This window comes from Thamnophis sirtalis, unplaced genomic scaffold (genome assembly GCF_051295495.1).
Source record: "Thamnophis sirtalis isolate CommonGarterSnake01/CBP01778 unplaced genomic scaffold, rThaSir2_p1.2 scaffold_1, whole genome shotgun sequence".
Lineage (NCBI taxonomy): Eukaryota > Metazoa > Chordata > Lepidosauria > Squamata > Natricidae > Thamnophis > Thamnophis sirtalis.
In genome coordinates this window covers 88,480,995-88,625,173 of record NW_028261381.1, presented here as the reverse complement: position 1 = coordinate 88,625,173, position 144,179 = coordinate 88,480,995, and the positions used below count along the sequence as shown (strand labels likewise).

The window sequence follows — 144,179 nt, the reverse complement described above, 5'->3', positions numbered from 1 at the left end:
ATAAAGCAGGGCTGCCAAACTCCCAGCCTGCAGGCCAGTGGTAAGTTGCTAACCAGATTACTACCGATTCACTTGTGCACGCACAACACTTCTGCGTGTTCACAGCAGCTTCTGCACATGTGCAGAAGCTTCCAGGTGGGTGGGCAGAGCCTCTTGCCACCGCCACTAATGGTTCGGCTGAACCGGGCTGAATCAGCATCAACCCACCTCTGCCACGGGCCAGATGAGTCACACTCTGGTCATGCCCACATCCAGTTTAATGAAGGTGGGGGAAAATCCTGATACATCACATGACGCCACCATGACAATGTGAGTTTTTCATCCCTGGTATAAAAGATACAAAGACAGAACATATTAACTTTACATTTGAGATATTTTACTGCTTATTTCAACGATCTAAATCATGGGTGTCACTCGCAGCATCATATTGCCGTCACATCACATATTGTGATGTTTTTCCCCTTCAAGGAGCTGGGGTGGGTGTGGCCTGAGCGTGATGCATCCGGCCCATATGTCACCAGTTTCTCTCCCCTGTTCTAGATGGTTCTACTAGATGACGCTATCTCTCCAACAGACAAACACAAAACTGTCAAAATGAGTATTACAGGCTAGTTTTCTATGCAATTTTATTTCACTTTCATGTGTATTAAAGCACAATGTTAGATAGCCAGCAACTCTTTAAAATAACAAAAAATATGGGCTCCAGATGAGATGTTTCCTAAGAAAAAGGAGTAATGAGATATAGCATGTGCTAGCCCTGCCTAAGGCAATTCGTGTCCATAAAATGTACATCTACTAACCTCCATCTTTGTGGAGATATGCATTTTTAAAAAGGAGGAAATTACTTTGAAGCGTAGCGAGATGTTTTGACAAATTGGTGGTCCAAAAAGAGAAGTATTATTCAGCAAAGAGCAGCACAGTTAGACATGTGTATACAGTATGTTGCTTGCCTTCTCTTCACATTTTGATACTTTGATGGTCACTTATACCTCCCTTCTCCCTTCCTTCCTTCCTTCCCCCTCATAGAAAATCTCTGGAGGTCATGCTTTGCTAAATGCGGAAACCTCCATCTCGTTCTGTAAGAAAAATGTTTATGGGATTAAAAAAATAAAACTGAAGTTGCAAGAGAAGATCACCATATGAAATTGAAATATTTCAAACTCTTTCTCATATCTCTCCCCCATTTGGCGGAGAGGTGTGTTTGCATTTAGAGATTCATTTGTTCTGATAAGTCATTATGTTGACCTCTGATATTATTGTCTGAATGACTTTAGGAGCTGATGCTGCCAGCGCACAAATAATGTTTGGAGCAAGGTTGGGTTGGGATCAGCGGTATCTGCAAAGTGTGATAAAAAACAGTCAGCAGCTACCACCCACAATAGTGCAATTGAAACAATACACATAACAATCGGAATAAGCTGACTTACATTATTAGGCTTGCCATCTTGACTTGTATGTATGTATGTATGTATGTATGTATGTATGTATGTATGTATGTATGTATGTATGTCCTATATATATACTACACTCCTACTAGACCTGTTGGCTGATTTGGAAAACATTCACAGCAATATTTGCCAAGCTATTGTCTTTTCAATATTTCTTTTGCAGAGGGAGGTACTGAACATAAGAAGTGAAGGAAGAATTCTATGGCCAACAGATAAACAGACCAGACTAAAATAAATAAATAAATAAATGCCATATTGCTGTAATAACAGAAGGTTGCAAGTCTAGTTTTATTGTACTTTTCCACCTTCTTGTATTTAGAAGTGGTGTCTGTCTGAGCCACTTCCAGATGTAATTTGTCTGTAGTGGGCTTAAAATAAATTTTACCTCCTGTTGCCTTGGCCACAGAGCTTGTATATTCCTGTCATGGTGACTTTCTTATTCTCTACATCAGTGGTGGGATTCAATTTTTTTTACTACCAGTTCTGTGGGCGTGGCTTAGTGGGTGTGATATGGCATGGCTTGGTGGGTGTGGCTTGGTGGGCGTGGCAGGGGAAGGATACTGTAAAATCTCCATTTCCACCCCACTCCAGGGGAAGGTTACTGCAAAATCCCCATTCCCTCCCAATCAGCTGGGACTCAGGACACAGAAAATAGATGGGGTGGGCTAGTTAGAGATGGTATTTAGTGATTCTCCGAAATACTCAAAATTTCCGCTACTGGTTCTCCAGAACTGGTCAGAACCTGCTGAATACCATCTCTGGTCTACATGGCCTTCAAGGAAAGGATTGAAGGGATTTGACTATCCCTCAAATCTGCTTCCTGAAGTAAATTTTTCATATTTTGATTTATAAGCTTCACAAAATACACTGCTAAGATTTTCTCAGCACAGAAATATTATCCTTTTGTGTTATATTGTTACCGTATTGCAAATTTCTCCATTCTTACTTTATTTCTCTCAGTGAGAGAAGTGTGTATATAAGTCTTAGACTGGAATGAGGAGAATCAGGTTTATTTTATTACTTGATCACAGATCTTACAGAGCTTCCATACTTATATCCTAACCCCAGTGCTTAGGGTCATCATGGCTGGTGAAAGACCAATACAGTAGTGCTTTCTGTATTTCAGGAGGGAGGCTATTTCACAGAGCATGTGTCATAACAGAGAAGGAACATTTCTGGGAGCACATTAGATGATATTGCTTTATTGATGTAGGGTGGACAGAAACCATGGCGAGAGACAAGTAACCTGGTCCCATATCATGTAGGATTTTAAAGGTGACAACCAGAAGCTTGAATTGTCCCTAGAAGCTATTGGGAGCCATTGCATCAGTATTATATTGGCATACCACAGTGTGCCCAAAATTGCCTGTGCTGTTGCATTCCGGACCAGCTAAAGCTTTGAACACTCTTCAAGGACAGTCCCATGTAGAATGCATCACAGTAGTCCAATTGGGAGGTGACTAAGACATTAATAATTTTGAGTAGTGTCTCCCAATCCAGGAATGGGTGCAACTGGCTCACACAGTGTAATTGTGAAAAGTTTCCATAGCCATGGCTGCCACCTGCTTATTGAGCAGGAGCCATGAAAAGATAAAATTGCTGAGTGACTGAATAGGGCAGGCCTGTCAAACTGGTAGGCCCATGGGCTGGATGCATCACGCAAAGGCCACGCCCATCCTGACTCCACAAAGGCAAAAAACATCGCGATATGTCATGATACGTCATGTGATGGATCATCTATGACACCGTGGAATAAGGGAATATATGTAACCCCATTCAGAATTAATTCTGATTGTGAGGTTTTCTCAGAAACCCAAAATCCAATTGACAAGAATTAAAGACGGAAGGATACTTATGTTTTGCTTCTGCAAGGATCAAAGATTTGCATTTCAATATTGTCTCAACCATCTTCACGCAGAAGTAAACCTTAAGGTCCGTCATCTTAATGTGCAAAGGATCTCTGAGAGAGTTGTCATCATTACTGGCATTATTGCAGTAATTTTAAAAACAAAAAGTGATGTTTATGTCTACTATGACATCAGTGTAGTAAGCTTCCTCAAGCTTATAGTGTAACTACTTTCATTCTCTACAAATGAACTTTAAATTATGGCATCAGGGGAGATATTGGCCACTCTCAACATACGACAGAACCTAGCATCAGGTGTCATGCAGGCATTTATTTCTTAAATATTAATATATGTTGAACGCAATCCTGACTGCCTGTTAACTTTTTTGTTAGCAATATGTGTAACAAAATATGTATTTACTTGGAAGGGTTGTTCTCATTCTCAATTTATTTTCCTTTTGGCAAGTAGATAAAACTATGAGGAATACAGTTATGCAAAACATTTTGTGAGTGTTGGAACTGATATCAAGCTAGATGCTTATTGATTTTCTCCCCTCTGCCTTAAGAAAATACCCACACAAAGTGATAATTGCCTCCAGGAGCAACATTAGTGCAATCACAGAAATACATGCAAAGCAACATAGGGAAAAAGTGATTTTAATTTTTCAGTGTCCTGGGGCTCTGTTATCTAGTTTTTTCTGAGAAATCGCTCGTGATGGAGTTAGCAGGGAAAGACAGCTTTCTATTCTGGGAGCAACCCAGTGCAAGGAGGATATTAATTAAATTTATTAAACAAATAACACAGCTACTCAGGGAAGCAGGGGTCCATCTGCCAGTGCTACAGATTGATCTCTGCAGAGATGCAAGCTGAACAGTAGTTAAAGCTAAGTTGCAGAACTCAGCAGATGGGCTCCCGTCTCTAGTGAGAAAAAATTTGGTGGCGGTCCAACAGCATTTTCCCCTCCAGGTTTTTGTTTCTTGCCACTGCGATTGAAGAAACACTGCTCTGTCTTTTTTCAGCCTCTTCTGCTACAGCCCACCCACACCCCCTTCCTCCATTATTGTATATGCAAGCAATGATTAAGTCTGAGCAATTTGTTCAAGAGGCAAGTCCCGGCTGATCTCATTCTGTGCCTGGGATGTAAACCTCAACCAGAAAATAATTAGGAAAATGTAATCCCATTGACTTTACACTCCACTTGTGTGCCCTATTACATCTCAGCATACAGCTTTTGGGCTTTTGAGGATGCTACAAAGCAGCCTGGTATCAGGCCTTCTAAATTACTATGTGCATAATCCTCTCTTTTACACTCTTTGTTTTTGTCCTTCCTGCCCATACACCTTAATTGTTGACAAATTATATATCCTTATATATGGTTTCTATTAATGCGATTTTCAGATTTAAAGCCATGTTGGTGTGCTACATTTTTTTCATGCGCTCTTCAAAAAATTCTCCCTCTCTCCTTCCTTCATGAAAAGGGAAGATATATCTCTGCCTGCAAAGTGCCAGCAATCTATTCTTATGTTTTTAATATTACAAAAACTTGGATGTAATTGTTTCAACATGAATATCCTCATTTGACTTCATAGCTTTTGCAATATGAGGTCTGTACAGTCTACTAAATCAATGGATATCTGCATATACAGCATCCTTATAACACCCAGCTCTGTTTTTCGTTGTCATCTGAATCAAATGAAGTTATCAAAGGGATGGATTGTATGGAATCCAACCACACCTGCGGTCCAGGTGATGAAGCATGGTGTGATGATAGTTGGTCCATTCCCTGCTCTTAATGGCTCATACCAATCTTGGAGGATCGGTCTATACCTGTGGGCATTCTATGATACAAATGTGAGAAGTAACTGTATGGTTGCAGTGACTTGGATCATTTTTAACCTATTTTACTTAGTTCATCAGCTCACATCAATGCTGTGGGAAGCTCAGGCTTGGATTGTTATACAATAGACCTAAATAATTCTTTTAATGTATCTCAGTGGAGATGATGTAATTTACACTGATGTGGTCCTTTGCTTTGCAGCCTCCTCCAGCACTTACAACAGCTGGAAGATGGCTCCAAATAGCTGTTTGCCTCTAGGTCAGACTGAACTACCACTTTGCATACAAGTCTCTTCTAAGTATTACACGCAGTTGAAGCAGGTAAAGCAGAGCGATGAGACTGTTTCCTACTTAGAGAGGACTGCATGGGTTTACAAAGCTGCTTAAAAGAGATACTTGACCCTTCTCAAAGATCCTTTGCAGGAAATTCATCCTTTAGAGGAAATTCAGCTAGCGAAATTTATCTCAACGAAGCCAAATAGGTCACTCTGGAAGATTGCACATATGCTATTAATACCAGTTCAATGCGGTGGGGTTACCCTTAAATTCCTCAATGGCTTGGAATTCAAATATCTAACGAATTACATTAGTAACTTGCCATTATCAACTTTGTCAAAAGGAGCCCTTCCAGCACAGAAGAAGTCTATGATGAATATGCTAAAGAGAAGATCACCAATGTGATAAAATCCTCAACTGGAAATGGCTTTCCATCCTGGGTTGGAAAGCATTGGTGGGCACTTACAGTTTGCCTAGTCTTTTTACATTATTGTATTTTCAGCTAGTTCCATTATTTTGCTTTATTATTTTATTACTTTGTTTTATTGCTTTAAAATTAAGTCCATTGTTAATGAAGGCTTTCCGGTAGTTAATCTGTAGGTAGTACATATACATGAATAAAATATTAAACAAGGACTTGCATTCTGCAAAGTTCTGTTAATGGGTGCAGGATTAGTTTGCTTCATCCTGCTGACGAACCCCAACCTTTGTTTGGATTGCTTAATGGACAAAAAAAGTTATACTAAGGCAATTTTCTATATTGGTAATAGAAGTGAGATCAACAACACTCAGTAATCATCATTTGTCCCTAAGTGGCTGCAGATGGAAATCACATTTACTTTGAGCACTTAACACCCTTCCAAGAAATTTCTGCATAAGGTTATTTGAGAAATATGGTTAATTGAATACATTCCCAATTTAGTACATAATTGGTCTCCCTGTTACATCTTTGCAGTTCCGTATGGAATTGAAAATGTCACAACAATCACCAGGGATATGAGGTGAGCTTACATAGAAGCAATGGACTTTTTCTTTTCCCCCTCCAATCAATTATCCTGGGACAAAAGGCAATCCATAAGTTCACTTCAAACTCTGATTTGTTTACACATTTAAGAGGTGAATCAAAGTTGAGGCACTCTGGAAGCATGGATAGCACAAGGACGAAGAGCTATTGATTGACTTATTTCATTCTGGAGGAGGTCAGCTACATCTGACCTTGTTATCTAGTGACAGCCTAGCTTTTCATTAAGTTCATGTAGATTTCCAGACCCTTCAGTCCCTGACAGAGTGGTCAAATGCCTAATGACACAGTATGCTATTGATTTGATCCTGGTTAGCTTTTTGGCATATGGTTGTCACAGGTGACATAGCTTGAAGACAAGAAAAAACAAATTGCCAAGTACAGGTTGGTTTCATATAAACAACACTTAAGCTGTTATCTCAGATGGTTAAAATCCTCAGAGAAATATAATATAATTAGCCCAAGTGTTTTTGTTGGCAATAATAAATCAGTTTATCCTGCCAAAACCCCACCCTGGTCCATGGGCAGTTTTCCCCAACACCATGCCCTCTAGATATATTCAGTCCTATTGTTCTGAAACCTTATAGTTAAATACATGGAAATGGTCTTCTGGGCAGAAATATGTACATGCCTATCCTATGAATGGATCAGATTGATGACACAGTAATGGGGGCGGGTAGAAAATTACCACTCTGTTTGCTCTGCTCTGCCTGATCTCCAGTGAAGGGAATTGGAAATCAAACCATTAGAAAATAGACTTCATATTGCTTCCTCTCTTATTGTAATATTTAGATGGAGTAAAATGCCCTTGCTAGTAAGGATTTGTTTCTGAGCACAGAGAGACTATAGGGAGACATTGTTTTGTACAAAGAAACATGGCTAAAAGCTGATAACCATGATAATTATGGTTAAAAAATTCCATACAATCAATAAATGGGAGCAAACAGAAGCAAGAAATAAGCTTAATTTTCCTGCGTTCTATTGACTGCACATATTTTTGCAACCAGATATGGAGTCCTGCATAGATTAAACAGGTCAGAAGAAGCCTATTATTCCACACCACAAAGTGAATTTTCAAATGTGTTGTTAAGGACTCTCACAAAATGGCTGGTATGGAGCACCTACCCGTTCACAGGTTTACTATTGCGGTAGCAAAAACCCATCTGCCAATTGAGATTGTTCCTTGACAGATTCCTAGAATATTTTCCCAACTTTTTATTATTTTCTGGACAGAGGAAATATGATTTACAAAGTACATCTGCCAAACATCTTATTATTTAAGAATATTTTACTTGAGTTCTTTGTGGCCAAGTAACATTTCTGTAAATACATACAAAGCTGGTGGAGAGTGGTGCTTTTTTGTTTAGTATTCCTTTTGATTTCTTTTTTATTTTACTTGTGAGCCTGGTTTGAAGTCACTCAATGAGTTTTCATTAATACCATTTAAATAAAGAAACAGAAAAAGAAAAGTGGGGCAGGAGGCCTGGTGAGCATCAAAAAAGGTGATGCCCCCTTATAATCTATTACTACTTATTCAAAGGTGTAGAAATGCTGCACATGTATTAAAAACTCTATGAAAAAATCTATCCTGGCAGCTCATCTTAGGGTTAGGTCTCCTGTGTCTTTACCAATTAAGATTTTTAAAAAAATAAAGAAAACATCAAGTTAGTGTTATATACAGACATACAACTTCATTCACCCAGTAAACTAGCCTAAGAAAGAAGAGTATGATTCGATTTGAGAGTTATAAATGAGTGAAATTGTGGATTTTGAAGCCTGATGTTTTTCTGTGGACAAAGTTTAACTCTTTTTTCTGAAATCAGGTTCACCAGGCTTGATGAACAAATAGATAATTTATAATTATCTAAATCCAGTGGTGAATTTTGAGAGTGTGTTCCTCAAAACTCCAATATAAGCCTTCATTCCTTCTTTTGAAGTTTAATAAAAAGATGCTGTTGTTCAGATTAAATTCTGTATTTCCTCCATGGCAAAGAAAAACCGGCTAGTGTTTGGATGTCACCATGTCTGAGCTTTCAGTTTTAGATCACCTTGAGGTTAATAATATGAATGCTTCAGTTGCGATGTTAAATTGTTAGAATTACTTGCTTTTTCATTAGTGTCCTGCAAGACTCATTTTGAATTCTAATTCAAAAACCCATCACTGTGCCACCTTTATTTACAGTGTTCAAAACTAGGCCAGCATAATGGATGAAGGCAACAAATTTGTTTAAAAATGTTTGTTTACCAGGATGCAATAGGTGAGTTACCAATTTATCTATCTAATTTATAGGAACTGAGAAATCTTAAAGAAAGATGCAAGCTACATTTGAATTCACAGGCTATTTACCACAGACTCTTCTTCTGCCATCATTTTATACCTGGAATAATTTTGTTATCTGATTTAAAAGGCAAAGTAGTTGCTTTGGCATCTCAATTTAAGAGAAAATTGGATGATATTCCTGAAGTCAATTACCAGAGTTTTATATTTCTCTAATAGAACATATTTTGTGCTCTCCCCTCCCCGATTAAATCTAAATTGGAAAATTAGATTGAGACATCAGCGTATATATTACTAAAAACATTAAAACTTCATTAACATGTACGAAGCAGGAATCCTGTAAAAATCCATACAACCAAACAGCTAAATAGTACCATAGATGAAACCAAAGTATATTTTTAGTTAAGTATCTAGATGCATTATTTTCAGTATCTTTCCATAGGGTTGTTTCACTTTGTTTTACTGTAGTATATATAGCTGTAAAAGGAAATAACAATACTGAAATACATGTTAAGAAAGTATTAGAATCAATTTTGCCCCATGTTAGGATCTTCTAACTATAGCTTTGTAAGCGTGTACAAGGGATGTGTGGATTGAGACTATTTCAGTTTGATTTGAACATGTGAATCAATTTGAAAGGACAGTCCAACTTGATTCAAATGAATCAATTTGGACTTAATATTTAAACTGCATCCAATATGGTTTGGAGCATTAAGATGCACATGTGCCTATAAGGAAATCTCTTAATCATTCTGAACCTATTTGATTCAGTAAATCTAATTCAGTTATTAATTAGATACATGTTAAGGTGATTTGGTGCAACATCTGTCATCCCATTGATTGCCAGGGTTGATCTGGATGGTTAAGTGGGTGTCCCCTTCCTCCTTCACCAGTCCATGTGTGTCCCTCCCAAAGCTTCCCACTAGGCAGAAGAGAATGACCATCCCAGATAGGAATCTTCTGTCAAGGATTGTTGCGCTCCCCTACTAGAACTACAAAAAACCTCAAGGTCCATTTGTAGATTAGATACATTGATTTAGTTAGTTGAATTTATTCAGTGTTCCACATCATATTTTGGAATGTAGAAATTATATACGTTCTATAATTTTGAATCTTACTGCAAGATCAAGGACTTCGTACTTCCTACATACAAATGTTTCATTCCATAGAAAACCATTCTGTCCAAGATCTATTAACATTTCATCTTGGAAGTTAGAGCTTTGGGAACTCACCAGTTTGCATATGAAAGTGATTGTTTGATATCATGTGCACGAAGTTCATCAGCTAGCAAATTCTGGATCAGATCCAAAAATTTTCTTCAGCAAATAGAAGGGCTCTTTTAATTTACTTAAATCTCTTGATTTAGTAAATGCTTCTATAAACTTTCATTTTAGTTGCATTTTCATACTTTATGGAACATATTGCAATATCTACCAATGTATTCCATAATATCCATCAACCATTTTGAAAATCTAAAGTTCAGGAAGCCCAAGAAGCTGCAGAGATAAGGATGGACAAAAAAAATATTTGCTTTTTCATCAGTGGGAGTGCCTTTGGATCTCTCTGCTGACACACCTAGGACTGATTCTTCACTTCTGTATGTCTGTCAAACTGAATGCTTTATGTTGTCATAAATGAGACAAATGTTGGATATGATAGATTGTAATCAATCCTGTTCTCTAAGTCTTAGTTCCCCATTTGAAAAATGGCAATGTCTTGGATTCCATTACACAACTATTATGTTAATAAGTGAACAATAATTAATTCCAAGGAAGAATATATTCTGTTTTAAGGAAAGAAGGAATTAATGGATCAAAGAAAGCAGAGGGGGAATTATGAAATATTAGAAAACAGAAACAATAAAATAGATATAGAGGTACCCTATTCTTACCCCATAATGACAGACAGATGTTGAAACGTATTGTAACTGTATTTACATGGCTACAAATACCCACAGATTAAATTCCCATCTGGTGAAATTTTGACCTTTCTGATTTATGCCCTCAATGCAAAGTAAATAATTTTAAAGCAAATCATATCTGGGCTATAAATAAAATGTACTATTTTTAGAAGAGCTTATGTTTACAAATAAGCAGGACAAGAGGTTGTGATGAATAGTCATTCCCACAGGTTTCATACATGTATGACTGTCCTCTCCTTGACTTATATACATATTTCCTGTACGATAAGTTAGGCCAAGCTGTCAAACTCCCGACCTGCATCACATGCTGGCCGCGCCCACACCCAGTTTAGAGAAGAGGGGGAAAGTCCTGATACATCACGTGACACTGCCATGACGATGTAAGTTTGATACCCCTACGTTAGGCTCAAAAACAATGTTGAGGCCAAGAACATCCAGGAACCCTCTTGGCTGAGTTTTCATGATGCGCCAATACACCTTGATTGCATCTACACATCCACTTCTTGTTTAAAAATCTGGCAACTACTCCCTCTCCCCCCAGAATTTTGGAAAACAGCTGGACAATGATTTGGAAAACAGGAAGAATGTAGCAGACTTCTCTTAGTGGGCCATTCCAAAGAACTGAAAGAGAATATATTTTCTAAATGTTGATAGTGAGAGAAATCACAAAGTTACTGGAAAGAAGACTGAAAACACATAGTGATTATTCTTTGCTTTCACAGCTTTACTGATCAATCTTGATCACTCTCAACTTTATTCTTCTGAAATAGTTCTTGATAAATTTGTCCAATTATTGGAACTAATTATTGGAGCTTCATGTGATCAAATAGTTCAAGAACAATGCCTATTATAGTTGTCAACAGATGGCTTGAGAGTTGTTAACCTAGTGGATTTATCAGCCCTTTTTTTCTAGCAACATATTTAATTTGTTTAATTGCCAGAAGGTGTGAAAAAGCTGATGAGTGTCTCAGCTGCCCAGACATGCATGGAAAATAAAATCAGAAGGGACTGGTATTGGTTTTTAAGTTTTATACAAACTTAAGCATTGAGATTTAAATTAGTTGTACAACTTAGAATAATTATGAAGTTGAAAACCCACCAAAATCTCAAAACAAAAATGTCTGCAATGGCATCAGGATAGATCATTTTAGCATAAGGATCCAATACAGGAGAAAAACAATATTTCCTCTTGTAAAAGGATTGTTTCCACCAGAAGGACAATTAAATTAAGAGATCCATCACCTATAAAATTATTTCTCAGAAATACTTTGATTGTTATAAGATACTTTTTAAAAGAACTGATCAATCAAAGAGGAAACGCAACTACAAAGGAATCAATGCTTTTCACACTTGGAGAAGTACTTACCACCAGTTCAAAACTAGTGGATGTTCTATTTTTATTTATTTATTTTGCCCCAGTTAAAGGCACCAATGGGCAGCTCATGTTAAGTAAATGGCCTGGTACTGGTTGAAGTTCTACAGAAAACAAATATACATCTATTTCAGCTATTACTCCATATCTCAGATAATACATACTATTACAGGAGGACATTGAGCTACTGCTAATTAAATGCTAATTAAGAGAGAACACCTCAGTCATTTTTTAGAATCAGGAACTTTCATGAAGATGAAATTCTACTGCAGCCAATATTACATAGAGTCTAATCTCTCTAAGGTTATCTGGATAAATTATCCTGTATCTTTTTCAGTATTTGAAGTCCTATTGGTAGGAAGGAATGATGCCCAGATTTTGGAATGTCATTACATAGAAATTCCTCCTCTATTCTCTATTCAGCTGTTTGGGTCAGGTTCTAGAACATAAAAAGAAGGCAGGGCTGGTATTCTCAGGATATATTAAGTAAACTTGATTCAACAGTTTTAATACAATCTTAAATAGTATTTTTGCCAGTGTTTATGTTTTTTGAATATGTCAGAAGCACACACAGGTAACTGATTCAACATTAACTTCTCTTTATATACATATAACACATGAGACATATATACAATACCAAGAGTGGTTCTTCCAATGTGGTAGAGAGGAGAGATTGGTTTCAGTTTTCAGTTTTAGAGCTCAGACTAGTTTTTAGCTCAGCACAGACTCAGAGCTATAGTACTAAGCCACTCCTAGGCTCCAAAGTATTTCAGCTTCCATTGGCTGACCTTGTTACTAAGCCCTATTCCAGTTCATGAATATATCTACTCTGATAGAATGTACTTCACTGAGTTGGTTTTTAAGAATGAGCTAATACTGTTTCCCTTGAAAAACTATTAAAGAAAAGTTTGATTTAACAGATAACTCAGGAAAAGTGTGTCCTTCTGTAGGGCCCGTTCTTCTTTTCCTTCCTAGAGTTTGACGACAGGCATTTACAAATGTAATCATCTATGGGACATCATTCTGCCCATCAACCTTAAGGGCTGTTGAAGAACCACATTTCCACACACTGTCGTGTCAGCAGGGAAGCAGTGGTTTGGACAGGAGCCAGGTAAAGGAGAAAGGAGCCAGGATCTTTCCTCTTTCTTTTTTCCCTTTTCAACTAATATCTCAGTAGGTCATTTGAATGACAGTCTTAGTGTCTTCCCACATTCCTTCTGTTAACTAGTATATTGCCTATTCTCCCATCCAATTTTGCCTCCACCTTTCCTCTATTTCTTGGAACTCAAACATGAAACTTGCACAAATGCCATTAATCCACCTGATCTTGCACATTAATTTTAGTCCATTTTTAGCACTAGGACCTACCACTGTCAAAGACATCTCCCCCCAAATAAAAAAATAAGCCTATTTATATCAGGAAGTTGTTCTGACCCAACCCCCAAATCTCTGTTGCCCATTAAATTGAGAACTATTAAACCAAAGGTTAATTGTTCTTTGTTTTTGTATTATATAGTGGGCTGTCCCTACAGGAATGATCATTTGACTTCACAACTGAAAAGTTCAGAATTGATCTAAAGTAACAGAAGTTCTATAGCTTTAGAGGCAATGGACTAAATTTTACTACGATGAAAGACAGATTAAGTGTCCAGAAAATTACAGCCTTTTCTGTCAGTTGTATTCCTCATGATTACTTCATGGACAATACCAGTGACTGATTTTTTTCAATAAAGGTCAAGGGATTTTTACAAATATCTATTTGTTGTCTATGTTCCAGATCAAGTTCAGTTAAGAAGCTTAGCAGTATTTTATAATTTCTACAAAGATATGCAGGAGAAAGATTTCTCCACTTGGATGCTGAATTTAGCATTAAATGCTTATTTAAGACCTTATTTATATCTTTCTTTCCTTCTAATATACACTGGATTGAAACAGAGATAAAGAAAGTGAAGGACTAAGTTTTCTGAAAGGATAAACTGGCCTTTTGTTCAGGGCAAACATTTGTAGCCTGGAACAAAATGCTTCCAACTTTACAGTCCAAGGCAATGTTACCTGCTTTTTAACATGAAGACAGAACAAAGATTTGCATAGAAGAGGAAAGAAGTCAGATCTGATATGTTCATTCATATCTTCTGCTCCCTCATGTATTCTTTGGTCCCTCTCTTCCTTCCTTCTCCAGACTGATGCCCTCCAAATGTGATGAGACTGCAACTTCCAAAATTTTCACCAAGCAAAATACAGTCACAATCCATCTAGAAGACATTGTATCACAACAACCAGATTTGAATTTAGGCAATACAAGAAAAGACAGTTTGGTGGAAATGGAAGCAAAGCAGGATAAATCAATGTTTTTTTGATAATCTACCGAAGAGGTTTTAAAACCAAAACCCTATAATGTTACACATTTGAAGTTTTACCATCCATCCTATCTATTGTCTTACATTCTAATTTGTTAATGCATTCAGAGAAATATATTGAGAGAAAATCAAAACATACAGTGAGATGAAAATTCCTTTTCCAAAATTAGTGTTTGTGATGTTGCAATAACAACAACAGCTGTATGGTGGGTGGAGGGAGGAAGATTTCTTACTCTGGAGGGTATTATGCATTTACAAAATAGTCCTTGTAGTATTGTTATCTACTAATTTGTTGATGGGCAGTTGAAAATAAGGAGCCACAGGAGTCTACCTAGACATGGTTAACTGTTCAGTCTCTACGGCCATGGCATTATGTATACCACACTAAGGGTCTCACTGGAATCCAAGAGCAGGGCATCCCAATCTCTGGGAAATAATAGTTTACATGGGAAGCATAAATACATTTTACAGAGCATCACTCTGAACAGTGATTATTAAAAGTGGAAGCCTTTTATCTGTGTTTTAATTATACAGATGAGAGTTACCGTTCTAATGATTAAAAATGAAAATACTGATTAATTGGGGCAGGTTTCTTTCTTGAATTTGGTTTGTATAGCAGAATTCATTTCTGAAACATAAAAAGTATCTGAGCAAATGCAGTAAATATACTTTTTAACCACATGGAATTTCAAACACTTCTTTGTGCCTCTACACTATACACTGCATTGGTGGGGAGTATGGGCTTACTAAGTAGCCTATAAATTAGAGATCGTAACTTGTGTGGAATTGTATGGCTCTGCTTGTGCTAAAACAGAGCTTGATTGAGGTTATGGCATACTGGCCTAAATGTGACAAAACTGATGGATAACTTTACCATTAGCATGAAATGTTGCTGAACTACTAAGATCACTAATCTAGTCTTCTAAAATATTTTCCTATAGGACTTGTATCTGTGTTCTTGCAGTGATTCATTCTGCTTCTATTCTTTTTCTTTCACTTGTTTATTTTTCTTTCATGTCCATTTTTTCATATTATACATACATACATATAAATATATACAGACACACTATATGTATTTTGTGTGTGTGTGTGTGTGTAGAGATAGATACATAGATAGATAGATAGATAGATAGATAGATAGATAGATAGATAGATAGACAGACAGACAGACAGACAGACAGACAGACAGACAGACAGACAGACAGACAGACAGACAGACAGATCAATCAGGGGTGGTTTCCTATTAGCATTGCTGCTGGTTTTCTTCATTCATGCTTCATGTGTATGCACATGCAGCTAAAAAACATGCCGGTAACAGCAGCAGTGACCAAGGGTACCGGTTCAGTGATGTGGCCAGCATGAATCACTACCGGTTCTGTGACCCTAATTACCACGACCGGTTTACAAGCCCCAGTATGCCCAAATATGGGAGGAAGATCACTACTTCCATTCTCTGTCCTTCGGCTCGTCACAAGAGACCATACAGGCAGAAACCCAATATTTTTACTGCTGCCTTTTTGTTACATTTGTTGTATTTATTGTAAAAGTCTCCCTTTATTTATTTATCAGCACAAATACAACATATATATATATATATATATATATATATATATATATATATATATGTGTGTGTGTGTGTGTGTGTGTGTGTGTGTGTGTGTGTGTGTGTGTGTGTGTGTGTGTGTATGTATGTATGTATGTAAATAATACACATACATACATACACACACACACATATACACAGTTATATTCATATTTATATACATATACATAGGTAAAAGTTCCCCTCACACATATGTGCTCCTCATCTCCATTTCAAAGCATATACAACATATATTCATATACACACATATGTACATATACATGTACACACACACACACACAACGGGGTGCAATGGCTCAGCAGTTAAAGACGCTAAGCTTGTCAGCTGGAAAGCTGACAGCCCAGGTTCAAGACCCAAGTCCCCCATAATGAGGTAAGTTCCTGTTACTTGCTCCAGTTTCTGCCCACCTAGCAGTTTGAAAGCATTTCAATCTGAATAGATAAATAGGCACCACTTAGGTGGAAAGGTAATAGTGTTCTGCACACCTGGGCATATAGTGATGCTGGCCACATGATCACAGAAATATCTTCAGACAATGCTGACTCCCTCAGCTAAAAAGTGCATTCACAAATATACATACACTTTGCCCTAATTATACTGTATATCAGTAGAGTTTTGTTTAACCCAGATATTTGAAACATCATTTCTGAAACTTTACTTTAGTCTCCATTCTCATTCTGGCCCATTCACTTATTCTATTTTTCTCTTTCCTTGAACTGCATTCATTCAGAATGCTGCACAGTTTTTCCAAACCTTTCTCTTCATTTTCCATTATTATTATTCACTGGAGTGTAGCATGCAGTTATAACCAAAAATTGGATTATTTCTTTCTAAATCTGTTAACAACGTATTAATTCCTATTGTCATATGCACTCAGAATCTAGATAACATCAAATCATCATTTCTAAAAGATTTTAGCCCCTTCATTCATTGTTAAGTCTAGCCCTTTGAAATTGATGAAGTTGTATCCATTAACTTCACAAGATCAGGTTACCTTACCTTAATTACCTTGATACAAATTTGTTAACTTTATATTAGTCTCACAGACACAAATATCTACATACTTTCTTTACTTTCACTCATTAGTTCATGCTCTTTATCTTTACTAACCATACATTTCCATTTGCAATTTTCCAAATGCCACAGTCATAATCAGATGGGACTGCAAATATTGAACTTCACTTTTCAATATATCAACTGAGGCTATCACATAGCACTTTTTAATAATATTCAGAAGATGCAGTGATTATTTTCTCAACAAAAATGAATCAAATGTGGAATTAAGGAAAGAAGAGATGGAAAACACCTGTTCATTTATTAATTTAAAGAAAAGTTATGGTAAAGTGAATAGGTTAGATTTTGCAATCTTCTGAATAAGTACAGAGTAGTTGCTGAATGAGAAAAAATATGATGGATATGAGCATGCAATCAATACATGAAAAAACAATAGTGTCAATTTGTCTTAATGATCTTAAAGTGGAAATAAACATAAAATAAGGCAACATCACCTATCCTTTTCTCAGCCTGCTTTGAAGAAGTATTTCAGAAACTGGACTAAAGATGGAATAAACATCAATGGCACCTATTTAAAACACTTTAGATTTGCAGATCACATTGTTCCCTTCTCACAAGAACCAGAAGAGTTACAAGGACACATACAAAAGCTGCACAAAGTACGAGAACCATTTGGCTTAAATATAAACCTGAAAAAGATCCAGGTTATATTTAATAAATTCATCAAAGGAAAAATGTTTACATCTGGAGAAGAACTAGACATAGCAAACCACTACATACATCTTGGTCAATGGATCACAGTGGAAGGTGATACAAAAAAGGAAATTGAATGGCATGTTAAATATGGTTGGCAGGAATTTGGCAAGTTAAGCGTAATTTTGAAGAACAAGCTCCCGCTATGTCTGAAGAGAAAGGTTTTCAATCAGTGTGTGCTATCTGTTCTAACATACGCCAATGAAATATGGACACTAACCTCACAATCAATACAAAAGCTACAAGTGGCTCAAAGAACCATGGAAAGATACATGCTTGGAATAACAAGACAAAGTAGAAAGATTTGCACATGGATTAGAGAACAAACAAACATATACAATGCCATCAAAGTAATAAAAGAATTGAAATGGAAATAGGCTGGGAAGAAGAAAGAAGAAAGAAGAAAGAAGAAAGAAGAAAGAAGAAAGAAGAAAGAAGAAGAAGAAGAAGAAGAAGAAGAAGAAGAAGAAGAAGAAGAAGAAGAAGAAGAAGAAGAAGAAGAAGAAGAAGAACTGATGGCAGGGTGGACTAAGGCAGTGACAGATTGGATCCCACTTGATAAAAAGCATCCACAAAAGAGGCTTAAAGCAAGATGGAGTGACTATATCAATAAGTATTGCAGGCCCAACTGGCAAAGAAGAGCTCAAGACCGTATTGGTTGTAAACATACCGTAGAGGCCTTCATCCTGCAGTGGATAGACAATGATTAAAATGATGATGATAAGTTTGCACAGTAATAAATTGAACAATTAGTGAATAATTTTATAATGAACAGGGAGTAAAACAGAAACAGTTGGGAAATATATTTATCGCTAAAGCTAATTTGGTATACCGATATTGTTGTATTAGCAATAGCAGTTGGACTTATATACCGCTTCATAGGGCTTTCAACCCTCTCTAAGCAGTTTACAGAGTCAGCATATTGCCCCCAACAACAATCTGGGTCCTCATTGTTTGTTGAACACATGGATGATTTGCAATAACTGTTAGACTGTATAATGCAATGGGAATATGAATCACATTTATTTGCTTACTTATTTAACTTGTATCCTGCCCAACTTCTAACAATTCTGGGGGGTTCCTGAGAATCAAAAGAAATAAATTACAATAAAACTGATAAAGAGGAAAAAGAAATGATAGAAGATAGCAAGAACAACAGATCAGGTAGAATGAAGTGAGGGACTTCACTCTCCCTTGCCAAAGGCCAGGGTAAAGAGCAGTGGTGGGTTGCGACCGTTACGCCCCCAGTACAGGTGTACTAGTGCCTGCCGGGAGCACCGGGTACCATTCCAGTATGGTGCTCTGGAGGGTCCACCCGCCCATGCTCCTTACTGGTATTTGAGCTCTTCGGGGATTCCGTGCACACGCACGAAGCATACAGCAGTGTGCAATGCTCCACCAAGCAGCTGGAGCATCGCGGAGGCATCGTGGAGCGTTGCAGGTGGTAAGTACACATGTGCGCATGTGCTGAGCATGTTCATGTGGTGGATGCCGGGCCCTGTTGTACTGTACCAGTTGCACCGGGATTCGGAGCCCACCACTGGTAAAGAGCCAGGTCTTTGTGACTCTTCTAAACCAGTGGTCCCCAACCCCCGGTCCGCGGACCGGTGCCGGGCCGTGGAGTACCTGGCACCGGGCCGCGCAGCGGCCGGGGGCCATGATCGCTCTTTTAAATCCGCTCCTCTTAAATGCATTTCTCTCCCCCCCCTTTGGTCCCACCCTCGGCTCTCTCTCCCTCCCTCCCTCGCCGTCTCCTCCCTTCTCTCCCCCCCCCTCCCGCACCGATTCATCGCCAGGGAAAGAAAGAGTGAGAGAGTGAGAGAGGAGAGAGAGAGGGAGAGAGGGAGGGAGTCAAGAAAACTGTTCCGGCCGCCGCTGAAATGACTCAGTAACTTTTGCGCTTGGATCTGCTTTTTCAAACCTCCCCCAATCATCATCGCCACCCTCTTCCTCCTCCTCCACCACCACCGTTTGTTCCGCTAAAGCTCCTAAAGCTCTCTCCTCGGCTTTTCCTGCTTTCTCCCTGTCACCCAGATGCATGCTGTGGTTCGAGAGTGCGGCTCGGTTTTATGTGTCCGCTTCTCTCCCTTTCTCTCCACCCCCCCCACCTCCATTTAATTATTTTTTTTTTAAAGAAAGAAAACCGTAGTTCTGCCAATTGCAAAAAAAAAGTGTGTGTGCGTGCATATCTGCCGGCGGGTGTGTGTTTGTGTGGTGTGTGTGTGTGTGTGTATGCGCGCGCGGAGAGAGACTGGTTGGAAAGGAAGGACAGGACTGGCGGTGTGTGTTTCTGCAGCCCCTCCGGTGGAGGCTGCACTAGCCGTCAGATCTGGTTTTTTTTTTTCCCCTCTCCTTTTTCCGGCAGGTCGTTTTAATCCTTGCTAATTACTTTCTGTTCTTCGCTTGCCAGCTTCCTTCCCACCCTCCTTCCTCCTCCTCCCCACCCCCCGGCCGGGTGCGCCTCCCCGCTTTTACTCCCAAACAGTTATATATTTATATATATATATTTATTTTCTCTCTCTCCACGGCATTCGCGCGCGCGCGCTCTGTTCTTTGCCCACCGAATGTGGTGGGGAGGGGGAGGGCGGGCAGAAAGGTTGGTCCGGGTTGAGGGTTCAGGATGGTCTTTGAGGAACATAAGTCTGTCCGGGTGGGGGGGGGCATATTAAAGCACTTTATATTTATGTAATTGTATTTTATTTTGTAAGGCATGTTTAAATACAATAAAATAAAAGTTGTTTAATCAAAACAATCTGATATATAAACAATCAATGTGTCGTCGTGAACAACGCCCCCCACCCCTGCGCGCACTCAGCGGGCCACGGTAAAATTATCAAAGGCTGACTGGTCCGCGGCGATAAAAAGGTTGGGGACCACTGTTCTAAACAACATCAGATTAGGGCCATCCATATCTGAAAATTATTGTATTAATGACAAAGGACATTTGACAGAAAAAAATTGTGTGAACAATTTGAAGCTATAGGTAAGTGGTTAAAAAAATTAGAACAAGTAAATAGGACTCTGTATGGTAATAGAATTTTTATATCTATAGATGTGAAGTAATACAAAAATAAACCCCATTTATACAAAGTTTTACAAATGTTCAAGAAAGCCACCAAGAATGTTAATGTTCAATCCTCCTCACCATCTGGAATATTTTATTTTTGCCTACTTTATCAATAACACTTTTGAGCTTCATTATACCACACAAATTAAACAGAATAGACATAAGTTCAAGAAGCAAATCTCGAAAATAAAATGCATAGTTTTTAGTATCCTGTTGCTGACATGTACAGTCACTTGATTTGAATTAAAGTGCACTCCATTTTCTTATCTCTACACTTAAAGATGTCTTGCCTGATTGTTACTATGAATAACTTGAAATAGAGGTCACAATGTAAAGTAAGAAGGGAGAGCCCTAAGGGTAAATTGTACATAGCCTACTCAACAGTAACTAGAAGACATATGCCTGTAGTTCTTGAGGTTAGCTTCTTCCTTCTTCGCTAAAAAAGATCATGTCTAATCAAATGCTACTATACATATTTTATCTATCTCTCTCTTCTTTCTTCCTTCCTTCTTTCCTTCCTCCCTCCCTCCCTTCTATTCTTTACTTTCTGTATTAAATTACTGTGTTTCTACCTCTGCTCCTTGGCCTTCCCCCCTCCCTTTTCTCCTCTACATGATTAAACAGCTGGTTATTGCTACAGAGGTGACTTCATGTCAAGGGTGGATGAAGTGATCCTTTTATATCAATTAGTAATTACTGTAAAGTGCTTTGGGGTGAAAGGTACTGTATAAATGCCACAAAAGATTAAGATTTCAAGGGATGAATAAGCAGCAGGAGCACACAAATTCATAAGTGGCACAGATCCTATTTTTATACAAATTGCCCTGGTGATAAAGAGTAAAGAAAGGGTCAGGGAAATAAAGAAATATATGATTTGGAAGTTGAATCATTTCAAAACAGAGATTTTTCTTCCAGTTCATAATGTCCTTATATTGTCTTTTAAGCCTACAGCTCCCTCAGCTGAGCTGCAGCTAACTTCACAGGAGTTGTGTGTTGTATCATTTTCAGTTTCTTTGACTCTTGGCTGATAAATCCATGCTGGTATATTATAGGGCAGTGATTCTCAACCTATGGTCCACAAACTCCTGGGGATCCGCAGTGTCATCCCCAGGCTTTAACAAACGTTATGATTTGAATCTTGAGTTAAGTCTTAGGGGTCCCTGGCATGATTCATGGCCACAAAATTTAAAGGGAGTCCATAGTGAAGAAAGGATAAAGCACTTCTTTAGAGCATTCAAAACATTTTGGACCAAAATCACTAGAATTCTTTGCCAAGAAATGTCAACTTCTGCAATGATAGTAGTAAGTATGTTTAGGCATATCATTTTGAAACTTTTGTTTGATTTCACACACTGAGTATTTGTAAAATCCAGTTGGCTTGCAGAGAGTTGCAATAGTAACAGAATGGAAGATGTGCAACTGAAATTTCTCTGTGTTAGAAAATGGCTGATTTCAACACATGGAGATAGAGGGTATGAGAGTGCTCTACCATTTCACAAGGGAAAGCGAACTAATCAACATCACTTTATCAGTGCTGCTTGGACAGTGCCCTACCTACTTGAGGTCTTCAGACTAATTAAAGAGTTCAGGAAGGCCATGGAGCACATGTAGTTCTTTTTTCCAGCTAACCAAATGGCCTGTCTGGTTAAGAAGGAATGCTCCATGCTTCTGCTTTTCAATGTAAATTGCTTGGAGAAGATAATGGTCTAATGATCTATTCCAGAACAAAAACAACAAAAAGCCTGCACTAAGCTATGAAGCATTTTCATGAAGCTACACGCATATTTCCAATATATGCCTATATCATCTAGAAGTGTTATTTCAAGGGGTCTAAATTCTTAATATTTTGTACAAATTGTGTAAAACTGCAGAAAATAAGAAGGTTGCTTAACCATTTGTTAGGTGTGACCTAGGAACAGAAAAGTAATTCTGGTTAAGCAACTGAAACTATGAGAGCTGCAGTATGAGATGCTAAATTATGCCAACAACATGGTATATATACAGACTATGGCAAACAGGAATTATCATTTATTTTACTACTACAAAAACAATGCATCAGAATCATCTGACTTGGCCCTTTTCTCAAAAAGCTTTTGATCTAGTGAAATTTTATTTAGAGTTTAAGATAAGAGGAAGCGTTTTAGTAAAATTTAGTAGCATGACACAATTGACACCAATGTATGTATGTATGTATGTATGTATGTATGTATGTATGTATGTATGTATGTATATGTTTGTATGTATATGTGTGGTGGGTTTCAAATTTTTTAGAACCTCTTCTGTAGGTGTGGCCTGCTTTGTGGGAGTGGCTTGCCAGCCATGTGACTGGGTGGTAATACTTTCCAGCCATGTGACTGGGTGGGCGTGGCCAACTTGTAAAATATAGTGAAACTCACTTAACAACGCTCTTGCTTAGCAACCAAAATGTTGGCTCAGAAACTCTGGCATTTAAAGCACGCAAGTCTTAAAGCTGTCAAGTTACAAGACCTTTGCACCCCTAATCCTTTAGAAAAAAAACCCAGGGATGTTCAAACTTGACAGCTTTAAGACTTGTAGACTTCAGCTCCCAGAATTCCTCCTCTTGCTCTTCACCTTAATTAAAAGGTTTTTTTTTTTAGTTTTCAAAACAGACACAACACAAAAAATCCTCTTTCTTTACATATTGTAGAAAGTGTATCAGTTGGTTACAAAAAGTTTTCGTGCATTTCTTTCACAGTCACCCATGATTCATATTAATTCTAGTATTTTAAATCAAATATATTTGTACATATTACCATCATCCTACCCCCATTCTCATTTGACTATAATTCTTTAAACGTCCTTCCATCATAAAACATACCAAAGCTCAAGACATAACCAATAGTGGCATCTCGTTTGCTATTTCTAGTATCCCAATAACACTATTCCTTATGGCCTATTCTAACTAAACATCAATAACATTTAGTTATTATAACATCATCTTGATGATGTACGGGCGGGGGGAGGGAGCTGGAACCGGTTCTAAATGGCACCGTAGATTTGTGGAAACTCTTCTATAGAAGAGGTTAGAACTGGCAGGAACCCACCATAGATAGATAGATAGATAGATAGATAGATAGATAGATAGATAGATAGATAGATAGATAGATAGATAGATAGATAGATAGATAGATAGATAGATAGATAGATAGACAGACAGACAGACAGACAGACTGACAGACGGATAGATAGATATAGATGATAGATAGATAGATAGATAGATAGATAGATAGATAGATAGATAGATAGATAGATAGATAGATAGATAGAATATATATGCAATATATATGAAAGGGGACTTTAGCTGGAAGATAGCTGGAGCACTGAATGGCAAAGAAGTTAAAGGAATCCTAAAAAGAGATTGCAGGAAGTTTGAATTCTTTCAATGTTTTTTCTTTGCAAAATGTATCCTGGGGCACAATCAGTTTACTCCATGGTATTTATCTCTGAGCTGATGTGATGTAGGCAGTACGGTAATATGTTGATCTGCAAAGTAGATTCCACATCAGAGAGTTGAGTTCCAAGTATAAATTCTTCTCCTCTCTCTCTTCTTTCTTTCTTTCTTTTTTGTAGGTAGGTGACATGATTAGAAGTTAGAAAGGATAGAAAGAAAATGTTTTTTTTAAAATAAAGGATGACATGATTAAAGGTTAGACTAAAAAATAGAAATAAGAGAAAGGGGAAATATTAGTGTTTACACCTTTATATAATAAAATAGGAGCAATAATAAGAGAAAACATGGAATAATTGAATGATGACAGGTTGCAATTTTATATAAATATGTATTACTATTAGAAATATATAAGTTGGTTGAAAGTAATAACTATGACTAATGTTATTAATTTTATTTGTATTAGAATACATGATACCCAGGTGCCACACTGTTCACACATTGATATATTTGTAAAACATAAAAATAAATAAACTTTTTTTTAAAAAAAGTAGAAGAGTAAGGAATAAAGAGCATGAATTAACAAATGAAATGAAAGAATCAAAACTTAAGTTATTAAATCAAGTTGTGTATGTATGGAACTAAGAGAAATGACAGTATGTGTAATTATAAATGAAACCACTTAATCTAGGTTCTTGTTAGACGTATGAAAGTAATAAGCCATAGACTGGTGACTGACCCTCATAATGCTCCTGTTCATAATGATAATGGAAGAATCAGGGTTATGTATTGTGAAGAACTGTGCAACACTCTAAATGAATACAATTTGAAAGTTATTCCGTTAAGTAACCTGAGTAGACAGCAAGATGAGAGGATACAGAAAAAATATTGGACTAACTGGATACCCAAGAATGAATAAGAATTGTGATGGCTTCCTGAAAATTTATTTATGTCTGTTTTTTTATGGTTTATGCAAAATGAGAAGAATCTATAGGATCAAGGAGGTGAGACTGATGTCAGCAACATTGTATCATCTCGATGCAATCCCTACCCCCTTTTAATCTTTGTTGCAATATCGAACACATGACTCAAAGGGGCAGAACATGCAATACAATATTTGCATTTATCACAGTATTTCTTAAAGTGTGGTCCACGTACTTCTGTGGTCCACTGTCAACTCATAAAGGCATTAAGACCTTCTTAACGATCCATGAAATGAAAATTATTTGCCAGATATTGAATATATTTGCAAAAAATTAAAACAATGTCACTCTTTCCTATTATTTTTAATTTGTCAAAATATTTTTATTAATATCCAATGGGTATTATATTGTTACTTTTACCTGACACAATAAGAAAATATTCTACAATTCTGCCTCATTTTTAATTTATAATATGTAAATAAATTTTAAAAAATTAATATGTAAATAAGGTTCATTTGGTGTCCCCCTTAATTTTAAAAATGATAAGTGAACCTCAGAGCAAAATATTTAGAAAACACTGATCTATCATATTTATAATGCTGTCCATTTTTCAAGTGAAACATGAACCAAACATTTAAAAAATCAGCAATATAGACCCCCCCACCCAAAAAAAAAACCTGCTGATGTGGGGTCATTCTAATGAAAGCAGAAAATATCTTTGAATATTACTGAGAGCAAATCTGTTCCTTCAAAATAAATGCATCAAAATCATGATGGCTTTGATGGTTGATGATGAAAGCTTAAGAGTACTAGTTAAGGGTAGTGGGTGATGAGAGATTCTGAATTTGGAACTGACCAATATTCAGTAATGCAAGATTAGATCTTAGGGGAAATATGCATAGTAAAAGGGAAGGGAAGGGAAAGGGAGAAAAAAAAGAATGATCATCTGCATAAAGTAAAAAAGTATGTGTTATATAAGGTAAATGTTATAAAACAAACTAATCTCATAACAAAATAAACAAAAGTACATTTAAGGAATGTAGAAGCTGTAGGAAACAAAAGAAAAAGAATTAAGTTATAATTAACTCAGTAGAATGTACGGTTACACTAGTAGGAAGTAAGAGAAACTAAGTAGAATAATGAAGAAAAGGAAACTATGAGTAAAAAACCATATGGGAATGATTTCTGTAAAAATTAGGATGAGACAAAGATCTTGTACAAAGAATAACACAAGAAAAAGAGCATTATAAAAATGCATTATTTAAAGTGAGGAAACACAGAGTGGTGTTTACAGAATTAAAGTATTGTGTAAGTAGGTGAAGACAATTAAATAGGGATCCTTCAGCAGAACTGGAATCAGAAAATACCAGAAAGAATATTTTACAGAATCGTATGGGAATAAAGACAAACTTGAAACAAAAGCTATCAATGCTAGCATTGAAGACAACAAATAGTGAAAAAAGAAGTAATTACTGATGCCAAAATGGTGAAAAAATTCATGACTATAGTGTTATTAATCTGCAACAATCTGGGTACTACCTATACATAAAAACTCTATGTAAATAGTGCAATTGGAGAAATGTTAAAATAATAGATGTGTGTTGTTTATGCTGTGTGAAGGCTGAATCTGCTGACAATGGAAAGAATGCTGTTATTGTTCCCCTGTACAAAAGGCAAGGTAGCAAGAATAAACGCAAAAAGTCCAAGGGGATTAGTTAAGTATGCTTGAGAAGACTTTTGGAAGAGTTCTGGTTGAAAGGAATTAGAGGTGACAGCAAGCAAACTCTGGGAAATACGGAGTTGCTTCATGCCCAAAAGTGGATGCGCACACACCAGATTTACTGTACATTTCTTTACTGTATGTGTGTTGGCATAGTGAACATAAATAAGGTTGAATTAGGGAATGTTTTTTTACAGAAATAAAAAGTTGAATGTTAGTTGCTGCTTGTGGTAAGAGCAGCATATGATGGAAGCAAACCATACATGAGAATAAATGGAATGCTTAGTAAAGCAGGGGCTATTTCAAGAATGTGTGATTTTATTTTATTTTATTTTATTTTATTTTATTTTATTTCATTTTATTTATTTATTTATTTATTTATTTATTTATTTATTTATTTATTTATTTATTTATTTGTTAGAGTTATATACCGCTTCGTAGGGCTTTCAGCCCTCTCTAAGCGGTTTACATTTTTTTTTAGCAAATTGAGTCAGCAACTTGCCCCCACAGTCCGGGTCCTCATTTCACCCACCTCGGAAGCCGGTGAGATTTGAACCGCTGAACTGCAGATCACAGTCAGCTAAAGTGGCCTGCAGTACTGCACCCTAACCACTGTGCCACCTCGGCTCTGTCTATGTGATGGCTCATTCCTTCTTTAATATGTTTATGGAGAAATGTATAGTCAATGCTTATGGTGAATGGAAAAAATATATTGATTTGGAATGGGAACATGTATATAATTTTATATGATGATGTCATGAAAGATACTTTAGAACAGGAGCCCTGGAGATAGAAGTAACTAGGGGGAAGAATAGGCAAAGTATAGGTAGTCCTTGACTTACAACAGTTCGTTTTGTGACTGTTGAAAGTTACATCGGCACTGAAAAAAGTGACTTATGACTGTTTTTCAGTTACGACCTGTCCAGCATGATGATGTGCTCAAAATTCAGATACTTGGCAGCTGGTTCATGTTTATGACTGTTGCTGTGTCCCAAGATCACATCATCAGCTTTTGCAACCTTCTGACAAGCAAAGTCAAGCCAGATTCGCTTAACAATCATGTTATCAACTGCAGAGATTCACTTAACAACCAAATCGTACGATAGGGCAAAATTCAGTTAACAAAGGTCTCACTTAATAGAAATTTTGGGCTCTCTTGTGGTCATATGCCGAAAACTACCTGTATATAATTTTGGTTCCGTTCCAATCATTACGATGTGGGTTTGTCTGAGAAACGGTGAGCAGCAAAGTGTTGTAATAATCCCGTGAGGCATGTTGGGCTGAAGGAGATAGAATGGGTTTCAAAATAACAATCCAGTGAATTTTGAAGCAAAATAACAGATTGTTCCTGGCTTTGCCCAATCCAAGATCATCACCTTAGCTGGTGTGTCTCTGGTTGCTCACCAGGGTTGAGATAAAATCTTTCAAGAGTGCCCTTAAAGAATTTTATAGGAAACTGTTACTTTCCTAATAAAAATATGTAACCAGAGGATTGTACAATTGACCCCAAAAAAGCAATTTCCTCCCAAAATGATTACAGAATTGGTTCAGGAAACTGACTCAGTCTGTTTGGGGCAAATTGATGGGATGCATTAGCCTCTTATTGAAGCCTCCTCAACATGTCCAAGGAAGAATTGGATCATACTTGTTTCAAAATAGAAAACATGAAGCTTAGCATATGGAACAGATATACATAAACCTCAGCACTTATGATAAATATTGCTCTAAACCTATCAGAGATAATCTTTCTCTCCAGTGAATCAAAATGGGGAAGAATAACAATCTTATGACCTGGTTTGGGTTTTCTCATAAACCCCTATTGAGGGGATGGAAGTGTAGACTAAATTTGACTTTGGTCATTTCCAGAATTATAATTCCTGTCCAAAATAGTTACTACTTTTTAAATTATATGATATGGTCATGTTTGAAATGCATTACAGTTAACATTTAAAGTGGAAGTGGGAAGCTGGAGACGGTTTTGTTATTTTCTTCTGAAGGTTTAATAAAACTAAAGGTAAAGGTTCCCCTTGCACATATATGCTAGTCGTTACTGACTCTAGGGGGCGGTGCTCATCTCCGTTTCAAAGCGAAGAGCCAGCACTGTCCGAAGACATCTCTGTGGTCATGTGGCTGGCACTAAAAGCTGAAGGTGCACGGAATGCTATTACCTTCCCACTAAAGGTGGTTCCTATGTTTCTACTTGCATTTTTACATGTTTTCGAACTGCTAGGTTGGCAAAAGCTAGCACAAGTAATGGGAGCTCACTCCGTTATGTGGCGCTAGAGATTCGAACCACCAAACTGCAGATCTTTCTGCTCAACAAGCCCAACATCTTAGCCACTGAGCCATCACATCCTTCTTTAATAAAGCTAAATATGTTTTTAATATAAAGTTCACCAAACACAAAGAACTTGAGTCATGTTAGAAACCACAGAGCATTTTGGAAAGTGTTAGTCTTTCTCTCTCAATGGAAGATCAGAAATAATGTATACTGGGAGGAGGGTGGCCTTCCAGGCTTAGTTGTCATATTTTAAAAATAAACATTTTTCACTTAACCAGATCAGATTATTTCATCTCTGACTAGGACTTCTAAACAAATCCAGGCAATTGGCCATTACATGTTCACAAACAGCTTTTCTTTCTTGTTTATTCATCGATCTGCATTGCAAATATTTAAATTTAATAAAATATTAAAAATTCAATCATAAAGCTCCACCAAGTGGAAATTCCTAAAACTGCACGCAGAAAGTGCACTTTGGCAACATTCCAGGGAGTTTAAATTAAAGGAAAACATGTCAGCTCTTAGCTAGCAATCAAAAACCATCACTTTATATGAGCTTCTCTAAAATGTTCCCTTTTCAAATCCAAAAAATGAAAGCCTGTTTTAAAAAGCCAGGTCTTGATATAAATGGGGACTTATGGCCAGAGACTAATTTACTGCTTCAGTGAAAAACATCCTTCTGACCCGTGGAAATGCCATGCAGAACTATTTAATTTCTTTTCTCAAAAGGCAGTTTTAAGTGTAAATACAGAATTAACAAGCATCACTCTTCTTGGTAGTACCAGAGTGTAGAATAAATGGACGTTGCTAAATGGCTTGCTCTTTCTTATTCTTGAAATATTAATCATGTATAGTTTTAACTACCTGATTTTGGTGGGAGGGGGAGCATTGAAAGCATAGCTCTGCTCCCCAGCAGGTAGTGAAATTTTTAATGCAATTATCACTAACATAAATAAATCATAACTGACGTATGCAGTATTAAAACTTTCCTTCAGCCCCAATCAATCCTAACTATGGTGTGTAGTAGGCCAAACTATTTTGTATCTGTTTTTTTCAGAGGTGGGTTCCTACCGGTTTGGCCCAATTCGGCCGAACCGGTAGTGGTATGGTGGCATGGGTCACTGGAACAGGCAGTGATGCAGGCCTGCTAACCCTTGAACTGGTTCTCTGGCCGGCACCAGCCAGAACCCACCCCTGGTTTTTTTAAGAAGCCTATTACTTTATAAAGGTAATATTTATTCCATTTATATGCCTTTCTTCCTGCAAAGGACTGAGACTAAGTATATAACTTTGGCCCTCTTCAGATGATGTGGATTTGGCTAAGAAAAATCAAGAAGCTGTAGGTGAGTAAAATAAAATGGACTAAATGATCCCCCCCAAAAAATTCTATTTGCTTTTCCTGGGTCAGACTGAAATGCTTGGTTCACATTTGTATCTGCCTGTCCAGCACAGCAAAGAGGGGAGAAAATCCTATTCATGTGCCCAAGTGGCATGAACCAAATTTATTCAAACTGGCCAATTTCAGAAATATCAGGCCACAAATATCCTGCCCTTTGGTGATAGTAGCTTATGTTTGTGTTATAGCTTGAACATTTTCTGGAACACTCTCCATAGGTACCTGGAATAGGAGTCCATTTTTTCCCCATCTGTATGATTTATTGACCTATGTGCATTCTGTCGTTATAGGTAATCCTTGTCTTACAACCAGAATTACAACCAGAATTTTCATTACTAAGCAAGGCTTAAGTGAGTCTTGCCCAATTTTACAATCTTTTTTTGTCACAGTTAAGCAAATCACTAAAGCTAAGACAATCAATCAATCAATCAATCAGAATAGAGTGGAAGGGACCTTTGAGGTGTTCTAGTCCAACCCCCTGCTCAAGCAGGAGACCCTATATACCATTTCAGACAAGTCCAGTGCCTTCTTAAAACCTCTAGTGATGGAGCACCTACAACTTCTGAAGGCAAGCTGTTCCACTGGTTAATTGTCCTCACTGTTAGGACGTTTCTCCTTAATTCCACATTGCTTCTCTCCTTGATTAGTTTCCATCCATTATTTCTTGTCCTGCCCTTGGGTGCTTTGAAAAATAAGTTAATCTCCCTCCTCTTTGTAGCAACCTCTCAAATACTGGAATATTGCCATCATGTCCCCCACTAGCCCTTTTCCCTAGACTAGCCAAACCCAAATTTTGCAATTGTTTCTTTGTATGTTTTTGTCTCCAGGCCTTTAATCATCTTAGTTGCTCTTCTTGCACTTTTTCCCAACTTCTGAACGTATTTTTTTGTAATGTGGTAACCAAAATTGGATGCAATATTCCAGGTGTGACCTTACTAAGGCTTTATAAAGCAGTATTAATACTTCACATGATTTTGATTCTATGCCTCTGTTTATAACAACCAAGCATTGTATTAGTTTTTTTTAGCTGCTGCCACACACTGCTGGCAAATCTAGCTTCTCTTATTGACTTTGCTTATCATAAGCTGGTTGGAACGCTTGCAAATAGTGCCACATGAGCCCCAGATTCTGCAACTCTTGTAAATATAGGCCAGTTGCCAAACACTCAAATTTTGATCAGGTGACCCTGGGCATGCCGCCATGGTCATAAGTTCAATGACCAATTGTAAGTACGGTAACTTATTTGAGTGTATTCTGACTTCAAATGTTTGCTAAACAAATGGTTGTAAATCAAGGGCTACCGGTATGCATATTACTCACCTACAAATGTCTCATCTCTTAAAGAATTGGGGAGCTATGAATTAAAAATAGCTGTCGTACCCTATTTTAGCAAGCATTTGGGGGGAGGGGACTTCAGCACCAGCACTGAGAAAGAGATTGCTGAACTCACATACATGAAAAGATGTCAGGCACTCTTTGAAAATCTCCACAAACGCAACAGATTTTGAACACATTACATTGGTTAATTGATAATCTACATCTGCATAACCAGTCAAACTCTCCAACCCCACCTCATCCCAATTTAATTCCTACATACATTTAGCCACCCCGGGTCACATTTGCAGAAGTGAGGTTCAACTCATGAACATTTATATGCTTTAAATACAATTTTAGGGACGCAGTGGCTCAGTGGCTAAGACACTGAGCTTTTCAATCAGAAAGGTCAGCAATTTGGCGGTTCCAATCCCTAGCACCACGTAACGGAGTGAGCTCCTGTTACTTGTCCCAGATTCTGCCAACCTAGCAGTTTGAAAGCATGTAAAAATGCAAGTAGAAAAATAGGAACCACCATGCACCTTTGGCGCTTAGTCATGCTGGCCACATGACCACGGAGAAATCTTCAGACAGGGGGCAGTGCTCATCTTTGGCTTTGAAACGGAGATGAGCAGTGCCCCCTAGATTCGGGAATGACTAGCACATATGTGCAAAGTGAACCTTTACCTTTACCTTTTTAAATACAATTTTCTAGTCTGAAAAAAATGCTACCAGATTCCTTCTAATTTTTGGATAGAAAACCTAATGTGGCTGTCCCCTACAGTACCTAGACCGGGAGGCCCTTCGGATAGTCACTCACGCCCTCGTGGCCTCAAGACTGGATTACTGTAACGTGCTCTACATGGGGCTGCCCTTGAAGAGTGTTTGAAGACTTCATTTAGTCCAGAACGCAGCCGCGTGAGCGATTGTGCGTACAACTAGGTACACCCACGTTACACCTATCCTCCGCGAGCTGCACTGGCTACCCATTGGTCTCCGGACACGCTTCAAGGTGCTAGTCGTTACTTATAAAGCCCTTCATAGCATCGGACCTGGGTACCTGAGAGACCGCCTCCTGCCAATTACCTCCCAAAGACCAATTCAATCGCACAGACTAGGCCTTCTCCGGATCCCATGGGGGAGAGCCTTCTCTGTTGCAGCTCCAGCCCTCTGGAACGAGCTCCCCGTGGAGATCCGGACCCTTATGACCCTCCTGGCCTTCCGTAAAGCCATTAAGTCCTGGCTGCTCCGGCAGGCCGGGGGCTGTTGAAGTATCCAGTCCCATGGTAACTATCAATGTTGTTGTATTTTTAAATTGTTGTTTGTCTTATTTATTCCCTTTCCCCTTTTTATTGTAAGCCGCCCGGAGTCCTCCGGGAGTGGGCGGCATACAAGACTAATAAACTACTACTACTACTACTACCTAACTCATACATGTAGCATTCTGCACTGCAGATTAAATATATGATCGTTTCAAATACCCTCTTTAAGGAAGAAATTGCTGTATGCTTATTGGTTTTGTACGAGCATGATGTCCATTAAAAAGGGTTTCATTAAGTAATAGAGATGTCTAGTAAGTACATTTGCTCAGATCTGAAACACCTTTCCTACTTTGGATCTAAAAAGGTGCTCATTCCCACAGTCCAAATACTCTTGTCATGACTGACATACAAATTAATTTGGCAGAACAAAATCTGTTTATATCTCCCTATAAAGTATTGCAATGTGAGGATTCTAAAATCTTTGACTTTGGGGGAATTTTATGTGCAGCTGTAAGCTATTTATCAAAAAAAAAATCCTGTAAAAATGGAACTCCTCGATAGGTAAAACGTCCTTTTCAACAATAATTCATATAATAATTCCTTAAATCCATTTTATTTCATCTACATTTTTAGTGAGATCAAAAAATAACCTTCTCTCAGATCATTACACACTCTTTCTTCTCTAGAAAAATTAATTGTTTTACTTCTTTGATAGGAAGCACAGCTACAACAATTACTTTTTAACAATCTAAATCAGCCTTTTTTTGGAACTGTCAACTAGAAGAGTTAGTTCCAGAGATTTATGCATCAGATTTTACTATCTTTATATCTGGGATGGAAGACAGAGGCTGTTTGGTTTATTATTTTCACTGATGGGCTCGGAATAATTTGCAAAGAGCAATAGTGTCAGACTGTCAAAATACCATAGTAGTTGTGATTCTGTACAGCAGGAATATATTTCTGCCATTTTTCATCTTTATCTGGAGTAGTTTTGCTTACTTAAACCACCTGCTAGCAACAGTGCAGAAGAGTAACATTGCCAAACAGCTTATGTATCAATTTAGGTAGATACAGCTAAAAAGTATAGATTTAATTTGGAACTTATGTTGCCCACTCTCCTCCTGCTGCTGCGTATTTAGAGATTTTAGAGAAAGGCACCTGAATACAAAACTGATAGTATGTTACAATGCCACCCTACATGCCAAATGTACTTTTGAATACAGATGGAACAATGGTTACAACCTGGTAGAAGAATTAATTAGTGGAATGACTTGCCTTCAGAAGTTGTGGGGGCTCCATCACTAGAAGTTTTTAAGTAGAGATTGGACAGTTATTTGTCTGAAATGGTTAGCGAACGTATGGCACACGTGCCACGGGTGGCATGCAGAGCCCTCTCTGCGGGCATGTGAGCCGTTGCCCCAGCTCAGCTCCACCACGCATGCACGCACACCACCCACTTGCCAGGTGGTTTTCAGGTCTCTGCCGTGCTTGCGCGGGGGGTGGGGCGCATGTGGGAGATGCAAGTGCATGCATGGGGATGGGACACACACATGTGGAGTTGCACACACATGTGAGGGGCTGCACACACATGTGGGGGCACATGGGGAGGTCACACGCATATTGCAATATGGGTACATGCACTTGCTTTTGGCATTCGGTGTAGAAAAAGTTAGCCATCACTGGTATAGGGCATCCTGCCTGAGCAGGGGATTACAAGGTCCCTTCCAACTCTGTTACAGGCAGTTCTTGACTTGCAACAATTTGCTTAATGACTGTTAAAAGTTACAACACACTGAAAATGTGATTTATGACCATTTTTCACACTTACAACTTTTTGAATATCCCCATGATCATGTGATCAAAACTCATCTGCTTGGCAACTGATTCATATTTATGACCATTGCTATGTTCCCAAGATCATGTTGAGCCCCTTTTGTGACCTTCCAACAAGGAAAGTCAACGGGGAAGCCAGATTCATTTAACAACTGGGTTACTAACTTATCAACTGCAGTGATTCACTTAACAACTGTGGCAAGAAATGTCATAAAGTGGGGCAAAACTCACTTAAGAAATGTCTCACTTAACAACAGAAATATGGAGCTCAAATGTGATCATATGTCGTGGACTATCTGTATTCTGTTGTGGTTTGATGGTATAGGTGACTTTAAAAAAAAAGAATTCTCCAAAGTGCTTTTCAAATTATGTTTTTTGCAAGCTCTTTCTGGTCAGCTAGGGGAGATCACAGAATGATTCATTGTTTGTTCTCCATGCTCCAAGATGAGCAGCAATGAAGATGACCATCAGTTGTGCAGAGTGGAAGTAACCACAGTTTTCTATTAAGGTTGGAAAGCAGGATCCAATATGACAAAGTATGTGGATGATATATTGGTTTCCTGGATTTATACTTGATGTTTAAGAACAAATGTGTTGTTATCGAGAACATTTTTTTCTGTAGATCACATATGAATAGGATTATTGGATAAAGAGCATATATAGACAACAAACATTACAGCATCAAGTGTACCTTCCTAGACATTTTCTTTCTTCTTCTTCTTTGGTCATTCTTTATGTCTCATCTTACCAGTCAACCCAAGGCTTTTAAGCAACCCCATCTATTAGGAGAAAAGAGATTCAAGGCAATGCAACTACTCAACGCTAAGATGGGAGAGAAAACTAATCACAACCAGCTCATAATCTAAAGAGAGAGAAACAAAAAGTGGACCAAAACAGCATCTCCATTAATTTTTTTAAAAAGAAACAATATTGTGAGTGTTTCTGAAGTTGAGGCTCCTCCAGCAGAGAGCTTCCGTGATCAGGTCCAGGTGGCACCACTGTGGATGGTAGATCCAACAATTTTTTTTTTAAAAAAAGCCCTTTCCCCACCTTTCTACTAGTTCTTCTTAAAGACTCTATAAAGAAAATTTCTGCCATACAGCTCATTGGTAGACATCTGAAAATTCAACTCCACACCCTTTCTTGGAACTGAAGCAGAGAAATATTGATTGGGAGAAATCTGGATAGGAAGCCCTTTGGGAATAACTGTAAATTATTAGTAGGAGAACATATGGGAGCAAATGAATCAAAGAAATGATTGAGTATAAAATGAGCTGAATAACAACAGGGCTTGATTAACTGAAATGCTCACCCAGGTTCCAAAAGGACCATTTGGGTACTTTTATTTCTGGCTACCATTATTATTTCTTCAGATGTTCATTCTAGAAATAACAATTCAGGCATACATCTGTGACCTACATCGTCTACAGTGGAATGATTCCACTGAAGGGGAATTAATCTGCCCTGATATTTCTCAGGGAAATTGATTTCTGTGCCTTGTGTAAAAGCAGTGTTGTCCAGCGGTAGCAAATGAGAACCAACTAATTAGTTCACTTTTCAGGGCAGGGGGGGCTATTCAATGTAAGACCTATTATTTCCTCCATTCTTTCTTCATTCTTTTTTGACCTCCTTTCCTTTGGCTTGTTTGCTGCTGACCTTGAATTTGCTGAACAGGAAAGATAAACACCGATTAGGCATAGGCAAACCTCTTGAGTTTAAAACAGGGACATTCCAAAAACACTCTGGAATGCTCTGTTCCTAAATTGGTGAGTTTTCCTATTGCTACATTGGGTCTTTGGTCTCTCTACATGAGAAAGGGAAGATCTGCACCTCTGTGGCTGTAATCAAGATAAGCCGCAGAACAGCTTACCTTTGCTACTGGTTCAGAACTGGGAGTCTGCACTTGTGCATGTTTGCTTCACTCACACAGGAAACTTCTGCACATATGCAGAGCATCCATGATGACTCTGGGTGATGGGCGGAGCCTCCTGCTGCCGCCACTACTGGTTCACCCAAACCTGGTGAACCGGCAAAATACTATCTCTGCTGCAGAACCCCCAAGTCTCCTTTCTATGTATGTATGTATGTATGTATGTATGTATGTATGTATGTATTTATTTATTTATTTATTTATTTATTTATTTATTTAGTGCCACAACCCCTGGTATGCCCAAATATGGGAGGAAGCAGACTGCTTCCTTTCTCTGTCTATCGGCTTGTCACAAGAGAAGAGACCATCACGACAGAAAGCCATTATTTTTACTGTTGCCTTTGTTACATTTGTGTTGCATTTTGTGCCCTTTATTTATTTATTTATCAGCACAAAATGCAACACACACACACACACACGTGTGTGTGTGTGTGTGTGTCTTTGGTTATTCGTGTTTTCTCCCACGTAAAATTGGAGGTGGCTTGGCGATGTTTCAACGAAGTCTCATTTGTCATCTTCAGCCTTCATGCTTCCAGGAGCAATGTGAGATCTCGGCTGTTTCTTCCTTTTAACTGCCAGTGGGGGTTTGAGCTGATTGGGTGGGAGCTTGGTTGTGTTCTGATTGGGTGGAGGTGTGTTTTGATTGGTTGGGGGGTTTGTGTTTCATGTAAGGATAGGAGGGGTTTAAAGTGGATAATGGTGCAGTTGCAGTCTGGCTTCTGGTCCTTCTGAGTGTGGGCCTGGTGTCATTCATCATGTTAGAGACTCATCTATCAATAAGGGCAGGCTTCCAAATGGCTGGCAGGTGGGAGGTATCATCCCGCCTGTTCATGCTGTGTGGGCATTTTTCTATCTCGATGGCTTCTCTGATTATTCTGCTGTTAAAATGTTCAGCCTTGACAATAGTTCTGGTCTTTTTAAAGTCAATTTTATGTCCTGTGGCTTTAAGGTGTTGGACCAGGGAAGAAGTTGGTTCCTCTTTTCTGATTGCGTTTTTATGTTCTTCAATGCGTGTACTTATTCTTCTGTTGGTTTGTCCAATGTATGTGGTGGGGCAGGTGGGGCATGGGATTTCATATACTCCTTGATTTTCTAACTCAATTTTGTCTTTGTGGTTTCTTAGGATGGTGGATATTTTTCGGTTTGTGCAGAATGCTGTCTTGATGTTGTGTTTGCGGAGGATTTTGCTGATTCTGTCTGTGATGCCAAAATAAAATACTTTCCCTGGGAACCAAGGATATTCTCACACCTGGCTGGAGGGAGGAGGACTGATGTTACCAGACCAGCAGACACAGCTTTCATTGGACCATGTGTGACTGATTGTTTGGGATTGAGGGAAAAACTTTTAATTAGGTGAAACCCAAGGGGCCTGGGTTTCACCAGATATGTGCCAATTTGATAGAGCAGGGGTGTCAAACTCACAGCATCACGTTGCCATCATGCAACGTTTCACAATGTTTTTCCCTTCACAAAGCTGGGGTGGGCGTGGCCTGTGTGTGACATATCCGCCTGCAGGCCACCAGTTTGACATTCCTGGTACAGAGGAATGGTCTAGCCAGCAGAGATGTGATCTAGATCCCACATCTCTTCCAGCCCAATTATCTATTTTTACAACTCATGCAACATCAGGTAGAGCTCTGAAATCCTTCATGGCTCATCCTACCATTGTCCTCGGTGATGCCTACATTAACTTTTCACCAAAAAAACATTGAGCATATAATAAGTTTTGAGAGTTTTAATAAATATTTTTATTTCAACTGCCTACCATTCAATCACCCCAGGAACTTAAGTTGGAAATAAAAAATTTGGGAGGCAGAAAATGTACTTCAGAAGTACCCTAATCATATAAAATCTAGTTCATTATTTGTCTTGTAATTATGTAAGGAATACAGAAAAGGAAAACAGCAGGGAGAAATCTGTATGGGCCATGGGACCTTCATCGGTGATGGTAGGATTTCCTGTTTTTTTTAATTCTTTTTGCTTACTTTATATTACATGTATATAATACTAACAATACAATGTTTGTATAAACTTTGCTACAATTTTAAGCAATGCATCATTGAATTACCCTTTCGAGATAAGATAGGTCAAGAAGCAGACATTGCAGAGATTCCAGAAATACTTGTTGTAGGGAAGTATAACAAGTTTTCCTCTGTCACATCTTATACTAAACAAAATCAAGACAGGTTATCTTGAGTGTTTTTCTCACATTTGCTTCAGTTTTAGGACTGTATCCCTCTTTTCCAAATACCTCCTTAACTTCTGATTCCTTTCTCCTCTATGTCCTTTAATAATTTTTTTCCTACCTTCCCAAGGAGGCTTCAGGGGCAACAAGTAGCATTAGCAATAGCATTTAGATTTACATACATTTACACAGCTTCACAGTGCTTTATAGCACTCTTGAATCACTTTACAGAGTCAGCATATTGCCCCCAACAATCTCGGTCCTCATTTTACCAGCCTTGGAAAAATGGAAGGCAGAGTCAAACTTGAGCTGGTCAGGATCGAAGGAATCAAACTCCTAGCAGTAAGCAGAGTGAGTTTGCAATACTGCATTCTAACTACTGTGCCATCAGAACACTTTAAGGAAAAATGGGTTTTTTTTAAAAAAAAAATTCTATACTGTGTTTTGTTGCTTATAAACTGCCTAGAGTCCCTGTGAGCAAGTACTGTAGGCAGCTATGTAAATTTTCTAAATTAATAAATACAAGTTTTTGGAACTACTTGCAGCCATAGAGCTGTGAGCTGTCCAACCTCATTTTAAAGTTGGACTGAAGCTTTAGAACCCAAAGGACTTGCATCGGATTTGCCTGAATGTTACATTCTCTTGTGCCTCTACTCAACTCTCTTTTTCAAGTGTGATCATCAATATGCAGAAATGTCTGGTCAAATAAATTCAATTGTTTGCCATATTTTTTTGTTTAAAAAAGGCCTCTGAAATGAATAAACACACTTTCAAATGTTTATCTCAGACTGCTCTCTCAAGCATTTTATTAGATAGTCTTAAGATTTAATGGTTTTTCCCCAATGAATTTATGGATCCCACCATTTTACTTTTTTTATTTTTATCTCTCTTGTTTTAATTTGCAATGTTTCAAATATTTACGTTCATAAAACTCTAGATAGACTGGGATGATTATAAAATATAGTAAAATGTAAAGAAAAAGAAAATTTCCTATTCAGTTTGCCCAAACCTTTATACATGTAACCGAGATTCTTTTCAATCTGATGGATGTTTACTACATTCTAAGGATTTTCTTGCCCATAATGCTTTGGTCTACACAGCATTCGATTATCACCAATTCACTTTTACTGTGGCTACTTACTCTTTTTGGTTTTATGAGAGACTCCAAATTGCTAAAATAGTAGAGAAAAATGTAATTCTGTGGTAGGTGTTTATAAAAAAAGCCATTTTTAGTTTTTTAAAAATATATCTTCAGATTAGAGTTCTCACACAAAAGATTCCAACTGAAATTTACCTTTGCCCCTGAAATATTTTTTTTAGTTCCACCTACAGTGTTCACCCTTCTTTTGGGTTTGATGTCACTTCCTTGGGATTAATTGTTCACCTTCACATTCCATGCTATTAAGAATGAATTAACAGCCTGCTCATTACCCTTTCTGCTAGAAAAACATTGATGTATCCACCACAAAACACTCTGTCAATGACAGCTGGCTTTAGAATGGATGTCAGTTTGAAACAGGATACTGTTATGTTCTTTTAACAGGCTGCCCCTTTCACAAACAAAAGCTGTAATATGCATCCCACTTATCCTTAAAAGGACTCTGGCTAAATGGGGCAACTCCAGAGAAAAGAGTGAACAGTCTTGCATATTGTTTGAAATGTTTTCCCCCATATAAGCCAATATTTAATCTAATTTTAAACTATTTGGATAAAACAAAATGGCAATAAAAGGTGTTAGTGAATTGAATATGAGAACTTTCTGAAGTTTCAAGAACTTCTGAAATCACACTCCCTTCTCATTAAATCATACCTTTAAAATCTACTCCATCCTAAATATGCAAAACAGAATTTAAAGGAAATTCAAAAGTTACGATTTTAAATACCCAGTAATTTGATTCAAATGTTTGTTGCTAATTCTAACTAGTCCAAAATACTAAATATTTTCTATGTGGCCTGTTTTGTGCATCTGTCATGCCACTGATGAATTGATATCCCACAGAACTATTGTGATAGACAAAAGAAATATTTTCCCATTAAACTGTCTCAGAAGCTTACCACGGTTCTTGGTGCTCTCTAATAAGCTTGGTTGTTTTCTTGCAGATGTTTCGTTACCCACACTAGGTAACATCATCAGTGATAGTTTGGGTAATGAAACATCTGCAAGAAAAAAAGTAAGTTCAGAGAGCACCAAAGAGCCACCATTTCAACCCTGAGCTACAAATATTCTCCTTTATTGGTTATTACTATGTCTACATTCCCAAAGAAAAGTGATTGGTGACAAGAAAAGTGAAGGAAGAGAATGTGAAACCAGTTAGCTAGCTGTATACCAACTCTTTTTACCAGAAATGTTAATGCAGCGACACACTCGTGTAATACATTTATTTTTTTTGCAAGCTGCACTGATTTCCAGGAGCAATTCAATATTTTAATTGTTACCTAAGAGGCTGGTTATTTGTGGAACTGTCTGTCTGTTCCTTCCACTCATCCCATAAGATCTGATAGGGTCAGGATTATTTTAAAACCCTTCTATTAAACAGTGCCATCTGGTGAGATCCAGGAATCATGCCTTCCCTCTCACTGTGCCTGCCCTGCCGAACAGCCTATCTCCCAAGATACAGCTAGTCCCTACCCTGGTCTTTCATAAGGCTATGAAGACCTGGCTAGTCTCCCAGACATCGGACCAGGTGGTTAAGGGAGCTCATTTTCTGTGGGTTATGTATTCAGTTGACTGCAGGATTTATTAATTATTCATACAGAAGCTTGCACAGTTTTGCTTTGTCATTTTTGTTATTATCCATAATTTTAACTGGTTATAAACCACCCAGAGTCACATGCTGAATGGGCTACCATGGCAAATAGGTAGTAGATAGATATGATTAGATAGATAGATAGATGATATATATATATATCATATATATATATCATCTAGATAGATAGATAGATAGATAGATAGATAGATAGATAGATAGATAGATAGATAGATAGATAAATAGATAAATAGATAAATAGATAAATAGATAAATAGAGATAGAGATAGAGATAGAGATAGAGATAGAGATAGAGATAGAGATAGAGATAGAGATAGAGATAGAGATAGAGATAGAGATAGAGATAGAGATAGAGATAGAGATAGAGATGGATGGATGGATGGATGGATGGATGGATGGATGGATGGATGGATGGATGGATGGATGGGTAGATATGTAGATAGATGATAGATGATAGATGATAGATGATAGATGATTGGATGGATAGATGGATAGATGGTTAGATGGATAGATGGATGGATGGATGGATGGATGGATGGATGGATGGATAGATGGATACGGATTTGGATAAGATATGGATATGGATATAGATATGGATATGGATGTGGATCATAGAGACAGTCAGACCTACCTCATCTGGAAACTGGTACTTCTCCCCTCTCCTCCACACACGAGAGAGAGAGAGAGAGAGAGAGAGAGAGAGAGAGAGAGAGGGAGGGAGGGAGGGAGAGAGAGAGAGAGAGAGAGACTGCATCTATCTGTCTGTCTCTGTGCACAGTTTGTTTATGTATGAAAGAGAATGGTTGGATAATAGCAGTCTTTATTGTCATTGTAAAAAATAAATACAACGAAATTGGTTATAATGGAAAATAAATAAAAATAATTCATCATATATCCCAACAAACATTTTTATAAATTGTTATTAGTTCAACTAAAAATTGGACATTTGTGCCCTGCCTTGTACTTTGGGGAGGGTGTTTCTGTTAATTGTATATAGATAGATGCACATATATGTGACACATGCTAGTGAGTCAGGTATGTTTATTGAGTAGTTGGGGAAAATCTCTAAGACTGATTTCAGCTAGAGTTGGATACCCTGCAGTTAACAGATAGAGCATCTGGTAATTTGTCTATGATTAGAATTTTATTTTTGTCTATTCCTCCATTGACGAATGCCAATTTAAATTTGTATTAATAAAACAGTTGAGATTTAACCGTATGTATTTTCTCAAATGAACACCAGAGGGTGCACTTTTCTGCAATTTGAATTTAAAAGTTCCCCCTCAAAATCAGCCTACAACAGATTCTTTCTTTGCTTTCTCTGAAATTGCTAGATCCAGTAATCTAGGAAGATCCATGACTTCATCCAATTTTCATATTAATCTGGATTTAAAATCCAGATTGTATGACAAATCACATGCCTGTTAAAAAAGACCCAAAGCAGATGTTCCTCCTATATTTGTAATATCAATTTGCGTGTAGGTGTGGGTGTTATTTGTAGTGGTATTCTTAGTAGTAGTATTTATTTGTAGTAGTAGTATTGTATTGTTATTTTAAATTCTATTATATTTTACTGGGTTATGAAAGCAGCCCAGTCACAAGACATGACAAAGTAGCTAGAGTGGTGCAATGGAATATCTGTGAGAAATATACTTTTCCTGCAAGAAAGCACCGGTGGGACCACAAAACAGATAAAAGAATAGAAAATGATGAAACGGAAGTGGTCTGAGACCTTAGAGTTCAAACAGACAAGCACCTGCCACATAACACCCAGATTTAAAAATTGTCAATAATAAAAACAAAAAAAGCTGGATAGTGGATCTGGCAATATTTTTGTAAGCTGCCCAGAGTCACAGGGCAGCTGTATAAACTTTATTAAATAAACAAGTAAACACACACACACACACACAGACATGGCAGAAGAGAAGAGAAAGAATTGAAGAAAATCATAAAATACAAAGACAACTCTGGCAAAAAAAACACCCATAAAGATGGTACCAACTGTTCCAATATTAATAGCACATTGGGTACAATCCCAAACCATCTGGAGCACCACTTGAACCTCATAGGCATAGACAAAATCATCACCAGTCAATTGCAAAAAGCAGATTTACTTGGAACAGTTTACATCCTGCAATTATATCTTTAATACCATTGTAGGAAGTTATCACCCAGCCCTCTCCCAGAAAAATGAAATATCCTAGGAAATATTGAAAAGGCAGAATATTATGTTTCCCTGGATGTGAAAAAGGAGAAACGTTTGAAAGGGAAACTTCTTGCAGCTTCCTGTCTCCCCCTTTTGTCAATGGGCCATTAAGATGCCAATCCAGTCTATTCACATAACAAAGACCCCTCCCCTTCAACTCCAGGGTGATGGAATCAAGGCATGCTAGTATAAGCCCTTTACCCACATTGGAGAGGTAGATAAAATTAATCTTTGTCACAAAAATGGAGGCACTTAAGTCACTATATTTATTTATATAATTGCTAGATTTTCCATGGAAATCCCAGGTTAATTCCTTGTCCAAAATTTTAATTATCAGAGTAAACATATCTAAGACAGGGGAATAATTAAAACATTACCTGAACAAAAGGCAAATAAATGTGAGAACTATTTTTAATTCATTCTGTTCTGAACTAGAAATCAATATTGTAGATGTACACATTTCATATACAAAGTTCTTTTATTTTTTTCTTGTTTTTTCCTTCATTTCTCATGAGCGGAAAAGCTTCGTCTTACCTATTTGTCATGTCTTTTTTTTCAACTTCAAATGATCTCACATTTGTTTATTCCCAAGTGTCTCCCTATATGTTTTATGGTTCTGTAAAACAAAAGTAGCAGTCCCTGAGAAATCTGTATGAGGACAAGTGAACTTGCAGGCATCCTGGCTTCCACATATAAATCTCTCCAGCAATGGGGGAAAGAACACAAAGAGACAAAACTGAAAATTACATCTAAGGAGAACACAAATATTGCTTTAAGACATTCAGTTACTGATAAGGGTCGAGCAGGAGGAAATCTACTTATATAGCTACTCCCCAAGTACATCTTTTCAAGGCTGCAAATGGCAAGTGCCAGAGAAGTAATTTAGAAGCACATGACTTCTTTCAAATCTGAAAAGTCTGTGTTAACTTTCTAGGATAGCTTCCTAGTTGTCTTATCACTTCCTTCCCCCTGCTAGAAGATTATACTTCTTATATTTCATTAGTGTGGCCACGGTTGACCTCGGTTCAAAGTTTTAGAATGATGTGCTTGTTTCACTAACTTGGAGTAGTTTTCAATTTTTTTTAATGGTTTATTCATGATAGGACTAAAAATAGAATTAAAGAATTGTCGTTCTCTTTGTTCTAGCTTCTAGATACCTGGATATGGTTATCATGCCATGTCCAGAGAGCAGCACCTTCCACCATGGCCAAGATTTCCTACCAACTAGAAGTTAATGGCTGGCGACCTCGCGGGCATCCAAAAGAGATGGTAAGACACCATCAACAAAGATATGCAAGCTGTGGGCGTGCGCCCTGGAGATTCAGCTGACCATGCAAAGTGGCATTTAATGATCTGAAAAGCAGACCCTGCACTTATGGAAATAGGAGGAGGAGGAGGAGGAGGAGAAGAAGAAGAAGAAGAAGAAGAAGAAGAAGAAGAAGAAGAGGAGGAGGAGGAGGAGGAGGAGGAGGAGGAGGAGGAGGAGGAGGAGGAGGAGGAGGAGGAGGAGGAGGAGGATGATGTGGTGGTGGTGGTGGTGGTGGTGGTGGTGGTGGTGGTTATTATGTCTCATGCCTCCTCTTACTCTTGTCTGATGGAGTCTTACTAGCCTAAGACTTTTGCCTATTCATTTTGTTGGTATAGATTTGTGATGACCATGTACAATACCAGTTTTCTCCACTGGGGCAAGGAGATTAAAGAGGGGACTTGGGTTTGGACATTAAAAAGTCATTAGTGTCTCTAGATATGGCTGGTAAAGTCCTGCAGTGGGCAGGAAATCCATCAAAGTCTACTAGTCTACTAGCATATAGAAGTTTTACGTATTCCTTCTTCTTTCATTCAACTACAACCAAAACAAGACAATTGGTCAGTCTGAATTGTTTTCTAGTCATGTGTTTGAGAAACCTGTCAAATATTTCTTCCTTGGATAATAGCAATGTATTTCCTTTTGATAATAACATGTGCCAACCTGCTATAAGCCTAGAAGATTGCATTATTTTTGTTACTACCACATAAGGAACATTGCATTTTAAAGGGAAGCAAAAGTTAAATCAGCTTCCAATTCTCAGAAATTATATGCTCTATTTTGTGTGGATTGTTTTTATCTGTCAGTCTGGTTTGTTAGGAAGGCATTATAGCATCCATACAGCCATTAAAGCTGATTCATTAAAGTTAAGAACTTGACCTCCAGACCAGTCACTTTTACCAAAGTAACACAAAAGAACTTTATCTTTTTACCACTAATACCACATTATCATCACCATTTGTCTCTTCGGTCACCAAAGAGATGATTTGTGGGGAATGGGTTTTCTTTTGAGGGTGGTATATCAAATCTATTGAAACTCTTTCAACCTCAGACTTGAATAATGATGGAAGCATAAAGAGAAGAACTTACTGTGGCAAATATCCAACGAACTGCACTGACTTGAATTCATTTGCAAGGAGAATTAGGGTTTTTTTTGTTTGTTTCATTTTCAGCTCCTACTGCCCTGGATTAACAGCCCTGGATTAGCCATTAAGTAAAATAAACACATGCTTAGGGCACCAAGGAAAAAGAGGCACCAGAGAACAGGGGGTTTCCTCCCATTTATCATGCCTTTAACTCTTGCACTGCCATAGTCAACTTTAATTGATTTTTCCCCCAACTGACCTTGTATGTCAGACCTTCAATTTTAACCTGTATTGTTTTAGAAGTTTTCTTTGGCATGGTGAGTGGCTAACGTTTGGTTTCAAAATGGCATCAAGTATAACGTTTCCTTTAATCTTATGAGAGTTTCCTTCCATCAAGGGGCACCATCAGTGTGGGACAGGGGTGGGTTCCAGCTGCTGCTACTGCTGGTTCACTCAGGGATGCGCTGCATGCACACACACGCTTGATATGCATTACGTATGCAGAGTACTAAAAAACAAGATGGCGGCACCATAAGACAATCAATTCGGGGGCGTGGCAATCCTACTCAGCCAAACCAGTCTGAACCGGTAGGAACCCACCTCTGGTGTGGAATGCTACTGATTTAACAACTGGTTTTAAAGCGCTTGCGCACAGCGCTGAAAATGGAGCATTTAGAAGCTCAGCAGCTTACCTTACCTTCCAAGTCAGCAACAGCGAGAAAGAGGGAATCAGCTGTGCCGCGTGATTGACATGAGCTAGAAAACAGGAAATAAAGGACAGGATAGAGTGGGGCTGGGTGGGTGGGTGGGGCCAACTGATCATCAGAACTACCCGTTCACCCGAACTAGTCTGAAACAGAAGAATACCGCCTATAGGCACCATTGTTGGGCTGTGTTTAAGGCACAAATTGGCCTTAATCTGGCCCTTGCACAAGAACAGTAATGATTTCTCAAGATTTATCAACTTATTAGGGGCTTTCTTTTTTTTGGTGCTAAACTTTATACTTGACACTTTCTCCCTAAATAACTGAATAAGTATTATTTTATCTGTCAAACTCCAGCTCATCTTTTTCACAGAATCTCTGGCTTTCCTACAGTGGTTTTGATCTTTCTTCCTTGCTAAAGTAAACTCATTGGAATGTGTGTGTGACTACATTTGCCTATAGTCTTGTTTTTTTTCCAAACTGTTGAAACCTCCCAGTTCTTTAAGCCATAATGCACAGGGAGGTAGGCATACCTAACCTGGCCTGCCAGAATCTAGATGACTACCAGATGGGATCACAAATATATTGGCTGTCATCTCATGGCAGTCGAGATTTTGCAGCCTAGATATGGTACCCTAAAAAACAACCAAGCTCTGGCCTGCAAGCCACAAGTGAGTCCCAAACCCTTGTTCTATTAATCTTGCAGAAGACCTTGGGATTGTGGAAATAAAACCTGGCAGCAATTAATACTGATGTTACTGGAATTTCCACAGCAGAATTCCATTATTAAGACTGTTCCAGAAATTGTTCTTCTGAGCAGAAGAAGTTTCTCTGGTCGCAACTCTAATGGAACAGTTTCAAAGGTTATGCTAAATAACAGTACCTAACTAATTTTGGCTGATCTAGTGTTGGAACTGGTTGTTACAAGGATAAAAGAACTCCAGGAAATCCAACAGCTGTAAGTTTGTTTTGTGTCAAGAAAACTGTTATCTGGGTTCATAAAGTTACTAAGTGTCAGGCTTGGCTTGAAGGTGACTTGACTTTTATATGCCTAGGTCAAAACTTTCAGCCCTTGGAATAAGGATTTGCTTTCCTTGTGTTGTTCTACGTAACATGAACAGCAAGTTGATGATCATGATAAGAGTAGCAACAGTGTAATTAAGAATTATAATTTCAAAGTAAATATAGTTAGAGCAATAGAACAGAACAGAATAAGAGTTGGAAGGGACCTTAGAGGTCTTCCACTGTTCAGGCAGGAAACCCTATACCATTTCAGACAAATGGTTGTCCAATCTCTTCTTTAAAATCTCTTCCAATGTTGGAGCATTTACAACTTCTGAAGGCAAGTTGTTCCACTGATTAATTGTTTTAACTGTCAGGAAATTTCTCCTTAGTTCTAGGTTGCTTCTCTCCTTGATTAGTTTCTACCCATTGCTTCTTGTCCTGCCCTCAGGTGCTTTGGAGAATATCTTGACTCCCTCTTCTTTGTGACAGATCCTGAGATATCGGAACACTACTATCATGTCTCCCCTAGTCCTTATTTTCATTAAACTAGACATACCCAATTCCAGCAACCATTCTTTATATGGCATAACAGTGACTAAATCATTGTAGAAAAACTTGAATATTTTGAATCTGTTAAACCTAGGATTATTTGTATTGTTTAAGAGTTTCTCCCTAAAGTATATTTCTAAATTTATATCTCCTTCTATAAATGGTAGCCCCTGCATTAGTTTAATCTTCCAGCTTCTTATCTTTCCTTATCTGCATTTTCCATTTGGTGTTTGACATTCAGTCTCTGAATACAGTTCAGAAACATGAAACATCACTTGAGCAAAAGTGGTTGTAAATTTTATGAGTTGTCATTAAAAAGCACCGATGCCCCATTGAATTGAATCGTTCGGTTTCGGTACAACGATGTGGGGGTAGAAGAGGCAGCCCAGAATTCATATTAAAATATATTTAACAAGAAAAATATTGAAAGCTACTTGAAGTGAATGAACCATGAAAATGGCCCCTTCATTTTAATTAAGCTACTGTATGTAAGCTGCCCAAAGTTCTCCAAATGTTTTTATTTAAATACAGCATAGGCCAAACCAATTAAGTGTAACAAATATAAATTGGAGTGGCATGTAAACTTCTCAGAGTTCTTTTCTTCAGATTTAAGCCCATTTAAAATGATAAGAAGTGTCAGTTTCAGAAGAATCAAACACTTTTAAAATATATTAAATTATTTCAATATATTAACATAATTTATTATGTGGTACAAATACAAAGTATACTGTGCATCTCTGCAAAGTAAAAGCAACCAGCAAAAATCTAGTTGGCAGCCGTAAGCAGAATAGGCCTCTTTCAGCTCCTTAGATATTATTCTCAGGGCGGGGGGAAAAACCCATGCTATATCACTTCACTTCAAAAGGGAAATAAGTTTATCTATACTATCATCTGATGGGAGCTAGGAAACCTGCCTTTTCAATGGCAATCTCTGCCTCATGGAACACTGCCCCTAAATTCAGCAGGCCTTTAAGCTCTTTGAGAAGCTGGCTTTTCCTTCAAGGACTGAAATAGAATTGGATAATTATCCATTAGAAGTTTGACTGGGCGCTGAGTCTTTTTAGTTTCTAATGTTTTAATCTGTTTAGTTTTTAGTTTTAAACTGGTTTTACATGTTGTTTTAACTTTTGATTGAGAGCTGTCCAGAGTTGGTTAGAAGATGGTCTAGAAGCTTTATAAATGTGCTAAATAAATCTTCATGTATAATGGGTATTAGCATCCAACCATTCTACCTTCTCAATTGGCCTTTTGTAAGATATAGTGGTTTAAATGGCATTTTCTGACTGGGCAACAAGAGGTTGATTGCTGAAGGTTTATTGTAAAGCACTGTTGGAAGAAATGTCCTTCTGGGTTCGGCTCCAAGTGGGGAAAAAGACACTGGAGACATGGAGGCTGATTGGAAAGATGGTTTTAATGATGGATAGGACCCCATGGCTTGAGTCCTGAACAGAAAAGGTGATCACATGCTTCAATGTTGGTGGAGAAGAGAAGAGAAGGGAGGAAGAGAAGCTGAATCCCTGGTTTTATGCCCTCTCTGGCCTTTGATCTTGAGCTTGTATTCTGATTAGTTGTCAGACTCCCATGGGCCTATGCAGGGGCAACTCTCTAGGCTGCGTTTTGAATCCAGGTTTGGTTGAGTTCTCAGATGCCATGTGGCGAGTTGGGTGAAGGGCCAACATTATCATGCCTTAATCCCATCACTCTGGAGATGAAGGGGAGAACTCTTTATTATGTAAAGTGGACTAGGTCAGGCTTTAATGGCTCATTGACAAAGGGGGATGGGCAGGAAGCTGCAGGAAGCTATTCTGTCTTTTAACACATGTTTCTTCCTTTTCATATCCAGAGAAATATTCTGCCTTTTCAATATTTCCTAGGATATTTCATTTTTTCTGGGAGAGGGCTGGGTGATAACTTCCTACAGCACCAAAAGTTGTTTGATCTGGGCAATATAGAAATGCTTTGAATTAAGATATATGAGCTGGTTCAATGGGAAACCTCTGAGGAAATCTTCCTGGTATTCCTATTTTTTAAATCTTGGTAAATAAATAGTAATAACCAGCAGCCCTGCTCTGAGCTGCTGTAAGAAAAAAAATCTCAAATAGCTTTTCCTAATGACTACCCTATATACAGAGATAGCCGAACTTGAAAACAAAAAGCAGAGATGTCATGGAAAATTCAGAAGAGAGTATAGAACTGAGGAGAAACAACCAACTATTATTGGCTGAACATGCAATATGAAAGGCCTAACACATGAGGCCTATTTAGGCCTGATAAACTCCAATAAGAATGAAACTGGCCATGTGGTGCCTCCTAGTGGTTTGTAGCAAATATTGTAACTGTAATTTCCTTCAAATTGTCCCTCCCTTAATAGCTCATGCTGAGCTAAAAGAAAGCTTGAATTCATGCTATTGAATTTATTAGGCTTCACCCTTAGATTTTAGCCAGTGGGAATGATGAGTAGTAAGAAGTTCACGGGAAGGAATCATATTATCCCCATCCCCAATAATATCATATCACAAGAAACTTTTCTGAAAGGTTAGAGACTGGGCAGGCCTGGAACATGGAAAACAGAGAAATCCTCCAAAATTAAATATAGGCATTTTTCCCCTTTACAATTCTTGGGATTCGAGTTAATTTAAATGTGTGGCTTGTCTATATTTCTTTATAAATGGTTTCACAAACTAAACTAAGGAGAGCATGAGGGATGTACTTTTTGATAGTTTACCGTGGCATCTTGTCAAAAGATATATGAATGTGCAGTCAAAACAGGGAAAGAAACCGATGTTCCAAGTCATGTAACTTTAACAAGGAAATGTTCTTCTCCAATAACTGCAGCTCCAAACTGCTGATTTAGTTATGACCTTTGAAGTTTATTATTATAGATTATCGTAAGCCACCTTCCATATGAAATATTTTGTATTTCGCTATTTTTCATGGCTTACACAAAGAAGTCTGAAGATTTAAGATCTTCAGTGCAAAGCTATCGACTCTTCAAAGTTTTGAGGAAAGCTTTGAGAAAGTCCAGCTTGCCAATAACTTCACTTTCTACTGATGGGCCAGCAAGCTTATTTCATCCAGCTCAGATAAACCTTACATTTATTTTTGAATTGGCTCTAATTTTCACCCCACCCCCAAATTTTGAATTATTTTGTATTTGTTGTCCAACATAAACAAAACATGTTTTGTGAAGAATTCTGACCTCCACCACTGGAAACCATAACACATGTAGCGGATCACTCTGAAGTACTAAGTTTAGAGAATTTGTGCTCAAAGACAGACTTAGCATGATCTAACACTGTTGAGAATCTCCTTTGCAATGTGTTGGTCTGAATTAGAAATCTCAAACGTTGAATACCTAAAGACCACCTGGGGAAGAAATAAGAGATGAGCTAAGATTTATTGACAACCCGTTGAAGGATATAGAATCTTAAACTAATTCATGGAAAACTAACTCCATCAATGTTTATTGAGACAGGGTTTTCAGGAAGATTTGGATTTGTTATTCAAGAAGCAGAATGTTACACTAAGTAGATATTTGCTTGGAGTAGCAAGATTCCGTCACACAATACACTCTGGTTGCAGAATTCATCCATTTTCTAGGTCAAATACTATAGTCAATCCTCTAACCAAATGGGATGAATTTGTACAATGTACTGAGCCACAATATAGTTAAAACTGACACAACATAGCATGTTGTGCAAATGTGGTCACAATATATTCAACCAGTATGACTTAAGTGTGTAACATGAACCCAGCTATATAATATATGCATTGGTGGTGGGATTAAAAAAAAAATTACTATAGGTTCTTTAGATTGGCTTGGTGGGTATGGCAGGGGAAGGATACTATAAAATCTCCATTCCCTCCTCACTCCAGGGGAAGGTTACTGCAAAATCCCCATTACCTCCCGATCAGCTGGGACCCGGGATGCAGAGAATAGATGGGGTGGGGCCAGTCAGAGGTGGTATTTATAAGTTCTCCGAACTACTCAAAGTTTCCGCTACCATTTCTTCAGAACTGGTCAGAACCTGTTGAACACCACCTGTGATATGCATGCACTTAACAGCCCCTCTTGCAGTCATTGATTGAAGTTTCCAGGCAAGATAGCATAGAGATACAAATACAAACAAGCATGCCTTGCAAGGAACACACAGTTCTTGCCAAAAGCTATTTGGGGTGTTTCTCAAAGGGTTAGCATCACTTTCCCCCTATTCAGAATAAGTGATCGATTATTCTTAGCTCTCAGATTTTCTGAGCTACAACCAACTGCATATAGAGATGGATTATATATTTCTATATATGTGAGCTGTTGCATCCTTTGTAAAGGAAGTAGCAATGTACTGCCAGCTGTGTTTTCTCCTGTGCTGCAGGACGGATTTGTGACTTCTTCAACCACAGCTTCATCAAGCTTGTCAGTAGAGTGTGTAGGCTAGCCCTTGCTTCCTTTGATGCATCATTTCCTAGGTTTATATCTGAATGGGCGAACATAATATTTTGACCAGATTTTCGTGTTATTTTTAAAGCCGACTTACCAGAATTTTCCTTTGCTATCAATTAAGCTGGAAGAGAACATGCAGGGCTTTCTGCGAGTTAAGAGAACCTCTGCCATGTAATCATGAAAAGAAGGAGACGTCCAAAGGTAATCCATTGCAGCATACAACCAAACAGGGCTGCAATTGCCAAGGGGGATATGGCTGAGGATCAAAAATGTTTTACAAAACAGAAACATTATGATAAGAATAGAAGGATGTTCATTTTCAAGCTGTAGATAAAGATATGAATTACAGTTCTTTCTCCGAAGAGTGCAAGCGAAAAAGGCTTAAAGCCCAAACTCATTCTCTGTCCAGAAATTCATTAAATGGAAGAAAATATAACCAGGTGTCTTCTGGTCAATGCTCTGTTCTTTCTACTACGATTGAGATCCTCTGGCTTTAAATTGCATCCACATAGAGTACCAGCAATAGTAAATTTGCATTCAGGCAGTCATGGATTCCAAGATCTTGCACCGAAGCATGGGACAAAGAGCAAAGGGGGCTGGCATTCTGTTCTCTCAGTTTTTGTCAAGATACCAGAGCAATTAACCAGGCCCAAAAATGCCATACAAATTCATAAGTTCAGATCATTTAAAAATCTGATTTCAAAGTAAAAACCAATTGAAAGAGTTGCAAAATTCAAAAGTTTTAAAGCTTTGAAGGAATGCTTCTTTGGAACAGAGGTCTGTGCAAAGCATCCCTTCATACCCCTTCATGAAGTCATATGTCCGCTTCTTATAAAACAGAGCAGCCATGTTGCTTCATTTTATATCACTCGAGGCCTATTCACCTTGAGAGCAGTCTCGTCGTCCTAAATTGATGAATAATTTTCCCAAGCAGATTTGTATAGATACTAAAAAGGAGGTAAAAACATCAAACCCTGTGATACCCTACAAGGAATGGCCTCTCATCCCTCATCAACATAAAATAGCACTGCCCACTTAAAACTGAGTAGAAACAGTAGCTCTATTCCCAAATCTTGCAGAAAGTCCAGAAAGATATTATGGTTGATGGAATCTTACACAGGGGTGGGTTGCTCCTGGCATTACTGCCGGTTCAATGCGCGCATTTGCACATATGCACATTTGCACAAAAATAGGTCTGCACATGTTTTTAAAAAGATAAAAAATAAGTTTGTGCAATTACAATTGTTTTGTGCATGCGCAAAACTGAAAATCAAGATGGCAGCCCCATAGGAGAACTGATTCGGGGGCATGGCAGACCTGGGTCGCTGCCAATTCCAGCGACCCAAGCCGCCAAACCACTACCGATTCAGCTGAACCAGGCCTAACCGGGCCGAACCGGTAGGAAGCCACCCCTGTGAGGGAACTATGATCATACAGTGCTGAGAAGGAAGACAAGGAGACACAGAAACCCAACCCCCTCCAAAATAAAGCTCAACCAAAGTCACTTCCATCCTACGTCAGGTCTGAATTCTGACTGAAAGGGGTGCCAATAATCCAGTTTGTCAGGACACCATGAAAATGGAGCCTAGTGTGTTCTTTGCAGAAGGGAAGGGAATTTTTCCTCAGAAGGGAAGGTTGGACACAGTTCTGCAGTTGTTCAAAACAGCTGGATTCAAGGAAGGTCCCATCATGAGGGTCTGCATCAGTGCCTCCACTGGAGGACTTGCTTTAACCCGTTATTTCAAGAAAACACTGACCATTTCCAGATCCAGGCACTTATTTACTCATATGCTCTCTCTCCTTTCTCTCCCCCACCTCTCACGCACAAACACACACACCTACGGAGAGCTCTCTGAAGAAGCCAAGTCTGATGTGAGTCCAAGCCACAAGTGGTGGAACTCATGCTAGAAAGCAACATATCTGCTTTATTTATTCATTTGTCCAGAGTGTGATGACATTGTCCCTATCCCCATCAGCCTCACCAAGTCAGTACTCAGGAATATTTAAGGGAATATATTAACAAAAAATTGTCCAAATACATCACAAGTGTAATTCACTTTAAATAGTGCTGCTATATGACGTCTTGACAATCCAATTAGGGCAGAAAAATGCTTCTGATTCTGAACTGCTAAAAGATATCCTAACCATCACTTCTGCTTTACTTTCTCAGACAGCATCAGACCACAATCCAAATACTCTACAGATTATCTGCGTCTTGCCACACACACACTGCTCCAATTAGCTATACTTGTCTCCCTACACTATGCTCATCCAATTTACCTAAGTTGCAGCTAATCTTATTTTCTTCATTCCCCTTTTAGGAATGCCATACCTTTTTGGTATATATACATGAAAAAGAAATAGGAGTTGGACATCATCAAGGTTATATATTATGAACAGTGTAGCCCAATAGCATAACACTGATGGATTAATTTTCTTAGTAGAGTCTTGTCAATATAAAGCAGCATTAAAACAGAAATACAATTCTGAGTTCCTTTAGAACTACCAAATTGGAAGGTAATAAAGATGTAAGATTTTCCCAAAGAAATAAGCGCAACATTGAAAAAAAGAATCAGGATTATTGCAATGAACATTGGATGCCTTCTTTAGAAGAAAGAGGGCCCCTGAATAATGGAAAAGGATCTGACTGGCTGGCCAGTTTCAGAAAGTTGGCAGGTCATTTCTTCAGGCATTTTAATGGTTTTAAATAAAATTATGAGGACACAACATTTTACAACACTGGAAACCCTTTTATATTTTTTATATTAATTTTCATTCCAACTATGTACTGTAATATGTATTTGAGTGGCTTGTAATATTCTTTTGCTTTAATTTTGTTTAAATTACATTACATTGATTTATGGGAAAATATAATGAAGAATGGGATAAATTTGAAACTAAATCAATGGGAGTAACTTAAAATATTTTCAGTGAACTCTTTTGTATTTTAGGCTGTTTTAGTAAGAGTTTTGATCTGAATAAGAGTAATAAAAAACAATTTGAGCACTTTCATAAATCACAGAGAAAGCTCTCAGACAATCCAATCCAATTTCTGGGAAAAGAAATTTGTTAAAAGGTTCTGGGAACATCTCCAGTAAATAGGTATTATAATACCAGCAGGTGGCACTCACGTTTGCATAGCACAACTCCTTCAGACAATATGGGTTTGTTGTTTCCTGAAAAGACTTTTTAATTACCTTTCTCTGCCTCTCCCACCTCCTTCAAAGCAACTTCTGGAATTGAATAAAAGTTTTCCCTTTCAATACTCTGCAACTGTAGAGTCAGCCAAGGGTCTGCTGCCTTCTATACAGCTAAACTCTATAATAAAAATGCTAGCTACCTTCATCTTTTATGTCTTCCTCATATTCACTTATCCAAGATATAACTCAATGAAGTAACAACCCAATTGCCCTCTAAATCTGTTGGACACTGGTTTTGAGAAAATTCTCAAAATGCTGTGCACGATCAGGGTGCAATACAATCCATTGGAGGTACAGTAAGGTAAAGAAGCTTGTCTTGAAGTACTATTTTCTATACATTATGAATATCCACCCTGTTCTGAAGCATCAGCTTTTTACTGTATTTTGCAATAGCATTGGAAAAAATAACAGGCACATACATTAAAAATGTGATTTATATCCTAATAACAAAAGTATATCCTTCCTGGAACTGACTCTGGCTTCACTTCAATGAACACTGAGTTTCAAAACCTAAGTGATGGGTTTCTTTTAATTTATTATTTAATGGGGGAAATAGCCACAGCCTGGTTTTCTAGATCAAATTGTGGCCAAAATATTTTATACTGTAATTTACTAAATTACAAATTCAGTTGGGTTTGAATTGTACATACCATAATGTTCATTCTTTCATGAACTCCTAGGAAACTGCAGGACATTTCCTCACACTCTTTTGACTAAGCACTCCAAGGAGTAGTACTAAAACCCCAGTTTTCATTTGTCCTTGAGGTTTCTTTGTACTACAATTTGTATTGTTGCATCTGTAAATACTCAAGTAAAACAAACTTGCCTCAAGAATAATCTTAGATTCAGAACAGCTGATTTCCATAGAGTAAATTTTGCACCCATGCTGAACATAGAATAACAAGGTTGGAAGGAACTTGGGTTTCCTCAAATCCAACCCCCTGCTTATATACCATTCTGGAAAAATGGTTGTCCAATATCTTCTTGAAAATTTCCAGTGTTAGAGTGCCCACAATTTCTGTGGGAAAGTTGTTCCACTGATTAATTGTTCTCACTGCCAGGAAGTTTTTCCTTAGTTCTAGGTTGGTTTTTTCTTTAATGATCTTCTACCTGTTACTTGTCCTGCCCTCAGGTGCTTTGGAGATGAGACACCCCCGCTTCCTTGTAAGAATCAACCCATCGCACTGGATAGGAAAACCCAACCATTCCAGCAAAGAACGTTGTAGCAATGAAATACTCAAATTGCCTGTCATTTCTTCCTGCCTTCCCCTTCTCTGCTTCAAAAGTTGTGATTCCCAAAGGGTGCAAGAAAGAAGAGAAACTCCAATTATATGAGTGGATGTCTGCCCACATAATGTTGGATTTGAACCATAGTCAAGTCAACTTAAATCAACAATGTGTACCTAAAAATAGCTGATTGCCCCAATGTGCTGAGTATATTATCTGAACATCAACATTGGAGTAAAATTTAATAACAAAACTAAATTCAGAATTTCGTTATAGTACTTTAATGTTCTGTGGTTCAGAAACCAAAGCATTTAAAATTATAAAAAATATATTTACAAGCCAAAAGCAGTGGATAGACAAAAACCTAATATCAAATTCTTGTTTAAAGGGAAATAATTTCAATAAATGGCAGATACAGAAAATGGGAAAGGTGGCCTAATATCCTGACACAGAATGTTCTGCATATATCCTTTGGACCTATGTCACTAATTGTAGTACATCATTCAGGGTTTTTTTAACTATTGTCTATCCTTCCTGTCTACCTTTTCTTGTACTTTAATGGTAGCTAATGTATAAAAGACTGTTGGTCTCTGACCATGAATAAAGCAATCTAATCATGCCTCAAGTAGCATTGCTTTCTAAAAGCAATGTGTTTGATTTTTGTTTCCTAGGGAAGAACATTGTGCTCGTCTAGCCTCAGTGCTCACCTAATCCCATCATCCAAACCATTAATGCCATCTTGTACATTAGAAGATCCAGGAGTAATAATTGTGACACTCATTTGACACATTTCTCCAATTAAATGAGAAGCCATTGATTAATATTCTTCAATCATAATTTTCAAGTCAATCATATATCCACTTATCCACCAATCTATATTGATGTCATGGAATATTCTGTCAAATCTGTTGCTGAAGCCAAGATATACAAGTACATCTGTATAATTTTCCAGGTACAGACATCAGTGTAGTTTGCTGGATCTTTCATTTTCCTCTTTTTGAAGGTAGCACTTCAAAACAGCAGTACACAAAATAAAGTCTGATCCTAAAAGTTTGGTAGGTTTGCAAGTATGTACAGTAATTAATTAAAGAAATTAAAAAAGGTAGAAGAGTCACCACTAAAACTGAGAACACATTGTACATATCATAACAGGAAAAAGAGCAAATGTTGTGATGAAAGATTACTGCAGGCTTTCATTAAAATATACATATTTTTCTATTGCCTTGTAGTACATATTTGATAGTTGAATCATGCTTGATCCCTTTATATAGAAGGGAATGAATAGCTTTTATTCACCAAAGATAACATTGGGAAGAAAAAAACTTTATTTCTTTGGATAAACACATTACATTTTTAATCATATCTCCTAAGATAGCACATGACATTAAGGAAGTATTTAGGAGAAATGGAAACAGTTCTTTTTAAGACGCTTCAGTTACTATCAATCATATTTTAGCAAAACCAACCAACTATCACACTTAGTTTCTTGTCCATTGCTATCTCCTATCGTATAAATTACATTCCCCAAATGAGAAAAACAGCATGTGTGATAGAATGTCTTAGAAGACGCTCCAGTGTTTTGTTTAAAGGAAATTTGCAAGTATTTCCTGATGAATTTTACAAACAATTTTACAAAGTTCTGAAAGTCGCTTCCCATGTATGTTTCTGTGGTGACTCAACATTACCTTCTTCATTCTCTAAAGAGAGCTGATATGCATGGGTTTCTTTCCTTGGACAAAAAAGACAAGCATTTTTTTTAAAAATCTGGAATGAGATGACATTCTAAAGAGCTTAAACGAAAGGATCACACCAGCGTGCCTAAAGTCCCTGCCCTACTGTCCCCATTTATTTGTACCCATTTCCTGTGTTCCTATTCATTTTTATTCTTATACCTGTTATCTTGTACATGAGTGACAAAATAAATAAACAAACAAACAAACAAATAAATAAACAAACACCTTCTGAAATTGCTAGACTATAAGAAGAAGGAAGGAATACAGAACAATCAGACATGCAAGATTATGTTATTATGTTGTTGTTAGTTGTGAAGTCATGTCCGACCCATTGCAACCCCAAGGACAACTTTCCTCCAGGCCTTCCTATCCTCTACCATCTTCTGGAGTCCATCTAAGCTCACTCTTACTGCTTTGGTGACTCCACCCAGCCAGCTCATTCTCTGTCGTCCCCTTCTTTTTCTGTCAATCTTTCCCAGCATTAGGCTCTTCTCCAGTGGGTCCTTCCTTCTCATTAGGTGGCCAAAGTATTTGAGTTTCATCTTCAGGATCTGGCCTTCTACAGAGCGGTCAGGGTTGATCTGCTGTATATGTTATTATAGTCAATATTTTTAGCCTTCTAGTGAATTGATTTCTTGGCCTGGTTTACTTAATCGAACTGATACCAATTCACTCTGATTCTTATATAGATGAACATCAGAGGTCTCACTCCCAGCATGTAACATGAGGAAAAAACATAAATGCTCAGGATGTTCAAAACATTTCATGGCTAAGTTCCATGCAAGGAATAATCCTTTTAGGTAGACCATGTCTCAATCAAAGTATAGGTGTTCCATGTGGACCCAAATATGAATGTTACCATGAAGATACTTTGCAAGGTGATGAAAAATACAGCTGAAAACATCATTGTTGGTTGCAATTGTGGGGTGATAGGGAAAAACTATGGGAAGAATGGGATGAAGTTAAGATATTTTTATGTGTCTCTTGGATAGCAGAAGTAGGGAAATGGGAAAGTGAAGTTACTGAGAAAATGAGGGAGAAGAATTGGTGGTGAGGATGAAGAGATTGAGAAAAAAGGGCACAATTTGTGTGTGTTGCTACCCAGGCTGTATAGAAGAGCAGAGAGACATGCAGCAAGCTTGCCTGTCACAAGACCATTCAGCAATTTCCCACAGCTTAAACTCAGAACAACTGAGATGATACAAGTTCATTTCAGCCAAAATTCTGAGTTACAATTTACTGTATTTTTCAGAGTATAAGACCCACCTTTTTCCCTCAAAAAAGAGGCTGAAAATCTGGGTGCATCTTACACACTGAATACAGCATTTTTTTTGCCTCCTGAAACCCCGCCCCCTTTGCAAAAATGGCTTTGAATAGGTTGTAGGATGCTTTCAGACAGCTCCTGGGGGCTGGAGGGGGCAGAAATGAACAAAAAACATAGTGTATTTTGCTCACCTCCCCCCCCCAGCTTCCAGGAGCACTCTATAAGCTTCCCAATGCCCCCTTTGTGACAAAAAAACAGGCCCTTTTCATGAAAAACAGGCTGTTTTTTGCTCGTTTTTGCCCCCCTCCAGGAACACTCTACAAGCCTTGTAAGGGCTATTCATGTCCTTTAAAAAAAAAAACAGGCCCGTTTTCACAAAAAAATGGGCCACTTTTAGCAGGTTTGAAAGTTCAAAAACTTTTTTAAAAATTTGCCTCTTCAAAAACCTTGGATTGTCTTATACTCCGGTGTGTCTTATACTCCGAAAAATATGCTAATTGTTACATGTGCAGAACAAAACGTGCTTTCTCTCATAAAGGCATGACGGACTTGTAAAGAACAGGATGACATTTCCTGGGAAATTCAGTGGCGAATTCTGTGCAGAGGTTTCCAAACAAGCTTTTTTTAAATCATTGCAACCACTTGTTCACAAATAGATTACTTGCATAACATTCTCAAAGTTCTCAGGAATTCCTTGCCAGAGCAATTTGTCTGATCCGTATCCTTCCAAACTCTCCAATGATATTGTCTAATATACTAACTTGCACACTCCCTTGTAGCTTACTGAGCTACAAAACACAAAAAGAAGAGAAATACATGTAATTAATGTATTTATAGTTTTAACCGGTTAAAAAAAAAGCCACTCATGAGGCCAATGAGTTATATCAAACTAAGACCAACTAAGGAGAAAATGTAAGCACTACTTTGTGTGTGTGTGTGTGTGGTGGGTGTATGTATGTATGTATAGATTTATTTCAGGGTTGGGGGAAAGGGTATTTTTAAGGTGGAAATGGATGTGTTGTGCTTCTCATATCTTTAGTTTCAATTCACCTGTTCATCAAAAGCTAAAAATCATGCTGCAGAAACTTGACAATTTTGCTCCAAGGGTAGCCTCAGGGTAATTGGCATCATACATAAATACTTTCCCAGCACACTGTTCCCTTCTGCAAAGTGTAGAAAAGGCCTAAGAAACAGTTGGTTTAAGGAAAGTAAGAATTGATGTAAGAAAAATAGAATGAAATATACATTGCCCCTACCAGTTCGCACCTATTCGGTAGAACCGGTTCGTCAAATCTACCGAACTGGTTAGAAGAGGTTCCACCAGTGGACCCAGAAAACAGGCCACACCTACAGAAGAGGTTCCAAAAATTTTTGAAACCCACCATTCACACACACACACACACACACACACACACACACACACACACACACAGACTCATACAGAGAAGAGAAAGAGAAAGAAAGGAAAAAAGAAAGAAATAAAAAAGAAAAAAGGAAAGAAAAAGTGAGAGAGAGATAAAAAAGGAAAAAGGGACAGAGAGACAAAAGGAAGGAAAGAGAGAGAGAGAGAGAAAAAAAACACATGGCCGGCAAGCCACTCCCACCAGGTCATATGGCCGGCAAGCCACTCCCACAAAGGAGGCCACACCCACAGAGTAGGTTCGAAATTTTTTTGAAACCCTGATGGATATGCACACTCTCTTGTTCTTTAAACTAATTTCTCACTTTTTGAAGGACTTATCAACTGCATTCCACCATAACATTCTCAGCATTTTCTCTTAACTTCCTTCCTTCCTATATTTCTTTTTTTATTTGACTCACATTCCTTCTTTATTGGACCAAACAGTTCAATGTATTTCCTTATTATTGGTCACTAATTTTTGTATTCAATCCACATTCCTTCAGGTCATTCTTGATCTGTCTCTCCTTGTTTTGCCATGCACTCTCCTCAGTTACCCATTCCCTCTACATTCAACTTTTAGGCTTTTTAGACATGGCCAACTCTCACTTCTACATAGCCAATGTCCTCTCCTGAACACCATAGTATTGTCTTATGTCTAAGGATATTTACTCCTATAGTATGGCTGTATTACTATTATCCTTCTCATCTTTTCTACTACCTTCTTCTATGGGTACCTTACAATTATATTACGGTACTTTGTTGTTTGCATATACACTGAGACCTTATGCACAGGAGACAAATTCCTTGTGTGTCCAATTACACTTGACCAATTAAGCTATACTGTTCTGTTCTGTTCTATTCTGTTTTATTCCATTCTATTTTGTTCTATTCTTATCCTATCATATTGGCAAATGGACAGAAGCATGCTTTTATATATAGCCATTTCCTGTTCTTTCAACGAACATTCATTATTCTCTGTAGTCCACTCACCGCCTTTTATGAATATTTTCCAGGCTTAACAAATTACACTCTTTGTTTCTATCCTTCATTCATTAGCTAACACACACGTTTAAAAAAACATATTGGAACGCATTCATTCAGAATATTGTTCAATTTTTGTCAAAATTCATTTCTAATTCTTCCATTATCATAAGCATAACATGCATAAACCTATGGACTCCAATTTGTAAATTTCTGATTTATTCTTTAAAATGTCATATATGATTAAAACTAACTTTTTTTAATTTTAGTTTCTTTTATCATAGTTTCACAGGCATAGGGCATATCTTTTTTGTCCTCCCATTTCATGCATTTTTCTTTCATGTGTTTATGCTTTTGTTTCATGTGTCAATTCACACTCCTCAGCATTTACATATTTTATATTACTAGTTGTAATATTCCATATGCCATGCTCATCACTGGAGGGCTCATAGATAGCGATAAAAAATGTCTTTCCACAAGATATAGGACTATATTATTCCCAGTAAAAATCCCCATGCTATGTGCAGCATTCCCAGCTAATGGAATGAACAGTATCAATCTGTTGTACTAATATGCTACAAATGCAACATCACTCCAGTTTTACCACATGCATGCTCAGGCTACACTTTATCAGCTAAAATGAGCTAAAATTAAAATCATTCAGTTGTTTTTGAGAGCATTGTCACTTAGATAGGCACTTAAACAGGAAAGATCCTTTTTATACACATCAAGAACTAAGTATTACAGGCAAAACTTCATGGAGTATTTTCAATCAAGGATAAACTAAATTAGCTTCATACATTCTGTTCCCTATGTGTCAAAAAAATAACTTGAATTGACAGTCCCAGCATGAGGTATCATCTCAGGCTGATGCATTATTCTACTTTGGGGTGATAGTAATCCCAAATCAGTGCAAAGGAAGAGAAAGAGGTTCTGTTTAAGAAGAGAAGTGGAGATCGAATGAAATTCTCATTGAGTTGTGTGCTCAATCAAATGCCCATCTTGAGTTTCTTGAACCGCAGCCTTTCTTCTCAGCTGGTAATTTGGTTTTTAAAACTGAGTAAATTTTGACAAGGCTTCCTATTTTTAAAGAGAAGCTTTTTATTTTAAGGACCCTAAATAAACCTCCTGTTGAGCCCTATGAACTGCTATTAATTTTGCTTCATTACCAACGTTTTCTTTACCAGCTTACCAAATTTAAATAAACCAAGTGGCAAACCTTAATTATCACAAATACAATCTACAATCATTTCCTTTCAAACAATAACTACAACATGCAAAGCCATGTAATATATGAATGCTACCTGACACTCGGTATTGATATAAAATTTAGGGATACACACCCAGTACTACATTTTCCTCTGGTTAGGAAACTATTAAAGACTTCATTTATCAAGTTTATCAAGATATACACTCTGGGAACCAATCTGGCAGATTGCAATAAATGGCCATCTGCAACCCTATCTTCAGTTGACTTAATCTGTTGAAGTGAATGAGAATAGTGCCCCCAAAGCTATTTGTAGATGGAAGTTCCTGTAATTTATTACTGAAGGAATCTTGTGTCTAGTAATAGGTTTCTTCTTTCCCCAAAAAACTTTAACAAACCATTGACCAGGCAGCGGAATTCTCACCGTCTCACTTTCTCAGGTCACCCATAAGCACTTCAAGATTTATGTGAAGAAGAAATAGTGCTGCTATTTTAGGTGGTGGTGTTTTCTTAAGCAGAGCATCTCTGATCGAGATTTATTCCAGTGGGGCATAGCAAGGGCCTCTGCTTTGAGAGAGCTTGGTATGAACTGGGTCACACAAAAGCAATTAAAAGTCGTAAAGCAGATGTATCATGTCTCCGTTCAATCTCTTTGGTTTCTGTCAAGAGGTGAAATCATTGCATGGTACTTGCTGGTGCATTTTCTCATTCCAGAAGTAGAAACTCTACTCTAAACAAGAAGGGAGACACTTCCATATATACCATAACGTACAGCTAAAGCTCCATATTAATTTTAGCACTGAATTTATGGATCAGCTAGTCTTCTTAATCAAAGTGTGATTATATACAGCATGGATGGGAAGGCTCCTGAGCTCAGGATTCTATGAATTACGCTATCACTACAACTCAGTACTCCTAAACATGACTGAAACCTATTTAACAGATAACAGATTAACAGAGTTGGAAGGGACCTTATAGGTCATCTAGTCCAACCCCTTCCCCCGCTCAATCAGGAGACCCTACACCATTTCTGACAAATGGCAGTCCAATCTCTTCTTGAAAGTCTCAAGTGACAAACCCCCAACAACTTCTGAAGACAAGCCTTCTATTGGTTTATTGTTCTCACTGTCAGAAAGTTCCTCCTTATTTCTAGGTTGAATCTCTCCTTGGTCAGTTTCCATTCATTATTCCTTGTCCAATCTTTGGGTGCTTTGGAAAATAGCTTGACCCCCTTCTCTCAGTGGCAGTCTCTCAAATATTGAAACACTGCTATCATGTCTTCTCTGGTCCTTCCCTTCACTATACTAGCCATGCCCAGTTCCTGTAACTGTTCTTCATATGTCTTAGTCTACAGTCCCCTAATCATCCTGGTTGCTCTTCTCTGCCCCCTTTTTAGAGTCTCAACATCTTTTTTATAGTGTGGTGACCAAAACAGAAGATACTAAAATCTTACAATATTTATGTAAACATGTCTTTCTTCCAGATTGCAAAAAGATAATTAACAACACCAGAAAAGAATGACACTACCATTATGCTTCTGGTATTCTCCACATATATTCTAAATTTACTAGGGTTGTGTTGCTTGGATCATAGGAACATGAGAAAAAGCCTACTGGATGAGGCCAAAGACCTATCTAATCAAACGTTTTGTGTTGTCTTGTGTTCAACAGATAGTCTGGAAGCTCATAAGACATTAGGGTGACAGTCTTCTTCTATCGTTGCATCCTGCGGATCTGGTGATATTTAAGATATGCTACCTTTCAACCAGATGGCAATTAACAGCTATCAAGACTAAAATAAATTGATAGTTACACATACCATGAATTTGTCTAGTTTAAAACAATAGAGTGGGTGGTCATCTCCACATCAGATAAAAGTTTATTTATGCATTGTGTAAATAAGATCCTTTTATCAGTCTGGAATCTCTCCACATAAGCTTCAGTAGGCAGCTCTGGATTATATTATATAGCAAGAGAAGAGAAGAACCAATGCTATTCACATTTCCTATGCCATGTCTAGTTTTATACGAATGCATTAAATCTTTCCTCTAATCTACTTTTTTCTAAATCTCTCACACCTTTACCTTTTCTCATATGGGAGCTGCTGCAATCCCTAATCATTTCTGTTACCGTCTTCTATATCTTTTTCAGTCATACTAGATCCCCTTCAAAATTCAGTAACAAAAGTATGCCACATGCATTATTAAAGTACATAAGATCACAACTATTTTGGCATTTTTATTTTAAGAATAACAGAATAACAGAGTTGAAAGGGACTTTAGAAGCCTTCTAATCCAACCCCCTGCTCAGGCTAGAAATCCTATATCATTTCAGACAAATGGTTGTCCAATTTCTTCTTAAAAACTTCCAGTGTTAGAACTTTCACAACATCTGGGGGCAAGTTGTTCCATTGGTTAATTGTTCTAACTGTCAGGAAATGTCTCCTTGGTTCTAGTTTCATCTCTTCTTAATTCGTTTCCATCAATTGTTTCTTGTTCTATCTTCAGGGGGTCTTGAACAATAGGTTCATTCACTCTTCTTTGTGGCAACTCCTTAGATATTGGAACATGGTTGTCATGTCACCCCTAGTCCTTTACTTTTTTTTTTAATTTTTAAAAAAGATTTTATTGGTAAAAAGAAAATACAACATCCATAACTTGTAAAAAACAATACAACTACATTTCAAGATATTCCCATACTATCAAATCATTATAAACATCAAAGGTTAGGTATCTTATTCCTTCCCTCCCTCTTCTCTTCCCTCATTTCTTCTTTTCCATACCCTTTTCTTCCCTCCCCCCCTTACTTCCTTCTCTCCTGCCTTCCCTCCTTTCTTTTCTCCTTTCCCCCTAGTCCTTTTCATTCGACCAGACATACCCAATTTTCATTTCAGCAACCATTTTCATTCCTTTTCTTAATTATTCTGATTACAGAATTTGCTTTTTTACTGCTGCCACACAATGAGTATATTTTCATTTAGCAATCCCCAAATCTTTTCCTGATCAGTTCACTGCCACCTTAAACCTCATATAAATGAAAATCGAATCTGTTTTTCTGATGTGCATCACTTACGGTACACTGCATTCCTTACAGTCCAGATCATTCCTTATACTGAATTACATTATTTTCTTTCTATATACCTCACTGCTGACTTTGAACCCTAAGTCATTTATAAACAGGTTAAAAGCAAGTAATATAAAGTTGTAAGAACCAATTGGTGGAATGGTTAAGGTAATAGCTTAGAAATTGGGAATTCTAATTGTGCCTTACGTAAGAAGCCAGCTGGCTGGCTTTGGACCAGTCACTTACTTTCAGTCCTAGGAAGGAAGCAATGGCAAAAAAATCTGCCAGAAAAAATGCAGGGATTGATCTAGGGGTCAACATTTGAAGGTTCTATCCAGTGGTGGGTTTCAAAAATTGTTCGAACCTACTCTATGGGTGTGGCCTCTTTTGTGGGAGTGGCTTGCCACCCATGTGACTGGATGGGAATGGCTTGCCGCCCATGTGACTGGATATGAAGATGCTGATGACACTTGTCAGAACCACCTTAAATTACCTCATACACAGCATTGGCATGCATAAGAATATGATGTATACTTGTTTTTTAAAAGGCATCTTTGGTTTGTGTTAAAACAACTTCAACACACGCAATGTTCTGATTGCACCACAAACGCAGTAGTCATCCTTACCTTTCACAGAGGCACTGAGTTTTATAAATATGAGCATGATAGTGTAGAATAATCATATCCAAGGACTGTGGTGGGTTTCAAAAAATTTTGGAACCTCTTCTGTAGGTGTGGCCTGCTTTCCAGGTCCACTGGTGGAACCTCTTCTAACCGGTTCGGTAGATTTGATGAACCGGTTCTACCAAATACGTGCGAACTGGTAGGAACCCACCTCTGGTTCTCTCTCTCTCTCTCTCTCTCTCTCTCTCTCTCTCTCTCTCTCTCTCTCTCTCTCTCTCTCTCTCTCATCTATCTATCTATATCTATATCTATATCTATATCTATATCTATATCTATATCTATATCTATATCTATATCTATATCTATATCTATATCTATATCTATATCTATCTATCTATCTATCATCTATCTATCTATCTATCTATCTATCTATCTATCTATCTATCTATCTATCTATCTATCTATCTATCTATCTATCTATCTATATATATATATATATATATATATATATATATAATCTATCTATCTCTAACCTATCCTGTTAACTCCATTTTACTGTGCTATGGAAAAATAATATTTCCATGATCAAAAACATTTCTAATCATCATATCATGACTAGGTGTCAGCAGACAAATATGGGAATAATCCAGCTGCTTTAGTCTGTGTTAGACATTTAACACAACTCAAGATATGTATGTATTATTAATTCTTTTCTATGCGTGTGACTTCATGTGGCAATTACTTGGACAGGTTCTTGCAGTTTTCTTGGTAAGGCTTTTCAGGAATGGCCTGCATTGTCTGCTTCCTAGGGCCAAGAGAGATGAGATCAAGAACAAACTCCAAGTTATGCAAAGCTTTTATATAAAATAAGGTTTCTTCAATGTCATTTTCCCCCAAATAAATAGAAAATCTATCAAAAGGTTATTAATCTTAGTGTTCTCAAAATTCCAAAATAGAGATGGACTGAATAGTTCTTAGAGAGCATACAATCAGGAAAAAAATCCTGGCTAGACTAGGAAGTTGAAAAAGCATCCTGGAAGCCAATGGAAGCCACTTCCATTTTGTATCTGGAAAAACAATACATCGATAAGTCCATGAAGACATCATAAAGCTGAGCTCGACTTGAAGGCCTTAAAAAAACCTAACCTTTTTTTTATATACATAAACTCTTTAACTGGAAGGCAAATTATTTAGTATACTTGGGAATCTTTGTGTTGTTATTTTTAATCTCAGTTTGCCAACACTAACATAGTTTGCAAGTACATTTAAAATTAATAGACTTTGCAAGCAGGAAAGGAAGTAGAAATAGATTACATCATCCCAAATATACTGATACTAAGCACAGAATAGATTTTTTTAATGTCAAGAAGCAGGCTGGAGGGAAGAGGGAATATGACCCGGAAGTTGGAGAACTTAGAAAGCATTGCTTCACTGTTTTTGTTCCTCTCTGGCACATACATGCTTTCTTTCAGTTCACTGGCTAAGCATTTGGACGCAGATGTTGACTGTCTCCACTCTCAGTGATAATGACCTAGTATTCCAGTGATTTAGTAAGACAATTCTATACAACCACTCATCCAGTAAAGCTCTTATCCCTTAAAGGTAATTTGCATCACAACATCTCAAAGAATCAACAATATGGCAAATTGTACTTGATAGACTTTCTTGCATTATGTCCACTACTGTTATCTTATCTAGAGTCTAATTCCCACAAATTACTATGACATTTCAGGAGAAAGGAAAAGCAATTGAATCACCAGTGTGTCTTTTCCCAGACAGCTGTTAAGCCTTTTGTGAGCATCTCAATGCGGTGAGATTTAGCTATAAAGTAATTGTGTAAAGTGTTTAATACCTTTAAAAGTAGTTAGCCATCAAGGAAATTTTACTGAATATTGTTTTTCAAAAAGCACGGTTAATTATTAGACCACAGAAATGCTTTACCTTGAAAGCACTGAAGGATTTTAATAAATGTATTATTATTTCCTATTTTTATAAGAAAAATTCCTATAATAAATATTAATGTAAAGGAGCAGAAGGGAATATTTGTAGCTCAAGGTTGAAATGAGGTGTCCCTGGTGCTCTCTAAACTTGGTTGTTTTCTTGCAGACATTTCATTACCTGGCTAAATAACATCTTCAGTATTAGAAAAGAGCAGAGTTTGTTCTCTATTTAGATCTAATACCAGTAGTTTGTCCTGCCAGAATAATTTAATCTGCTGTAGTTATAACAGTACGTACGCACCCCACAAATTTCATAAAATCCAAATGTTACTTTTACTTAAAAAGACAGTCTTCTTTCAACTGATTAGCTTTTAAATGCTATTTTCTGTGCTTTCTGTCCTGTATTCTTCTACTTAACTGATCAGTTATGTTTCAGATGCAGAACAAGAAGTCCAATACTTTGACAGAATCTTCTTGCTTCTAAAAATAATATATTGGCATATGTTTATTTTTACAATGTTTCCTGTCTTTTAGTCAATTAATTTAAACAGTAGTGGACATATCTATAAATTCAAATATCTGGAGCTTCCTCAACAGCTTTTGGTGAGGGACTTTTACTTAAGAACAAATATACCATATATACATTGTCCAATAATTGTCAAATAATGCATATATTTTCTTTCCTCTTTCCCTTTCTACAATAACAGCAAGCAAATATATGGTTAAAGGAGAGCAACCTCTGATGTGCTGCTTGTCCCATAGCAGAAAAACTAGGGTGGGATGGTAATGGTAATGGTAGTGATGAGGATGACAGGAAGCTAGACTTTATTTAAGGCATTTTGGATAAGTTAGCTAACCAGTGCTGTTTCTAAGGAATACTCTTGTCAAAATACTACAATGCACCCTTTTCTTTATAGCAATAGCAATAGCAGTAGACTTATATACCGCTTCATAGGCCTTTCAGGCCTCTCTAAGCGGTTTACAGAGAGCCAGCATATTGCCCCCAACAATCTGGGTCCTCATTTTACCCACCTCGGAAGGATGGAAGGCTGAGTCAACCCTGAGCCGGTGAGATTTGAACCGCTGAACTGCTGATCTAGCAGTAGCCTGCAGTGCTGCATTTTAACCACTGCGCCACCTTGGCTCCTATTCTTTATCTTAATTCTGAGGTCACAGTTCTATTTACACATAGACACACAGTATATATACACACAGAGTATAGCAGTAGTCCAGTATTTGAGAAGCAGACATAAAGAAGAGGGGGTTCAACATTCTCCAAAACACCTGAAGGCAAAAAAAAGAAGAAGCATGAATGGAAATTAATCAACCTGGAACTAAAGAAGAACCTTCCTAACAGTGAGGGCAATTAACCAGTGGAACAGCTTGCCTTCAGAAGTTGTGGGTGCTCCATCACTGGAGGTTTTTAAGAAGAGTCTGGACAGCCACTTGTATGAAATGGAATGAGGTCTCCTCCTTGAGCAGAGGGTTGGCATAGAAGAATTCCAGGGTCCCTTCCTGCTCTATTCTATCTAAGACTATTCTATCTAAAATATCTATTGTACATATTTTCCTCATACACTATCATTGTTTGCTTACTCCCCCGTCTCACTCAGACACATACATCATGCCTGGGATGTTTGGTTGTATTTTTTTACCAGAGTTTCCAGACTGCTGAGTGGGGTAGAAGTTTCTGTAGCTCTTTGTTGCCATCTAGTAATCTTTGGATTTTTGCAGCCCAGGTACTGTAATCAGCCAGCATCTTATGACTGGAAAGGAATAATGATGTTCTGAATTGCTGAAAAGCTCTTGTGTAGAGAAGTCCTAACTCTGTGCATTGGTCTCGGTCACTGAGTCTTGACCATGTCAATTTGCTATATGTGAGGCTACTTTGAAAAGCATATGGAAATTGCACTTAGCAAAATATACTGCAGCAATTAAGCCACTAAATGGTTGAAGGCACAGGGATGGTCTTAGGTACCATGTTTTTTTATTATTATTATTTGTTTATGGTTGCTTGCATAGTCAGGCTTAGACTGGATTTGACATTTTATCCATCCCAAGAACCTGGAATAAGCCAGATGTTGTTGTCTGAGGGTTTTAAAGATATTGTTGCAGAATGTTCAAATTAAATCATCTTGCAATTATTATTATATACTTTATTCATTAAACGTGAAACTCAGCCAACCGAACATTCAAAAACGCATTACAAATACCAGTGACTGGTGCTAATGGTAGATACGGTTTGCTGCCAGAATCCTAGGTATCAACCAAGTACCTTCTTAAAATATAAGATGTTCCGAGTAGAGCAGTTTTTTGCAGTTCCACTGGTGTTATTGCAGGAAGCTGCAATTTGTTGATATATCTTGTGAAATTCTTGCACATGATGCCAAGTGCCGTGATGACAATGGGTATTACTGTTACATGCTTCATCCATAGCCATGTAGTTTCTATGGCTATTATTATTATTATTATTATTATTATTATTATTATTATTATTATTATTATTATTATAATACAATTGTATCACAGCGGCCAGTTGTTTCGCCGGATTTGGCATTGGTTACTAGTCGGGCCCCACCCAGGGGCCTAGGACGTCGTAACGTATTTTCGTAATATGCGTGCAGATCCAAGCAGTGCGGCTTTTTGCATGTCTGGTGTATTATGCGCCAGTATTTTGTCGGTTTGTATACGGAAATCCCACAAGATCTTGACCATCTGATTTTCGGTGACTTTTTCAGGCTGATGTTCCCACCAGTTTGTTGCTATTTTAATATTAATAATTATTTTAATAATTATTATTATTATTATTATTATTATTATTATTATTATTATTATTATTATTATTATTATTACTTGATTAAGTCACAGCCTTTGGGGCTGGTTGGTAGCTCAACAGCTCGAAGGACCTAGGACCAAGGACCTAGGAACTGTTAAGGTAACGTCGGAGGATATAAGCTATTCCAAGTAGGATGTTTTTTTTGTAGAATCAGAATATTCAAGTCTGATAAATTTAAATTTTCCAAATAGCGATGTAGCCCTTTAGGTATTGCTCCAAGGGCTCCAATTACAATCGGGACAACACACGATTTCTTTTCATTATTATTATTATTATTATTATTATTATTATTATTAATAATAATAATAATAATAATAATAATAATAATATTAATGTGCACTTTCATTTATGATTACATTGATGCTTTTATTCTTGCTCACAGTTACTAATGCAAAATGGGTTGCCATATAAATTGAAGAAATAAACTTTCCAAAAATCATAAGCTACTCGGCTAAAAGATCAGCTTTGGCCACTAGTTATTTGCTAGGCACAGTTTAAGGTGCTGATATTACCTTTAAGGCCTTAACAGCTTATGGCCTGATTTTATCTGACCATCTGTTCTGCTATAAACCTGTCAAGTTGTTAAGATCTGCAAGAAAGTTCTTTTGAAGATGTTCTTGTCAAAAACCCATCTTTTTTGGCATATAGGAGAACACATTTTCCTACTCTGCTTACAGATTAAATAAGCATTTAGAATCTCTTAATGTTCAGAAGATGTTTATCTTTTTTTATCAAGCTTTTAATTATTAACATTAATGCCTACTTTATTGTTGATTTCAATCTATGTTTTTAAACATTCTACCTCTGTTTTTCTTTCTTAATTTAATTAGCTGACTTGAGTACTTGCCAGAGCAGAAAAACAGAACATAAATCCAATAAACGAATGAACAATTGAGTGTTCAGTAATGCCAAAAACATTATGACATGTATAAAACTGCTGAGAAGCGTTGTGTCCTATCTTTTGCTATTAAAGAAAAACTGACTGGGCCCCAGTCCTAGAATCATATATGCACTAAAAAATACAGAAGACAAAAGTGTCGCCAGCCTTTGAAAAACGTTGGAGAAGTTTTATTTTGTTTTACTTTAGAAAATATTCTAATAACAAATATTTTTTTAATGAAATTCTAATACCACTTTACAAAACCTAAATAAGACCACACTTGGAATATTGTGTCCAGTTCTGGTCATCACAATATAAAAAAGATATTAAGAATGGAAAATAACAGAGAAGAGCAACAAGAATGATCAGGGGGCTAGAGGCTAAAACATACAAAGAACAGTTACAGGAATTGGATATGAAAAAGAAGGACAGGAGGAGACACAATATCAGTGTTCTCATATTTGAGAGACTGCTACAAAGATGAGGGGGTCAAACTATTTTTCAAAGCACCAAAAGGCAAGACAAGAAACAATGGATGGAAATTAACAAGGAGAGAAGCAACCTAGAACTAAGAACAAATTTCCAAATAGGGAGAGCAATCAAATAATGAAATAGCTTGCTTTCAGAGGTTGTAGATACTCCATCACTGGGGGCTGTCAAAAAGAAACTGGACAATCATTTGTCTGAAATGGTATAGGGTCTCCTACTTGAGCAAGGGATTGGACTAGAAGACCTCCAAGGTCTCTTACAACTCTAATATTCTATATTCTATGCTCTGAAAAGTAGCTAATCTCAACATGGGAAAAGGAAAGCCACAAGCAGGTGAAGGAACAGATGGGAGGAGGGAAGCTGGGAAAGAGTCAACAGAACCATTGCAATATTTTCAGGGAGGCTCTACATAGGAATAATTCAATGGGCTTGAATGAGAGGCTCTCACAGGCTTAACCTTGGTGCATTGAGATAGGAAACTCTGCCCCTTTGCAATTTACTACAAAGCAATATGGTTATTTGGATGTTCCATAATTGTCCAGGACATAATAGATGTAGAATAGAAAAGAATGATTTCTTCCTGTGTTCTATATATAGATGTTCCTACATTCTGCACACTTTCATCAACATTATTTCCCTCTGAATTATTTATTCAAACTTTTTCTTCCATGCAAAACACTAATTGTGCATTTCACTGAAGGCTTTCTAAAGTTGACCAAGTGACAGGGGACACAAGATCTTTAATCACCAGCAGAAGCAGCAGCAGAAGCAGCAAATGTAGTGCACATAAACAGGTGATAAAAGCAGATAAGAAAGATGACAAAATTACAAAAATAAAAAGCCCACTGCTGTAAAGATTTATGGAGCAGCTAAAGCAGAGCTAAATAAATGATAACAACCACTGATAAAAAAAGAGATGGGGCATCAGCCATATAAACACTTGGGGGGGACTTCAATGCTTCTGTGTGTTACTATGACACTGGTTTGTTTATGCCAGCATTGACCTTCGACTCCAGGAGAAGTATATTAACCATCTCTGTGCCTTTTGTGTTGTTTTACTCCTCAAGAGAAAGTTGTTCAGAGCCAATTCTGATGAATGGCGTTTGCCAAAAGTCAAGTTATCCTTGACTGGATGCAGATGGCCTAGTTAAAAAATGAATGCTGCCAGCAGACGTCGCCTTTTATCAGTTGTAAAAGTTCAGCAGGGACTAGACTTCCTCATCTCTGGCCAGAAAATCCTCAGCCTTCTTTTTCAGCACCAGATCTCATATTGTCCTGACGGATTCTTGCAATGGAGCTCAGATAAATAAGCTTACATGCAAGCGATTTATGGCAGTTTGGCGCATGGTACAGTATTTCCAAATGCAGCTTGAGTTCTGCCTGGAACAGATATCAGGAATGTATATAGAACTCAGGCAAGTTAGACTGTTGTTTGTCCTGGGTGTTGACCTGCAGTGTCACAGATCATAGTTCCAAAAGAGTTGCACGGATCTCCTGCATCTTGATCAAAACAGGACAAGAGATCAGTGCACTTATTACTGTGTACTTCTGCCCTTCCTGCAGACATCTGACAAGGACTAAATAAAGGAGAATTAGACCAAACCTGGAGTTCAGGGTTTCTTATGATACCGTCTATTTAAACCAAAGCAAGATTTCGGTCTTCTCAATGACTTATCTGTATTATGTGGGAAAGAAATATTGGTTATACCCTGAAACTCAGGGCAAAGTGAGTTTCAGGTTGTTCTGTGAAAGGGGGAATATATGAAGACCAGATCTGGTTTCTAAATAGAGCTTAAGAGTTTTGGAACACTGCTGAGATTGCTTCCCATGTATTAATAGGATACCCCTTCTTTCACATTAAACATTTCAATTTGCAGAAACATTTGGAGGAGACGATGGAGTAATTAGTCTTGTGGTATAATTTTTATCTTCCCCTCAACTTAGATTGATATCTAACATGACATTTAAGGGGGAAAATGTTTTAACCTTTGAAGGAAAAAAACCCTTAGCAATAGGGAGCTCCAACAATCTCAATGAAGTCTAAGAAGGTTTAAATTAATGAAAAATGCTGATCAAGCCAAAATGGAAAATCTGTGTTGAGGAAGGATGGACAGGAAGTTCTCCATATTGTAAAAATTTCATGATGCTTTAGTATAGATTACATTGGGCTTTTTATGCATGTTTTTATAGATGGAGACATGGTGGTTCAGTGGGTAAAGACATTGAGCTTGTCAGTCACCCGAGTCCGAGACCTGAGTGGCATCCAACAGGGTGAGCTCCCATTCCTTGTCCCAGCTCCTGCTCATCTAGCTCTTAGAAAGCATGCAAATCAGAAGTGGTATTCAGCAAATTTTGACCAGTTCTGGAGAACCAGTAGCGGAAATTTTGAGTAGTTTGGAGAACTGGTAAATACCACCTCTGACTGGCCCCACCCCCATCTATTCCCTGCCTCTGATCAGGAGGAAATAAGTAGAAAATAGAGATTTTGCAGTACCCTTCCCCTGGAGGGGGGAGGAATGGAGATTTTACAGTATTCGTCCCCTGCCACATCCACCAAGCCACGCCCACCAAGCCAAGCCACAGAACCGGTAGTAAAAATTTTGAAATCCATCACTGATGCAAATGTGAGTAGACAAATAGGTACCATTTCAGTGGTAATGTACCAGTGTTCTGTGTGCCTCAGTGTATAATTATGCTGGCAATAGGATCACAGAAAAGTCTTTGGAAAATGCTGGCTCCTTTGACAACGAAGATGAACATTGTCCCCTAGAGCGAGAAATGACTGGACATGGGACACCTTTACTTCTACCTTGATTTATAGATGGCAAAATAAATCATTTAGGATTTTAAATTGTAGTCGCAATAACTGGAAATAGCACCTACTATATATTTAGATGATGTGAGTAATAATAAAGATCTCTGTGACCCATGGTTGAAGAGGTTTGTGTAATAGGCAATAAGATGATGGAGAATCGTATCCAGTCTAAAAATTCAGGAAGACTTGCCAAAAAAAGTAGATGATATTTGTTCTTTTAAAAACAGGTGTCAGACTTTGTTTTAAAAGAATAAAAAAGGACTAAAAAATATAATGAGGTCAGGCACAGCTTAAGCCCCTCCATGGTTAGAGGCAGTGGTGGGATTCCAATAATTTAACAACCGGTTCTCTGTTCTAATGATTTCTTCCAGCAACCAGTTCACCAAACTGCTCAGAAAGTTAACAACTGGTTCTCCCAAAGTGGTGCGAAGTGGCTGAATCCCACACCTGGTTACAGGCTTGGATAAAGACACATGAATTCTTGAGATCTCCCTATCATTGTTTTAGCATATTATGTAAACTATCAGAGAGAGAAGTGATAGATAAATGAAAGCGATGGATGGATGGATGGATGGATGGATGGATGGATGGATGGATGGATGGATGGAGAGAGGGGGGAAAGATGATGATGATGATGATGATAGATAGATAGATAGATAGATAGATAGATAGATAGATAGATAGATAGATAGATAGATAGATAGATAGATAAAATGTTACTGTATATAGATGGATATGATAGAGCACATTCTGAATGATATCCCTATCTATTTAAATCAGGATAATTCTTACTTTTAAATGCCAACAAAACTCCCTCATATTTACTATACAACTCATTCCATTGCCATTGTAGCCAGTTTCAAAGTGAATTAGAACAACTGATTTACATCTAGACTTTCAATCTTGTTTCTGCTTGTCTTCCTATCAATAAATTTATATGTACAAATTAATTAGTCTTATTTTAATTGACATCTTTTTCAATGGAGTCCCCACTCACAGCTCAACTCTAAATCATAATGAGGATGAGGAGATGAAAACCAGCCTAGAATATCTCACAGGAGTCTCATTCTGTATAGAAATACGGGTTTCTCCCCGCCCTATTGTTATAACATTAGGACTTTCACTGAATTCTGAAAATGTTATATTATATGTCTAGTTATGACAATTTAGCCTTTGCCCAAATTTTGCTTTTTCTGATTCTTTCTTTAGAAATCCTCAAGTTCAAACAAGCTTTCTCTTAACATTGATACAAACCAAAATGGCTTTACTTAAGGTCATTGGTTAGGTATCTTGTAGAAAGAAACAACATTCGTTTCTCTTTCATTCCCTTTTATTTAAATTTCAAGAAATCACAGGCATAAAATCCAATACGTCATAATTCTATTTGTATAAAAGGTAAAGGTTCCCCTCGCACATATGTGCTAGTTGTTCCCAACTCTAGAGGGCAGTGCACATCTCCGTTTCAAAGTCAAAGAGCCAGCGCTGTCTGAAGATGTCTTTATGGTCATGTGGCTGACATGACTAAACGCCGAAGGCACACGGAACGCCGTTACCTTCCCAACAAAGATGGTTCCTATTTTTTCTACTTACATTTTTACGTGCTTTAGAACTGCTAGGTTGGCAGAAGCTGGGAGAAGTAACGGGAGCTCACTCTGTTACACGCCACTAGGGATTAAAACTGCCAAGCTTTCTGATTAACAAACTCAAGTGTCTTAACCACTGAGTCACCGTTGTCCCTTATTCTATTTGTATACTTGCAAATAATCCAGTTACTCCATCTCTAAAATTTGTTCATTTTTTTTTCATTTAGTGAAGTTGCACACTTGCATTTTTTCAATGTTTTCGTTCTTGTGAGAACATCGACTCTTTTGCTGATATTACTATTTAAGCAATCCTTTTTGTTCAATTTTAGCAACGTACAACTAAATTAAATATTTTGGGAGTGAGCCATCTAGTGGTTAAAAATTATTACCGGAAAATAGTGATTTCTACTACACAACTATGATGCACTTTCACCACAGAAATGTGTGATGAGTCATGTGAGCTGCAGATATGAAGAGACTGGATTGGAGCTGACTGCTGGAGTCAGAAAATAAGGTAAATCTAGACCACTGTGTCCATTAACAGGTGAAGGAAAGAAGGAAGCAGATAATTTACAATTACTTTCAAAAATGAGCATTTGAAAGACCACTCTTGTAAAAACAGCCCCCCCTAAAAACAAAAACCTAAGGTACCTGTACTCTAAGAGCCATGCAATGCAGAGGTGGGTTCATACCGGTTCATCGAACTGGTAGTAGAAATGGCGACTGAGTCTCTGAACCAGTAGGGACGACACCCCTCCCCCCTGAACCAGTTCCCCAGTCAACGCAACATATTTTTTTGATCTTTTAAAATATTCTGCACATGTGCAGACTTATTTATAGGCAACCGTGCACGCGCACACAGCATGCGTCAGGCGTGCGCTTCAGTCAAGCGAGCACACGCAAAATCACGCATGTACTGAACCGGCAGTAATGCCAGCAGAAACCCACCCCTGATACAATGTAAAGATTTGGTTGCTCAAAGTGGATATGAGGACAAAAAGGAGGAATGTCCTCCATTTCCTTGACATCTGGTAACCCTATTTTCGCTGAAGTAATTCCCATTGATCCTTAAGAAATTGCAATATGTTATTTACTTTGGAAGCAAAGAAATGTATCATTTTAAAAACCCAAGTATATTTTTAAATACCATGGAATTAAGCTGAAGTAAAATTATGTCATGAGCTTTATCTAAGGATTTAACTCTTTTTCTCATAATATGATCCAAGTCTGACTGGGCTCTTAGAACCAACATTTTTATATGGTCCAACATTCATTTTCATAACTTTTTGGCAGAACAGTGCAAGTAGCAGCTACCGCTGGCCCAAGTATTCAGTGAGGGGAAAGTAGCTACCATATGTAGTTGCTAATAATTTTATTCTTCTATTTTTTTTCAGTTTGCAATAGTTTTTATTACTATAATTATAATCTTTAATAAAATTACTATATGAAAAAAGTTTTGATTGATTGCTTATGTGCTATCAAGCCAAAAAGAGCCATGATGGCGCAATGGTTAGAATGCAGTATTACAGGCTAACTCAGCTCACTGCCAGTAGTTCAATCCTCAACTGCTCAAGGTTGACTCAGCCTTCCATCCTTCTGAAGTCATTAAAATGAGAACCCAGATTGTTGGGGGCAATATGCTGACTCTGTAAACTACCTAGAGATGGCTTTAAAACACTGCGGAGCAGTATATAAGCATATTGCTGTTGCTATCAAGTCAGTCTCAGCTCTTAGTGACTACCTAACTAAAAAGTTTTCTAACAAGCTGTGTCTTCAATCTGTCTCTTCAGGTCTTCCAACATTGCCTCCTTCTCTGTTTTAATTGAGTTCATCTGTCTTGCTGCTGGTTATTCTATTTCCTTCCACCTTTAACAGCACTATAGATTTCACAAGAGAAATCTCAACATAGCATGTCCAAGTATGAAAATTTAAACATGATCATGTATGCCTTAAATGAGAACTCTGGGTTGATTCATTCAGTGAATCCTTTGTTTTCATAACTATCTATGGAGTTTTCAGGAGTTTTCTTCAAAAGGCCAAAGTTCAAAATCATCAATATTGTTTCTGGGCTGTTGCTTCAATGTCCAGCTTTCACTTTCTTGGAGTACCAGAAGGAAAACTATTGCTTGCAGGATATCACACTATAAAAAGGAACTACTTACGGATCATCATAAAGAAATGCATAATGAAAAAAAAGAGAACAAGGAAGTAAACATACAGTACAGACATCCCATTTTGTATTTGCAGTGCAACTATAAAAAATGCAGCATTAGTAAGATGTTTTCACTGTGTCCATGTGAGTTTTGCCTGTGCTGCCTCGGCCAATCATGAATTAATTATTGTTAGACCATTCCAAAGAGCCTGCACTTCAGTCTTATATTTCCTTGTCTTTAAAATGGACATGGATTGAACACCTGACTTCAAACAAAGTTGTGACTTCTTACACTTAACATGCACACCTGCAGAGTGGACCAAAAACATCAAGATGGCACTTCCAACTATTTAATTAAAACCACATCCCTTTTCACTCATGTAAAATGTGAGGGACTTGGTATGATATCATCCCTTATTAGAGAGAGGGAGGGACTTGGCACAATCAGTACTCCCAATCTGCCTTCCCTGTGGATGACCCTGCAGTCTTCAAATAGAAAACTATCTTCTGTAAAATAGGACACATGGCCACTCTGCAAATAATTGACATGAAGCAAAGACCACTGCCAACTTCTGACACCAAATGGAGTGGTTTATTTCACACACAAAAACTGATTTAATGTGTGCCGAATGATAATGATGCAGTAAGTTTTAATATTAATTGTGTTGTGTTGGAGCAGTGAATGCTTGCATACATCTGTTTTTGAAAAGACAGATCTTCTTTGTTCTTCCTTCTAGAGGATCATGTGTTGAAATTGTCTCGAGTGTCTCAAGAAAGGGATGCATTCATACATGATCTGAAAATGTGGTTGATTTGTGATGGGAAATCAAGTTGAATTGGAAAAATGGGCTTTACTTATATAAGTCTGGCTTATTGTATAAATGTTTTCAAATATTCCTATGGGATACAAATTGTGAAGGTTTGCATTATTCTAAACATGACACTATTTTTAGTCAGAATAGAGCTGGAAGGGACCTTGAAGTCTTCTAAAAAAGCAGGAGAATGGTGGAATTAATTTTTTTTACTACCGGTTCTGTGGGCGTGGCTTAGTGGGCATGGCAGGGGAAGGATACTGCCAAATCTCCATTCCCTCCCCACTCCAGGGAAAGATTACTGCAAAATTCCCATTTTGTTCGGATCAGCTGGGACTTGGGAGGCAGAGATTAGATGGGGTGGGGGGCCAGTCAGAGGTGGTATTTACTGGTTCTCCGAACCACTCAAAATTTCTGCCACCAGTTCTCCAGAACTGGTCAGAACCTGCTAAATACCACCTCTGCCCAGGGATTGGTTTCAGGCGGTTCGCGGCGGTCCCCGTGAACCGGTTGGTTGGCGAACCCGGAAGTAAGTAACTTCCGGGAACACCGAAGGATCCGCCCGCCCGCCCGTGTTTCTTACCCGGTTTTGACGAGTTCTGCGTTTCCATGCATGCGCAGAACGCATACAGCTGCTGCACGATCCTCCAGGAGCAGCTGGAGCATCGTACAGTACGCTAGTACGCATGCGTGCACTGCGCGCGTGCACGAGGACACCGCCGGCCCCGTTCCAACTGAACTGGTTGGAACGGGGCGAGAAACCCACCCCTGCCTATACCATTCAAGACAAGTGTCTGGTCTAATCTCTTCTTTATATATATACTAAATATATACCTACCTCCCTGGCTTCAGCTGATAAGGAGGAGGACCTGTGGCTCAATGGTTAAGACATCTGCCTAAGATGCAATACAGCACAGGTTCGAATCTCAGTAATGGTATGGCTAGCTGATGAGAGCTAAATAGCTTGAAATAGATCTATACTAGTCTCCCTTTATTTATTTATCAGCACAAATATATATATATATAATCTTTTTTCAAAACAAATACAACATATAAAATCTTCCTTCCTTACATAATGTAGAAAGTGTATCAGTTGGTTGCAAAAGGTTTTTGTGCATCTCTTCCACAGTCATCAAACATAATTCATATTAACTCAAGTATTTTAACTGTCTAGGCTCTTCTTAAGAACCTCCAGTGATGAAGCATCCACAACTACTGAAGTCAAGCAGGTTCCACTGGCTAATTGTTCTCACAGTTAGGAAGCTTCTCATTAATTCCAGGTTGCTTCGCTCTTTGATTAATTTCCATCCATTGTTTCCTCTCTTGCCTTCTGGTGCTTTGTAAAATAAGCCCCTTCTATATTATTTTGAATATTTCTAAATTCTTTTGAAGTCAGAACTTCTCATTAAGATGTTTAATGTTGAAGCAATAGGTACTTAACCTGGAGTATGTAATTAGGTTGTGTGTTTGTATACTGTAAAGATATGTAAACAATGTCATAAGTGCTTTCTGTCTACCTAAGCAACTGTATTAGTATGGGAGAATCTTTTCCTCTCAATATCCCTTTCCTTATATCTTATTTTTTGTTTTAGATTTTTTTTAATTTTTAGATAGGGACCATGAAGACTGGGACCATCTGATTATTCAGTTTTAATAGATAATGCTGGCTGAAAAGTACGGGAAAATAACTTTAAATAAAAAGGTGTATAATAAAAATGAATATGTGTGCATACATAAGACTACTTTTTCCAAACCTTTTTTTTTACCATTCTTGCTATGAGTTTCTCCAGAGGCACGCTGTCTTTTGACAGCAAAAGATAAAACTGACTGATACAAATGAGTCACAGTTCCCTTGAAATAGTGATTAAATTCCCAAGCAAGAAAGATGACTTGAAGAATTAACTGTTGTGTTATCCTAGAAGATACAGCTGTACTCAATGAAGGGAATTAAGCCACTTCACTTTACTGCTTTTTGTTTTATATCTGAATATGGAAAAATTGAATGTTGTCATCATATTTTTAAGAAAAAAAATATACAGGTTAAATTTAAGATAAAAACAAATTAAAGCCATATGGCCAAACATATCTTCAGTGCTTGGTAAAATCCAATGGTTTGGTTGCCAATATATTTTCTGCTCATTTTTATACCTTACTACCTACAGCAAGAATATTCATGTCATCAAATTACTATATTATTTGTCACATACTTGCATCAAGATAATATGTAGGTTAGAATATTGGGCAAAGTTGTTTGGGGTAATGGAAGTTACAACTTCCTATCTATCTTAATATCTAATAGACAATCGAATTTTCTCCATAAAAATGATTAGGAGATCTTGATCTATGCTAGTGGTTCCCAAACTTGGCAACTTTAAGACTTGTGGACTTCAACTCCCAGAATTCTCCAGTCTGCTGGCTGGAGAATTCTGGGAGTTGAAGTCCACAAGTCTTAAAGTTGCCAAGTTTGGGAACCACTGATCTATGCATTCTTAGCAGTAGACTTAGCAGTAGACTTATATACCGCTTCATAGGCCTTTCAGGCCTCTCTAAGCGGTTTACAGAGAGTCAGCATATTGCCCCCAACAATCTGGGTCCTCATTTTACCCACCTCGGAAGGATGGAAGGCTGAGTCAACCCTGAGCCGGTGAGATTTGAACCGCTGACCTGCTGATCTAGCAGTAGCCTGCAGTGCTGCATTTAACCACTGCGCCACCTTGGCCCTTCTTACTAAATCAAACTATAATTAAGAAATATTACTATGATAAAACTCATTCCTTTTTCATGTGACAGTACAGCTTCACTAGAAGAATTTTGTAGTAGAAATGTATTTATGATTAACAATATAGAGTGCAGTTTTGTGAGGATTGTAGAATGAGGTTGTGATTTTAAAGGGGATAAACTGAAATGCCTACCCTGGCATAGCTACATTACGTTTGTACCAAAAGTGTTGAAGTCTGTACTAAAATAGCTGAAATAATTTACTGAAGGCAAATGAAACCAGTGTGACTTTGGGGTTTTTTTTCCTTAAAGAAGTCCTATCAGTGTCTGGGGAAAAAGTGAAGTTCTACAACATAATATGAAATGTGATTCTGTTGTCAGTACAATTCCCCAGTGAGAAGGATAGATTGTGGTCAAGACCTAAACAGGTTAACTAGTGGTCACTCTAGATTTTCTTTTATATACAAAAGAAGTCAACACTATTGAAGAAATTTGAAACCTAATAAGCCATGAAATAAGACATCTGTTGGACTCTTATTTGTTTCTCTTTAAATGGGCTTTATTTAAAAGCTCAGTGAACAACACAGGTACAGTCTTTGTGGCATCCATAGTTTTCAGGAATTTCTGATTCCTAACAATTCTCACATTTATTTGCTTTCTAAATTTAATTATTTAAAAGCAAATACATTACTTGATATATATATATATATATTTATAGATAGAGATATATACACCATTTCAATCAATTCATAGTAAATAATAAACTTCAAATCCTGAAATAATATATTTCCTCACACTGGGCATTTTCAAATTTTATTTTTCGGTTTCTTGCACATATAATTGTAAATGAGGTTTAAGTCACTTAAGAGCTATTTGTTTAAGCTTAAGAGCCATATGTTAATGAAAAATCTGGACCAGCCTCTTAAGTTCAATTTTAATTTTATACAACTTGCCAGCCATATAACCAGCATGGCTGCATGGTAAAGAAATCCTAAATTTCTATAATTATATGACCATATGTTGTGCTAGGACCTATTCTCAATTTAGACCAGCTTCACAATAGAAAAAAAAAATCGTGCAATTTCTCTACATGGCACCTATTGATAAAAATTAGTCAACTTCGGTGCAAGAATCTCATTTTTAGTACAAAAAATATTGAATCCATTGATATCACCAAATTTGGAAGCAACATTCTGTTACATCACAGAATGATAGTACTATGCAATAGACAGCACTTTTATGTATATTGGCTCGGTTATCTGTTCAGTGGTGGTGATTTTCAGGACAGGATTGCATTGTCAAGATTTCACATACATTGTAACTTTCTGCTTTTTTAAAAAAAATCAGGGCAAAAAAGGAATGATAGGTTGTATATCTAAATGCAAATGTGATGGGTTAAGATAAAAAAACAGACATAGGGATGATCCCTCCTTAACTTTTAGAAATGAATATCTGTTTCTCTTCCATAAGCAAGTTCTAGAAAATCTCTTTCAGCTCCTAGGTTTTCCAAAAATAAGATAAACTAGAAATTCATCATTGTTTCATTATCAGTCTTGGCATCATATAGATCTTTTAGAACATGTTTACTGAACATACATAGGATCATCGTGGCAATTGGTCAGAAGTAATGCATAATCAGGATTTGCACACAACATATGAATGCATGACTATGTGTATTAGGCTGTCCCCATATGACAGGGAATCCTGCAAAAGCAAAATTCCCAATTAAACAGAGAAAGAATACACATACATAGTATAAGCTTATCATCTCTATGCAGATAAATAACTGTGTATAGATCAAGATGTTATCAGCATGCACAATCTGACTTATACACACACAAACACATGCACACATGGACGCACGGAAGCATACACACAACAAATATTCAATGGAGTTTGAAGGGGCGTCGCAGGATAGGCAATTCTCCCTATACATGCCCTACCTTCAATGTGGAGATACGTGGGAAAATCACAAAATAATTGTGAGATGCAACAGTTCATTGCATAGTGGGAGATGCATTTACCCTCACCTCTCAAATGTGTTGTTTATGTCTATTTATTTATATAAAAATATTACATCCACAGTTCTGAGAGTTGCAAGTGAGGATTTGGACTAGTTTGTTTATGTAAAAATTCTCCAAAGAGAATAAAATTGTCCTGCCTTGGATAATCTGATATATATTGTACAGGACTGCAGTATGAATTGATGTTTGCATATACCATTCATTATGTATGAGTATGACTGAGCACTGTGACAAATTTCAAGTAAAAAATAAGTACAAAATCTTCTGAAGGAAAGAACAAATATACATAAACTAGAGTCTATAGCAAAATTTAAAGTGTAACCTAGCCAATGTAGTTATATAATAATGTTACAATTTTAAACCATTTGAGGTCTGCGATGGAAAATTCCAAAGTCCAAGCTGAAGGCATCTGAAGATTTCCTTCTGAGCAAAGAGATGATAGCTGAAAATGTTTGCAACAGTTCATAGTATTCCATCTGGGTTGTGCAAAAAGTATGAAACATCTAAAGGGTAAGTTGAAGTTTAGTCATGTTCCTGTTGTGCATATTATGATGACGGACCAATTCATCAGAACGAGCAAATTTCTTTTGGCAGCTGGGCCACCGACAGCTGAAAGGTTTTTCACCTATTAACAAAATGAACAATTATACATTATCATCATATTCCTAATACATACTATTGCCCTCCTAGAATTTTGGTTAAACAGCAATAGCACTTAGACTTATATTACTGCTGCATAATGCTTTACAGTACTCTCTAAGTGGTTTACAAATGTCAGAATTACCCCCATTGTTTTACCAAACTTGCAAGGCTGGAACCTTGAGTAGGTCAGAATCGAACTCCTGGCTGTGGGCAGAGTTAGCCTGTAATACTGCATTCTAACCACTGTGCCATCACAGCTTAGAGTTGAAGTAGACACCTATCTTTTGACAATAGGGTGCTTTATTAAGCTCACATTCAACTTTCCAAAGTTTCCAATAGAACTTGAGTTAATCTCTCAGTTTCTACTGCTTTTAAATAAAAATGTGTTCTATATGTTTGGAACATTTTTGTACTCTGAAGAGTTCATAGAGCATCCAGTATAGAAGGTGCTCAGTAAATTATTTTCTCAGTTAAACCTTACATTATTTTTAGATTTATAAAAAGATTTTTTTTAAGTATTATATCTATTCATAGATTGAACATGTATATTATTTTATGTGTTATATTATTCATACATTATATACAATACAATGTATATATATACATTACAATGTAATGTAAAATATAATATAATATAATATAATATAATTAATATAATATAATATAATAATATAATATAATAATATAATATAATATAATATAATATAATATAATATAATATAATATAATATAATATAATATAATATAATATAATATAATATAATATAATATAATATAATAATATAATATAATATAATATAATATAATATAATATAATATAATATAATATAATATAATATAATATAATAATATAATAATATAATATAATATAATATAATATAATAATATAATATAATATAATATAATATAATATAATATAATATAATATAATATAATATAATATAATATAATTAATATAATTAATATAATATAATATAATATAATATAATATAAAAACATCCCTTTTTGACCAGAATAGTCAAGTTTCACAAGGTTGCTTAAAGGAAAAATGGCCAACAAGGCTTTATATTACATTTTATGGTACTAATTTTCATAGCCAGGATTCAATTCCCTGTTTAATCCCTCAGTTGAATGAATTTGTGGTCCAGAAGGTGGTTACAAAAAGTCTCAGCCCTAAATCTGTACCAAACAAGCACAGCATCTATGTTTCCTCTTTGCAAGCAGACAAAGCTTACTTCCCTCTGGCAAAAAATGTGCAGCAAAGCCAAGGGGAGGCAAAGGCGATCCTAATGCAGAGCCCACTCCATTCCATCATCTCTCAGCTTGCCTGTGGCCACACCAAACAAGTACCTGTGTGGGGCATCAGGGTCACCTGACTTTCCCATCCCCCATGCCTCTGCCTGCTGCCGGTGGTGCTATGCAATCCTCCCACGAGCCTTCCATGGGTCCTTGTGCTGCACCAAAAGGCCACTGGGCCACGGCTGCTGCCAGACGTCATCAGCCCCCATGCACTTGCCACCTCTTGCGCTGGCCCTCCCACCCACCTCCCGGTTTATTTTTGGGATAGGGCTTATATTAGACCCACCCCCAAAAAATCAGGGTAAGGCTTGTTTCAGGGTGGGTCTTATTTTCAGAGAAACATGGTAAGATTTGGGTCTCTGTGTCCTATTTAGAATGTTGGTTAGAAGTTGCAGCCTCAAATTAAGTTGAGTTAAAAAGACAGATTAGGGCAACTGTAAACTGTCACCTGAACGTAATTCTTCTGCCAAAGGATAATAGTCATGACTCTTGATTTTGCTCTAAGACGGGTGTATCCAGCCCTGGCAACTTTAAGACTTGTGGATGTCAACTCTCAGAATTCCCATGGCTGGCTGGGAAATTCTGGAAATTGAAGTTCACCAGTCTTAAAGTTGCCAAAATTGATTGTGTGTCCCCCCCCCCTCCACCCTACACATTATTTTACCTGTAATAGCTAAGACATTTCAATATCACATATGCCCACATATTTTATTGACATTTCAATAAAATAAATAAGAATATATAAATGGGAAAAAAGTATACGCACTTGTTTTACCTGTATGAGTCCTAGTGTGAGTCTTCAGATGATCAGATCGGGAGAACTTTCTCTGACAGGTTTTACATTGGAATGGTTTTACACCTAAATACATAAAATAAATCTATTCTTGGATTCTAGTACCTTTACAAAGGTATAAGAGTATCAGTTCTTCTGAATTTCAGAAACATACACTATTACGTTTATTTGACAATTGCCATTTCCGCCCCTAAGTACAAACTTTCACATGTTTAGTCGCATTAATCAGGCAACTCAACTACCTGACCTTTCTCGGGCTCTTTGTCCTTTTTAACTCCATTTAGTGCTTTTACCATGCCTTGGTTTCTGGCAAAAAATGGAAGCAATAATTCACTTTGGAGTGAAAACTTGAAAAATTTGAAATAAGAAACATCACGTGATTGTGGTTGTTATTTCTCAATTCTTTTGAAATTGTCCTTTAATAATGTGCACTTTTTTCCATTTCAGTTCAGAATAGCATTCTTCACATATCCAAGTGCTTTTTCAAAACTATATGCATGATGTGATTTTTTTTAAAGGAATCTGAGTGTATTTCCTGTATTTAGAAGATGCTTTAAAAATTAACTGTGCACATAATATCTATAACAGTATTCCACTTACCTTTCTTCTAGGCTTATTTACAATTGTCCATAAAGGAGCTCCAATTCTCTGTTAGTGTACTATTTAATTTAATTGTTTGAATTAGGTATTTTAAAATATGAGCAGCTATATAAATACTATGAAATAAATAAATAAATCATAAAGTATTCCTAATCTGGAGATGTCTATGCAAGCATGTCATTGCATAGAAATATTTTCTCATTATTTCTTAAAATGTTAACTTTTTTTTAAATACTAAGGCTTAAATCATATTTACTTACCTAAACCCTATTCAACTTAATGAATTTTATTTCTGTTTGAACAATTAGATATTTGTCCAGTGCTGTGATCTTTATTAAAACTATGTACAACTATATACATAGTTTATTAAAACTATATACAACTTTCAAAATATTTGTTTGAAATAAATTCTCAGTCCTATCAGGTAGACCAGTGTGAGAAACGGATGCCATTTGTCCTATTTTTATTAGAGTGACTATAGTATCAGAATCATGTTAATTCTGAATATTCTTTCCCTCCTCCCTTTTTGAGAACTAGGGAAGTGAAAGTCCTTATTCATTAATTCCTCTTTGCATTGGTCTTAAGCTACATTTATCTTTGTTGCTCTGATAATGGATCTTCCCTCTCCCCCTCAAGGTCACTCTCTATACCCTCTACACATGCACAAGAGCTTTCCTTTCATTAGACTGCACTGAAAAGTAAGCTGTTTGTTTATACTGCCCAATGTATTTGGGTTAGGATTGATGACCCGAATTAGAGTATGTTGAATAACTCTAGTTGCTTCACAAAGTAATGGTGGGACTAGGAGGAACTGATGCAACCTTTGTAATTATCCTATAAGATGGTGGCACCAGAATAGGACTTTTTGCAAGGATTCGATGATGCCAATTCATAAAGTTTGACAGCTTCCCTGCAGATTCCAAACATTGATGGGATTATGGTATATGAAATAGAGCAGAAGTCCTCAACCCAGTCCATGGACCAGCACCATGCCAGAAACTGGTCCTCCCATCCAAGGGATGTAGGCAGCACGTGAAACCAAGCCCCCTCCGGTCCATGGAAAAACCTCTTTTCATGGAACCAGTCCCTGATGCCCAAAAGATTGGGGGGCACTGGTGTAGAGTGACAGGACTGGGATATGCTCAGCACTGTTTCATTTTGTAAGGAGAAATTTATTAAAATTGAGATACAAATTTGCTTGCATGCTTTAGGAACTCTGGGAGACTTCCTATCCCTAGTGCTTTGACTTGAATGTTTTTTTTTGGGGGGGGGGCAATATTACTAATATTCTTTTAAGGAATAATGTCAGAAATTACGATTGGCTGGCTTTTATTATGCTTTTGCTTGCCCTCTCTTGTTGCTTTTGCTGCCACCTCAAGAAGCCCAGCATTGCCTTGCAAAGAACCAGGTTGGGTGTGCTTGGTCAGCAGCAACAGCAACAGCAAGAAGACTACAAAGGTCAGCTAGGGTGGCATGGGCCACAGAGAGCAGAGGGCCAAAAGAGGAGGGAAGATAGGTGGCTGGAGAAAAGTTGCAGCATCCCTAAGGTTGTAAGTGCAGATGGACTGCCAAGCATCCAAATTTTGATCGCATGGCCATGGGGCACTGTAACATCAGGGACAGGTTGCAAGTCCATTCATTCAGCACTGCCATAGCTTTGAATGATTGCTAAAGCAATAGTCGTAAGTCAAGGATCACCCGTATCATTTCTAAAAAAAAAGTATTAAACCTCGTTAAGTAGCTATTATTTCAATTATCAAGGAGTATAATCACCTCCCCACAAGTGGTGGGATTCAAAAAAATTTACTACTGATTTTGTGGGTGTGGCTTGGTGGGCGTGGCAGGGGAAGGATACTGTAGAATCTACATTCTCTCCCAACTCCAGGGAAGGTTACTGCAAAATCCCCATTTCCTCCTGATCAGCTAGGACTCGGGAGGCAGAGAATAGATGGGCCAGTCAAAGATGGTATTTACGGGTTCTCCGAATTACTCAAAATTTCCATTACCAGTTCTCCAGAACTGATCAGAACCTGCTGAATATCATATCTCCTTCCCACATTATTTATTAAGCATAAGGAAAGAATTACTTCCCAGCGTTTCAGCCCAAAAAGTTAGTTTTCAAGATCGCCTATGCTCAGCATATATGGTTATAAATAATCAAATTATCTGATATCTAACTACATCTAAGGCACAAATGCTCTTCCCAAAGTACACTCTAACTGATCTGTACTAACATTATTATATTTTTAAGGGGCATATAATTAATTGCAACCTAGGTTCAGCACTCTGCTTCTTTGTAGTATATTTCTGAACTTATACAAAGTTATACAAAGTGCCAGCCTTTAGTGCTCTTAAAAGCAAAAAAATTACAACTCAATTTCACATACCCTTGATAAGGGAAACTACGAATTGCAACAAATGTCAAAATCTCAGATATGCAACATACCTGTGTGTCGCCTTTGATGCCTTTTGAGTTGATCTGAACGAGAGAATCTTCGTTCACAGTCCTTAAAGTCACACTGATACGGTTTTTCTCCTTAGAAAAAAACAAGTTTATTTGAAGGAAGTAAATAGCATTGTAGGCATTAAAGGAAACCTCAATTAACACATTACAACAACTCTCCCATGTAATAGAGAGATAGCACAATGGATTATCTTTAGAGAAAAGATAATATAAATGTTTGGGTTTTTTTTAAAAAAAAATGGTGTTTCCACTTTCTAACTTAAAAATAAATGGTTGGAATTGTATAAACAATTTATTGTGCCAAGGTCTAGGCTCTGAGTGTGTGAAAAGAAAATGGTATGATTTGTTTGGATTACTATTTATTGTAAAAATTTTGTAGTTGTGGTATCTTACAACTTCTTGCATATCTTCTTCCCAATTGCATTTGCCTATCCCACCAAGTCAGGCAGGGAGGAAAGGCAGCAAGTCCCATCTCCGAAGGAGTTCTATCCGGCATGCCTTTTCTGCTGTAACCTCTGCCTTCTGGAACCTGGTATTATCCCCATCTCTATTGGCCTTCCATAAGACCCTTAAAACTTATTTTCTCTTCTTTCTTTTTTTAATCATCCATGGTGATCCAAGGGGCAGCCCACAAGGTGGCTATATGAGACCAAGTGGTGTTTGTTCTCCCACCTTCCTGGGTTTTACAGGTTTATTTGATACATCCTTTTTATATGTCTTATGTTAATTTTATTTAGTTTTTGGATTGCTATGGAGCTTTTAACTGTTATATTGTATACTGCCCAGAGTCACATTTTTTTTAAATCAGTGGCTATAGAAATATACTAAATAAACAAATGAATTGTTTTAAATTGTTAACTGCTTATTGTTAACTTAGCCAAAGTCATTGGCTAAGATGAGTGTCTTAAAAAAATAGACAGAATAGGTCATTCAGGCAACAATTAAAATCCATGCATTTGCAACTACATAAATAATTCCATTGCTAGAATGCATATATGGAGCAATGAATACTTGTGACAAAGAATCAGCCCTGGAAAAAATAGGGAAAGGTTCAAGGAGGGAATTGAACATTGTTTACAAAGGGAATCATGAGAATCTTGTTTATTTGCTTTGTGGTTATAATAAAGAAACATATTTTTATGGACACTTGTTTATTAATTATGTGGGGGTTTTTAATGTAAGTTTTTGAGGAAACAACAGATTGTTCAGTCCTATTTATATCTTCTTCTGAAAATAAATACCAATTAAGAAAAATCACATAATAAGTCTCCAGCTAAGTTATGGAAGTTATGAAGTCTCCGCAGCCTGATCATGTGCTCTTTTCATCCTTACTATTTATCAATATGAGGAAAATTCAAGGATGCATGAATTTCCCATGTATTCCATGAAATTCAGCTTCACAGCGAATTCCTCCATTAGCTTAGCTGATCCAAAATCCGAAGCAGCATTAAGTTCCAGCAACAGAAAGTTTTTACAAAATGTGGGGTTTTTTTGCATTCAAGTTATAGTTCTGGAAGTCTTAGCAGCATCTGAAAAGTTGGCATCCCTAGAAAATTATCTCAATACTGTAGAACTCAAGCAAGGTAAGGAGCATTGGGTTTATGTTTCAGCATATTTTCAAGAGTTACATGTTTTGCTATTTTTGCTCATCAGTAGTTACTATCCGTGGTCTCAGCAGATGGTGAACCCAGACAAACTTGGCTGATTTTAGAAGCTAAGCAGGATGAGTCCTAGTTGGACTTGGATGAAGAAACTGCCTGGGAATTTCAGGATTGTTGGCTAAGCACTTTCCATAATACTGCCAAAAAAACTGCATTTATGTAGTTAGACTTAACTTAGGCATTTATACTTTTAACCTAGTTCCCCATCTTGGGTAATCAGAAACAATTGCATTATAATGCCATCATCTTTTTTGTGGGCCATATTGAGATGTAATCCACTAATACTGTATATATATAAACCAAGTTCTAATTAAAATTGTAGTTACAATATATCTGGAGAAACCTGAGTGGGAGAATCTGACCTCTTAGCAGCAAATCAGCTCTGTAGTAAACAAAGAAATTGCAGTCTGTATAAAATGAGTTTAAGTGGATTCAAATTTTAGTTTTGTATAAAGGAAATGAGAAAGTAAGTTACAATTGTTTAACTTGCATACTCCACAGCCATTTTTCTATTTCCTCGAAGAGTTGTTATAACTTTTTAAAAAACCTCCATTAATATAAATCTTGTTACTTAATGAAATTATAATTTTCACCACAGATAATCTGCTACAAAAGCTTTATCTTCAAAGTGATGAGTTATTGTATTCAGTTTGCTTGCAACTCATTTTTGCTGGGAAGAAAAAGTTCATTGAAACTAAGTATCATTTTGTGTGTTTGAAAAAAAATCCTCCAGTCATACATCACTTGCAAACTAATAAATCATTGTTGCTACTTCTTGTTAATGATAAGTGAAAGTGGGTGCAATATTATTGATAAAGATTTTTTAAAATATACTATTTTAGGTGTTCCAAGAAAATAGTACTTTAGTACTTTTTTATATCTGGGTCAACAGTATTAATACTAAGAGGGGACAGTAAACAACCGTAATGGTAACAGAGATATCAGCAAAATTTCTGCTGAAACAGTGATAAGCACGGATACAAATTCCAGCTTTGTGCATCAGAGTTCCACAGATAGTAACGCAAAATAACAATTTTCAGGAAGTGTAATGAATCAGTTGTTTTATAAGGGAAATCTTCTGACCCACTCTTTCTTTTTCTTTTTAAAAATTAATTGTTATTCAGCTTCTCCATTTCTCTACCCTATAAAATTTTAAGCTGCATTTCAAGAACCATACACTATGACAACACCACAAGCAAATATTATTCACTCATTTAGAACGATACAAAAATCCCTTTAAAATAAAAAAAAAAGACTAGAGGATGTATTATGATGCAGACTTCTGTGAATTATAGCTCACTTCACTGCAATATGTAAAGTTTTTTTATATACATTAGTTCTTTCCTGATGTTATGGCCACATCTTTTTGTAACATTCAAATGTGAAATTACCAGTAGTCCTCAAATTGCAACCACAAGTGAACCCCAAATTTCCATTGCTAAGCTAAATAGTTGCTAAGTCAGCTTTGCCCTGTTTTTACAACCTTTCTTGCCACAGTTGTTAACTGAATCACTGCAGTGGTTAAGTTCAGAGTTGGGTTGCTCCCAGTTTGCCTGGTTCGGCTGAACTGGTGGTGGTGATTTGGCCTGGGTTGCAGAACCGGCAGTGACCCAGGCTGGCCACATACCCGAACTGATTCCTAGTCTCTTCTGCCATTACTGGCATGTTTCTGTACATGCGCAGAACAAATTACAGTCAACTACGCATGCGCAAGCAAAGCATGTGTGAAGCGAAGGGATACCAACCAATACAGGAACCCACCCCGGGTTAAGTTACTATAGTAGTAACATGGTTAAGTGAATCCAACTTCCCCACTGACTTCATACATCATAAAGGGTAATCACATGACCAACACTGCATGACCGACACACATGAAGACACGGCAAATGTCATCAATATGTGTCACTTACCAAGCATCCAAATTTTGGTCACATGACCTTGGGATCCATGGGCAACGGTCATGAGAAAAATGGTCACAAATAACTTTTTTTCAGTGCTGTTGTAACTTTGAATGGTCACTAAATGAATGAGTTGTAAGTTGAGGGCTACCTATATATAATTATCCCTGTATCTTCTTGGGGAAGGAAGTGTATGCCCCACATTTTCATGAGTACATGGCCCCATTGAAGTAATAGGTTGACAATTCTCTTGCCAAGGGCTCCCAGAATGCTTGGCGTTGAAAGGTCACAAAAGACTTCCATTACCATAGGAAGGACTATGAGATACTGGACAAGGCAATTATTTCAGGGCAGTTGTGCACTCCATGAAGATACTTACCAGTGTGTTTTCTACCATGCATCTGCAAATGAGACAGTTTGAAATATCGCTTGTTACAGCCGGGATACACGCACATGAAAGGTCGCTTTTCATTTGTGTCACTTGCTGATCTAACAATTGTTGGAGCCACTCCAGACATCCGCCGCATATCCTATGATGGCATAAAGAGGAAGGTTTTACATACAATATATTCTGGGCTCATCAGAGAACTGTAAAAGTTATAGTGCAGGGGTGCCCAACCTTGGCAGCTTGTGGACTTCAACTCCCAGAATGGCTAGCTGGGGAATTCTGAGTGCTGAAGTCCACAAGTCTTAAAGATGTCAAGCCTCATCCCTCCCCCCCCATCCCCACTATACTTCAAGTAGACTTACTACAGACATTTTAGTTTCCCCGAAATATAAGTAGCATCAAATCCTGAAATTGTTATTTGTTTCATGTCATAAAGGAAATTGTAATACATTTCTCCACAATCCCAAAGGCTGTAGTAGCATTTCACAAGGAAAAATACTTGGTCCTTCATTTTTCCTTCTCATTAATTTTCTGCTTGCAGAAAAGCCCTCCAAGTATTGGACTACAACAACACCCATAAATGTCCCACCATGATTTTTATCCAATGTGGCTTGGCAATCATGGGAGTTGTAACTCAATATATCTGGAAGATTTCTCAGCAAAAGGGGGCAAATTAGAATTTGTCAGCAATAGATAACTTAAACATTTTCCATTTAGTTATTATATAGTGAAAACTATAGTCTAATAAAAAGAAAATATAGTGTTTCCTTGGTATTTGAAAGCAGCTAGGTAATCAGTCCAAAATTATATACTTTCCTTAATATACTCACTTGAATTCCTCTAAAAACTCCATGGGTATGTATTCTGTACTGTGCCCCACAACTGTATAACATTGGGGCTGCGTGATTATCACTTTCATATCCTGTTCCATGGCTGAAAATAAAAAGAGGTCAAATGTTGGAAGTTAAGCGCTTCATTATAAATCTCATAAGAAAAATGTTTGCAATATTTCTTCATTTATGCTAAAACGGTTTCAAAACATTTCAGCAGCTTTAAAGTTCAAACTTCCTATGCAGAAAGATACCCTGATTTTGGCAAAAACTAGGGTTGCAAAGAAAGAAGATAAATTTGGTCACCTTTACTTACAATGATCATATGTCCTTTATTACAAAGTATGATCTGTGGGTGATGAGCCGGCTGAGCCCAAGGGTGGGGTCAAATGCATCATCAGTCTTGAGTCCTTTGTGTTCACAAGTCTCACCTACCTTAGATTCCATTGACTCTTATCTATCACCATCAATTTGACCATTAGTAGTTCAAATTCTTGTAGAACACTTAAGCTTGCAATAAACCTTTATGTTCATTTGAACTGCTTGGATTTCCTGATTTTCCACGCTTAACACAGTTCTTTATTTCAGAAAGCTGTCCTTCAGTTTTATTCGTTTTTCAAAAACCCACTTTTATTTTGGTCATTTTACTTGTATTGTATAAATACACTTAATGCACCATTTTTCACATTCATATGAAAAACGTGGACATTGAATTGTCTTTTGATATTTTTATTACAATGTGTGGTTTTATAAAGTTAGTTTTTGTTTTGTTTTTTTAATTTTCCTTCATTAAGCAAATTTATAGATACAAACAATTATTACTTTTTAATCTTTATGAACCTCTTCCAGCCTTGCCCACTTTTCAGGTTTGTCCTTTATTTTTTCCAAGAAAATATGACATCGGTAATCTATATTTTAACAATTGAATACTGAAACATTTTTTTAAAAAAATAATAGAGAAAAATCGTAGAGGCACAAAAAGTAATGCTGCATAGGTGCAAGTTATTTATCAGTTAAATGCCAAGTTGGTAATTACGAATATCTTTGGAATTAGCAAAATGCCTCAGGTTTCACATTAAGTGCAGTAGTTTTTTGTCAGCACCTCATGACTCAGATATAAGCAGATAGTACAGAAAAAATGATGACCTTTACAAGACAAGCAGAAGTTGTAGTCACAGGATAGGATTACAAATCAGTGTCCTAACTATTTTATTCATACATCAGCTTAGAAGATGCATTGAGGTTTAACCTTTAGCCAAAGGGGAAAATATTCCCTGTAGAAATCAATGATCTCTTTTCCTTCCAGCGACGCAACAACTTACACCAAACTATTTTATTTTACTTTTGATGTTTTAAATCCCAAAGGCTAGAAACCTTTTTAACATTATTAATATGTGTTCTGCAATGCTCCCCAAATTTCAAATAATCATGATCATTATAACAATTTATGATGGCCCAGGTCCAGAAATATTAAACATCAATGCAGATGATAAAATAAAACAAAACATTGGAGGGCATCAAGATGGATAACAGATGAACAGATTTGTAACTATGGGACACTTTGCATTAATGCTTCATTTTCATTCCTGCTGCTGCTTAGTATTTTGCTACAATTTGGATTAGAGGGGATTTGAAGTCTGGGGGGAAAAGTATACTCATATGAAAGTCATCTGTTTTCTTCATAGAGGAAACAAGGATAAAATGTAAATGTTGTGGATATCCCTGTGGATGCCATAGTAAAATAACACATGTAGTAGTGTTTCATAAGGGATGCGGTGGCTCAGTGGCTAAGTCACTAAATGGCTAAGTTCAGCGGTTCGAATCCCTAGCGTCACATAATGGAGTGAGCTCTCGTTACTTGTCCCAGCTTCTGCCAACCTAGCAGTTCTAAAGCATACAAAAATGCAAATAGAGAAATAGAAACCACCTTTGGTGGGAAGGTAACGGTTCTGTGTTGCTTAGGCATTTAGTCAGGCCACATTATCATGGCGACGTCTTCGGACAGCGATGGCTTTTTCGCTTAGAGATGAGCACTGCCCCCTAGAGTCGGGAAGGACTAGCATATATGTGTGAGGGGAACCTTTACCTTTTAGTAGTGTTTCAATATCCTTGGATATTGATATTGAATAGAATATTGAAATCCCATAGAATCCTGCAATATTGAAGTCCCTTGGGCAAGCTTGTTTTTTGTATGAGATGGTAAAATAGTTCTCTTGTAATAATTCCCAAGGCAAAACATTATGCCTTAACTTCCCTATGCCAAGCCATTTACCTTCCATCTAAGAGTCTATGGAGATTCTTAATCATCCAGATCATGGTTGTCCCAAAGGTGTTTTCAAAATTGACCTTATTGGGCTGTTTGTTTCTTTGTTTTGAGAATATTTCAAGTAAAACGTTTTTCAAGCTTTGTGAATGAGAAGTGAACTGAAGAAGCTGAAGAAGCTCAGAGAACTGAAGAAGCTTTTGGGATGAGAAGCAAAATGTTCTCAAGAAAAGAAGCAAGAAAATCCAGTTGCCTTTTGAAAAGCACTTTTAGGAATTCCATCAGAGCCTGAATACCACTTAGTATACTATTGGCATGGTCATACCCTCAGGAATTGACTTCCTAACCTATATGTCTTTTATTTTTCTTCTATGACATTGAATTGGAAATAGATGAGGTACACTTTTTAGTTCAACTTAAAGTCAAAATCTCTTTTCAATTTCATATGATTTACCTTATATAATCACAGATAAGCCAAGAACGTTAAGTGCCAAAAATATACCTTAAATATTGGGTTTGGCTTATTTGCAAATGGGCTTATATATGTGTATGCCCAGCATAAGAATTATTTACCCCAAAATGAGATCGGCATTTTGGGTTCAAATGGGGTTTGACTCCATTTGGGTTGCAGCCTCTTAGGATGGCATAGTGTTAAAATTACAGAACTAGATGAAGACTTAAACTTTTATTCAGCCAACTTTGTTAAGTTGGTTCTGTGTATGGTTTTTGTCACACAGAGCTCCTCCTTAACTAGGAACTATGTGACTTTTCCATAATTTAAACTGAAAAACCTTACATTTTGTCAAAGCATTAAACTATATACCCCAAATTATATTGTTTACAGTCATGAATGACAAAGTAGAACCATTTTATTTTTACATTTTTATCTACAGCATGTTTAAAATCAGTTCTATTATAGGGAATAGAATGGACATATTTATCCATTATCTTTATCTTTAATATTAGCCAGACAACTGTCTAAATCTTGCATGGATGAGGGGCAGAGCAATGACATGGGGACCTTATAATCCTTCACAAGGTAGAAAGAATCCACCACTGATGTCTATTCCAGATAAACAGAACTGGATAAGATTTATGGAGTTGAATTTGTCTTAGACATATCAGTTGATTTAATAATTTCCAGATCCAAACTCTTGATTGAAAATTAACAACAGTGAACAGTGCCTCTTTGTGAAAGTAATAATTAATAATTTGCACTAAACCAGTCTAAGTGTTCCATTTTAAATAAACTTTTTAGAGGCATCACCAATTTAAACAGCTCGTACATTCAAATATGTGTGAGTCATGGTTAAAGGCTCATAAAAAGAAACTGATTAAATCCCAGACAATTTAGTTTTATAATGCTAACATAACATGCTCCCAGTTCTGATATTTAGCATCAAGTTTTTGAAAAGGAGAAAGACGGAAAGACAGAAGGAAGGAAGGAAGGAAGGAGAGAGAAAGAAAATTGTGTGTGTGTGTTTGTGTGTGCGCGTGTGTGTTTGTTTGTTTTCGTAGATTTTCACGGGTTTAGGTATGCTGGTTTTGTTGTATTTGGGTCTTTCCCATGTAAGATTGAGACTATCTTGGCAACGTTTCGTCGAGGTCTCACTCGCCATCTTCAGGCTGGGTTTTGGGCTTAAAGCCTGCACTCCACACACACAAACCAAGATTTATAGAAAGACGGCAGCTCTAACCATGTTTTAAGCCCAAAACACAACCTGAAGATGGCGAGTGAGACCTCACTGAAACATTGCCAAGATAATCTCAATCTTACATGGGAAAAGACCCTAGTACAACAAGACCAGCATACCTACACCCGTGAAAATCTATGAAAACAAACAAATATATATATTTGTTATACATATATAAGTCACAACATACCAGGGGTATGTTTATATATATTTATATGTTTATATTTATATATATTTAGAGTTACAACCCCCGGTAAGCCCCAATTATGGGAGGAAGCTAACTGCTTCCATTATCTGTCAATCGGCTCGTCACAAGAGTCCATCACGACGAAACCCAATATTTTTACTGTTGCCTTTGTACATTTGTGTTGTATTTGTGCTGATAAATAAATAAAGGGAGACTAGCATAGATCTATTTCAAGCTATTTAGCTCTCATCAGCTAGCCATACCCTTACTGGGAATCAAACCTGTGCTGTATTGCATCTTAGACAGATGTGTTAACCACTAAGCTACAGAGTTCGACTCCTTATCAGCCAAGCCAGGGTGAAAGGTATCTATTTAGAGTTACAACCCCCGGTAAGCCCCAATTATGGGAGCCCCAATTAAGGAGTCACACACAGACACACAAATATATATATTTAAAGTCACAACCCCTGGTATGCCCCAATTATGGGAGGAAGCTAACTGCTTCCATTCTCTGTCAATCGGCTCGTCACAAGAATCCATCATGACAGAAACCCAATTTTTTACTGTTGCCTTTGTTATATTTGTCTTTTATTTTTTATTTGTGCTGATAAATAAATTATTTATTTATTTATCAGCACAAATAAAACACACATATATATATATATGTATGTATGTATGTATGCATGTATGTTTGTGTGTGTGTGTGTATGTATATATACATACACACACACACATATATATATTTCATGTCCTAGCAATCAATGAATATGCAACAAGGAAACAAAAAAACAATACCTGAAAAATGTCAAATAAAGGCTATTTAGCTATCTGAAAATCCCTTAAAGACCTTTCAAGTCAAGGCAGAAGGTATCAAAATTATTAATTAATCATAATGTTATATAGTGTGTATATGACTGGTAAAGCAGAATGTATTGTGTGATGAAAAACAGAGCAGCTCTGAAGAATCACTTTAGTGTGCTTTTTAAAAAAAAAACCTTAAAAGATTAATTTCTGATCTGAAAAGTATGAAACTTTCAATTACTTCATTACACCACTGTTATTTTGTTAAACTGGCAAATTTGGTGTGATTCATAGCCTACATTCCCAAGTTAATAAAGCTACACTAAGCATTTCTGAAGAACCCAGTGACAAGTTAGCAAACATCAGCATGAAATATGAATACAGAACAATTCATCATAATCAGACTTGAATGTTTTAAAAATAGTTGGGGGTGGGTGGGAAGAGTTTACATAGAACAGACCCTACATTAAGCTATAACATTTTAAAGAAGAAATTGGCATGCTTGCACATAGAAAAAGGCAAAAAATGTGAGGAACAGGAAAAATGCCATTTTCATTTAGAAACAAATGAAAAGGAGTTTAATGTTATCAGTTTACTTAAGATATTTCTTATTGGAATACTGAAAATATCCATCATCTTTATATATACATATACATATACATATACATACACATACACATACACATACACATACACATACACATACACATACACATACACATACACATACACATACACATACACATACACATACACATACACATACACATACACATACACATACACATACACATACACATACACATACACATACACATACATATGGTTAGGATGCTCTTACAGAATATCCATTATTTTTTGGTAGTTTTAAGCGTGTGAATTAAATTAAATCAAGTTAACTCAAGGCGTTTTGTATGAAGAGGTGGCATTTCTGCTGATACAGGTTGCCCTCTCCTGTTGAAGACCTACATCACCATTCCATCCTCCTTCCATTCCTTCATTAATCCTCATGGACAGTTCTGGACAGGAAGGGCCCCAAGGACAAGGGGGAGGCAGTGAAGGTGGTTACTGTATGAGCAGAGTTCTTTTCATGCAACTAAGGGTGCAAACCGTTGTTATTGCAGCATTTGTTACTTTTAAGCTTACCGGCTCTTCAGCTGTGCCCTGATTCAACTTAAATTATATTCAGACTTGTGATTAAATTGAATATTCCATTGTTTTACCTACTGATGGTTTTGGTGACCCTGGGTTCTAGCAGGATACTTACTCATCACAATACTCAGCAACTGTAATTTCTATGTAAGCAGAAAGACAACTTACAGAGAGCAATATATTATGCTTTGAAACTCTGTTTCAAATGTACTATTCTCCATCTTGAATCAACTTGTGACATTCCAAGCAGTTAGTTCACTGATTCCTTCCAGTTTTGTAACATACCCAGCTCTGACTGGCTACAGCATCTGGCATATCTGGCTGGTCATTGCCCTATGGCCATCTCATCTTGACTGCTGAGTTGCTATTTTCTTAATGGAGCAGCAATTTCACTTTTTTATTCTTTCCAACTGTTCCAAGAATAATTGTTTTGAACAGAATACAATACATGAAGTTCCCTGGAAGGCATGTTTTTCCTCTCTTCTACCAGCACAACTCTGCTACATTCATTCGTTCGTTTATTCATTCATTAGTTTGTTCATTTCTTCATTTGTTTATTCATTTACTTTAATTTCGACTTTATTACTTTTATAAATAACTCAAGCCAAAGAACTTACTAAATACTCCTTCTACATCATATTTTTCCCACTCTCTGAATGAACCCCTACATTTTCTTGTAATATTTCAGAAATAGTTTCCCATTGCCTCCTCCTTAGGGTTGAGAAAAAGTGTCTGGCCCAAGATCACCCAGCTGGCTTCATGCCTAATGCAGCGTGACCCAACAAATGCGCACACGACAAAACCACGGCAAGAAAACCGCAACGTCGAAATCGCGCCCACAACAGTGCGCCGACAAAACCGCGCCCACAAAAGCGCAATTAGGGTTAAGGTAAGGGTTAGGGTTAGGGTTAGGGTTAGGGTTAGGGTTAGGGTTAGGGTTAGGGTTAGGGTTAGGGTTAGGGTTAGGGTTAGGGTTAGGGTTAGGGTTAGAGTTAAGGGTAGGCTTAGAGTTATTACGTTGTTTTCACGTTGTTTGTTAAAGGCGCGCTTTCTCGCCGCAGTTTTGACGGCACGCTTTTGTCGTGCGCGCATTTGTTGGTGAACCCTAATGCAGACCAGAAATCAGAGTCTTCTGCTTTCTAGCCTAATGTCTTAAGCACTACACCAGATTTTTATGAATAGCTTGCTTAAAACTTTACTGTTATTAAAAGTACCATAATTTATCATATTTTTAAATTCATAAAATTAAGAAATGCATTTATAAAGAATAGAAATTCATTAATAAATATATATGTATATATGTATTCACGGCTGGATGTTTATTATACCTAGTTTCTTTTGATGGGCAGCAGAAGGGAGAAGTTGATTAATATGTGGGAAATGTAATGAATAACCATCGATGGGTGGGAAATTTCTCTGAGAATAACAGATTGCTTTCAGTTGTTTGACCACTGCTGAGAAAGTTGCTTAGTTACCATTAGATTTTAAGACACCAGCCAAAAATATTTTGTTTTGAAAGAGTTTTTTTTTAATATAGTTAGTAGAATATGTTAAATAAATTAAAAATAATGAGGTTTTGTACACATATTTCTGTAAAAAAGGGAGGTTTCATGCAACTGATTTAAATGAGAACTGCAAACATCACTTTGCATCCAGAATAGTTGGCATTTTACAGAACTGATGTTCTCCATCATGTATCACAAGTATTTATTTCTTCATTGCAAATTGTATTGTTCCAATGGCCATCCACCTTCCTAACAATTGATAAGAATTGTACTGCTGCTCATTTTTAAAACCAATGTCTGAGAAAAGATGCCTTTGGGTCTATGAGAGGCTTGTGAGGCATATAGAGTGCAAAAATTATGGCAGCAAAAAGATAGTGAAAACTATATTTTCTGCTTCCAACTGATGGCTATCCATTTTTTTTGTAGGCCATTTGCAGACCGAAATGTCTACTATGTAGGGAAAGACTTTTAAAATATGATTTATGTATGCATGGGAAGATTATGTATGAGAAAAAAAGATATCAATTCTGGAGAGGATAATTTCTGGAGAGAAAAAAATTAACTATGTATTTTAATATAAAAGAAGATGGCAATGTTCAAAAACTACTTTAACAATAAAGACAAATATGTGAAACACTAAATTCCCAGGAATCCTTGATAATCAGTCCATCAATGTCCTTTAAAAGATGTATATCTTTGAAAACTAGCTTATCACCATGACAAATGAAATTGAAGACATTGTATAATGTAACTCTCTTCACCAGAGAGGATAGATAGCTATTTTGGCATATATTACAGGCAATGAGGTCATATCTACCACCGATTTTTCACAGATTCTATAATCTTGACATATGCCAAAATATTTAAATTTCTTTCTCCAAAGATAATTAATCTTGATTTAATCTTCTCTCTGCCTTTTCTATCCAGGCATACCAGGTGTCATTATCACGAATGGTCAGCATTTACAAATGCTGGAATACCATTTATTTTCTCCATTACATTTAAATTCTTTTATTTAATGCAAGAGACACAGATGTTTGAAAAAAAATCATCCTTTAATGTAAAAATGTTAAGTACCCTGCAGAACTAATACAGGGATTATATGTAACTATCAGTATTTTCTTCCTATTTAATTGTTCTAAAAGGATACTGAATCAAATCCTCATAGTGCATGTGCTCTGTAAGAGATAGCAAGAATATATGAACAGCAGCATTATATTATCCATGGATTTGCTCAGAGGGAGGAGGGAGGGAAGTGCAATGCAGTGTTATTATCAAAGCCATGATTGAAAGTGGCACAGCAAAATGGTTCCACTTATCATTTTGCAGATTTTGACCCCCTGAAAATGCCAGTGGCACGGTCACAACTCAAAAAACATTGAATGAAGGGTATCAAAAGACTTGCCAACATCTAGCACAAAGAGAATTTGACTTGCATAGTTCCCAGCAAATTGTTCATTGTGAAACAGCCAACAGCCAACCACGTCTTCACTTCTTTCCCCATCAAAACTTAATTATATAAACAATAGATAACTAGATATGTACATTGCCCAAATGCATAGTTGGCTTAACAATGATTTCCCAAATAAGCTGCAATTGGATGACTTCATAAAAGTCTTTAAGTTAAATTGGGAACAAGTCACACTCATTATTTATTACAATTATGTTAATCACAACAGTCATTTATATCTTTATCATATATGTTTACAATATTATAATATGCTCTAAATGAAACTGTTTCTGAATACCAGTCTGAATAGTCTATTGTTGACTAGCATTTGTTACCATTAGCAAGATACACTGGTACTTCAGGCCCTACACTGGGCTTCTATTGGCTCTGGATATAATTGAGAGGCCATGCTTTTATTTATTAATCCCTATATGAGTTGGCAAAAAATCAACCTTTTTCTGCTGGAATTGAATGGTCTGATTCAGGATAGACTGTCTATAATCCCTCACTACTGCAACATAAAGGCTAAGGCTTGCAGGCATTTCTTTTCAATGGCCGCCCCTCTGCCCTGTCTCTTAAATTACATCAGACTGCCACCACACACACACACACACACACACACACACACACACACACACACACACACACCACTCCCATTGCTGGCTTTCCAAAAGCTGTTAAATCAAATTGTTTCAGAATACCTATAGCAATTCTAAACCTAAAGAAAAGAAGAATTATGTCTGATAGCAGTAGTCCAGTATTTGATGGACTGCCACAAAGAAGAGGGGGTAAAATTATTGTCCAAATACCAGAGAGCAGGACAAAAAACAATGGTTGGAAACTAATCAAAGAGAAAAGCAATCTGGAATTAAGGAGAAACTTCCTAACAGTGAAAACAATTAAGCAGTGGAACAGCTTGCCTTCAGAAATCATGGCCACACCATCATTGGAGGTTTTTCAGAAGAGACTAGACAGTCACTTGTTTGAAATGATATAGATTCTTCTGCTTGAGCAGGAGGCTAAACTAGAAGACCTCCAAGATCCCTTCCTATTCTGTTCTGTTCTGTTCTGTTCTGTTCTATTCTATTCTATTCTATTCTATTCTATTCTATTCTATTCTATTCTATTCTACTCCATTCCACTCCACCCCATTCCATCCCATTGGTTGGTGATGATGATTCATTAATGATGATGATAATCTATGTTTCTTACTGCTATTTTATTTTAGTGTTTTATTTATCATCTATTTTACTCTGGAGTTACATCTGTTTTGAGCTGCTAGAAGTCCAGTTGATTACAGGGAGTACTAACTTGTAATGAGGAAATAAATCAATATTCCTTCTTTCAGAAGAATACTTACAAAGAGTATACTTTCATATCATGGCTTAGCTCAATGTTGCTTATGTTTCCAAAATATCTGAAATTGTAGTCAAACATCTGAAAGTTGAGAATGAGTGATTTTTCTCATTGCTTGCTTGTTTGCTTGGAGACAACTAACCATGGAAGTAAGTTTTCTTTTCACCCACGTTTTCTATTTCTATTTTATTTTTAAAGGATGTCTAACAATTATTGCATATTTGTTTATTCTAAAGCAATTTCTCTATCCTTGAAAAGAATATCAACAAATCAACCAAGCACTATCAGAAGAAGCAAACTAATACCATGCCATTTAATGCAGAGGTAGTGGAAAGAGACAACAGGCAGTGCTATTGAATTCAGTAGGAGGAAGCCTAACTCTTGGGACTGGAATCTTGGTCCATATGAATGTTTATGATTTCATAAATTACAATGTTGATCTTTCTTCTCTTCAACTGATATTTTCAACATAGTAACTTTACCAATTAATGTTGAACTAATTTAGAATTCCAAATTACAGAATGGGATGGGATGGCATCAGTGGTGGGTTTCCATATTTTTTTTACTAACAGTTAGCTCATGCTCGTGATGTTGAGGCATGTAACTTGCTAAACACTTTTATAACTGGGAAGATTTCTCTTACTGAAGATAAATACTAAAAAATGTGAACAAAACATTGCCATAAAAATATTACTAATATGAACCAGAGTATTTTTTTAAAAAGTGATCATTTCTACAATATATTTGCCAATATGCATTTATTATCATTAAACTTCCTTTTGGAATTGCCCATTTTTAAATAAAAAAAATTCTGCTCCATAACATTTTGAAATATTTTTGAAGTTTTGTATTTTAACTTTTTAAAATAAAAATAAAATATTTCAAAACAAAAAAATCTGCTCCATATCAATACACTGCCCAAAATAAAATTGTATTGTCTTTCTGCTGACAATTATATTTGCAATGACCTTCAAGTTTGGACCAAACTTCATAAAAGAAGAAAGAATCCTATGCAGAACAGCTCCCACATACTGTCCTCAAATATTTCAACTATCATGCAGCTTCCTCAAAAAGAACTTCCTGCTTCCAAGGTAACAGGAAACATTTCTGGACAAATAATGATTTGTCTGAAGTCCACTCCCTATAGAAGGGATGTGAGAGAGATCAAAGTCCTTTAGGGAGGAAGCTGATGAAAATGGGAGGGAATGGGAAAGTATATGCCAAAAACATGAGTGGTGAGAATTCAATGTTTTAAAAGGAATGGTATAAAGAGAATAAAGAGCTTAGAGGAAGATTAACACAAAAATTGGGAAGGATGTAGAGGGTATCAGCTGCAGCATCATGACTGTTCCAAAAAGGGGGTAAACCCACTGAGCTATTAACACCTTTCCAGATTAGATAAAAACCTTTGGACACCCTTCAACTTCTATTTCCCACCTCCCCTATTTCTGTATCAGTTAGTTGCCGGAGGGAAGTGGGAAGAATTTCCCCAAAGCTTTAGAAAAATGAGAATTTTGCCTCCAGATGTATTCTAAACTGATGGACCTGGACAGCCGTGGAACTAGCAGTAAGATTCACTTACCTTCCCTACCAGTTCACAAATGTGAGCGCAAATGTGACCTTCTGCACATGTGCAGTGCTCGTGCATTATGTCGGGATGGGTAGGCAGAGCCTCCCGCAGCCACTGCTACCAGTTCACCCGAACCGGAGAGAACAAGCTGAATACCATCTCTGCCTGAAAGCTCAGTTTTTAACCCAAACCAGAATTAAGGACTAAGTTAAGGTTCTATAATTTAGACTTTTCACATGAAATTTCACATGATTTTACCCTCCCTGCCTGTTAAGGCTCTAAGATGCTGCTGTTACAACTATACTTAGGATAGCATATCTATTTTCCCTTCATTTCTAAAAAAAAAAATAGTTGCTGGATTAGGGATGTGCTGACTCTTAAAACAGCTAAGAAAAGTGTTTCAAGGTGATCAACCTTTGAACTAGGTATAGTCCAGAACTTGATCAGTCAGTGAATATGTGCTACAGTTAGGATACTAACTTTGAATTATAGTTTTTCATTATAGTTTCCCAAGTCCAAATTAAAAAAAAAATGGAAGGAAACAAGCAAGTGAATAGCCATAGTGCAGGCAAATGACCCCTCTGCCCAAGGCATTGTGGGTAATGCTCTTGTCTTTTGAAATGGTTTTTTTTTTTCTGGCTCTTCCTTTTTAATAGTGTCATTACTGATTTCAGTTTTTTGCTTTACTGTTTCATTTGTAAGCTACCTAGAGTCATAACACACTGGGGCAGCATATAAATTAAATAAATATAAGCCAATTTTCCGATTGTGCTGATAAGGTGATAACTGAACAGCTGTACTCAAGGAAAATATCTGAGTATCATTCCACAAATATATTGCAAAAAAGCCATCATTTAGCATGAAATAAAATAGACATCAGTCTTTCATTTAAATAAACTGTTATTATTATGTGCTTCTTTTATGTGGCTCATCCTACTATGAAGAAGTGGGAGATTCATTCATTCATTCATTTGATTTATATGGTCCCCCACCTCACTAGAGCAACAACACACAAAAAGTGAATGCAAAATGACCAACAATAATGCAAAAACATTTAGTGCAGATAGATAAAACCCAATCAAAAATAAATTGACAACTCCTCAGGGAGTACAACTAAATTCCTGATTCCCATGCCTAGAAAAACATCTAGTTTTTCAAGCTACCAAGCTAAATCATGATACAAAGAATATTTCATACAAAGTGGCATAAGAGATCAATGAAACAGATGTGAATAGGTAGTCAACTTTTCATGTTGAAATATAATGTAATATTAAAATCCCACCCCAAAAATGTGAAAAGTGGTAGTGACAGCAAATGTTTCAATTTTATTTTTTAAATATGTTATATATTGATAAATATAACCCATACAAACAAAATAATTTTTAAAAGTGGGAAGGGGTCCTGAGGGAAAAAATGTTTAAGAAACACTGTTTTAGGGAAACTAACAGACAAGACCATTTCATGTAGTGTTTTAATGTCTGCTTTTATTCTGAGCTGTTTGTTTTATCTATGTATTTGATGCAAAGCTCAAATGTCAAGATACATATATTGAAGAATGGGTTTGTGCAATAAAATCACAGCTTGCAAATATTAATTTTTCCATCATCATGACTTGTCATGAATACATATGGCCAGAAAACTACAAAAAAACAAAATGGTCAGGTTATTAATCTATATTCCCTCAGGAAACCTTGGAAATACAAAAAGTATGGATTTTATTTCTGAACATACACAAAATTGCATTGTAAGTCAACAGCCACTTAAAATCAATTGCAGCAACTTGTTATTCTCCAATAAAATGATTACATTATGACAGCAACATAAGTAAGGTATTAAAAAAACAAATGGAATATAGCGTTCTGGTACATTCTCAAAAATGTGTGCTTCAGAGAAGATATTGGTAACTAATAGAAAATATTTTTGTGTCCTATTATTTCCTTAAGAAAATTGAATAAATGTAGTAATATTGAGAATAAAAATATTTTATATAATTGAAAATGACTAATATAATCAGTGACAAATCTCTTTGAGGATTTTATTATTTCCTTGTTTCATTTGTTATAAAAATTAATTCATAATTCTTCATAATTTTATGGTGTAAGATTTTAAAAAATAGCAATCTTACCCCTTAAGTGTGGATCCCAAGTTCATTTGGTTCCATGTCATGCATTCAAGCTGAGAAGTCATTTGGTATATATTGTCACTGTTATGAAAATATTTTCAGTTAGTACTAAAATTATATAATCTATTTCAAGTAATTAGTTCAACATTATTTCTTTAAAACAAAAAAACAAAAAGCAATCTAAAGGAACAAAGTAATTATACTTTATAAATTCGTAGACAAATTTATAAAAATAATTTATAGTTCATAAATTTTAGGAAAACAAGGTATAGTTCATAAATTTTAGGAAAACAAGTGTGAAAAAAGAGAAAATATCAAGAGAAGATCTATTATGAAGAACTGGAGTTTTGAAAAGGCGCACAAAATGATTGATATAGAGATGATAGATAGACCCAAAGTTACTGGCCTGGTTTTAAAAAAATATGTGGAAGCCCTGTTTAAATTCAGTATTTTGTTTATATGACGATATACAGATTATATTACACCTGTACAATTCTTTGTAAGTATTATTACTGAAACATTGTGAATTTATATTAAGTGTTTCATTATCACTTGGGCAGTCCAGCTGGTTGTAGAAAACCATATTCTTATTTTCTTTACTACCTCCTCTTATTGGTATTATTATGATGATTATTACTTTGTTGCTTTGTGTGTAAACTGAGAGCTTCTACACCAGAGACAAAGTTCCTATATTTGGCAGATAACATATTCGAATATTTTTCTACTTTTATTAAATTGAATATGGTTGTAAAATTATTTCTGTAATTTTACTCCCAACTAGTTTTATTGTTTCTAAATCTGAACATCATTCCTTGTTTTAGAAGAACATATTGTTTAAAGCTTTATCAAAAAAGCCAACACAAATCTAGGCTGCATAAACAGAGGGATAGAATTAAGATCATGTGAAGTGTTAATTCCACTTTACAATGCCTTGGTAAGGCCACACTTGGAATACTGCATTTAGTTTTGGTCACCACAATGTAGAAAAGATGTGGAGACTCTAGAAAGAGTGCAGAGAAGAGCAACAAAGATGATTAGGGGACTGGAAACTAAAACTTATGAAGAATGGTTGCAGGAACTGGGTATGTTTAGTTTAATCAAAAGAAGAACTAGGGGAAGACATGATAGCAGTGTTCCAATATCTCAACCACAAGAACCAGAAGAGGGAGTCAAACTATTTTCCAAGGCACATGAGGGTAGAACAAGAAGCAATGGGTGGAAATCAAGGAGAGAAGCAACTTAGAACTGAGGAGAAATTTCCTGACAGTTAGAACAATTAATCAGTGGAACAGCTTGCCTCCAGAAGTTGTGAATGCCCCAACACTGGAAGTCTTTAAGAAGATGTTGGATAGCCATCTGTCTGAAATGGTATAGGGTTACCTGCCTAGGAGGGGGTTGGACTAGAAGGGACCTCCAAGGTCCCTTCCCATTCTGTTATTGTATTGTATAAAAACTGTGTTACATAAGTAATTAGCTGATTTAGCTAATCTGACACAATATCATATAATTATGATGTAATATCATCAGAAAATTAATAATACTAGTCAAAGAGGAGCAAGAAGGATTTAGATTTATTTTTTAAATACTTTTTCCATATAACAACAGTTGAGAGTTCTCTTTTTTTGTTTTTTCATTCTTTCTCACCAGCCTGACCTCTTCTACATCTCTAACGGAACATGTTCCTCAATCACAACATTTTAGACAGATTGATAAAGTGATGCTCAAATTACCCAAATACATATTCGTAACGCATCATTACAAATATTGGAGTAGACAAATTTGGAAAAAAAATTCATTTGAAAAATCTCTCTTTCCATGATGTGTTTTTCCATAAAAAATGTTTTGCTAGCTAAAAAGTGAATTAAATGTATTTACAAGCTTCTAAATAAATACACTGTCTAGATAAAAAAGAATACCATGTCTGTATGTGTGCATGTATGTATATGTATATCAGTGGTGGATTCCGGATCCCAGTGCAACCGGTACGGTACAATGGGGTTGGGCGCCCACCACATGCATGTATGCAGCATGCGCGCAGTGCATTCATGCGTGCCTACCACCCGTGATGCTCCAGCTGCTCGGTGGAGCATCACACAGGCGCCGTATGCTCCATACGCATGCACAAATGCCCCAATCGGCTCAAATAGTGGTAAGGAGAGCAGGCGGATGGGTATGTCCTCTGAAGCACCGTACCGGAATGGTACCTGGTGCTCCCAGTAAGCACTCGTACGCCCATACCGGGGCATACTGGTCGTATCCCACCACTGATGTATATGCTCTACTGGTTTGTATCATGCTCTTAATTATGAGAAAAAAATCTTTCTGTAAAAACCATAATGTGTTTAATTTATTCTAAAAACATACTTACATGAATCATCAATTTATTGCAAATTCATGTAGCTTGTTTTCTGAATTACAATGCCAAAACATAGAAAAATATATTTTAAATAATTTTCTCTACAAAAATCAGTTTAAATTTCGACAAAATACTTTTTACACACACGTACAATCACACACAGACGCACAAACACACACACACAGATGCACCTGAAGAAAGTAAAGTTAGATGACTTAAATTGCAAGGTATGTGTAATACCATTTATCATTACCTCAGCATACTATTATTCATTAGACTGTCCGAATTACTATTATGTGACTACAATGACCTGCATATCAGTTCAGAAATTGTTAAGACACTCCTGCAATTTTCTTTTTGCAACAGAAGTTCGTGCTGGTCTGTGCCACCACATTTTGCAATTCCATGCATTCTTTTCGTAATGCTGATGTAATTAATTCCTCAAGGGCCTTGATTTTTATTAGAGGAGCCAGACCTTGTATTTTACAGCAGGAGATTTTCCTTTAACTTCACTTCATTTGACAGTTCATTTATAAGAGCTTCCTCCACAAAACCTCTTTTTTTTCCTCCTTAATTTGCTTTTTCATCAAGTCATATACTTACTCATCTTGTCATCAACAAAAAGACAACATAAATTGCCAGGGCTGAGAAGAGAGCTAGAATTGAACAGTTATAGGGAGAACTTTTTACTCATAATACAGAATAATCTTTAATTCAATAATAAATTGTACTACAGAGAGGCCTTGACTTAAGAGCAGTCAATCAACTATTCAAAGTTACACCAGACCCCAAAGGTGGCACGCAAAGCCCTCTCTGAGGGCATGGCAGCCATTGCCCCACCCTAGCTCCACCGTGCATGTGCACATGCCTCCTGCCGGCCAGCTGGTCTTCAGATCTCTGCTGTGCATGCATTGCATTTGGGGGGGGGGTTCATGTATGTGTACGTGCCCTCCATGCCCCATTTTCTGCCTGGAAGGCCTTCTGCACCAACCCGGAAGCCAAAATGGGGCATGTGGGCCACACAAGGATCCCCATGCCTCATATTGGGCCTGGAAAACCTCCTGCACCAACCTGGAAGCCAAAAATGGGAAAGGAGGACAGGGGGCATGCACAGGTGGAACACAAACATGGGGGGGGGTTAAGGCACATGTGCAGGGGCAGGGTACATGTACAAGAATGAATGCATGGGAGTGGGCGCACACTTTGGGCCAGTGGTGGGATTCAAATAATTTAACAACCAGTTCTCTGCCCTAATGACCAGCTGGGTAGGCGCGGCTCGATGGTCATTTGACCGGGTGGCCGTGGCCAACTCAATGTCACTCAGATCAATGGGCGCTTTGCCTTAGCTGTGACAATGTAATAAGGGTTAACCAGAGAGGCAGTTTCTGTAAGCAGGGCAATGAAGATGAGGCTAGAAACAACGCCAGAATGTTTCCTTCCTGCCTTCCTTACAGGATTAGCCCTGCAAAGTGGAAAAAACACAAAATGAGATTTCTTCCAACAACCAATTCTCCTGAATAGGTGTGAACTGGCTGAATCCCACCACTGCTTTGGGCACTCAGCACCAAAAGGTTAGCCATCACTGCTACAGACTTTCCTAGTCTCTAATACTACGTATTAATAACGGTAATACCTATAAACTTTCCCAGCATTCAATCATTCAAAAGCCTAGATGTGCTGTTTACTAGCACTGATGATGTTACCTAGTTTGGATAATGAAACGTCTGCAAGAAAACAAGCAAGCTCAGAGGGCACCAAGGACCCCTCATATCAACCCTGAGCGACAAATACTTTATTATCTGTCAGTATGAATTTCAGCACCGAGAAACTATTTGGTGAGAGATATAATCTAAGAAATTAGAAAAACAAAAGGTTATATACTAATTTTAACTTTTCCTTTACCCTGCCGACTTTGCATTGTTCACAAATATTTTGGGTCTTGTCCGAAATATTTCTTAAGTGTATCCTGTTGGAAGTTCTGGAAACGTGCCTCTTGTCATTCTTTTGAAAATCCACTGTGTATTATGTTAGGGGGGGGATTCATTGTTTATATTTTAATTACTAACCTTTACCTAAGGCCAAATATTACAAAAGATGCCAAAATCAGATCAGTACTTACTTCTTAAAAGAAAAACAGTTGCTGGAATGTTCAGGATACCTCAAGCAAGCAATAGAGAGAGATGGGAGAAACGAAGGTGATTCGTCGGTCACATTTATGAAGAGCTGCCGGGTGTTTTCTCCTCAAAGAGAGCTGTCTTCCCATAAATTTATGTTTGATGTACCATTCTGTATATCTGGTCAAAGTCTTGATACAATTATTTCTATGTGAAATATGTCAAATATATGGACATGCCTCCATGTCATGTTTTGCTGCAGTTACGGTATTTATAGCAATACTTTGCAAATATTCATATGTGACATAATTGTATGTATTTTGGCTTTGCATGCAACTGGTACCGATAATTCATTTAATACTTTTTTTTAGGTTTTGTATAAAATACAGCTATGCATCTTTGTGTAAATGAATTGTGGGTTGGGTTGTTTTTTTCATTTAGCTATATAATTTATAGGACAGCCCAATTCTACATGCATGAATGTTTGAATCAGTCTGAATTTTAGAAAATTTTAAGGAAGTTTCCTAATGTGCAGGCTTGTGTGTAAAACAGTAATTCTATGGATATGCTGTTGCATGTGATTGCTTCTGTTTGTGACATTTTGCACCTGAATTTATAACATCCATTCTTTTTGATATATAAATATTTTCAGAATTTACTTTTAACACTCTACAGCCCACTTACATATTTTCATCAATTCATTTCTCCTATTTTGCCTTTCTTTGAACTTCAATGTATTTCATTTACCTTTTACCTAACTATCTATCTAACCTACCTACCCAATTTCTAAACCACCCATCTCCCTCAGACATCGGCTCAGTCGCAATGCCAATGGGGATATAGGTAGAAAAGCATTTAGCAATAGCAATAGCAAAAGCAATTAGACTTATATACCACTTCATAGGGCTTTCAGCCCTCTCTAAGCAGTTTACAGAGTTAGCATATTGCCCCCACAGTCTGGGTCCTCATTTTACCCACCTCGGAAGGATGGAAGGCTGAGTCAACCCTGAGCCGGTGAGATTTGAACCACCGAACTGCAGCTTAGCAGTCAGCTGAAGTGGCTGCAGTACTGCACTCTAACCACTGCACCACCTCGGCTCACATTTCCCACAATGTTTTCAGCAGCTGTTTATTTAGAATCTGAATGCCAACTTTAAGTTCAAGTACATCAATAAGTTTAATAACACCTCTATTCTCCCCACTCCTGAGATGTTCCAACTCATTTTTCTGTTTTAGACCTTTTTTTAATGTATGGGTAACATGCTTGTTTTAATTTGCTGATTCAAAATTGATTATTTACTACCTACTCTAGTGGTCTCAAGACATCAACTTCAAATAATCTGCATTTTCAATTAAATTTACGTTTTTGAGAAGGTAGAGCGCTTCATGGAAAGGTTGGAAAAGTTGTTGGGGAATAATCTCATCAAACTGTCTTAAGATAAATGGATGTTTGTGACAGTGGCAAATACCTGTAGCTTGGGTGGAGGATGAGGGTGGAGGCTCATTCTGCAAGTTTGTGGGTTAATTTCCAAATGTTTAATTACGAGGCTCGGTAACATCTTCAACTAAATTTAGGGGAACTGAAGATAGTACCTAGTCTGGTAACAAAATGTTCGGAAACCAACCCACAAGCTTGGAGAATTGATGTTTTGTGAATGGTATATCATAGCAGTCATTTAATGAGACAGGCCAAAATTCCAAAAATGCCCACCAGCTCCCAAAGCTTGGAGGCCATTGGGTTCAGAGGCATAATACATTTTTGGAGATACTGTATAGCTCAGTGGTAGGATTCAAAAAAAATCACTACTGGTTTTATGGCATGGCTTGGTGGTTGTGGCAGGGGAAGGATACTATAAAATCTCTATTCTCTTCCCACTCTGAGGGAAGGATACTGAAAAAAATATCCATTCCCTTCCAATCAGCTGGGACTTGGGAGGCAGAGAATAGATGGAGGCGGTGCCAGTCAGAGGTGATATTTACTGGTTCTCTAAATACCTAAAATTTACGCTACTGTTTCTCCAGAACTGGTCAGAACCTGCTGAATACCACCTCTGATATAGCTATCATGACTGATAGTACTATCAAAAACTTCTGCATTTTAATAATCTCCAAGCATGGGCAGTTCATCAAATCAAAAATTATATAGGCTCAGTGTCTCTATAACTATATTCTACTTTTAGAGAGACATTCCATACATGAACTGCAAATAACACATAATATAAGTGTTGATACATTGACTAATTTAGGACTGTGGTGGGTTGTTTTTTTTCAGGAACAGAAAATGTTGTTATTGTTATAAGGGCAGACTTGATTTTAAAAAATAATATCTTGTTTTAAGAACAGGAACAACTGCAGTTTTGAAAGATGCAGATAATGCTTGTCCTTTTTCAAAAAAGTAATAGAATTCCAAATATCTGCTTACTCAAAATTTATCCTAAATTACAATATACTATATTTTCATAATCAAAATTATGATTACTTAAATGCTTACATAAAGTAATGGACTGAATGAGGATCAATAAATTCCATCTAGGCAAAATGGTAACCATTGATGGTTCATCTGTTTAGTTAAACAGTACCCTGTTCTGGAGATGGATAGAAAGCCACTTTAAATATAAGTGTATAGTTTAAAAAAATGTAATCCATAATTGTGACTATTTTTACTTCTCAGCTCCTGATAGTACATTGACTATGAGTGAGTTAGACAAGATAACCAGACCACGCTCCGAGGCCATTACATGGTTAAATCTTCTTTAGAACATCTGAATATCTGAAATAGATATTCAATCCGGCATAAAAATCAATCACAAGATCTTATAAACTACAATCTCTCAATCCATTTAAATGAGTGTGAAAAATCCTAAAATTCTAAAAATAATAATGTGTAATGAAAGTGGAAATCAAGAAAACCTATTAAAGATAAATTGACAAACTAATCTAATCCCCATGTCTAGAAGAACAGCAAAAAATATTTGCTGTATTTTGTTACACAGGAAAAAAAAACATTTTCTGGGACTATGAGTTTCCATTATAAATCTAAAGCAGTAGAATTACTTTTGAATAAACATGCATAGAAGTCAATATATATATTTCAACTGCAATTAAAGAAAATTAACTGAAATATAAATCTGAAAAATCCAGATTACTATGCCTTTTAATTCATGAGGGAATCAGAAAATAACTGCATGACATTATTTATGATATCATCTCAAAAGAATTAAAAACTGTTATGTAACTTATTCATATATAATTTGTTGTCTTATCGGTACAGAAAAATACATTCTTGGGACCAATGCCCCTTTTTTCAAATATTTGCTTTAAAGCAAAATTCAAAAGAACTAAATTCAAAAGAAAATTATTGCAACGGTCTGAAGTAAATTTTCCAAATCACTGGAGATTAACTACTTGTTTTTTTTTTTAAGAAATAGAATAAGGAAGAGGAAAACATTTGTGCAGGCAGAATTAATGTTAGCTGGAGTGAAATAAAAGGAAATTAAAACTGAGAGGGAAAATATCTTAAAAAGGAAGCCAGTAGTAGATCACTAAAAGTTTGTTTTGGCCTATATTGCCGCCTACGAGTTCTTGACCTTGGTGCAGAAAGAGCTATAATCTGAACTACAACTCCTCCACTCTTAAAGACTTTGCAAGTGTGACTCATAGTAAATTTTCATCTTCAAACATGTTTACAGTATCAAAATGCATAATGTAGAAAAGTTCACACTGTAACTTGAATAGAACATACCCAATGAATATTTAAACCCAGCTTTGCTTTCCTCTGCCTGGCCATTTTACACCAATGTAATATTCCCACCAAATGAAGACTATGTTTTAAATTTAATTCAATGAGCTGCTACCTAAATCATGCCTCTATTTTGATGGATCTGGCAGGTTAGGCAAAGAATTACCATTTTGAAAAAAAAAACAGAGTCCCCAGCTACTTCCTCCAATCCTGTCTGATACAGTATGATCCTTACACTAGAACAGTGATGGTTAACCTTTTTGGTGCCAAGTGCTCAAAGCGCGTGCGCATGCAAATGAGCCCCCCAAATGCAATGTGAGCACCCCACCTCTGCACATATTTCCCATCCCCATGTATGCACCCTTCCCCCATGAATGCGCCCTACCCTGCCCCAGGCATGCATGCGCCCCCCCCCCCGCATGCGTGCCTCCCGCTGGCCAGCTGGTCATTGGGTCTCTGCCATGGATGCATGGTGGAGTTGGGCTGGGGCGATGGCTGGCATGCCTAAAGAGAGGGCTCTGTGTGCTACCTGTGGCATACGTGCTGTAGATTCGCCATCACGGCACTAGAATAATGACAGGCTCTCTTTGGACCCCTTACTCATTAGGCAAGGAAACAACAGTAGGCATGACTTGAGGATTGTGACCAATCAGTGTTTGAGAGATATATTTTAGTTTCCAGGAATTGGCAGGTAAAAGTCATTTTAATAAAATAAAAGGAAATAGTGTTTTAGGTATTATTATTTTTTAGGTATTTTATTAAAATTTATAGGCCGCCCTTTTCCCTGAGGGGACTCAGGGCGGCTTACAACCATTAGAGCCAAGGTGGCGCAGTGGTTAAATGCAGCACTGCAGGCTACTGCTAGATCAGCAGGTCAGCGGTTCAAATCTCACCGGCTCAGGGTTGACTCAGCCTTCCATCCTTCCGAGGTGGGTAAAATGAGGACCCAGATTGTTGGGGGCAATATGCTGACTCTCTGTAAACCGCTTAGAGAGGCCTGATAGGCCTATGAAGCGGTATATAAGTCTACTGCTATTGCTATTGCTATTAGGGAGGGGGTACAATACACAATAAACGATATAAAAACAAAATAAGTAGTAAAAACACAACATGCATTCTACATTCAACACTCGGGTGGGGCAAATTAAGGACTTATCCCCAGGCCTGTTGGGAGAGCCAGGTCTTGAGGGCTGCGTGGAAGGCCTGGATGGTGGTGAGGGTGCGTATCTCGACGGGGAGATCGTTCCACAGGGTCGGAGCTGCAACAGAAAAGGCTCTCCTCCGTGTAGTCGCCAGTCGACATTGACTGGCGGATGGAATTCGGAGGAGGCCCAGTCTGTGCGATCTAATCGGTCGGAGGGAGGTAATCGGCAGAAGGCGGTCTCTCAAGTACCCAGATCCACTACCATGGAGTGCTTTAAAGGTGGTCATCAGTACCCTGAAGCGCACCCGGTGATCAACAGGTAGCCAGTGCAGCTCGCGGAGGATGGGTGTAACGTGGGCGAACCGCGGTGCGCCCACTATCACTCGCGCGGCTGCATTCTGGACTAACTGCAGTCGCCGGATGCACTTCAGGGGCAGCCCCATGTAGAGCACATTGCAGTATTCCAGCCTAGAGATCACAAGGGCTCGAGTGACTATTGTGAGAGCCTCCCGATTCAGGTAGGGTCGTAACTGGCGGACCAGGCGAACCTGGGCAAATGCCCCCCTGGTCACAGCCGACAGGTGATGATCGAGAGTCAGCTGTGGATCCAGGAGGACTCCTAAGTTACGAACCCTATCTGAGGGTATAAAATTTGACCCCCCAGCCTGATAGATGGAACATTAGCCAAATTGTTGGGAGGGAAACACAACAGCCACTCGGTCTTGTCCGGGTTGAGTACCAGTTTGTTAGTGCTCATCCAGTTCCTAACGGCCTCCAGACCCTGGTTCATCACATCCACCGCTTCATTGAGTTGGCACGGGGTGGACAGATACAATTGCGTATCGTCCGCATATTGATGGTATTTTATCCCGTGCCTCCGAATGATCTCGCCCAGCGGTTTCATGTATATGTTAAATAGTAGGGGGGATAAGACCGAACCCTGCAGCACCCCATATTTTAGGGGCCTCAGGGACGATCTCTGCCCCCCTACCAACACCGACTGCGACCTGTCCGAGAGGTAGGAGGAGAACCACTGCAAAACAGTGCCTCCCACCCCCACCTCCCGCAGTCGTCGTGTTAATAAGAAGTCATTGTATTTTCAGCTGGGTCTGCACCCTTGTTTAATTTCCTTGAAAATCTAGTGGACTAGATTTTTGAAATATTAGAAAAATGGCTGACTTTCTCTCATATCTATCTGGGTTAATAAATCAACTAAGCACACTCAACTTTTATTGATCTGTCAAGCATATTGTGCAAATTCAATTATGGTTTCACAAGGCATCTTATCAATTCTACTAATTTACAGTGTTGTTCTTTCATTTACATATGTAAGAAAGAAGTTACCATGGACATTACCCCGCCCCCTGCTGTCTCACTGTAACAAGAGAGGCTACATCTGTTTCAGTTCTAATCACTTTAATGAGTGATAGTATATTTGTCTAAAACAGCAATCTTAAGGATATAAATGTTTGGTCATTCAGCAAGGCAGAAAAGTTTTGAATTATTAATGAACTTACAACAGAGATCACCACTGCTAAAGAACAAGCAGGGAAAGGTCTGTCTCATTTCATAATAATATTTGGCAATAGCAACAATTTATCCATAGTACTTCTACTATATGTTCATTCCACACTCAAAGACAAAAAACAAACAGATGTCTTCAGGGACAAAGATCAGAGAAAAAAGAGAGGAAATTATCCAATGTTGCTTCAATTTTATATATCTCATTCCTAGATATTTTTATTTAACATTGGATTCTAATGACTAATAAACAAGCTTTTCAAGTGAGATTAAGGAACATATACGTGGAAAGTTAAGATGTTCAAAAAAAAACTTTAGAGACTTAAATAAAGCCTTCTTGTTCCTGCAAGAACGGCTGTGCCGACTAAAGCCTCTTTTTCAAATTACAGAAAGTAACAATTTTATTGTGTCAGCAATAATTCTACAATGGTATGCAGTGTGTCTTGTTCTGCGCATCATACTTTAAAGAATCAATCAAGCAAACAGAAACAAATGCAGACATGGACAACAAGAAGGATTGAACCTTATAAACAAAGTCCAAGAATAGAAATCGAGATGGATATGATAGATAACAGAAAAACAGAGCTGGAAGGGACATTGGAGGTCTTCTAGTCCAACCTCCTGGTCAAGCAGAACTCTATACCATTTCAGACAAATGGCTTTCCAATCTCTTCTTAAAAACCTCCAGTGTTGGAGCACCCACAACTTCTGGAGGCAAGTCCTTCCACTAATTAATTGTTCAAACTGTCAGGAAATTTATCCTTAATTCTAGGTTGATACTGTCTGACCTTGGAATGAAACCCATCCCCCATCCCACAAAGTACACAGAGGACTGAAAAAGAGGGGAGGAAGAAGCCCTTTTCATTCTGCTGATATAATAAATTATAAAAGCAAGAATTACCCCTCCATTCAATGCATTTACTGTTTGACAAAATACAAGACAACAGATTCTCCAAAAGAAATCATACAATCTAAAAACTGATGTGGAGAAAGCAATAGAGAAGAGGCTAAATGAAAGAAGAGGTAAGTAGAGTAGCAATCTAGAAGGTTTATTTTGTAGTTGCATTGGCCTATGCTTAGTTAGACATATTGTACAGATTGTATAATATCCAATAATATCATTGTATAAAAAGGGAAACAACTGCTATTTAACCACCACTTTAAAATATCCGGTAGCATACAAAGCCCCTTCTAATGTATCTGAAAGCAAGAGCATCTTCTTTGACATGTAAATTTAAGGTGTGATGAAGTAATCCCATTAAAAAAATAAACCTAAAGGTTGGAAAATGGTCAGCAATCAATGCAGATTTTCAGTGCACAATAACAATCAATTATAATAATGTAATCAAGCCAAGGCACAGATAACTTCTACCTGATCCCATCTGCTCAGTAATGCCTACAGTAGGCACAGTCTTTGTCAATGCAATCTAGAAAAATCAATACTATTGGCTGAGTTCCAATATTTCCAGCATGCTCACTGGCATCAAAATCAAGACTTTGTATTTGAATTTACTTTTGTGTTGTAATTTTTTTTAATTTGTTAATTTATAGATAGTTTTTTTATCCCTTTACATTAACTATAGAGGAGTAAGTTATATTAAAGGAGTTTCTCATATTCAACAATATAAGGTAGAAAGAAAGAAAGGTGGAATCTTCAAAGTTCCCATTATCTTCTGCCAGGGGCAAAAGTGAACAAAGAAAATCGAGCATAACTACATTGGGATATAACTGCAAGAAAATGGTGGGGAAGCAAGATACATATCTCTTGAAGGAATACGCTCGAAGTCAGAGTAGATATTTAAGGGAAATTGTGGCATGATCAGAGAGAGATAAATGCATTTGGCAACTGAATGCTATAAAAGTAATAAAATAAATAAAATAAAATAAATGAGACAATAATAAACTTTTTCATAGAATAGCTTATAGTCGGGGATGGATCAATATTCCTTCCTGAAAGGCAATGTGAAAAGACATCTTAATAGTCTTGAGAGATATGGAACTGATGGTGAGAAAGGCAATTTTGTCTTTTGTTCAGAATCTTTAGGGAGAGTTAGAGCAGATCAATGGAAGAAACTGGCATTTTGAGCATAAATGTAAATGAAGACTCAATCATCCAAGCCAAAAGCATCCAAAAATAATTAAATTGTGGCAACTGAAACAAAGTTCATTAAACTAAGATGTTTCATTACACATCCAAGTAACTTCTTCAGTCAAAATGAAAAATTTAAGTTAAACTTAGAGGCAGAATTGTTGGAATGTCGAGTATAAGACGCATCAAGATTTCGAAGAGGAAAACAAGAAAGAAAATTAGTTTCTGCCCTCCCTGGGCCCCAGGAGCACTCTGCAGGCCTCCCAAACCCTCTGCACACCCTATTTTTGTGAAAAATGAGCCTGTTTTTGGCCTCCCAAACCCCCCAATGCAGCCCAACCCCCCCCCAATGCAGCCCATTTTGGCCCTCCCCAGCCCCCAGAAGCACTCTGTAGGCTTCTCAAACTCTCTGCACACCCTGTTTTTGCAAAAAAGAGACACGTGGGGTGGGGTTTGGGGAGGTCAAAAATGGCTGTATTTGGTGTATAAGACGCACCAACATTTCCACCCTCTTTTCGAGGAGGGGAGTGCATCTTATATTCCAAAAAATACGGTAATCTTTTGGGGCATTTTTGGCCTGAATGATTGAGTCTTCATTTACATTTGCAATACATTTTAGAGAGAAACCCCCACAATTGTTATGGCAAGAGTTGGTGCATCTGATTCTCTGCCTAACTTTTTTTTTTATTTTGACTGAAGAAGTTACTTGGATGAGTAAAGAAACCTCTCACAAGTTTAATGAACTTTGGTCTGGTTGCTATGATTTTACCTTCTTGGATGGTATTTTGAGCATTTTTACAATATAATCCAGCACCCTGTTCTAATCTATACAGTTTTATTTGCACATTCAATTTTATTGACGAGTCCTTTGTAGTAATCTGTATAAACTGAAAAATTATCCTGTTTTTTTATTTGAATTTAAATCAAAAAGGAAAGCATTCAGAAAAATAATCCAAAATTTTATTGTATCATAGTCTAGCATCATTATCTTTAGAAATCTATATTATGAAATTATTGAAGTTGTAACTTCAAGTCAGTAAGCACTATGGAGGTTCAACAGTTACTGGAAAGTCAGTTATTTAAGGTCTGTACATTGAAAAAAATAATTCTCATTCATTCAATCAGGATTCTGGGACATCAGTGCCTTTTGAAGTTCTTACTTTGCAATGAAGGAAACAAATACTTAAAGAAATAACACTAAAAGCTAAGATTTGAAGAGTTCCAATTGGAGCCCAGATTGCCAAAATGTATACAAGATACATAATTCAGCTTTATCAGAAGTCTGACATTGGGACTTGAAGATTAGAATTTTATTTCTACAAACTAAGGTTTAAAATAGGAGAAATTTAAAATAGAAAGACACAGAAGAGTACAGTAAATGTCAAAAATGTAACTTTTTTATGACTGGTTGGTAGCAGTATATTTTTGCAGCAAATCAGACTAAGGAAACATGTTTGTATCAGCTTCTAAATTATAGACTTAAGAAATTTTAAGTCTGGTTATATGTGTTGCTGAGCAGATAAGAGAAGCAGCTAAATATACCGCAGAATCAATGTTCTGTCAACCCACAGATTAAATAGGGATTACAGATTATAATTCTATTGCTAATACGTAGAAAAAAAATCAGTAAATCCTCACAAGTTTTTTTACAATGGGTTATAATTAGATAGAAAAGCCAGATTTATTTCTGTACAACACTTCTTAAGGCGTAAACATTTTGTTATCTTCACCACACCATTAGAATAACAATACCATAATATTCAGATAATAAACATGTAGGAGATAAATTTCACTGAGCTCAGGGAATTTACCAAATTGTAGGATCTTTTCAATCACCATATTAAACCTCTGGAACAACTTTTCAAGGGAGCCATTTGTGCTTAGCAACCTTGTGGGAATTGGTGAAATAATTTATTTTCACATATAATATTGCTTTTTAAAAAATAAATTATGTTTAAAATGTTATTATGTTTCTCTGCTATTTCTCTTTATCTTCAGCTATACTATCTATAAGTTTGTAACTGTTGGCTGTTTTAAACGAAGTTTTAAAGATTATAAATAGAAATTTTAAAAAACTAATGCAGTCTTAAAAAATATATGACTAAAAAAGTAAACGTAACTGTAGTGACCACCTTAAACCTTTATGGAGAAAAGGGGAGTATACATATTTTAGAATGAATGCATGAATACATTAAAAGGTTCCAGTTACGATTGGAGAAGTTTGCAAAGCCAGCTGCTAAGAAATAGTAATATGCAGGAAGATATATCTATAAATGAACCAACATTAATTAAAATAAGATAAATCTTTGCTTGGACAAAATGAGGTTCCAGCAAGTAAAAGTCTATTTTAAAGATCATTTAATGAGCAGAGCAGAGACTTCCTGTGCTGGGAGACACAGTTCCCATTATTCTCAGTTCACATGGTGGCGATTAGGAATTGCAACAATTGAAATGCATCTGGAGGATGCCATTTTGGGGAAGGTGGAATTTGACAAGGCCAGATCTTTGCCTAAATAACATCTTTTCCCAGTCTATCTGTTGCAGCGTTGCGTTTAGCACCAAGCTGTAGATGCTGGGGAAACTAGTTTATTCCACAGCTGACCACTGATAACTCTACAGCTCAGCTGTTTCTCATTAAGTTTAATGAAGCAAAGTCCAGTGCGACCTTGGATCTGCCTGCAAATTCCTAAACAGTCATTTTGATCTCAGGTTTTTTGTGCTCTTATCTTCTTTTGGGGTCTCACTTGCTTGTCCTTGATTATAATAGGACAAGGAATTGCCTCCCTTTGGCCTGATATTCAGCTTTGTGCACAGGATCATTTAATTCAGACTTACTTCTGATAAGATATAAAGTTCTGAATCTAACTTTTGGACTCTCATCCTTTTTCCCCATCATTTATTATTTGTAACCATTTTCCCGATTAAAGGTTTTAAAGAACTTAAAAGCTTGACGCGGACCATGCTTGATCTAAAGATACTATGAAAATGTTGACAGGGTTATTAAAATACCAAATACACATCTAATAGATCCATTGTCAAGTCCAGATCTACACATACCTTAGGGCTTTGCCTCAACATATTTGTTCTCTTCTTTGTTGATATCTCCATACGAATAAGGTTGATTGATTAATTTTTTTATGCTTGGCATCACTATAGTTCAGGAAGAGTAGGCTTTGAGAACAGGAGAGATGCTGACTTTTTTGCTATTTGTTAGTCAGCACAACTATACAGCCAGGCATACTCTTCTACAGTACAATTAAGTCCTGTTGCAGCTTTCCCACCTAGGATGTACCAATGTGCTTACAGCTATAACTTCTATGCTGACTAGGAATTCTGGGAAGTACAGTCCCCATTCTTATGGAGGGCATCTGCCTATAAAACTATGTTTTATAGTTCCTCTTTGAAGAGCTCCCCTTTGTTTGGGGCATAATATTTCTCAGCAGCTTCCGAGACATAGGATTGTTCCAAGTTCACCAAAAGTTGAAGAATAGGTGGGGGAAAGGGGAGGGGGAGAAGATAATTTAGTTCTGGCTGGTAAGCAAGCTCAAAATAAATGAAAAGCTGCCCCCGCTCTTTCCACCATGGTCTTATCCAACAAAACAGCAAAGGCTGCTGGCCCCAAGGACGGACTAACAAACCACTGCTGCTTTTTTTTAACTGTCTGAGGATCAAATACTAAAGCTCATTGAAGATAGAAGCTAACTGCTTGATAGCTTCAGTTTGGTAGATAGACACGCAATGAATAGTCTTCTCAATCATATTCTCAGCCGCAGTTGCCATCACTCTCTTTAGAATTCACCTTAAAGACCCAGGTAGTTATAGGAGAGTAGATGCACCCCACAACTCTCTGATATAAACTCTGAAATGTGTGCTTTCAGGAATGTGCTGGGCCCAGTCCAAAAGAGGAAAGAATGGTGCATTCTGAACTAGCAACCTACAAACTTAAAATAGTAACGTTCTCTTGTCTCACAGTTGGTAAGAACTGCAGGAAGAGGCCATTTGTCCTGATTAATTTTAAAACTCAAGAATTCTGGGACTTTTTTTTTCTCCTGCCTTTAACACTTTTTAAGTACCTCTATTTCTTTCTGTCCTTCTGTATTAGTGGAAAGGAAGACACCCGATTGTTCCCTTTCTCCCATATGTCAGGAGATGGGCTTTTGCCACTGGCTAGAATGAAGAAAAATGAAGGAACTACGTGGTCAGTCCTCCAGCTCACTAATTGGCCATTGAATGTATTCTGTAACTTTCTATCACACTTCCATCACTAATACTTTTCTCTTAAACCAGATTAGTCTCATGTGTTTCAGTGCAGACCAGGATGATATATTGCAAACACTTAAAGAGTGAATACACTGGAAAAAATCATTCTCTCTTTCAAAAAGTCACATGTTTGTACCAGAGTACAAGAGCAGATTTGAAAAGAAGAATTGAGTAGAATGGCAAAAAAAAAAACCTCATCTATTTTTGGCAATCATTCCACTGGGAAAGTTTTTAAAAAATGAATATTGTGCAGATTTTCAGCCTTTGTTAATGATAAAAGTTGACACCAAAGAGAACTGTTCATGGGGACAGTAAAGTTTGCAATGAAGTTCTCCAGCCTAGTGCCCTGCAGGGATTAGGACTCTAAAGTCCATCATTTCTTGCCTATATTGCAACTGGTAGTTATTCAGAAAAAAATCAAGTCCTATTTATGTTTGGATACCACATCTCTTTTTCTTAGTTTCCTCTATTAGTCTGATGGGATTAATAATATTTGGTTATAGTCAGGAGGACAACCTGGAGGGACAAAGAAGACTCCTTTAATAAGCCAGTTATATCATGATCATTCTCCCACCCCAGTGTTGATTTTCTTTCTTTCTTTCTTTCTTTCTTTCTTTCTTTCTTTCTTTCTTTCTTTCTTTCTTTCTTTCCTTCTTTCTTACTTACCTACTTACTTTCTTTCTTTTTCTTTCTTTCTTTCTTTCTCTCTCTCTTTCTTTCTTTCTCTCTCTCTCTCTTTCCTTTTCCTCAAAGAGAACTAAAGGTAGTGACATGGTAAGCTCTTTGTCCTATTCTCAGAGTTAGAATAAAGCCAAGTGGAAGGAAGGAGGAAGAAGAGAAAAAGGAGCTCTTTACTTCAGCAAGGTCAACCCCAAAAACTGATTTGGAGGCAAAAGAAGATGGAGGATACAGTAATCTACAGTGATCTATTTCAAGCTATTTCAAGCTCTTCTATTTGCGCATGTGCGAGGCAAATGGCCGCTGTCTTCTTCTCTCCGGTCTGGGTGAGCGGAAAACACCTAAAAAATACTAACAACCCGGCTCGAGACTATGCAGGAGGGAGCCCCAGCGAGAGAGCGACATTTGGGGTACCTGGACCATCGTTTGTTTGGGGAGTTGTCGCGACGGGGCGGCCTCTGGACCAGGAAGTCACCCGCAGCATTTCTGAGAGCGTTCGGCGGCATAAACCAGGATCGTGGCGGCGGCGCGTTGGCGGCGCCGTCTTTGGAGGCTTCTTTTTACAACCTTAGCCCCGTTCCCTCCGTCGACTACGAGGAGCCTTGGAAGGTGCTTAGCAGCTGTGACTCTAATTCTGGGGAGGTGGTAGGTGATTTGAAACGGCGCTGGACGAAGCTGGGCAGTCGGCTTGCTTGCTGCGACCGCTGCCTCTTTAAGCGCCCCCCCCCCTGTTCTATCGGCTCTACTGGCTTGCGAAACGCGGCGCCCCCGGCTCCTTTTAACAAGCTTTGTTTGCTCTCCTATGCTACACGAACTTCAGACTATCCCAGAGAAGGGGCTGGCTTGGCAGAATATTGGGCGAGGTTGGGGAGTTGTTTGTGCTGTCTCCGTGACCCCTCTTGGACGCCCCCCCCTTCGCCCCATTTGAACTGGCCTTCCCCTTGGTGTAGCTTGTCCTGTGTGACTTTTCCACGGCTTCGGGGCCTCTCTGCCACCTGGCCCCCTTTATTTATAGTAGCTGGATGCCTGGACTTGCAATCTGGTCACCTTGTGGGTTTATTATCATCTATGGAGGCCCAGAGACGTTATCTCAGCCCTTTCAGAGGAAACCCTTCTGGCTTAGGGCACAGTTTCTGGGACGTGGAGGAAGGGAGAGGGACAGAATACCCCTCTCTGGACTGCTCCCCCCCATTGAACTGCTCCCCCCCATTGAACTCAATGAACTCTTGCCAGAACTCCCACCGGACTTGTAGAGGAGAAGACTAAGACAATTAAGACCTTATACAAGCCTTATACGCTTTTTGCACATTGCGCAATTTTTAATTTTTAATTTTTAATTTAAAATTTTTATTTTAAATTGGTATGATGAGTGTATGTGATTGCATGTGACTGAGTGAAAGCGCCCACTTTTATTACCCTATATTGTTGTATTCGTGTGTTTTAATTATCACGTGGGGACTGTTTGAGTGAACGAATGAGTGTGTCTGATTCGGAGGGCCTGATCGGGAATGCGGGAACTGTAGGTGTGGTTGGGGGAACCACGGACACGGGAGTGGGTCGGAGCATTACGGTCATAACGGGGAGGGGCAGATATGGCGGGGACTTTAGGGCTGGCCATTACCGGGGAAGGAGGGTTCGCTATGTTACAGCGATCCCTCCTTCCGGCCCTATAGGTCCCACTCCGAGGCCAGATGGCGCGAGTAGTCAGGACCCTGGTCTCCGGCTGTTGTCGCTAAATGCCAGGTCTGTTGTTCACAAGGCTCCCCTCGTCCGGGACTTAATTTTAGACGAGGGGGCAGACCTGGCATGTATTACTGAAACCTGGCTGGGCCCGGAGGGAGGAGTCCCCCTCGTAGAGATGTGCCCAGAAGGATTTCAGGTGCTTCATCAGCCGAGAGCTCAGGGAAGGGGTGGGGGTGTGGCTATCGTTATTCGGGAGTCTTTGGTTCCTCGTAGGATCCCTGCTCCGGAGCTTGTCGGGTGTGAGTGCCTGCTGGTGAGGTTGGACCTTAAGGGTCAAGTGGGTCTGCTGCTAACGTACCTGCCTCCCAACAGCGTTGCAGCAGCCCTCCCCTCGCTCCTCGAGTTGGTAGCCGAGCTGGCAGTTGAGTTCCCCAGGCTTATGGTCCTGGGGGATTTCAATTTGCCTACGCTCGGTGAACACTCGGATGGGGCGCAGGAGTTCATGGCCTCCATGACAGCCATGGGCTTGACCCAGATAATTCAGGGCCCAACCCACTCTGCGGGTCACACGCTCGACCTCGTATTCCTCTCGGAGCAGTGGACTTGTGATCTTGGTCTGAGGGGTAATGAGATCATACCCCTGTCGTGGTCAGACCACTGCCTACTGAGGCTTGACTTCCGAAGACCAAACCCCCACTGTAGGGAGGAGGAACCGACCAAGTGGTTCCGCCCCAGGCGACTTATGGACCCTTTGAGGTTCCAGACGGAGCTTGGGGTTATTCCTGATACTCTCGCCCACAGTCCGGTAGAGACTCTGGCTGCCGCCTGGCATTCGGCAGCATCGGAGACCCTCGACCGGATTGCGCCACTACGGCCCCTCCGAGGCGGCGGATCCCGGAGGCCTCCTTGGTTCACCGAGGAGCTCCGGGAGAGGAAGCGCCGGAGGAGACGCCTAGAGCACTTGTGGAGGTCCGATAAATCCGAACCGAACCGAGCACTCTTAACAACCTGCACCAAGGATTACATCAGGGCACTTAGGGCAGCAAAGAGATCTTATATTGCCACCTTGGTTGCGTCCGCCGAGTCTCGTCCAGCCGCCCTGTTTAGGATAACCCGCTCCCTCTTAAATAAGAGGGATACGGGGGACCCCTTGCAGGGTAGGGCTGAGGATTATGCCCAGTTCTTGGCGGACAAAGTTGCTCGGTTTCGGTCGGATTTGGACTCCACCTTTGCAGAGCCAGCCGAGGCACGAGAGGACGAGTTGGTTGACCATCGCTGGGTTGAGTTTCAGGATGTTACTTCTGGGGACGTGGACAAGGCCATGAGGGCTGTGAGTGCCTCCACCTGTGTACTGGACCCGTGTCCCTCCTGGCTGGTTGCTAACAGCGGGGAGGTGACACGGGGCTGGATCCAAGCGGTTATTACCGCCTCACTTCGGGAGGGGCACTTCCCCGCCGCACTTAAAACGGCGGTGGTGAGACCCCTCCTGAAGAAACCATCTTTGGATCCAGCCATACTTAACAACTATCGTCCAGTCTCCAACCTCCCCTTCATTGGGAAGGTTGTTGAGAAGGTGGTGGCCTACCAGCTCCAACGGTCCTTGGAGGAAGCCGATTACCTGGACCCCTTCCAGTCCGGCTTCAGACCTGGTTACAGCACAGAAACCGCTTTGGTCGCATTGACCGATGATCTCTGGAGAGCCAGGGATGGAGGCTATGCCTCCATCTTGGTTCTCCTCGACCTCTCAGCGGCTTTCGATACCATCGACCATGGTATCCTTCTGCGACGACTGCGGGAGGTGGGGGTGGGAGGCACCGTTTTACGGTGGTTCTCCTCCTACCTCTCGGACAGGTCGCAGTCGGTGTTGGTCGGGGGTCAGAGATCGACCACGAGGCCCCTATCATATGGGGTGCCGCAGGGGTCGGTCCTGTCCCCCGTACTATTTAACATCTACATGAAACCGCTGGGCGAGATCATTCGGAGGCACGGGATAAGATACCACCAATACGCGGACGATACGCAGCTGTATCTGTCCGCCCCGTGCCAACTCAATGAAGCGGTGGACGTGATGAACCGGGGTCTTGAAGCCGTTAGGGACTGGATGCGGGCTAACAAGCTTGTACTCAACCCAGAAAAGACCGAGTGGCTGTTGTGTTTCCCTCCCAAAAATTTGGCTAGTGTACCAACGATCAGGCTGGGGGGTCAAAATTTACACCCCTCAGACAGGGTTCGCAACTTGGGAGTCCTCCTGGATCCACAGCTGACTTTTGATCACCACCTGTCGGCTGTGACCAGGGGGGCATTTGCCCAGGTTCGCCTGGTGCGCCAGTTGCGACCCTACCTGAATCGGGAGGCTCTCACAACAGTCACTCGCGCCCTCGTGACCTCTAGGCTGGAATACTGCAATGTGCTCTACATGGGGCTGCCCTTGAGGAGCATTCGGCGGCTTCAGCTAGTCCAGAATGCGGCCGCGCGAGTGATCGTGGGTGCACCTCGGTTCGCCCACATAACACCTATCCTCCGCGAGCTGCACTGGCTACCTGTTGGCCTCCGTGTGCACTTCAAGGTGCTTCTTACTACCTATAAAGCCCTTCATGGTAGTGGATCTGCGTACTTGGGAGACCGCCTTCTGCCAATTACCTCCTCTCGACCCATAAGATCCCACAGATTAGGCCTCCTCCGAGTGCCATCTGCCAGCCAGTGTCGGCTGGCAACTACGCGGAGGAGAGCCTTTTCTGTAGCAGCTCCGACCCTCTGGAACGATCTCCCCGTGGAGATTCGTACCCTCACCACCCTTCAGACCTTCCGCACAGCCCTCAAGATCTGGCTATCCCGCCAGGCCTGGGGGTAAAGACCATAGTTTGCCCCCGCCCGAATATTGAATGAATGTTGTTTGATCTTAGTTATATATTGTATTTTTATGTTATTGTATGTCTTCCCCTCCCATAAGTTGTTAGCCGCCCTGAGTCCCCTCAGGGAAAAGGGCGGCCTATAAATAAACGCAACCTACAACCTACAACCGTAATGATTCTCACCTGTTGTAAGGGTTTCTCAGGAGAAGAGCCTGGCTGCTGGAGCAACTGTCTGTAGGAGTGTGGCAGCCGTACACTGGGGGAGGCACCGAATACTGTTGGTCCCCTGCAGACAAACCATTAAAAAAAATCAGAATCCCATTGCATGATTGATTAATGTTGGGGTGGGGAGGTAGTGTTCTCTAGCCACTTTCAAGCTGCCTTTTAAAAGGTGGTCAGCTGGAGCAAGGAGTTCTTCACTAGACTATCAAATCTTTATTTCAGTTGTAGCATTCATTTGTGGGGATAATAAAAAGTTTGACTAAACGTTAATAGGTGATTGGAGGGCCGTCTGATGAGTGAGCCTTGTTTCAGATTTCAGTCCATTTTTGTATTATTATTTCCCCAAGCACTTGTTTCCTGTTTTTAATATGGGGAAAGGGATATTGGCAACCAATTTTGTAAAGCTGCAGTTTTTCCTTTGTAAGAAATCCTGAGCACCAAGCATAGCAAATGCACCATATTCCCCATGGCTGGGTTTCCACAACACACTGAATAATAAATGGCCATGTTTTACTTGGTGCGCTATGCGAACACAGCCATCCCCAGTATAGTTAGGCCGTGGCTCAAAGCCTCCTGCAAACCAAAAAACTCCTTTAACTGAATGTGTGAGCGAACCTACCTTTGAAGTCCCATTTGCTTTTGATAGTACTTGAAACTGATGCTGAATCTTTAGATCTGTGCCCAAATGATTTAGCATTCACATGGGAAATAACATTATTTTACTGCCTTAAGGCAGAAAGGCGGGAGCATAAATATAATTATAATAAAGTAGCAATGTCAAAACCGACAAGATTCTGACATAATTATGAGTTTTCTAGATCTACACTTTAGAAACTCTAAATACTTTTTGTAGATATTGTTGATTTCTTTGAAATGTACTTACTGGGCTCAGTCTTAAGTAGGTTCACCCAGTGGTAAAGAGAAGGACACAAAAGATTACTATTAGGTAAGTGGGTTGCAAAGTTTAGAATTCAATGGTAGGCATCTTAGTTCTGGGTAGACAAGAGCTCATTTGCACTGGTTTAATTTAATCCAGTCTTCCTTTCCCACTGATGTCCTACAGATATATTGAACAACTATTCCTGCCATCCTCAGCCAATCTTTATCAATACTGACTAGAAATTCTGGGAGCCAAAAGCCCCAATAGAAAACCTGGAGGGGGGGTTGAGGAAAATTGGACTCATCTGTGGATGAAGAATTACTAACACAACTCCACGGGTTGTATTTGACTATCATTGGTTTATGATGGAGCGAAGTGTCTTCAGTGTCAGTGAAGTTACTCTGCTGGCTCGTTTGGGGGGTTGGGGAGCAGTGTTACAATATTCCCACAGAGATTTGTAATTCTTACACTTTTATTGACATCCGCCCCCAGCTTCCCAATTATCCAACTGCTCTTTGCCATTAGGATGAACCAGATTAGGCACACAGACACACCAAATCCTCTCAATTGTTAGTACAGGCACAGCCACAGTATCAAAGAGGATGGATGTGTCTGTAACAAACAACTTCCCTCTCTCCCACTGGATCGGTTCTTCTTCTCTTCTTCGCACAGATGCTTTCCGCTACCATTACCTAAAGGCGTCTGTTGGCCGATGGGGTCCTCGTGCTTGAAGGAGTGGTTTGTAAACTGCGCCCCAGGGTGAGAGGGAGTATGGCCGTAACTTGGAGCTCCATCAAACGCCACTGTGCCGTAACCTGCCAAGAAAACAACAGGGTCAGAATCAGGGGCTGAACCGCCTGGCCTTGAACTTTCTTCCTGCAAGAACGTCCCTCCAAGACAAGCAGGAGGCGAAAAGCTGCCAGAAATAGGAAGCCTCTGCTCTGTACAGCAGCAGATGGCTTCTTTCTGCAAGAGAGAGGGCCAAAACCATGAACTCAGAGTCACCCAAACGGAGAAGGAAGGAAGGGACCCTCTCCGCTCTGCGTGGACGGCAGGGTTCTCATTGAATCCAGGGCAGTCTTGTTTTCCTGCAGTGCCTCCTACCTTTACATCCAGCTCAGCCTGGGCAAAGAGGCTGTTGCTGCCCATTAAAAAGATAAAAAGTGGATTATAGATGTCCATTCAAAGCAGAGAGCAAGCCACGCGTCTTCAACCATCAGCCGTGAAGTCAAAATTCATATAAGGGTAAAAAAATAACTTTTATTTAAAGACTAATAAATAAACTACACCAACCCGAGATGGTAGGGAAAAGTTTTCCAGTTCTCCAAAACTCTTCATCCAGCGGTGAAAAGTTCTGGGGACGTCGAAAACACCATTTTCTAATTGGTCCCAATGAAAGTATTACTCAAAGCGTGGAATTGGGGTTTGTATGAGTATCTCTGCCTTCCTTGGATAAAGTGATGACAGCTGCAGAAACTGCTGGATCCAGAGCATATAGAATATAGAATAGAGTTCTTTATTGGCCAAGTGTGATTGGACACACAAGGAATTTGTCTGGTGCACATTAGATGTTGATTCCAGTGTTTAAAACTTTTGGTGCCTGCAAGAGTTGGGAGCAACAAGTCTCAAAGGACTTTCCCAGTTTCGGAATCCACGCGGGGGTTGACTAACTTTTAAAACCCCGTGCCAGCCGTCTCTCCCCCCCCCCCCCATTGAGCAACGTTTTCATTAATAGTACCCCACCTACAAGAGATTTTTTTTAAAAAAACCAATCTGCTGAACAAACTTGCCTGCCATTCCACATGTTAAAGTTACCCTTTAATCTCGTTCTCGCTGGCTTCTCGCTTGTTTTGTAAGATTAACTTTCTGAAGAGCCTGCCACAAAGATGGCAGCCCATTAAATGAAAAAAATAACCTCCTACTTTAGCCGAAAATTACCCGCTCAAATAATAATAATAAACAGCTTATTTTAAAAAGAAAAAGAAAGGAGCGAATTCAGATGGAGGGAGAAAAAAATCGCCTATCGTGACCTCAAGGTGAGACCGAATCGTAAATCAGGCGTTTAGACACCAACTTTCATTAATTACGTGGAGCCAGTTAAACAACTTCGGCTAAAAAGTAATTACGAAGTAATATTATCTTTAAGGCTTCTCAGCGCATCAGCATTTGCCCTAAGACCGTGAAATGTTTAGCGTAGTCCTTACGAAATCTTCCCTTGCTTTCCCAATGCCGCACCAAACCGCTTGTTTTAAAGTAAATAATCGCTTTATGGGAGCTTCGCTTCCGGGACGTTTAGTTAGAACTTCGCAGTTACGTTTAAACTCGCGACTCTTTAGAGAACAGGGTTTGTACAATACCAACGTTGCTTTTCAAGAGGAACAATAAGTCGTAACTTTGCTGGAGATATTTTTTTTAAAAAACAGCAGCATATGTTTTTTTCCCCTGCAGCAATCCTACAACCTGCTTTTGCGGACAAACCCCCACTATCCAAAAAGCCGTTTAGGTGCTTAGAAAAAGAGATAGGATTTTGCACAGAACCGCGAACGGATTGTGACAAAACTGAAGAAATAGGAGAGAAATTGGGGGTGGGGGGAGGAATTGAGGATCCCTCCCATAAATATATCTCTGAATACCCAGGAAATGCAATTTAGCTCACCAGCTACTCAAGACTAAAGAAGACCTTGCTAAAAGACGTAGTAGACTTGCGCTCCTTAATTCATCATCTGCCCGTTCAGTTCAAACGTCCCCTCTTCTTCCTCTTGCTAATATGTTACTAGCCCTAGTACTCTCATCTTGAGGACGCAAATTTCTTACTTCGGACTTTTCTAGATGAACCAAAACTTGTGGAGAAAAAACCCGCGCAGATATTTTAATGGGCGACAGCAGGAAAACGTTTCGCTGTCTGCTTTATTCTGGTTTTGTAATCTAGTCTCAGTTTTGGTATGGGGCGACGGTTCTCAGGCGTGGGTTCGGAAATAAAAAGCTATGAATCTTCTCAATTCAGAAACTCGCTTTTCTTTTGTCTTTATTTATTGAGAAATACCGGCGTCTCAAAGTTAACTTCTTTACTTTCAGAGTAAAGCCTCCTGAATTCCATTGTCTGAAATCTCTAAACCGTTTTGCCTACATCACTTTTCCCCAAGTCTGGGCCTCTCCAGATGAATTTCAACACACGGAAGTGAATCCAATCTGCACATTTGTAGATATTTCTAAAAGGAAGAAAATTGAATGTAGGAATCTGCCTGTTTCGATGGGTTTACTTTCCAGGTAAGTTGCTTGGATCGTAATTTTTAATTCTTCTTCCAAAGGTTCCCGGACTCGGGAATTTATGGAGTTTACGGGTTGGTGCAAGCCTGATCCAAAAGCTGGAGATCACCTACTACGTTGTGCAGCTTCATTGGTCCCTAGAATATAGCGGTTTCAAGGCACTTCTGAGGGATCACTCCTTTGTCACCACGCTTCACTCTTTTAAATAGACATTTCACCGTTCAGGTTTCAAGTCAGCACCTCTGATCTTAAGTGTATTTATCCTGACCTTTTTTGGGGAAAACAATTTATTTCAGCCTGCCTGCTCTGTCGTGTTCAGGGGACCCTGCTGTCAAGAAAGTGGGGATCAATCAGCCCTTTTCATCTCTGAACCTCTTCCTTTGCTACAAAACCCGAGCCGCTGTGCCGAAGGGGACTCGTACCTAAGGCTGGGCTGCTGTGACTCAAAACTTTCCAAAGGCCTGGGAGGAAATGGGCTTCAAGCCAGAACAGGTCCGTTCAAAGAAAAAAAAGGCGAATGGGCTACTTTATTTTGGCGTCCGCAGAAGAGAGTCTTTTGAAAAGTTCCAGGTTTTTCTACCTTGCCACCTCCACGGAGTGGAGTTCCCAGTGTATTGACCTGAAGGTAAAGGGGAGAGGGGTGGCTAGAAACACCTTGCCCAGTAGATCGTCGTCGTCCCCTTCCCCTCCCCTCCCTCTTTTCCTCCCACCCGCCGTCTATTTGGCAGGCAACTGGGAGCTGGCGAGGCCTGAGCCTTCAAAGCTGCCGCATGCGCCTGGCGCGTTCTGGTGCTTAAGCGTCCCTTGTCTATTCGGCCGCGATCAGTGATGACAGGCCGATGCCCAACCCCTTCACTCCCAAGCACCAGCTGCGCTCCGAACCGCCTTATCTCAGCTCATAACACACAAAGCCAATGCTTCCCTCCTCCTCCTCCTCCTCTTTGCTCTCCCATCGCTCCTCGAAGCACTGGAGCTCTAGATCCGGAGCTCCTATTTGCCCAGCAGTTCGGCGGCCTTCAAAAGGCTGCCCGGAGCAGAATTGTGGTGTTTTGGCCACATTTTCCGGTGTTGCATGACCCAAAGCTTCAAGAATGCGATAAGAAGGTTGGAGTTCTGAGCCGTCCCCCTGATAGCGAGGTCTCTTTAATTAGGGCTTTATCAGAGGCTGAGCTGATTAAAATGTGCTGAAAATAATTGAAACGTGGACATCTGGCGGAGAAGGCCACTCTTCTGAAAGGGGTGCAATTGTTAGGGGACCCAGCTGCCTGGCGGGGAGGGAGAGGGAGGAGACGGAGACGGGACCAGGAGGCCTAGCAAAAAGTTCAAAGCAGAAGACTTCCTTGTCTCGGAGAAGACTTGGCAAAAACGCCAAGGTAACTTATTTCCCACGGTGGGGAAAAAAAAACACACCCGTCTCCAATGAAACGTTCAAATGTGATAGACTCAAAGCACAGGACCTTTTATTCATTACCCATACTCATCGAGGTCCCCAAATTCTGTCTCTTTTTTCTTATAACAAAGTTGTGTGTGTGAGAGTGCTGTATATGGCACCCGATATTTTCCTTCTCCTCTCCTCCCCTCGCCCATTTTTTGGTTTGGAGTCATCAGAGCATTTTTCACGACTTTTAAAAATTATACATGTTTCTCACCCATTGCTATTTTTCCGAAGTAGCAACTAAAAAACGATCTTTTTCCCGCTTTTTAGGAATCGCAGCCTACTCTAAAGCACTTGTGTTTGGTTAGACCTGTCCACACAACAGGAATCGTTTAGATTTCTCAGTCCATCCGTTTAAAAATCAAGAACACGGGAGTTTTCTTTTGATTTTGGAGTAAGAACGGAAGACCAAGTTTTCAAATTTAAAATCAAGCTAAGTCCCAGCTCTTAAATGACACCAGCATCCATGGCATCAACTAAATCTCTAGGTTTTCTGATTAAAGTTCTACTTTGAGCACAACTGCCAAGCGTTGTGTTAAGAAAATGCAGAAGATAAACTTTTTTCACGGGGTGGGGTTTGTTTTTTTGTTTTTTTGTTTTGTTTTTGCTAATTTCTCCATCACTAGAACAATCAAGAGATGCAGTTAAACAAAAAAGAGTTTTGAAAAGTGTTATTAAGAATAAAATAAATGCAAACCAACTCTGTAAGGTAGCCACTTACATATGCAAAATGGGAGATTTTCAATAAGTCAGTCCTTTTTTTGCATGTGTACAACATGCATATACCTTTGGAAGAGCTGAGGAGTGCTTTACACAGAGGGAGAAAGACACACACACACAATTTCATGAATATTATAAGAGAAAAACCCTTGAGGGTTTTATAGTAAACTCAGTTGCATAGTAGTTAAAGATATCAAATATCTTCCAATTGCAATTTAGGGTTTTGATAGTTTTGCTGATTTCATTGATTTGAGATATCTCCTCTTGTCCCACACTATAAAAACACGTGAATTTTTATTCAGTATCCTCATCATCTAGAATAAAGATATTTCATTGTTTTAAATATAAGCCGAGTCCATAGCTAAATTCCAGAATTCCAATAATGTGTTGCATAAAAAAATAATACCATTAACCAAATGCAAGAAATAAATGGGATTAAGAAGAGAAAAAGCAATTTAGTGAATGGAATTAAATTCTGAAAGTGTGTTCCCAAGAAGAAATTGCCTTCACAACTTAGCATCTTATTTAGTAAGACAGGTCAATGTATTGAAAAACACTGACCATTTCACTATTTTAGATGCAATAAAAGTCATCTGTAAAGTTCTGTTTCATTAAAGTTTAATAAACTCCTTTTTATGGAATTTAAAATCATGGAAAGAATATTAAAGTGCAGCATTAAGAATAATTAAAATAAATGTGCTATTAAAATGACTTATTCTCTCTCTTGCTGTAAACTGTTCACCACAATTACACCCCTCCAAAGCAGTACATAATCTACGGGTAGCTGCTGCAACAGGCTTAACTACAAACTAAATGTAAACAATTATGGAATTTATCATTAACTGTTTTCTGCCTAATAATACTAGTTATATATCTGCTGTAATAAGCTATTGCCTAGAATTATATTCTAATGATATTCTCATTCTTTTGCACATGCCCCATCAAAAAAGATCCTTTGTTTTTTATTTGTATCTTTTTGTTAAGATCAGCTATTTTGTGGTTTCATGAATTTCACAAAAAAATATTCTTTTCTGGTTCATACAAAAAATATCAAGATAAAAACTAATGTTTTAGGACACAACTATCTCAAGTTGTTTCCATTGTGTAGGAATGATCAATATATTTCATCATATGTTTATCAAGCAATGGTCATTTCTTCAAGAAGGTCCTATTCTGGGACCTTCTTGGGTTATCATTTGATAACTGTGTTACTTGTTGGGAGCAATGTCCCATTACAGCCTAAGCAACATATATCTGTAGGTTTTGGCATAGACTTGCCTAAGGCATGGTGATGCCAAGTGTCAAACACAAAGGATTTTGGTTTGTTGAAACCCAACATTCTGAAAATATAGCAGTGCAGTCTTGTGTATATCTCCAGCCTAGGTTTACTGAGATCAATGGCATTCATTCTCAGATTGCACCATAGCTCTATAGGATTAGGGAGCCAAATTACAGTATTTCAAAAAACAAAGTTGGCATGTGATTTTTTTGCAACTGCTGTGGGTTAAAAAAATGATATCCAGGGAACAACATCCCCTTCCTCCTTTCAATATAACTCCCTCTGTGCAGTTTTAGCTTCCTAAAATATATAGATGAGTTAACATTATGCTCCTTCAATGTACATTTGATGCATTAAAAGCCATATTAGATCTTAATTATTAATATTCCCTACCCCATCAATAGCACTATTTGCTATATATGAGTACCTATGCACCATAAAGTTTTGAAATTTTATTTCCTCAGGAATCAATTCTTTCATCGTGTTGAAATAAATCATTCCAACAGTTGGTTGCAATAACATTAACTGAACCGTTAGATACATTAAAAAAGCTTTTTTTGTATCTCCAGCCCAGTTATAAACAAACAGTAGTACCTGCTTGCTTAAAATAACATCTGCAAGAGAATATCAAGTTCAATTCATAAAGACATTAGCAAATAAACAGAAACTAACAGGAAAGCCCATATGTGAAACAATTATTAAAAGTAAATTCCATACACATTAAAGTTGTAATAGCAACCCATGCTATTCCATGCACCTTTAGGGCGAAACCTGGGGCATGTAGCTCAATAGGTTCTTTTCTTGGATGTGAGAATAATCAGATTGCTAATTTAGAGTTGTTGATACTCGTGTTGGAAGACAATGTACTTTTAACAGTTGTATGTGCACGACATTCTTGATTTTAATTCTGGAATGAAGCAAGTCCGATTTAATTCAGAATTGCAAATGTTAAGAGTTTCTTTTCCTGAAGTTTGGCTGAATTTCGCTCTGAAGCAAATATACACCACTATGAAAGGAGAAGGTGGAGCGATTGCATGATTCATTAAATGCTTGAAAACCCAATAAGCATAATATTACAAAAGGATGTTACCATATAGGAGAAACCATACATTAAATCCTTGCCCACAGTTCCACTCATTGGGATGGATATGGATTGCATCAACAGAAAAAGCTTATTTCGATCCTTAGCCCTCTTTTCCAAATCCCTTTTTAGGAATTTCCGTGGGGAGAGTTGCGTCTAGAAGCAGCAAACCCATTTAATCCATAAATATCTGTATTTGAAATACACAAACACTATAATACACAAGGTAATCAGCATAAAGTTTAACACATGTATGTCTATCCGATAGGAACCTATAACATAAATCGTAAATGAATGGCACATCCCTGAATAAATCTATTTGGAAACTAGGTTTATTCAGTTTAACAGGGCATTCTCGCATCTTTACATTTTAATCCACAGCTTTGCTTTCAAGGCACGTGAAGTATGTTAATCTACTATACACCCGCTTAGTCCAAGACAAACTCTGAAGCACTGACTTGCAGTCTATTCAAAGCCATAAACTGATTGAGCCATGCAGTACTCTGAAAAGCAACATTCCGGATGTACTAATTTTATACCCTAGCAGTCCTCTGCACATGCAGTGAAAAACTTTAATTCCGGTTCGATTTTCTACACGGATATTGATTGATTCCTAGTGTCAAGGCGGTCGCAGTTTTTTGCACCCTTTATTAACAACCATCCTAGCATTTGTCCAAGCTATCGTGGTTAGTTTTGTTCATTACAGTGGCTTTAAACCAATTTGCCGCCTTTGGAAGTTATCCCTTCCCCTTTAATAATTGTTTGGTTACTGTGTTTAAATATTAAAAAGTTTTATCAGGATCGGCCCATAGGTCCCCCCCACCCTCGGCTTGCCACTGCTGCCTCTGATCACAAATCAGGTTCGGGAGTTTGCCAAGGATCGCTTGGTCCCAGGAAAGGCTCTTTGAACGTCTTCCAGCCTCTCCCTATCCCTCGTGCTGGCGGTGCCTGGAAAGCGAGCGGGGACCCAGGCTGGGTGAAAGCGAGCGGGTCGCCCCCAAAGCGCCCCCCTCAAATTCCCTTAGTCTTACCTTGATTGCGGATGGCTTGCTGGCTCTCGAGGCAGTTGGGCAGGTAAGGGTTGTTGGGGAACATCCGCGCCTGGCCGGAGGGCGCTTGGCTGGGCGGCGGGGGCGGCGCAAAGGGGCCGTAGCGGCAAGCGCCGGCCGTGCCGGTGAACTGGCCGGAGAAGTGGACGGTGAAGGCGCTCAGGCACTGGTCCTCGTGGGGCTCGCCGGAGCTCCAGCTGGGCTCCTGCTTGATGAAGGCCGAGGGCGGCGGGGCCAGCGAGCCGTAAGAGGCCGCCGGCGGGAAATCCAGCACCGGAGCCCATTGCGTCGCGCTGCTCACCGGCATGGAGCAGTTCCCGTTGCCCGGCAGGGGCGGCACCGACGGCGGCAGCAGAGCGTTGAGGTCGCGGACGTCGGAGCCCATCTGGTCGCCGGCACAAACTTTCCTCCGCGGAGCCGGGAACCAGTCGCGGGCCCCGCCGGCGCCGCTGCACTTGTTCCAGGCACTCTGAGCCCGGCTCGGGTCCGGCTGGAGACACCAGGCGGTCGAGTTCAGTCCTTTCGGGGAGACCGGGTCCGCGGGGGGCAGGCAAGCGGAGGCCTCCAGCCCTGCGGCCGCCGGCAGAAGCGAGAGGGCCAGGTTGGTCTCCAGGGTCGCCCTTTGGCCGCCCACCGGCGCGGGGATGGAAAAAAAGAAGAAAAAGGCTCGAAGCCCCGGAGTGGAAAAAGCCCGAGGGACCGACCGCTCCTGGTCGGCTGGCTTGCTGGCTTTGCTGGCTCCCCGAAAGACAGTCGGCGGAGGCTCCGCAGGAACGATCGGAAAAGCCGCACTTGAACTTTCTTCCTTCAGCCGCGGCTTTGCCCTCCGGCCCTCGAAGCTGGGCTAATTGAGAGCGACTGGCGGCGCGAGACGGAGGAGGAGTCAGCCGCGCGCGGCCGCTCCATTCACACTTCCCGCAGCAAGGCGGCCGCCCGGGGCTCAGGCGACTTGGGGGTGGAGGGAGGACGGACGGGAGGGGCAAGGGACACGCAGCTTTCCCCCCCCCCACAGGCCAAGACGCGCGCGCCCCTCGCCTGGCAAAGCCCTTTTCGTTCGGGGTCAATCAGAACAAAACTGA

General features: G+C 38.2%; 1 protein-coding gene across 3 annotated transcripts; it reads right to left on the bottom strand.

Annotated features, from left to right (window-relative positions):
- Positions 1–85,299: 85,299 nt before the first annotated feature.
- Positions 85,300–143,930, bottom strand: WT1 (WT1 transcription factor). 3 transcript variants are annotated; one of them, XM_014074424.2, is made up of 9 exons: positions 143,083–143,930; positions 134,962–135,084; positions 133,351–133,453; positions 110,735–110,812; positions 96,632–96,734; positions 95,793–95,943; positions 91,837–91,926; positions 88,764–88,856; positions 85,300–86,681 (listed from the first exon to the last, which is right to left on the bottom strand). In XM_014074424.2, the coding sequence occupies exons 1-9, from the start codon at positions 143,483–143,485 to the stop codon at positions 86,560–86,562; spliced, it is 1,266 nt and encodes a 421-aa protein (XP_013929899.1). In that variant the 5' UTR covers positions 143,486–143,930; the 3' UTR covers positions 85,300–86,559. The 3 variants fall into 3 exon arrangements, with proteins under 3 accessions (XP_013929899.1, XP_013929900.1, XP_013929901.1); XM_014074425.2 differs by having other exon boundaries at positions 88,773–88,856; XM_014074426.2 differs by lacking the exon at positions 110,735–110,812.
- Between the last annotated feature and the right edge of the window lie 249 nt (positions 143,931–144,179).

Coding starts and splice junctions, on each gene's coding strand:
- WT1 (XM_014074424.2), bottom strand. CDS start 143,485: ATGGGCTCCGACGTCCGCGACCTCAACGCTCTGCTGCCGCCGTCGGTG. Junction 135,085..143,082: donor GCAAGCCATCCGCAATCAAG/GTAAGACTAAGG, acceptor TTTTCTTGGCAG/GTTACGGCACAGTGGCGTTT. Junction 95,944..96,631: donor GAGTTTTTAGAGGAATTCAA/GTGAGTATATTA, acceptor ATGCCATCATAG/GATATGCGGCGGATGTCTGG.